The sequence below is a fragment of the Ptychodera flava genome, chromosome 5 (assembly GCF_041260155.1).
Source record: "Ptychodera flava strain L36383 chromosome 5, AS_Pfla_20210202, whole genome shotgun sequence".
Classification (NCBI taxonomy): domain Eukaryota; kingdom Metazoa; phylum Hemichordata; class Enteropneusta; family Ptychoderidae; genus Ptychodera; species Ptychodera flava.
The window spans coordinates 4,924,203-5,050,294 of NC_091932.1; the positions used below are offsets into that span (position 1 = coordinate 4,924,203).

The window sequence follows — 126,092 nt, forward strand, 5'->3', positions numbered from 1 at the left end:
TTTATTCAAAATTATTTATTTCTTCTAGGGCAAATGCACGTAATTCATGCTGTTGGAAATACTGGCCGCTCATAAACAAGACAATAAACTCGATATCTGTGCATCTTTACTTTTATTGTCAAAGTACCATCGACACCCAAAAAAACCAAATGGTTTAGTCCACGCGTGGGTTCAGTCCAGGTATTTGCAACGCCAGACACCTAGGCGACGGTAATCCGCACCACTTATCACCATCGGGAAGGTACTCCTCCCCCTATACCACTGGCGATCCCACCCTCAAGGCACTGCGTCATTGGACCAAGCATTGTTATTGTAATTTCCTGCATAAATTAACAGCGAGGTCAACCGGTCAAATTCTCTCGGGATTTTCTGGCATGAAAAGTGTCAACTAAATGGTATTATGTCAGGATTTTATTCGCCAAGTTTGGTCAAAATGACACCATTCAAAGCGACAGGAAGAAAGTTCGAAAATTATGTAGTGATATAATTTCGATATCGTCATTTTGTAATCGATACTTATGTAAAAATTTCTTTACAAACATCATGAAAACTATACATTCGATAGATATGGATCTTAAGTCTTGGTATTTATTAAAATTAACTCATTTGCTAAGCTTTTTATAATTGCTCTCTTTAGTTTAAGTGAATTATATCATTTTTATTTATTTCTAACGACGCCATTTTAACGTCCGTTTCCATGGAAACGAGCGTGGTAACCCCCATTTTTTATTTTATTTTTGCACTTGCACAACTTCCAAGAATATTTATGCAAAGTTTCAAGAAAATGACACCACAACTTAATTTTGACGTAATTCGTAGTACTTCACCTTAAGGTAGTATGCGTCTTGAAAGTGAAGGACTTAAACTTTTGCTCAAACCTTGTTCAATGAAACTCTCAACCATTCTCTTACCAAATCAACAATAAAAATTGGGGGTCACCGTGCAAAGTTTGGAATTAGCGAAACAAATTACCCAACATTTTGTGATATTTGAAATTCAAAATGGCCGCCATTCCTGTGTAAACTCTATGGGGGAAAAATTAATTTTGGATTTTCGAAAAACTAAGCCAGTGAAAGTTTTTCTTTCTTCAAGAGCTTTCAAATGAGCCCCCACAAGTGGTAGATCAGAAAAGAATTGTAGAAATTTGAGAATGCGACTATCTGTCCCCGAGGCGCGTTCTTCACCTTAAACATTTTTAGTTTTGGACAAATTAAAATAGTTTTAGCTTTGATCACAGTTTATGTCTCGATTGTGATTTGCATTATTTCAAATATGTACGTTCATCAGGGATAAACTCACAATCTCATGCTTGTTATGTTTTCAAAACATATCTCTGACTTCATTGTCTGAGTGCGAAGAAATTATCAAGATGCTTTGCAATTCCTTAAAATAATTCATTTTTAATCTAACATCTGTTTAACAATTAAAATTAACAAATTCAGTAATTGAAGAATTATACCATTAAATGTGTTGATAATTTATTCCTTGTCTGTCTCAATCCTTTCATATAATTGAATATTTCTCTTGATTTGACAAATTAAATCCCCTATGGCTGCGAATTGTAATAAACTGATCCCAAAATGTCCTCAGTTTTCCAAGAGTTTTCTATAAGACCCATTAAAGACTGAAAAAGTGTATAACACTTGTCGAAAGTGGCATGTAAATTCAAACGTTTTAACATCATTTTAGATTTCCCGCCATTTTCAAAGACTAATCATGTGGCAGAGGAAATAAAGATTACAACAACAAAATGTTGGCCATCGTGGGTTGTGCATTCAAGTAAATGGCATCATGCTCTTTTATGATGACGATTGTGTATGTGCAGGAGATACTGCATTTTTATAATTTTCCTTGGGGCGCCATTTTATTAGTGCGACACCCGTTCATTATTTAACCTGTTAAAACGGGTAGCGATGTTCCAAATCAGCGAACAGTGATACTTCTATACATGTCCTTCAGTTAGAACATTTACGCGTACCAACTTTGGTTTAACCCTTTCACCACCATGGTTCCACCCAAACCCATTGTTATCAATGGTGATCTTGGACCTGTATACAGGGAACTGGGGTGAAAGGTTAAAAATAAAATAATGAAAATAATGCATAAAATTCGCAGCTATTGGGGCTTTAATGAATACAATATTACAAAGGTTGTGTTTCGAATTGGTTTGCTGCTTTACTGGTGATCAAGACAATATTCAGCTTGAAAGGACATCAGCTATTGCAACATTGATAAATCAGGTTGAGTGTTCGGTTTTCAAAATCTACACGGATTAGGAAAAGTAGCACTGACTTGTTTGTCTAAACAAAAACACTGTATCTCATATTTTTACATAAATACAAGTCACGCAACAATACTACATTATATAACTTGAACTTGACCAATACAAATTATTATCACTATACCATTCTTTTCTAGGGTCATGACAATACGCATCAAATATTTTCAGACTGGTTCGTCCATTATTTGCAAAACATTCTTCTTATCCACTAGCCTGTGATTCGTCTTGAAAATCTTCATCAATGGGTGATGTACTTTTTAAGTCGACTGTTGCTCTTCAATTCTATGGTGTCATGATCTCTTCAATTTCATTTTCCTCCCAAGTTGACACCGTGATGTCTCTTGTTCCATCCTTAACGTTAGGGATACATCTGATTCTTCTGTATGTGGGTTAATGTTTGTGTTCTTTAACCAAATAGTACGGCAACCGAGGAGGCTCATGAAATCACTTTTCATACTTTTATTTCAACTTTGATTTTGACTTTGGATTTCCTTTGCATTTTCATTTTCATTTCGAGCTTGGTTTTGATTTTGATTTTTGAGAATATCATAGCCCTTCGTATTTCCCCCTTCCCCCTTCCCCCTTCGTTTTAGTTTTTCCCTTTGGTTTGAGGGTCAGTCTGTTTTTGAAATGCTCGATAGAGGTGTCAGTCTGTTTTTGAATTAAGGCACCGGCTCATACACTGCATAAAAACCCTATAATACTTAATGTATTAACATGGATTATTGCCTGTATTTTAGCTGAAGAGTGCATATACAGATGAATACAGTCAAGAATCCATTTTTTGTATTCAGCAAGCCTGTATTCATGTGGATTCATGTGAATTCACGTGTATTATACTATAATACAGGCAACTCATTAACGTGAATTTATCTGAATTATCGGGTTTTCATGCAGTGATATACTTGCATAAAATACATCGTACCAGCCAAGAATGGCATTATTCATATCCAGTTTTCGGTGCTCCCTTGGGCGTGTAACTTTAACATATCGGAGAAATATATATGATATATCTGCATTTTTGCAAATTGAAAGTGTTTTGCAAAACATCATGATACCAGTCATAATTTGCATCATTCAATTATAGTTTTCGGCGTGCCCTTCGGACGCATAACGTTAAAATATCAGAGATATGACTATCAGAGATATCTGGATGTTTGCAAAGCGTATACTAATTATTATTATACACCTACTGCCGTAACCTATGGGAGTTTGACCGTCCAATAACTTTCCGTATTTTGTATAGTACGCGGAGTCCCGAATAAGGGACCGTTCAGTTTTTTTACGGCCGGGGGGCGGGGCGGCAAAATCCAGGGGGGGGGTGTCATCATAATTTTGGAATCCGCGAAGGGGGGGGGTCATCACTTTTTCAATGGTAGGAAAGGGGGGGGTCACCACATACCTACAATAAAGTTCACTTTTATGCCATGGCCATGATCGACCCTCTTTACCGGCGGGCCGCCTTTGGTTGCCCACTAGAATAAAGTTGACTTTACGTAATGGCCCATGACCCTCTTAACCGGAGGGCTGCCTTTCGCGAACCACTCCAATAAAGTTTACTTAATACAATGTCCATGGACATAAGTTGTCTATGGAAATGAAGTTCAAAATTGCCTTTATACAGTCGTCCTAATTAACAGACGTTTGCATGGATGTGGCTGAGAAGTTTGTGCACTGGCATCTCTGCTACACGAATAAAGTGCGCCGCGTACCGGAGTTCAAATCCAAACCGTGCGGGTAAATTTGACATATGGGTTTTGGTTATTTTTCAGCGGGGGGGGGGGGGGGGGTCATCAAATTTTTCGTCTGACAAAGGGGGGGTCATCATTTTTTCGCGAAAAATGCAGGGGGGTCTATAGTTTTTTGAACACTGGTGACAAGATTTTGCCGCCCCCCCCCCCCGGCCGTAAAAACTGAACGGTCCCTAAGGGAGACGCACGACGCGCCTGTTTGACCTTTGACCTAGCGATTATCTGATGTAAACAAACTATTTTACGGTGAGTTATAGACATAATAACAACTAAATGCAATTGATTTTTATTTAAAAAAAACAATTAAACATTAAACATTAAACATTCAGCGAAGATTGCTTGTACTGCACTGAAAATTAATTGGCTTCGTGCCAACGCAAATTCAGTACTAGATCGAGCGCGTTCCACTCATATCGCGCGTGCCGCATCCTTCAAAATTTACCATAGAATTAGTTTATACGGACGATTTATGGGGGGGGGGGTGTATAATAATAGGGTTATACACAAAATACGGCCCTGTATGGACTCGGGCTCAGTGAGTGACGTATTGGACGAGCCGAAGGCGAGTCCAATATGTCACTCACTGAGCCCTCGTCTATACAGGGCCGTATTTTGTGAATAACCCTATATTATGAAATCTGCAGTTCATATACAAAGCATGACAAAAACCTGATCCTGATACTGTTTTCTCAATGAAAACTCTGTATGATGTTGTGTATTTGTATTCTAGTTATTTTCTGTTCAACATGGGTCAATTACTTAGGTCATTTCCAACCAACAGCGTATTTTTTCAAGTTCTTCTTTCAGTCCTACTATGTATTCGAATCTCTTCTGATGAACCCTCACATTTTCAAGGCCCCGTCCGGTGTTTGAGAACACAGCCGAAATTATGCTGACATGAATACTCTACAACATTAAAAACTGTAGTTTCACAGGATTTAAAGCATGAACATACCTCTCTAACCAAGTCATGAAATGAATACTGACTGATTTCATATTTTCGAAGCTGCTGCTATACGTTTGTCACTTTTACCACGTGACCTATAGCTATAATCAACAAGTAAGTGACAATGAATAGGCAAATAAACAGTGTTTACAGAATGCATGTACAACACAAAACAGGCTGGTCAAATCGACAACGCCGATGTACATGCCTCAAATTAGACATATATCATGATTAATCTATCGCGATTAGCTTCTAGATTAATTTATAGTTGATCGCAACTTCAACAACGAGCAATGTGGGTCTAGAATACGACTTGCAAGAAACCAGATGCAATATTTGTACTTTAATAAGACTTGAGCGATTATCAAATAAACATATTCTGGTGGTCAAATCGACGACCCCAGTGTCGTAAGAGTTCAAAGTTCCAACTGTAATCCAAATCTGATAGGACACGCGATTCTCTGCTTTGTAATCAGCCATATCGTAACTGCTATCACTTACTTTAACTGAATCACATTAAGCTTTGTCAGGAGGTGTACCTACCAATTCGTCTATTTGTTACATTGCACTACTTAAAGACGGTATATTCCAAGGCACAACGTCGTAAACTCCGAAATCGGAATTTACCGTCACAAACGTTGAAGATACGGAGGTGAGTTGACTGTCTCATCTTGGAGTTGGAGGGAAGTTGTTTATGCTGCGTAGATAGCATGCATACTTCAGGAATATTTCCCGAATTTGTAATGTTTACTCAGATCTGCAAAGTCAAGAATGCAATTACTTTTAGGGCTTTCTATAACAAAAATGAAGCATTTCTTCATCTTTGAAAATGTAATAATGGTGTTACCCCTTTCTCTGTTATTTTGACTGTCCCTCTCTATGTCTCTGGACTCTACATAATCTGACAGTCGTTTCAACCAACCACTAAACCGTGTGTTATCTATGATAACTGATGTGTCAGGGCACTTGGGTAGGAAGGTTAAGAGCATTTTTATGTCAATTTATTTTCAAGTTGGGGTATTTGACGAGAGGTAGATTTCAAACTTTGGCAAATATATTTGGTTTGCTGGTCAAAATATCTGAAATATGGAGTACACTACAAGAGTTTAAATCTCTTATTGATTGTTTCAGTGTTGATGCATCGGATATGACATGTCTTCTACCAAAGCGTTGATGTTGTGGTGCCCGGTACTAGTTGTATCAGGTAAGGGACAACGCACTCTATGATTTATGGAAATAGTCTATGACCGTGACGTCAGCGATCGCTACTCTCTTGCAATAAGGCCAAACATATTGTTTCTGGTCCTTGACATTCATTCTTTTTTCCTGCTTTTTTATTCCTATCAATGCTGGTTTGGCACTATTGATGCAGCAGTTATGGTATTTAATTACTGGCTGCATAATGCTTCGGTTTTCTTTTTTAGCATTTTTGACGTGCAAACAGGGATATCAAGGATAACTGTACTGATGTGTATGTAACCCCCAAAAATGCCATGACGCGCAGGTTCTGAAATGACGCGCGCGGGGACCAGAGACGATCTTTTTCGGTCCAACACAATAATACCTTTCCATTTCTACGATGTACTGTCTCGAAAAGAGATCAATTTTGGCATGACATCATAAGACATTTAGAATTTTTAACCTTGCATGAATGTGACACGTCAACATTTTGCTTGACCATTGTATGACAAGAGTCGACATGCGGCATTATAGGAAGCTAATGTGATGTTACGGAGAATGTTTCTATCTAGAAATCGAAGGCTGGCTCTCACTTGTTCCGAAATTCGAAGTAGAATCATCGTTGTAATTCCTATTAAAATTTCTTATTCATAATCTCCGACTACAGAGAAAACACTCGCTAATACAGTGACGTATTGGACTTTGGTTGAGACCACTCTCCCGTTTATAACACTGACAGTAAGCTGAAACGTAACCCCAAAACACAACTCTATGACGTCATCAATGAGAATCTGTCGGACCAGCTCGTTTTGCCCTGAAGGCTAGTCTTACTATGTATTGCGGATCAGAAAATAACAAAGACAGAAATTTAGTTTACAAAGGCAAATCTTGACATTACTGTCCATAAGACAGACTGTGTCTCGAAATAAAATACGCGACGTTATGGGCTCGTCTTATTTATTTGTAATTATTGGCTGTCATAAGCATTCTTACATTTTCCTCTGACGAAGTACATACACAACAAAGTTACCAACAAGATTGTAATGACGTAATAGCGATGACAAATAGAGCTCAATTGATATCTTCCCTTCCAAGGATTAAATCACAGTTCCTGTCCTGTGTCGTTCAGTGTAATCAATTTCTTCATCGGTATTAATCTACACCCGTGGACATAAATGAGTTTAAATTACTTGTTATACAAGTTAAACCGAGGTCACAATTATTTACTTTGGCAACGTTAACCTTTGAAAAGATCACAGGTACGTACCGCCATTGATAGTAAAAGAAGCCACCGTGTCGATTACGCTAGCGCTCTAAAATTACGTTTTGTTACATTGCAGACCACGGTAACAGCGATCTTGTTCATACACCTAACGAAAATCGCTGCACATGAAAATGCATAAAAAATCGCCATGACAGATTTGTATTGAACGTCAGAATATAGATTGACCCGTAATTCGACTATTAACAAAAGGTACTCTTAATCTATGTATATGATAAAAAATTGACTGCAAATTCGCCGACAATTAATCTGCTAAACCATTAAGTTTAGCTGACAGGTGTATGATTCATAACAGATGCGTTACTTGCCAAGTATAGTCTTCATGTTCAAAGGCAGACGTAAAATCATGCAACCAGTTCCCTAGGAAAGTTCAGCGTGGCCCTGGGCTCATTTTCAACGCGTTCGTACAGGCTAATGAGCTGCCATCTCTAATGACAAATACAATTTCAGATACCTGGCGCTACTTTCTGGTTTCCTTCAGGAATTGAATCTCATTCATTTGAAACTCGGACAAAGACACGTATTCTTTAAAGTTTATTGAAAGAGTGCACATGGTGACCAGACATCGAATCACACGCATTACAATTGATATCATAAATAAAAATAAAGATCCTCAAACTAGTACAAAATATTTCTTAAATCGCAACGTAGGAGGTCACCGTTGAAAGCCAATTCACATGCTATCTAGTCACATTCAAATTTTGCTTTCAAATATTCTCTTTAAGCCTGTCAGCATTTTCAACTTCCAACAACCTATTTCAGTAAGTTGTTGCTGTTTTTGGAAGTTCAAATTATTTCGAGTAGCTTGGTGACTGAGTTTTGTTTGTCCTGTGCCCGCTTTATATCTGCGGTTCTGCATGCCAGCTGTCCATATGTTGGTGAGCGTTCTTCAAGCATCAGAAAATGTTAGAATATTCTCCATAAATAATGTGGAGCTCTCTTTATCCTTCAATAGGACTCGTGCACATGGTATCGGCTTTACCGCTGACGAGTCGAAGAAGAAATACAGCTTTGGTAATGGCACAGTCGACTTGCCCGGATGTTTTTGATGACAATGGACAAATTGTGACACCGATTAAAATGGGCTATAAGTGTTATGTATTTCAACTGAACAATATCAACAATATTACCTTTAGTGAGAGTGCTGATTGGTGTTATAACCGAAATGGTAGTTTAGTCAGATTTGAGACTGCGCAAGAAGAAAGCTATGTGATTAATTATATCAATACCAATTGGATGGGGTATGCAGACCCGGTTTGGACGGGCGGCAAATGTTTTACCGCCATAGGATCTGGTTTATGCGACACTGGCACAAACTGGAAATGGATAGAAGGTAAAGGAGATCTGCAACTACTCTAAAGTTGCGTTTGAAAACTTTGCAAATGAAAGTTACCATGACAGAAAGCATAAGGTCTCTCCTGCTGGCAAGCCTACTGAACACTATTAGGAAGAATAATTGAGGCTGTGACAAATGACGACATGGTGATGGCAATGGCGATAAAGAAAATACGTTGTTATCGTTGTGATCGAAGTACTCCTTTCTTCCAAGCTGGGAAATAATCTTGTTAAACGTCATTATCATAGTGTTGGTTTGGATATTCTTCTTGCTTAACAACGATGCTATATGTTTAAACCAATAACTCTGCACTACGGTTGTTATTTTATTGGACCTAATCACAGTAATATTCGCGACATGTAAATCATCACAATGTTCCTTTCTGATCAAAGTTTATCATATTTTAAGTTATCGAAAAAAGCATCTCCCATATATTAACTGTAGAAAGAGTCTATTCTTTTGAAGAAAACGCCCGTCTCATGTTTTCAGAGTTTCAGGTAACCAACTTTAAATATCGTTTGTATCACAGATGACGGTACACAAGGTACTTCGATGTCATATTTGAATTGGGACATTGGGGAGCCGAACCCTAGGAGTGCAAATCGTGACAACAATTACTGTATGGTCCTGAATAAAAACAGTACGACGGGTCAGTGGGTTTGGTATGACTGGAACTGCGACGAAAGCTTAGATTTTATCTGCGAATTTGGTAAATATACTGTGAATTATATTACCATGCTTTGTCCATCGCATTTTGATCGGTCGAGCTGAACCACGTGACTGCCAACAAATACACAGTAATGGTTTGATTACATGCCCGAGAATATGAATAATATCGTAGACATAGTAACTTTACAGCTAAAACGGAAATTGTGATTTGTACAAAGATCATAATCAATCACAAAATAAAATGGAGCTTTTGTGGGCCAAGTTTAGACACTTTTTCAAAAAATCTCCGGATTTGCAAAATATTTGCAGCGTGCGCACTACTCACTAACAAGTTCTGGGGCCCCGTTGTCGTTCACACAGAACATTTTCGTAAATTTTGACGGTTTTTGAAGGTTCGTTGATAATATAATGTTAACAACAGACTCGCGCTGACCATTACCGTTTATTTATGTGCTCGGGCTCGAGGAAAGCCAAAATTAACGGGCGAGGCTTGGCTTTCCCCTCGCCCTTGCCCATAAATAAACGTTAATGGTCAGCGCGTCGCCCGTTCAACATATTCTATTTTCCCAACTACAACTGTTTCGCAGTCTTTGAGTTTCTTACATGTAATGTCTAGATAAAATCGTAACTGTTTACGGTTTTCTTAGGTTTGTAATGATATCACCTCTTCAAGTCCATTCAGAATTTTCCTATTATGTTACAATTCTGGGTAAGCCTCACAATGCTGCAACTATTTTTTGCAAATAATGTCGGTCATCACGTTGATGGTGTAACAATTTGTTTGTTGCACATTAATTGCTCTGTCAATGTGATACATCGATCAGAGAAAATCAAGATGTAGAAGGACTTACATGTAGGTAGTCTACTCTCTCTCTCTCTCTCGCTCTCTCTCTCTCTCTCTCTCTCTCTCGCTCTCTCTCTCTCTTCAGAACTAACTGCAGTATCAACAACAGCTATCCCGTACGTGACTTCGACACCAGGGACAACTCGTCAACCAACAACTCAAGTTGCGATAACAGTGCCAGGCACAACAACAGTAAATGCGAGAACATCAATTTCACCAATCTCATCGACTCAAACATCAACAGAAACAGCGCCGCCAGCGACGAGTCTGACAACAAACACTGCTTTGACGAAAACGACACATTATCAATCAACAGCAGTGCAGTCCACTACGCCACGTTTCACGGAGATGTCAACTGTAGTAACCGACGCAATGTCCAGCGAAGAATTAACTATGACTTCAACAATGGAAACCAGAACAAAGGACGTGACAGAGCAAAGCGTTGCGACGGCACAGAGACAAACTAGTCGAGAAATTAACACTATATCTACTGAGAGAGGATCGACACGTAACGGAAAACACACACCAATTACAGCAACGACAGCATTACAGCCACTAACCACTGAGACTAAGACAACGAAGGAAAAGAAACAGGACAATGAGAATACTGGTATGGAGAGCTTTGGAATTTCAAACTGAAACGGGAAGTTGATAAAATATTATTATTTGCTCATAATTAACTCAGCGAAAACCCATGATAGCCAGTGGTTCAACGCAAACCACTCTATAAAACAGCTGTGAACGTTTGGAACTAAGACGAGTAGCAGTACCGAGTTTATCTGACCATAATAAATGTAACGAGAAGTCCATCGTGTTACAGGACATGTCAAACTGAATTGATGATCCAAGAATACTTATGATATTCTGTCTTTCACTAATTTTACAGATCTACCATACCCTTTAATAGGGTACGTCGTCGGTATAATTATCAGCTCTATTGCAGCGGTGTTTCTCTTTTCGGTCTCCCTCAAGAAAAGGTATGTTAAACATCTGAAAAACATCACTATAGTCAGATAAAAGCGTTAGCGTACTAACAACCAATGGAAGCAAAGGTGTGACAACATGGATTCCTCATTACTCATGAATATTGGTCAGAAAAGTTCGGAAAAACAAAAATAACATTAACATTCGAAACAAAAAGTATGACTTAACTTCTCATCTTGTCATATCATACCATGATAAGCAGACGGAAAGTTATATTTTTATTCTGCCGAAACTTAGGGGGTGGCTAGTGGTTGTCAGGAAGGACGATAGGGGTGTGGGTTTTTGTCAGTGTTTACTGGGGCGAATTGCAGTGGAGAGCTTTTGTAAAAAGGCCAGCTGAGAGCTTTCCCGAGGTCGGTGGTTGAGAGAGGGAATAGACAGAGTGGGTGGCCGTAGGATAAAATTTTAAAATCGTAGAGGAAGGGGGCCTATGTGGCTTTATCTTTTCTAAATAGACTCGTTGGTTACCAAGTTCTCACTTAAGATTTGGGTATTACATGCAAATTGACATTTTCTCAACGGATTCACAATCATAGTTTGCAACGTTTGTACATTTCAGATGCGCGAAACGGGTGTCACCAGCCGACATAGACGATGAGTGCGCCGCCAGCGGTTATACCAGCGAATCAACGACGATTCGGGAAAATGACGAAAAGGCGGACGTCTGAGATATTGCTTGACAGATCAAATAAACCACAGCCTATTTTGCTACTTTCGAGTGTATTGAAAGTATTCACGTTCAGTCAATTTAGTCTCTATGGGTACCTGACCTTTTATTTCCCATATATCATGGTCATGACATATTTCTAACTGTTCTGAATGTTCACTGAAAGACAAAACTCAGAAAAGGGGAAACGGAAAATATGTGTCAAGCAACTAGTCAAATCCGTCCCAGGTTCACAATTATTTATCTTCACTAAAAAAACTGGGCAAAGTGATATGAATACACGAGAACCGAAAAAGAATATCCATATTAAACGCAATGTGCTATGAAATATAAAACTGAATAAGAATTTAAATGTAAATAATATATAAACTATGATCTTTATTCAAGTGCTGAAAGGTGTTGTTTATACTTTACAGTGATTTCTACTCTCAATGTCTTGTATACTACTTATACTATTCCATGTCTTTGCATACGTGTACTTGATACTGAATTCACCTGCCTCTGGTGAAATGTTTGGATAGTCAAGTAATTCCCGATATTTTATGGGGTCATGTTGAATTGAAAACAAATGGACGAAGGTTCCAAATTGCAGCTTATTTGTTTTTAAACATCTAATATCCTTATCGGGTTATCGCCAAATGTAACTATTCCCATTATTTCTGTTTGAATTGCACGTGAGGGGATTTTATGCCTGTAAAGTAATGTAGATGGGTATGCATTGCCCCACACTTCTAATCTATGCATGATATGCGGTAAAACAAGTGTATATACAATAAGACTAAAATAATCCTAGGTACCGTATAGCGTATTTCATAAAATATGCCGCGTATCTGTTCTTAACATCTTTGGTGTGCTGCAAATAGGAGGTACACGATCAACCCAACACAAGATGCGTTGTCGTCTTCCTATAAAGAACTTTATTCTTCATTTGAGTTAACCCTGACATTCAACTCCTGTACAGTTGGCTTTTTGTAGTTAAATAACTTAAATAAGCTTAAATAAATAGGGGTACTTGTTCAATCTGTCCGTGCCTGTGTTTCCGAGTGTCCGTCCGGGGCCATATCTCAGACATACCAGGACCGATTTCTTTCAAACTTGGCACAAGTAGAGTATCTTATGGCATACAAATGAATTTTAATTTCTCTCACGATCCGATCAAAAACACCCGATTGAAGGCCGTTTTATTGTATGATTAGAGCTATTTATGACTCAGACGCACCTAGACCAATATGACTCAAACTGTGAAAACGTGCAATAAACTACAACGCTCATGTATATGTGTGTCTGTGTTTTTCTTCTGACTCAACAAAAAACGGTTGTAACGTGACTTTTTTTTTTCAAGTTTAAAGTAATTACGACATCGCAACTTTATTGCTACTATGCAGTTGCATCGTAAAGTAGTTATGGTACTTTCAACGCCATTTAATGGCTTGAAAACAAGGAGAAAAAATCGAAAAACTTCTTCGTCCCTCAAAATGTCTCCATTCCATCCCTGAAATTTGGTTGTTTTACCCACTACCGTGCAAACAGCGAAAGACCCATCAAAACAACCCACCTTATAATAAAATTGTACGCTTCTGACATTCCTTGTACAGAATATCAACTGCTTGATATTTGAAAAATGCTTGGTTGCGCATTATTTTGTTTTGTAGCATTTTTACGCTAGATCTTTCGTGAGAAGACCTAAATTCAATCATAATGTATGCCATACTACCCAACAACTCGTAGTTGTGGAATGCTTCCTGCCAAAAATTTAAAAAACCTGAGGATGTGTAAATTTGAAAGAAAATAGACGTTCCGGAAATACTTTTTACCGCAAATTGATTCTCAAATATCGTTGGTGACAGAGTCAGAAGACACGCTGCCAAGTCAGTAGGAAAGCTTTGCTTTCGTCATAGCTTTGGTGACCTTCAAGTTCACCTTGTTATCCCAAAACCGTGTCAGTATTCACACAGCTGCTATATTAAGCAGTGTACCACTATGCTTCGTTACGAAAAAGGGTGTAACCACTTGAATACGCTTATGAGAAGACTGTAGATGTGACAAAACCAGGCTTACATGACCGTGACAAAACACTAATTACAAGTAGCCTAGGGAGTCCTTCGACGAAATCGTTGTAACTCAAGGAAATGAATTACCGCACTCCGTTTTCTGTTGACTCTAGGGTTCTAAGCTCAACTTTACTTAAGCAGTCAATTTGGTGAACTATTCCCTTTTAGTATGTATGGGCCGCAATCAGTGCGGGGGTCAAGGTTATGAATTGTTTTCCACAATCACTTCTATTTACTGATTTTAGCGACCATTTTGCAATTTTGTGAAATGTTGAGGATTTAGGAATTTTGAGTCTGGATGTCGCATGATCACATTCTCATTTGAAATATTAAGCTGCCTTTACAAAAAACGATAGGGGCTGGAGTGATAAGGGAGGATTCGAACATTTTTGGGGAAGTAGAGGGCGACTTGAAAGTTTTGCTCAATCCATTGGGAGGACTGAAAATTTCTTGTTTGCTTTTACTTTTTACATTTTCCGATTCCAAGATTTGGTAGATAATTCACTGAAAACTGAATGACATTTTAATGTCATCTCATATAAATCTTCATTGCTGTTAAAGGCCATCAGTCCAAATTGCAGCTTTACAGTCACGTGCAATTACATAGATATTAATAACAAGAGACAGAGTACATAACACAGTTAGAAAAACTCTTTTCTCAGTTTATCTGCTTTGTATACAAACAATGCTAGCTTGAAAATGTTTGAACTGTTAGAGGAAGACATCAGAGAATAAAACTTGTCTAGAGTTGGCTGTGAATAAGACCAACGTGGTAAATATTGGAGTCTTAGATTCTGATATAATTGCCATATACAGATAAAGTGATATTCGTCCTCTATTTCATACAAGTCACAAATTTTACAAGTTCTATATTCTAAAGCAGTACCCAGTGCTCTATCTTTCTCGACGTCTAGGTCTAGCCCAGAGCTCTCTTAAATCTGGAAAACATTATTTGATGTTAAGTAATCTTCAGTGTAAAATATAGATTTGAAATTACAATACATACGAAGTTAGTCCTTACTACACACTTCTGAATGCCAATTTTGTTTGAAAATATCCAGTGGTCTCAATGTAAAATGTTTGATGAAAATATTAAAGTCTCCTTGGCCTTGCCATAACCAGACTTCGCCAAAACCGTGCTCAAATAGTAAATCTTTAACATGAGTAACCAAGACTTCTTTGTTGTTAGCATCAAGTGTTAGGCACTCTGTTTGTGGGCATATTTAGAAGTTTATACCAATATGACAAAACCTTTCTAAAACTGTGAATGAGTACTGGAAATCTACCACAGTCCCCCAAAACAAATGCATCCAGTGTAGAGGATTTGACTCCCATAAAAGCTTTACAATATTTGATTGTACTCGTTCAGCAACACTATACATGCGGTATCCCAAGATTTGGTAAAACCATTGTATCAAATAATCTAAAATACTCACGAAAAGGTAAAGGACGAGTATTTCTAATACGGAAAATACAACCCGTAGCTTTCCTAGCTTGATCTGATAAGATAAGTACAGCTTTACTACATACATTTCAACTGGATATCATCAGACCAAGATATTTGTAATAACTTACAGCTTTCATCATTTGTTGTCATTTGAAAACCATTTTCAGTCTTTTTCTAAACGCCACCTCGCCGAAAAACAATGATTTGTGATTAGTTTAAGTTTACATTCATTTTCCATTTGGAGCAAAAGGACTCTAGAACTCGTAGTAGTCTTTGTAATCCGACAGGAGTGTCACTAAAAAATTGTTACATCATCAGCATACAATAATGAAAACAAGTCATAAAAATCTTGTGTCAGTTGTATACCCCCTGACCCGCATTTTCTAACTGGGTATTCAATTCATTAATAAAAAGTCAAAACAAAAAGGGACTTAACATGCATCCCTGTCGCACGCCAACAGAACAGTGAAAGTAGTCGGTTCTCCCTTCTTTAGATTTTAGACAAGATTTGAGCCTATGTATTGATTTTAAAATATTAAACATTTTACCCTGTATACCATCGGAGCACAGTCTGTACAGCAACATATTATGATTTACAGAGTCGAAAGCCTTGCTGAAATCCACAAATACACATTATATTACCATGCCCCTTCCATTGCGTTTTAATTGGTCGAGCTGAACCACGTGACTGCCCACAAATACACGGTAATGGTTTGTTTTCATGCCCGTGAATATGAATAATATCGTAAACATAGTAACTTTACGGCTAAAACGTAAATTGTGATTTGTACAAAGATCATAATCAACCACAAAATAAAATGGAGCATTTGCGGGCCAAGTTTAGACACTTTCTTACAAAAAATCTCCGTATTTGCAAAATTTTCGCAGCGACGCGCACAACTCACTGACAGTTTTTGTGGCCGTGGTCGTTCGCACGGGAAATTTTCGTAATTTTGACGGTTTTTCGGGGTTCGTTGATAATATAATAGAAATAACACACTCCGCGCTGACTATTAGGTAGCGGTAAAGGCTATTTTTGCACCTATTCTTTTCTCAGAGTTAATGTCAAGTTTCAAGTGTTAGAATCAAGATATTTAGTTCAAATTTTCAGGATAACTCCCTTAGTTAATACTTTCTCCAAAGAATATAAAAATTGTATATTTGTAGCCATGATTTTGAAATATGACACCAATCAATATTGAAATTTAATTTTTCATATTTTTTTTACATATTTGAATTTAATAATAATTGGATAGTATCAATATTACAAAGTTAGTTATAAATAGGTTGACACTATTAATTGTAAGATTTGTACGGCAGGATTTGTAAATATAATTTGATTTTATGATTTTAAATTGGTTTACGTATCAAAAAATTATTAAAAATTATTTCATATTTCAAAATGTGATTTTTCAAAAAGTACTTCAAATACAGGAAAATTGTGCCATACAAATCTTATCTGTTACCTTGTTAATAGGCTGTAAAAATTCCATGTCCATATCTCATTTCAAAGGTTGGATTAAATTGGCATAAAATTATGTAGGAAAACTGTTATTCTGTCAAAAATGTTGAAAACAAGCCGTATTTGCACCCCTCTTTTGAAGTCACAGAGCAGTCTTTTTGGTTAATCTCACTTTTGACACCTCTTTGACACTCAAAGAATCTAAAAATGCATTTACAATAGCAGTCACGCATTCTGAATGCAAGCACTGCCTTGTCAAACTTTCCTGAAAAACAGTAAAAAATGACTTTCCCTTTTCAAACGTTTTTTTAAAAAGCTAGAGGACCTCTACCATAGTTAATACACTAAGGACTCCCGAACTTCCTCTTATTTGGTCAGTTTTTTAGAGTTTTCAACGGGCTATAACTCTGCAATGCCTATGACCCCAAATGTCTAGTTTTTTTATTCCACAGAGAATGTGACTACTTTTATTTTTTAATAGTTTTATTGAAGTTTATAACTGACGCTCTAGCCTTTACCGCCACCTTAAAGTTTATTTATGGGCGCGGACGAGAGGAAAGCCAATTAACTGGCTCGGCAAGCCTCGCCCGTTAATTTTTGGCTTTCCTCTTGCCCTTGCCCACAAATAAACGTTAATGGTCAGCGCGTCGTTCGTTATTTCTATAATAAAAGCGCCCCTTGAATTGATATACAAAGATTTTTTTGAATCATGACATGTAACGTGGAGATATTATCGATAGTGCTGTAACCACGTCTGAAACCAGTCTGACAATCTCTAATGCAGCAACTCATCTCAACCCATTTGGTCAATCTCTGATTCAAGACAAAAGTGAAAATTTTAACAATTGAGTCTAGTAAGGTTATGCCTTGAAAGTTATTTGGGTCATGAAAACTACCCTTGTTATGTAACGGGACGATAATACCCCTACTCCATTCATTAGAAATACACCAGCATTGAAAATGGCATTAAATAAAAAGTGTAAGACAGAAAGGAGACTATTTTTTGCGTCTCTGAAAAATTCATCTGGTATACCATCGGGGCCAGGCGATTTACCTGTTTTAAGCATATTCAAAGCGTGCATTATCTCATCATTACTAATGGGACTATTGAGTGTTTCATCTCTACGTCGCCGGATAATTGTATTAATCTGTAGACGAATGGGTTCTTGGTGTCCATTACGTTTTAACTTCGCAACGTTTCACCAGTCATTGTCCAAAGCATTGTGGTAGAGTCCGTCAGCGAACTAGATGCTTGTACTCATCCACTGTATGAATTCATTTGAAACGTCAACGGACATACCTGTTTGAAAGTCTTGTGACAAAAGTATTGCCCCAGGTGTCACCATCCAATCATGAAATGTCCGGTAAAGTCCCATCCGCACTGTATACAACAACAGAGGTAAACACCATAATATATACAGATTCAAAAAATGCAGCATGCCAGCCGGTATGCGAGTTCGTTGGTAGGAGTCTAGTCTGGTTCCCTGACCCATTTCCCCGGTAGAGGGCGTGGGGAAATATCCCGGGGGAAATATAGGGTCAGGTACCGGGTAGCCATCTTGAACAGAATTTTGTTCAAGATGGCGGAGGTTAGTCACCTGACACAACATGCTACAACAAATATGGCTGCTACCATGAAAACGCCGATCAAACTTCGGCTGGATCAGAATTATGTTCAAACACCGTATCCGAACCAAAAACATTGGCACACGAGATGGGAAACATAAACTGAAAGGATTAATCCAGAAGTACGGGGAAATAGAGGTGATTGAAGGCTGGCTGTGATATCGCAGCAGTACTTGTTGCGTGTATCGAACGCGCTAGGGTCATTGAGGTCATCGCCGACTGTGGCGTGACCCCAATGACCCGAGCACATTCGATACACGCCACAAGTAATGCTGCGATATCACAGCTAATTGAAAGCAAACTTTGTTGGAACTGTGAACGACGATTGATTTCGATGGATAGAATGGTGTCCGAATTTCGTGAAAAATGCCAGGCATCATGTCGACGTTCTAAAAGTATTAAGAGGTGTGCTAAATCACAGTGGCTAAATCATGGAGGTAGAAAGTCTTTCTTTCTACCTCCACGGCTTTTTGGTACAAACAAGAAGTTGCTGTCAAGTGAGCCTGAAAGTGCGAAACCCAAGAAAGATGAGAAAAAGTTACAAGTGTTACTTTCATCCAATCACAGCTTGTTTTATTTTAACCCAATAGCGTCCATGTTTACATTACCGGTACCTGACCCTATATTTCCCCACGCCCTCTACCGGGGAAATGGGTCAGGGAACCAGACTAGGTAGGAGTCCACCTTGAAAATGGCGTATACTCTGGGATTACAACTCCTTGCCAACTTGTTTGATGAGTAAACGTTCCAATTACTATCTTCCGTTCCACTATTCCATCACCATGACTTCAATGGGTTTCCAACGTTGTATCAAAGTTTTGGCAAAATATTCACATCTGACTGAAAAAAATAGTTTCGTTTCTGGAGCTTCCGATTTCCGTGTGTTCACTGTACTCTGACCTTGCGCAAACCCAATTGTTCTCATGTTAGTCTAGAACAATTTTGTCACATTTCATGAAATTTATTTCGAAAAATCTAAACATGTATGATTTTTCGTGAAAAATTCCAAGCCAACATCTGGGCCTAGTAAAGGGGCAGAAGCTGCCTCTGTTGATAATTTTTTTCAATATCTCTATGCAATATATTAAATACAGTTTCTTGCTGTCTCCCTAAAGCATGCTGAAACACCAAATATTCAGTTTGTCCTCAAAGCCTGAATATATAAATATGTATTTGGTGATAATTGAATTAGAGTTTAGAATGAAAGTCATTTAGTGTCAATTATATTAATGCACGGTACACCTACACAGGTTGTTTTGGCAAGCTGAATACTGGACAGTTAGACATGCTGTAGGGAGTAGAACAAGAAGGCAGTCGTATAAATTGAACAAAAACATTGTCAACATGATCAAAGTTAACACAGCTGCCCTGCTACTGCAGTGTAACTGCATAGCGGCAGTGACAGAAATAGCTCTGACTCTGATGTAGTTAAAGAAACGTTCTGGTCAAAACTGTGACGCTCATGACAGTTAAATATACGTGTACACAAAATGAGGCCAGAGAGGAACACATGATATGGAAGACCAGGAGACTTGAAAGTATCAGGAATTTTTAAATTCTTGCATATAAGAATAATCAAATTTTCTAAATATTCACATTCTCATCGTACAATAACACAAAAGTAAAACTTTGAACTGTAAAGACTCTAATTTAAATGAAAATATGTGCAACTAATTGGAATTATTGATTTTTTACCAAATTTGCCACTATTACAGCCAACATTTAAGAGATTAAAACATTTATTTGATGGAATATTTTAACCTTCCTGTATAGTCAATTTTGAGCAGCATCTAAGTCATATATGTCTTGTACTTAAAAAAAATCTTTGGTAGGCCACTGTTATCATTTATCACAATTTGGCAAAGTCTAGTCAGGAATTCACAATTTGCATACTCTGTCATCATCGTCATTTTGTGTGCTCGTCAATAGGTGGCACTGTCCTGGCCAGAGTTGGATTAACTCAAATCAAACAAAATCCACTGATGAGTTTAAAAATGAATCAATTTAAGAACTTGACTTAGGAATATGGTTTTATACACTGCTATTAACAGGCGTCGAACATCTGCGAGCGGAACTGCCCGATACATGTATATTTTTACTTTGCGTGCATCCCTGGTAAATATGCAGCTATATGATAATTTGGGTGGGGACTTTAAAAGTTTGGATCATATAGACAGGGGAATCAAAATTTTTCAAGGGTATTGACGGGGGTCTGAAAAAAAATTAAGATTTAAATCGCGATTCCTGCAGCCTACCTCACCGTTATTTGTGAAAGCAGCCTTATGCTCAGGGATTATTTTCTACCAACGAGTAGGGTTACAGCGAAAGTAGGCTGATTTTGTCAGATAAGCGAGTTTTGTAGATAGTCGTCGTACATACGTTCTGACGATAACACTTGGCTTAATTTTTGTTTACAAAATCCATTGATTCAGCGAGCATTATACGATTGAAAAGCCGGTTCACAACTGGTAGTGTCTATCTATTCGCCAAAACACTGAAACTATCGAAATGCGTGGCTCTTACCGCTGGGTAGTCGTGTTAGGGTCACATCTCTGTTGTCTGTTTGTCTTCGGATGGTATCAAGCTGTAGGTCCTCTATTCGTCGCAGTTCAGCATTATTTTAAAGAAACCTCAACACGGACGTCATGGATACTTGCCATTTTTGTATCTTTGCAGATGAGTATCGGTAAGAAATCCTTCGTAAATCACAAAACTAGGTCATGTGATGAATCATGACTTGTAAAGACTGCTGGCTGTTATGTTTGTTAAATTGTAATTTATGTCAGCTACTGTCATCAAAGTTGTCTTCACGATGGTTATAGTGACGCATATTTATGTCATGCCTTTATTGACTGCTAAAATTATACGTAGTTGTTTACCAATGATGTCGATAGCCTGCCAGCTATTATTCACAGCATATGACCTTATCGTCTGTTGTGTCACCGTATTCTATTTTATCTCTGACCTGACATTCTGTATGTGTAAAAGACCAGCTGGCACACTAATGTGCGTGTAAAACCAGATGATTTTTTGGATAGTGTTAATACACAACTCTCAACATAACCTATCATTATCGTCGAAGTGAAAGAGGTTGAAGCATTCATTCGTATAAGTAGCTGTCTGTTTTGATTGATGAGTTCGTAGACACATGAAGAGGATTTTCAAAAGTAACTTTTGCAGAGACTTGATTACCTAAATAGTATCAGACGTCGTTAAAAACTGCAAAGAATGAGATATAATAGAGGCAATGTACGAATAAGGTAAGTTGTAAAGAATGAAAATCCTCGGGAAATTAATAGTAAGCAATTCTTGACGATACTAATCAAACTTTTCTTTGAAAAGTGGATCATATTGAGACAGTTCAAGTTTTCTGATTTATCACACAGGTCCAGTATCCAATGTCTGCGTTAAGAAATTCGGATTTCGAGTGACTGTGATGATCGGCACTGTTATGTCATCCATTGGTTTCTTCATCAGTGCATTTGCCACAAGAATTGAATTCTTGTACTTTAGTATTGGAATTCTTGTGGGTGAGTAGCAGAATTTGTAACAAAAATCGGTAAATAAAAAGAGTTTCCGAAGATTCAAATTCTGTACTTAGCTATCAGAGTTCTTGTATTATGTACGTTACATGAGCATAGAAATCAATCCTTGCAATGTAACTAGGGAAATCTTTATGCACATAATTTCCCACGAGAGTCGAATAGGGGAAGGACATAAAATTTCTCATCGTTTGCCCTTTTCTACATTTTGTGCTAAGCTTCATGAAACAACGTGTGGCAGAAGACATACCAGTGAATAAGTCAGAAATACGAAAGGTTAGCAGGAGGGTAATGAATTTAACGACTGGCAAAAGATATTTCGGCCTCTCCTGCATACGCGCCGACCCAAACGACAATTTTCATGTTAAGTTTGTCAATGTTCCTCGCTAACTCTATATTTGAGTTGTTTTAAAGTTTTCTGTTGACATGTTTATCAGTGTGCGGCTAGCATCTCGTAAAAACAGTGCAAGTCCAGAGCATGCTATACCAAAGACAGCTGAGTTATCATCATCAGATACAGTAGACTCATATTTAGAATATTTTCTGGAACAATGTCGTGTTTACTGCGATCTTGACAATCTTCTTTCCAATTTTCCGACAGGAATAGGATACGGATTGATAGTCCCTCCACATTTGGGGATAATAGCTCTTTATTTCAAGAAAAGGTTCCCACTAGCTAATTCACTTGTATTGACTGGTTCAGGAATTGGTACTTTTGTTTTTCCGCCATTAATGCAATATCTGATCGACAGCTATGGATGGAGAGGCGCTGTTATTATATTTTCTGGTATAAATGCACACATGGGGATCTCGGCTGCTTTGTATCGAACTCCAGCAAGACTAGAAACAAGCCATGACGTCAAGAAAGAAAATGAGTCAGAAGTTCAAAATTCGAACATTTGTAGAGATCACTGCGAAATATGGGACTTTTCTCTCCTCAGGAGAAACCCTCTCTTTGTTGCATTTTTGTTTGCGAATTTACTTGGCATCGGCGTCGGATATCCAGCCTTACCGGCCCATTTATTTGCACGTGCTGAAACAAAGAACCTCGGAAGCCAAGACGAACTTGCATTGATCATTTCATTTTTTGGTGTATCTGCTTTAATCGGTAGATGGACACCACCTTTGCTTATGAACATTTCAACAAAACACTGCACTAGTATCACGTGGTTTGGCCTTGCTGTGCTTTTGGCGGGAATTGTCAGCTTGCTCAGTTCCTTAGCAACCACATATGCAAGTTACACAACTTGTGCATGCTCAATAGGTTTTCTAAGTGGCATATTCTTCACAGTGTCGAGCCTTGTAATGACAGACATCGTAGGACATCAGAATTTTACAGCTGCAGTCGGATTTACGGCATTGGCTATATCTATTGGTGGAATTATAGGTCCGCCGATAGCAGGTAAGAGAAACACCAGTATTTCTTTTAGTACCAGAAAACCCTAACATTGTAACAACATCACAATAAATGCTGTATGATATGGCAAGCCAAGTGTTGCAAAATTCGTGAAAACTATTTTTATGTTCATAAAAAACATTTTTGCGTTCATGAATTTCATGTTTATGTTCATGGAAACCAATTTTGTGTTCCTGAATTTTATGTTTATGTTCATCAAAACCATTTTTATGTTCATGAAAACTATTTTTGTGTTCATAAAAAAAAACATTTTTGTTTTCAGGAATTCCATGTTTATGTTCATGAAAACCATTTTTGTGTTCATGAAAGCTATTTTTTGTGTTCATGAATTCTATGTTTATGTTCATGAAAACCGATTTCGTGTTCATGAATTTTATGTTTATGTTCATCAAAACCATTTTTGTGTTCATAAAGCAATTTTTGTGTTCATGAAATCCACGTTTATGTTAAAAACCATTTTTATGTTCATAAAAACTATTTTTGTGTTCATAAAAACAATTTTTATGTTTATGAAAACAATTTTGTGTTCATGAAAGCTATTTTTGTGTTCACGAATTTATGTTTATGTTCATAAAAACCAAAAACCATTTTCATGTTCATAAAAACTTTTTTGATTATGAAAATCATTTTTGTGTTCATAAAAAAAACATTTTTATGTTCATTAAAACCATTTTCGTGTTCATGGAAACCTTGTAGTAGTATGTCTGGAATAGTGGCATGTTTTCTGCTAATGTGCCGAAGGATTACGGGGAAAGACGTCGACTAAACTTTGCCACAAGGAAAGCAAGTGTACTTTACCCTGGCTAGAAATAAATGATCGTCCATTACTGTTATTTTGCCTCGCGTAAACATAACCTCAGGCTATAATCTCCGCGGTCTCTTGGTGATACGAGACTACCACAGCAAAACGGGACGAACAAACCTGGCAGCCGGGCAATCAGCGACCTGTGCTTGCAGATATATAAAACTATACACCGGGCAAATCGTTTGAAATCACGTAACGGAGTAATTACCAGTCCGTAACTAACACGCGGTTTCTCCTCGGAATAAACACCAGAAATAGCACAGTACGACAAAGGGAGGTTTTGTTTAATATAGAAATAACGGGCGACGCGCTGACCATTAACGTTTATTTGTGGGCAAGGGCGAGAGGAAAGCCAAAAATTAACGGGCGAGGCTTGCCGAGCCAGTTAATTGGCTTTCCTCGAGCCCTCGCCCACAAATAAACGTTAACGGTCAGAGCGGAGTCTGTTATTTCCATTATATTATCAGCGAACCCAAGAAACTTTTCCGTGATTAAAAGAGAAATTTGCATTATGAAAAGGGAAATTTGGGGCAGAATGTTTATTTCACCAAACAAGACACTTCAGTATTAAGCAGAGCATTACAGGCCTGGCATCTGCTGAAGTTAAATGTACACAGAACCACGTACACTGATTCTGAAAATATAAATTGGCTAGACCTTGTTAAAATCACATGCAGAAAATTGACATTAGATTCCGGCCGGGGGAGGGGTTTTACTCCAAATATATTGTCATGGGGAGCCAACCGAGTTTGAAATATTCCGAAAAGTCCGTCAACAAAACCCTCACAATGGGTTACGTATACATGAATAGATCATGCATTGGGTAGATGTTTCAGGCCACTTACCCTGATGATATTGCACGGTAAAGCATTTTGTATGTCATCCGCTCATGTGTTGAGGATTTTCGTATGAAAAGTCTAGCTAGGTCTGAGGCATGAAAAATTGATCCATTTCGGCAGCACATACTCATACACCTTTCTATATTAGTAGTCGGGAGTAGGATGAGAATGCAGGGCTTTTCTAAAATGTACATTTGAACAAAATCAGGTTGTCCGAAACAAACTGCCTCTTCTTCCAGGGAAGGTAATCGTTATGTTTGCGTACACATATTGTTCACAATCAAGTGCTCATCTATACACAAATATATGCAGCAGGTCAAAGGAGGTATCTATTTCAAGACAAAAATGTTCATTAACGACTTCATAGTGAGTATTCGAATCACAAGTACTTTATGTTTGATTAATTGTTTATAATAATGATTCCAGTTCTTAGGTATCGACGTCATTAACCAGGTTTTCTCAATGACAGTATTCTTTATAATTTTAAAGGTTACATATATGATGTTACCGGGGACTACAACAATTCGTTTTATTTCTATGGTGCTTTCCTGATTTTGGGTGGACTTACCGCGTTGGTACCGGAGCCATACCTTGCAAGGAGGGAAGAATTCGTCTTCCGATGAACATGTCGATGCGATACAAGCAGTATTGACGTCGATGCTGAAGGATACCCGACATGTTATATTAACACTGCCACACAGACTGGCTCAGTCATAACAGATGAAATATGACATTCTATATTGTTGGGTTTTTTTTCAAGTGCGACAAAGATGACGTTTGGCGCCTGGACCAATCACGCGGTGAAGAGTGCCTCAGTCACTTCGAATTATTTCAACTCAAATATTTCAATATGGGTTAAGAAGAAGAAGAAGATGGATACTGTTTTATTCTTTGAAAAAAGTAATATTTCCTGTCTAATCGAATTTATTAAATGCCAAACACTGGGAACAGGTACGTAATGCATAAGTACATTTTAGCAAAGTCTCCTACAAGGCAGTAATAAACTATAATTATGGAACTTTCTTGACATATTTCATACAGCAAATTCATACGTTTTCAATAGTTTCTGAATCTTCTTTTAATTGATCGTTATCGGTTCATACACTGAGAAAGTCATTATAAGCTTAACTAATAAAGGTAAAACCTTGTTTATACCTCTTTAGTTCAAATGATATCTTTACTTGGTGCTCCTCGAGCCCTATCACAGCCCAGAGTGCAAGAAAGGAGGTAACATAACTTCACTCTGTAGACCAAAATGGGCTAGAATGCGGTTAGTCGGACAATGCGAAATGCATCAGTTTTACCGGTCTGGTAAAATATTTATCTTTCTATGATTTTTAGAGAGTTTTGTACTATTCACCAAGATTTACTGGCATTCCGAGACATCGACACACCTTTCCTGTCGGTATTTTCCAAGATATGATTTAATCAGATATGGTCATTGCCAATTTAGTACGATCCGATTATGCTTGAAGGACTTGGAAGAGATTTATATTTGCTGGCTGCACTTAGACTTGCTCAAAGTCTGTAAAAACAGTGTAATCGAAGGAATAAACTTCCCCCAGATTGTCGTGTTACAAGCAAGCTGTTTCGTAGATTATTTGTTGACTGTTTATTTATTTATTTACACTTTTAATGAGCGTCCGAGTTACTCAAATGAGTAATTTTCACCGGGGCTCGATAATTTACAAGTCACAAAACTGGCAAAAATAAATGAATAAGATTACAGCGGAATGTTCTTTGTTATATATTCTTTCAGAAGCACCTTGAAATTTCCAATAGTCGAAGCTAATCTAATATCATTTGTCAGTGAATTCCATAATTTAGTTGCACGATAATGAAAACTCCGTTGTCCAATATTCAAAGCAGATTTCGGAATATAACAATCCTGTCGAGAAACCGAGACTGTGATGGCTCACTGTTAGACAAGCCAGCAACTGCTGCCGAGAAAAGCCAAGCGACTGGGGCCAGTCTAGCCTACGTCATAAGGATAGATAGAAAAAACATCATTGATTCAAGCAGCGTTTTCTTGGCTAAGAAGCAAATTTCAAAAAAAGACCTATACTTATGATATTGCAGTTTTCAGAATTTGCAGTTTTACAAGATATATTTTAGGATAGAAACAAGAACCCAAGAAGTCCTTTTCACTTTCCATTATATTGCTATAAAGACGCAGAATTTGATGAAGTTGTTTAGATCATTTATTGCGATAGAAGTTGTATGAATATACCTATGGTATATATATTTCATTCACTTGTCTCCGACGATGCAATAGAGACAGGTTACAGCACGGGGGCACATGACAGGCGATTAAAATATGAGAAAGAATAAAAATACTGCTACTTAACCTTGTTTTGTGTACGAGCCTTTTTGTCCTTGTTCTCTTCTTTCTTGCCCAATGTGTCCTCGCTTAGTGTATTGAGTCCTTCAGGTTCAGTGTTAGCATAATGTATGCTCGTTGGTCCGATTATGCGAGTACGAGCTCTTGGTTTGGGCGTCATGTGCTGTGACATGTTGGTCGAAGTTGAAAGGTGTGTTGCCATATATTTATGGCGAGAACACTAAACCATTGGCTATCTGGCTGTTCTGGTAATGAAAACGATGACCGACATCCTTTCCCGCATATCACTGTGATTACCACCAGTTTGTCGCAAGGATTTTAAAGTTTTTTAAACCAAGTATGACATTTTACCATTCTGTTAATGTGTTGAAAGTTTGAAATTAAACCACGAAGGTCATGCCCGATATTTTTATTCTCGTTATGTGTATAATTGACTATGATAATGATATATTTAGTTGTGAGTGATAGAATTTGCTTCTAAAAAGGTATACTCTTGAAAGGTCACTGAAAGGTGCACAAGACTGAGGATGTCTTATGTCGCTTCTCGGTATAGATACTGAACGCAGGGCAAACCAGGAATGGTTTACTTTAACCACCAAGAACCGATCGTCATAAATTCGATTTAACAAACTTTATTTATGTTCATAATTTAAAGTTATTTCACATTAAACCTACCCCACACATTTTTCTGTCAAGTTGGCAAGTAAATCGGTTGTCATTCTGTGTAACATTGAAAAAATCGCGATCGATTGCCAATCCTATCATTTATGATACCACCCGAAATTATTGCGTACTTCATTATGATAAATACTCTAGATGATGCGCATTGACCACGACTAGGCCTATACAGTCATCGTTTGAGCCCATTGCTTCAGTTTATTCGCCCTGAATAAACAGATATTGCGTGATTGCGCCACAGATTGCGTGGAATACCATAGGTCGTCTCTTCGTGTTGAACGCAAGGTCTTAGCGTGTGCCAAACAGAAATCAGTGCATGTCCAACAATAAAATTCAAAAGTCAAATGACAAGCGCTGCTATACTGTTCATTGGACTTCATGGTTCGTTGAAAGGAGTTGTAACCTCTTGAATACGCTTATGATACGACTTTAAGGTCATGAATGATTATCCAAAATCACTTATATTTGCTGATTTTGACGATTATTCCGCAATTTTGTGAAATGCTGAAGATTTTGGTATGTTTAAGTCTTGATGTAACGTGATCATATTCTCGTTTGAAACATTATGCATAGGGATTATTTTCTACCAGCGAGTAGGGTTACAGCGATAGGAGGCTGATTTTGTCAAACGCGTTTTGTCGATAGATATCTTACATACGTTCTGACCGAAACACCGAGCTGAAGTTTTGTTTACAACAAGTATTGATTCAGCTATAGCATTATAGGATTGGAAAGCTGGCACACCAGTGGTGGGGTCTATCTATTGGTGAAAACACTGAAATTAACGACATGAGTGGCTGTGGCCTGTTTGTCTTCGGATAGTATCAAGCTGTAGGCCCACTATTCGTCGCAGTTCAGCATTATTTAAAAAACCTCAACATGGACGTCATGGATACTTGCCGTTTTTATATTTCTGCAGATGAGCATCGGTAAGAAATCAGTCGTAAATCACACAACTAGGTCATGTGAAGAATGATAACTTGTATAGACTGCTGGCTGTTTTGTTTTGTTTGTTAAATTGCAATTTATGTCAGCTAGTCCCCTGTCACCAAAGTTGTCTTCCCGATAATTATGGTCACGCATATTAATTTCATGCAACTTAAGACTATACGTAGTCATTTACCATTATGTCGATAACCTGCGAGCTATCACAGTGCTGTTTTCACAGCGTATGACCTTATTATATTGTGTCACTCCGTCCTATTCATCTCTGGTGACCAGGCATTCTTTGTGTGGAACAGACCAGCTGGCATACTAATCCGTTTGTAAAACCAGGTGATTGATTAGATAGCGCTCAAATACAATTCATTATATAGACCATCATAGTACGAGAGGTTAAAGCCTTCATTTTACTAAGAAGTTGTCTGTTTCGATATATATCGTTCATTATAGCGGAAACTTTCTTTAGAAAAAGGATCGTGATCGTGACAGTTCATGATCAAGTTTCCTTTTTATCACACAGGTCCAGTATCAAACGTATGCGTCAAGAAATTCGGATTTAGAGTGATTGTGATGATTGGCTCTGTTTTATCATCCATATCATCCATAGGATTTTTCATCAGCGCATTAGCCACAAGAATCGAATTCTTGTACTTTAGTATTGGAATACTTGTAGGTAAGAGGCAGAATTTGTACCAAGATTCGTGAAACACTTATATACAGTTTACGAAGATCAGAGTTCACGTACACAACTGTTCTAAGCTTGTATGTAAATCACTTGAGCGTATGTAGAAGTCAATTAGTGCACTGTAACTGAAGAATAATTTGCGCATATCCTTTCGTGTGAGAGTCGAGTATTTGCAATCTCATATACATGTGACTACGTTGTATAGAGACACTCTACAGCAACTGCACTTCAATCGAAATCACCTCCCGGCTTAGGCGAGGTTATGACATGAAATTTCTCATAATTTTCCTTTCCCATATACTAATGCCCCAAGCTTAATGTGATAACGTATGTCAGATGACATACCAGTGAATAAGTCAGAAATACAACGACTGGCGAAGACATGTTGGCATACCTACACACACCGACCTAAAATGATAATTCAGACATGTTCAATATATCAAGGTTACTCGCTGACTCTATACTTGTGTAGTTTTTTAAGTTTTCTGTTACAGTTTTTATAAGTAAACAGCTAACGTTTCATAAAGACAGAACAAGTACATAACATGCAATATCAAAGATAACTGTCAGATGCAATGGAGTACTGTTCATGGGAATATTTTGTAAAATAACGTCGTGTTTTCTGCACGTCTGTGCTGCGATCTGTACAATTTCCTTTCCAATTTTTCAACAGGAAAAGGACACGGATTGATAGTCCCACCACATTTGGGGATAATAGCTCTTTATTTCAAGGAAAGGTTCGCACTAGCTAATTCACTTGTATTGAATGGTTCAGGAGTTGGTACTATCGTTTTCTCACCATTGATGCAATATCTGATCGACAGCTATGGTTGGAGAGGCGCTGTTATTATATTTTCTGGATTGAATGCACATATGGGATCTCGGCTGCTTTGTATCGAAATCCGGAAAGCGCACAAAGTCGTCATAACGTCGAGCGAAATCACATTTCAGAAATGCATGGGTCAAACAAAAATTTATGTAGCATATGTGACTTCTCACTGTTCTATCGGTATCCTCTCTGTGTTGCATTTGCATTGGCAAATTTATTTGGTATCGGTGTATGATTTCAAGCCTTACCGGCCAATTTATTTGCATGTGCAGAGACAAAGAACCTTGGAACCTTTAATCGGTAGATGGGCACCATGCCTCTGCTTCTGTCCATTCCAAGAGAACATTTCACCGGTATCACGTGGTTTGGCGTTGCTTTTCTTTTGGCAGGAATCGCCAGCTTGCTCAGTTCCTTAGCAACCACATATGCAAGTTACACAACTTGTGCATGCTTAATAGGTTTTCTAAGTGGCATATTCTTCACAGTATCGAACCATGCAATAACAGACATCGCAGGACGTGAGAATTTTACCACTGCTGTCGGATTTACGGCATTGGCTATATCTATTGGAGGAATACTAGGTCCAACGATAGGAGGTAAAACTAACAATCGTATTTCTTTTAATCCCAGAAAAAAAAAACACGCGAATTATACCACACGAAATGTGTGTAACATTAATTCATAAGCATAGAAGAGGATAAGGAAGATATTCATGAGGACATTGACTCATTCATACGTTGCATTAAAGTATTAGTCTGTATGTAAAGAGTAACAGCAGCAGAAATTACTCGTAAAATACTGTTTGACCTGGCCGCATCAAATGCCTCTTGTGACTATATTTCTAGTTACTCCACAAGTAATTTGGGCCTCATGACATTCGTGCAGTGGTAAAACAATCCAAATTGAAACAATTTCTAAAGGTACATCCAAACATAATACATAACAGGTAAAACAGTAAGAAAGATTTGTAGATAGGGACGAGCGTTAATGACGGCCGGGGGGGGGGAGAAAATATTTCAGCAGTTCCCTATGACCTTAGCCAAAATTTTAGTACCTCTCTCCTGACAAGAAAAATTATAAGTGCCCCTCCACTATATATATATATATATATATATATATATTATATATTTATATATATATATATATATATATATATATATTATATATATATATATATATATATATATTATATATATATATATATATATAATATATATATTATATATATATCATGACCAACTCATCGAAATGTGACCATTGTTACGGATTTGTAGACAAATTTTGGGGAACATATTCTGGCCATTGACCGAAGGTTTCACTAAGCACGGGAACATTTTCTATGCTATCACCCAGGTATAGAGAAAATTCGTATGACATGTCGACCCGTATCTGAGAACTGTGTGAAAAAGTTATCCAGAAAAAAAGTTTTTTTTTTCAAATTTATATTTTGAACAAAAGCAGTTTTTCAAAAACAATTGAATCTTCTTCCAAGCAAGGGAGTATTGTTTTTCCTGTAATACCACGGTTCCTTCACCAAGGACCGCAATAATAAATATGTATCGTTAACAATCAAGTGTTCATTTATATGCAATACATGCAACAGCTCGAAGGAGGTGTCCATTTCAAGACAAAAGTGTTCTGTTCATCGCCGACGACATTGAATATTCGAATCACAAGTACTCTGTTTAAACATTTGCATATAAGCCTAGTAATGATTCTATTTGCTTGGTATTGGCACTTTAACAAGATTTATCAACAGCATTCTTTTATAATTTCAAGGTTACATATACGATGTCACCGGGGACTACAACAATTCCTTTTATTTCTATGGCACTTTCCTGATTTTGGGTGGACTAACTATCTTGTTGACGGAGGCGTATCTTGCCAGGAGGAAGAATTCGTCTTCTGATTAAGATGTTGATACGATACAAGCAGTTTTTGACGTCGATGCTGAAGGATACCCGACATGGTATATTAACGCTGCCACACAGACTGGCGAAGTCATAACAAAGAAAGATGACATTCTGTGTGATTGAGTTTTATTTCAAGTGCGACAAATGACGTTCGCGCTGTTCATTAACTGACCTTGACCAATAAGGAGATGAAGAGTACCTAAATCACTTCCGATTATTTCCACTCAAATATCTTAATATGGGTAAAGAAAAAGTTAAATACTGTTTTACAGTTTGAAAAAAGTATTATTTCTTTTCTAATCGATTTAATGAATTTCAAACTCAGGAAACAGGTAATAAGGTATAAGCACATTTTAGTCAAATCTCCCACTAGCCTGTAATAAACTATAATTATGGTACTTTCTTGACATATTTCAGACTAACACGATCGGAACTAATTTGGGATAATTGGATGGTGAAGTAATGCCGATTTAATCTACAAATGTAATCTCATCTGCTTTTCTTTGTACATTACACACTTGTTTCCATGAGTAATATGTATTATTGCAACATTCAGCTATCTTGCACGGAACACTTTTGAGAAATTTAAACAATATGAAAATTCAATCATCCCAAATTAGTTTCAATCGTGTTTACAGCAAATCTATATCTTAATCAATAGTTTCTGAATCTTCTTTTGATTTGTCATTATCGGTTTATACATTGAGAAAGTCATTAATAACTAAGAAACATAAAACCTTGTTTACACCTTTTTAATTTTAATGATATCTTTACTGGATGCTTCTACAAACAGTATAATTTAAGTCAAGTGGCAGAATTTTAGTCTTCCTGGAGCCCTATCAGTGCCTAGGGTGCGAGAAAGTAGGTTTGATAACTTCACTCTGTGGAACAAGATGGGCCAGAATGCGATTAGTCGGTCAATGCGGAACGCACCAGTTTTACCGGTCTAGTAGGAACTTCGTTTTTCTATGATATTTTAGGGGGATTTGTATTCAACACGAGTAACCGGTATTCCGAGATAGTAGGTAGTATCAAGCAGTAGTTTAAGTCTTCTTGGAGCCCTATCACTCAATAGAGTTTGAGAAAGTAGGCTTGATAAAATTCGCTCTGTGGATCAAGATGGGCTATAAGTGTTGTTCAATACGGAACCGGTCTAGTAATGACTTTGTCTTTCTACGATTTTTAGTTTTGTACTATTGAACCCGAATTGCTGGCATTGCTAACAGACTTTTCTGCAAGTATTTTCCACGACATGATGTCATCAGCTATGCTCATTGCAAGTTTATTACGATCCGATTATGCTTGAAGGACTTGGAAGAGGTTTACACTGCCTGCGCCTAGACTTGCTCCAAGTCTGTTGGCATTTAACAGTAAAAAACACAGTAAATTGAAGGAGTAAACTTCAGCAGAGTCGCGTTAGTACGATGGCCGAGAGATAGAATGCTGCGTATATCGTTGGGTGAACGTGATAGTCCACCAGCCATTAACTGCTGCCGGGAAAAGTCAAGCGACTGGGGGCCAGTCTAGCATACGTCATAAGGATAGATAGAAAAACAATATTGATCATCCAAGTAAAGTTTTCTTGGCAAGAAGCAAAGTTCAAAAAATCCCCAAATGAACAAAAAAAACCAAAACAAAACAAATGATATTGCAGTTTTTAGAATTTGCAGTTTTACAACCTATATTTTGAGATAGGAACAAGCTGAGAACACATGACGTCCTTCTTCAATATCCATCATATCACGAAAAAACATTTGTCGTATTATGAAGTTGTTTAGTTGATTTATCGCGATAGAAGTATCGTGTATATACCTGTGATATATATATATATATATATATTATATATATATATATATATATATATATATATATATATATATATATATATATATATATATATATATATATATATATATATATATATATTGCATTTACTTATCTCGGACGATGCGTAGAGACAGGTTATAGTATGTTGATAGAATGAGCAGTTCATGTATTCTAGAGCCGTATGAACGTCTTCTTGCGGTAGGCCGTGGTCAAATTTTTTACGTACGGGAGCTTTATTTCTGAAAGGTTAGGGACCAACTTATGTTATAAAGAGAATCACTTGCAATAAAGGATATTTACAATTACTTAGATCACCTTTTATGTAACGTTCTGCCCTTTACAGGTAGAAAAGATAAAAACGAGGTGTTGGTAATCAAATCAGAAATGAGTTCGATGCTACCTTTTTTACTACATCAGAGAAATCTCATTTCCGATAATGGAACGGAAGTAAATCTTCACATTGCAGCATATTATCATGATGACATTTGATAAAATTCGGAGCAATTCATGCTAAAGAAACGTCTCTTTTAGAAGATAATTTATTTAGTTTTTGCATGCCTTGACTATTCAAAACAAAATATGTCATGCCAGTATATTGATGGTGTAAATACAGCGATCTGATTGGTCGAGACGTGAAAAGAACCGTGGTATATTGGCGATATACCACGCACGGCACACGCGGGAGCTCTCGGCTTCAGCAAACTCCTTTTTTGACGTTCCATATCTGAATTTCAATATACTGTTATGATATAATAGCCATAAATCACACCCAGCGACGGTGTACCACTCAATATATGCACTCGCTATCGTTCGCGCATATGTCGTGGACTGATCAAAATGTCGTGGTATACCATCGCTGGGTGTGCTTTATTGCTTAAATAAACACTTCGGTGTTGTGTACACTGATTCATGACCGGCGAATGGTATACACATGCAAAACACTCCATTGTTGTGGCATTCCCATAGAGCGTTATTTTCTTTACGCAAAGGTCAGGTCGGTCACGGTGACCTCAAAACAAAGCAGACTACGCACAGTACTGTTCAAAAGGTGAAAGTGAGTAGATAGGAGGTAGTCAAGGAAGTTGTACTTTGTGTCGTCGAGAAGAATGCGTCGATCCATTGTTGTTTACTCTATATTATTGGTATTTTCCACATCAATCCTGTATGCATCCAGTCAGCAAGGTAAGTGGTAACATTTTTAGCTGAAAAGCAACTGATTCTGTTGAAATATTGATCTGAAAAAGGAGAGACACCTACCAGGAAGTGAAATCGTTTTATTGTTTTGTTTCTATCTACAGTTCAATCTACGCAAAGATAGCATTCTTAAAATTCTAACCTACGTCATGATTGTGGATGCATATTGACATGAATCGTTTCAGTGTTGTAAGTGTACCTGGCGTAGTTTATGTCGAAAAGCCGAATGCGTCGAATGCTTATCCGTTCACTATGGTGACATGCACCGTTTCAAGTCAGTCTGCGACAAAAGTAACATACAAATATACAGAGGGAATCCACGGCTACATGTCATATCTAGTAGAGCTTTGATTAAGCATTGTAACAAGCTCGGTATTCGTATTTATCTTAAATACAAATTTTCTTCTAAACTAGTTATAATGTGAACGGTATCTAAATGTCATTGGCTACTAAGCTCAACCAAGTATTGTCTAAGGTTACAATCAAAGCAATGCCTATATTTTGCATTATCTTTCGTTATTCAAACTGCAATTGATCAAAGTCCCATATATTAGAACAGGCTACGTATACATGGCCAAGTTACACGAGCCTGATACCATTCCCTCACCTTGGGTATTGTGCAACTCAATTGATGCGTGGAGGACAAACAGCGCCCTCCGAAACAGAAAATTCTCGAAGACAGGGTATTATATGAACCTGTTATACTTCGATCAATTCGTGCCAAGAGTACTTTCGGCCTTGCAATTTTCAACTAAATAACAATAAACAGCACATCATCAGTTACGATGATACAAATAAAATAGCAAAGAGACAGTCCATAATCTAGGTATCATAGCTAAGATAAGTGTCTTTACAATATATTTATAGGACCATGAGAAGAGTAGCGTGGACAGCACAAATAAAAGCTTTCATCTTTTATAGTATACGTTTCTTGCTCAACAAGATCGGATGTGGCGCAAGTCCACTAGATAATTTCCCATAGGCCACCACAGAAGCGTTTCGTGTGGGCAAGTCCATTTTGAAAATTTTGACTAAGTAATGAAATTGCGCCCTCTGTGTTGTTTTTGCCAAACCCCAGGCTTATTGCTATGATTTCCATACAACACGATTGGAACTATTTCGGGACAATTGGCTTGTGAAGTAATGACGGTTTTATGAGTAATTTGTAATATTGCAACATTCAGCTACAGGACACCTAACACTTTTAGTAATTTGAACAATATGAAGAGCCAATTATCCAGAATTATTTCCGATCGTGTTATAGGCCTTATAACTCCTTATATTACCACAGAATGCTACAGCCATTATTTACATCAATCCAGTGCATTTTGATTAAAACAGGCAATTATCTTTACAAAATACTTCAAGTTAAAGTTCAAACCAAACGACATCCATACAAATATCAAAACTTACGCGTCCACACTATTTTTCACCCTAACTCCACAAGTAAATTTGTGGTCTTGTTCCATGTAATAGGACTTTTTATTTTATTTTTATTTTTTATTTTATTAATCTCGAACCAACAGATTGCCCCAATAACAGGTTCGACTGAAAATAAAAATATAATACAAAAACGAAAAATATATAACAGTTACAACGTAAACAAACAGACAGGAGAATTCACATAAGAAATAACCAAAAAACAGCAACACAGCAAAAGACACACAGAAAAACACCCAGATAAAAGTAATCATTCAGAAAAAAGGATCTTACATAATCCATGACGAAAATTACTTAAGTTATTAAAAATATCTAAATTTTGCTTGTTACAGATAGAATTAAAATATGTCTGAGATCGTGATAAAATGAGTGTTTCAAGATATTCGTACGTGCTGACACTGGTCTAAAAAGAACAGCACGACGCAATGTAAAAGCAGGAACGTTAAAATGAATCTGTGCAAGGACATCTGGTACACTATAAACTGAGTGAAGGATTTTATAAAGAAAAAGAGTGTCTAAAAATTTTCGCCTGTTCTCCAATGTGGGAAGGCGAAATTCATAACATAGGTTACTATACAGAGCCCTTGAGTAAGCCATCGATGAACGGAAACAAAGATACTTGATAAATTTTATTTGGACTCTTTCTAATTCACAAATGATTAATGACAGCATTCCCGGCTTTGACTTATTACAGTGATTCATATCCTGTATCTTTTCATACAATATTTAGACAATTTTGGGACCAATCTGACGGGTGTAGCATGCTAGCAGGGTACGCTTACCCATTCCGGACACCTGGTACCACCACTAATTATCAGTGGTTCAGGATGGTCCTACTTAAATTTGTAAATCACAATTGTCCCATGGACCTGGTAATATATTACCTTGAATGGAAATGATTATTGGACCAGTTTAATGTCATTTTCTTTATTAAATATAATTGATGAGGGGACCAGATGGTGTGAGCAGTATTCAACGTGGCTTCTGACGTAGGAGACATACAATGTTTTTAAAACTTTGATGCTATTAAAATATTTACAAGAACGCTTGATAAATCCAAGCATTTTAAAAGCCTTTGAAACAACATGGCTAATGTGCATACTCCAGTTAAGTTTACTTAATAAAAATACACCAAGGTCTTTTACAAAGTTGGTGCGAGTCAAGATAGTTTGCTTAGCACATCTGTAAGGAAATATTTTGACGTTTTTTTCAAAGTGAATGAAATACATGAACATTTTTTAACATTTAATGACAACTTCCATTTGCTCGTCCACTTCACAACCTGGTTGATATCTTGTTGTAGTTTGATGCAATCGGACATATCAGTAATGGCCATAAATAACTTGGAATCGTCAGCATACAAAGATAAATTTGCATGGTTCATGCATTCAGACATGTCATTGATATAAAGTACAAAGAGGAGGGGACCAAAAATAGACCCTTGGGGTACACCTGATGTGACATGTCCCCATGATGACAGTTCCCCGTCAAAAGCTACCCTTTGTAAACGACATTGAAGATATGTGGAAAGCCAGGTTAACAGATTACCACCTATACCATATGACTGAAGTTTATGAATCAGTAAAGTGTGGTCGACCGAGTCAAAAGCTTTTGAAAAATCCAAGTAAATAGAGTCAACCTGCCCTCCTTTGTCCATCACTGTGCTGATATAATTAATATAAGATACAAGATTTGTCGTGGTCGAACGGCCGCTGACAAACCCATGTTGGCTTTCACATATGACAGATTTAACATGGTTAACAAGATTAACAAGACAATTTCACACATTTAGTAAGAAAAAAATAAAACAATTGAAAAACGAAAATTCAAGTCAAATTCAATAGTTTGACAATGTTGTGAGTTGGGAATTTTAAATGTACATTGTCGTATGTACATATCAGCACGAACTCATTGTCTCGTCAGAATTTAACAACACAGATAGCGATTTGCAAACTCTCAGAGGCTTGAATTTCATCCTCAGTTGCCGTTCGGTTGAATGGTGGTCGGACGCCATTTGAAGGAAGAGTTGACGTCAGACGAGATGGAGAGAACTCATGGAGATATGTGTGTGGAACTGGTGCAGGATGGAATCTAACAGTAGCAAGGGCCGTGTGTAAACATCTGGGTAAAGCTACCTATTTTCTGTTGTAAAAACTAACGATTTAAATGCATTGATTAGATATTAAGAACTCCGCAGAGCATACGACCAAATCCGTATCCCACTAAAATGCCCAACTTCTCATAAAGAAACGAAAAGCTAGCATATTTGAGTTCATTGAAAATTCGAAATCCAAACGAAAACTAACTCAGATAATCTGCACATGTACTTCAACAATTGATTTTAAACTCTATTTATTGTTAAAGGCTATCCTGCGGTAATGTGGGAATGGCACAATGGTGAATTTTGTGGAGAAGACCTGTCGTCTGCTAGCTTTCTCTGTGATATCAGATGTAATCCATTGTCAGAATCTCTTGAAAACTGTAGCATAGATTGGGACAACAACGGCTGTCAATGTGACCAACGAAACACAGCTGGAGTAACTTGTTACCGTACGTATACACCCACAGTCACTATAAAGGCATAAATACTGTATTCAAATTTCTGAGATGTATGGTGGAACGATTACAGTACTTATCAGTCACTTATCTCATGACAAGGTGTGACAGAACATGTGTACATCTACTTAAAATAATCTATTTTTGTAGCGTTGTCAGAAGAGAATAATTGCAAGCTAATTATGCGTTTCCGCATTGTTTCACTCATAGTAGGTAACATTTTGCCCGTTTCAAAGTTTTGTACAAAAACCTTAACTTCAATTTTGACAGCCTTGCCTCTTTTGTGCTTATTATTTATTACGTTAGTAATGTTGTGTTTATTTATCACCAGAACTTAATTTTCTTGGTCGATATAAAGAGAGTCGGGATGACAGAATATTTCCATCAAACACGTTATGGCAGATACCCCCGAATGACGTCACAATTGAAGGGTGTATTAAAGTGTGCCGGGATCGACAAAAGACTATAGCGGTTCTCGCGAGTGGTGACGAGTGTTACTGTGGCGATGACTCGGTTGATTACTGGCGTCATGAAGAGGCTATTCCAGGATTTCCAATACTGCCTGACTCGGACGTTGTGATGTACGACACAGTGCAGTGTTTTGGCAATCATGGAGAAGCACCTTATATACAAGGCTGTGGAGGCAATTGGCAGTTAGATGTTTATAATGGTAAGTAGATGTTAAAATTCTTCATCAACCAAAAATCGATGCAAATGTCTTCGAAGAATATTTTGGCATGTGTACCATACCACAAAATATAATCCCAGTGACTTCACTATCGACGTTCTCATGATAGTACTGATTATTTGTTATCATACGGTGTACACGATGCCAAACGCAAGATGGCACACCTGTATTCTTAATTAAAATTAAGATTTTCTTTATTGTCTTTCGGTATCAATTAATTGGTCTACCAGATTTAATGTAGATTGACTAAGACGCCGTCTTGTCTATTACACATCAATTACAGCCTCCTTTCAAATCAAAGACGCAGGATCAAATGGGTTGGGATCAAAATGCTTTAACTCAGAAATGGTCACGTTGGGGTTCAACGAAACCTCTCAAATGGTAAATATGTTATTCATTCATCTATGTAGTTTACGATGGTTGTAACAGTTTAAACACACAACAAACAAACTTTTGAGTTACGAAAATGTTGCTCAATCTATTGTATTACTTTAGAAAGCACAGCTTTATTCTTGCTAGTCCGGTATTAATAGTAGTTTTGAAGGTAGTATATGTGTACCTCGAAAGTGAAAGACTTAAATTTTCCGATGTGAAACTTTCAACTATCCCCTCAGCAAATCAAGAATAGAAATCGGTGATGATGGTGCAACGTTTAATACTATAGAAATAAAGTACCTACCATATGTCGATATATTAACTCTATGGAGAAAATAAAAGTTCATATTTAGAATAACTAATACGGTGATTCTTTTTGTGCCAGGAACTTTAAATGGGCCCAAAAGTGGTAGATAGGAAAAGAATGGCAAAAATTTGAGAGTCTGACTATCTGTTAGGGGCGCATTCTACCTAATAAAACGCTTGACATTTATATTAATTGATTACATCGTTATGCAAAAATCACACAATTTGTATGAACGTTGATATACAGTTTTTTTTCTCCATTTCAGATTCGCCTGCACTATTAGGTGTTAGCTTATTAATCATTGTTGTTCTAATCCTCGCAATGGTATACGTTATCTACAGACGATGGTGTCTGAAGTAAGTTTCATTATACCCACATAGGACTGTACTTCAACGTTTACTAAAATAATACAGATAGATTTATCTTAGCTTATACTCGTGTTTATTCTTTAATGCTACATATCGATGTCCTTGTTTGTGAAGTTTTTATACATTTCGATCAATATCTATATGTGTTGGGAAGTTAAAGCATTGCCAGAGTGACCCTTCATCACTTTTAACTTTTGCTGCGCTTTGCAGTATTTTTGTACTTTGTGTAAAATGCAGATTCTTGTTCTCCAACAAAAGTCCCGTCTGTAAATAGGCCTACATGTAGGGTTCAGCACGGAACTAAAGTCTGTAGATGGAAATGTCCAATAAAACTGTTGGCGACTGAGCATCTGCCCCAGGCTGATCAACAATGACATTGCTGGCACAGCAAATATTTTGTATTGTAACATGCTTCAGGAGGAGGGATAAGAAAATGTCTTTTGTTTTTTCGAGCAAGAGGTTAAAGCTACTATTCTTTCAACTCATTGATTGCAGAAGTACAAATCAGATGCGAGAAGAACACACAAGAATGCGGGAGGATGATCTTAGAAGAAGACTTTCAGCTGGTAACACACCTGCTGTGACAAGGAGAGAAGCAAGAGATGCAGCAAGATATTTCGCATTTGTAAATCCAATAGGTGGATTGAATCGAAATACACCAGATACTTCCCACGATGCTGCAGCTTTACAGGGCCAACAGCAAAACATCACAGACACCAGACTTACTGCGGAGTATGAGTCACTTGGTCCGGCAAATACTCCATCAACTCTAGGCGAATCAACCAGCTTGCATATGGAGGAACAGGACACCAGACCTTCGTCATTTAATCCGTACGCCCAAGTTGATAATACGGCAGTTGTGGGGGCATTCAGTGCAGTGGCAAACACTCGGAACGAAAGTGACCAAGGTGCATATGGACCGAGTGAACCGAAAACGTACGCACAAGTTGACAAGAAGAAAGATAGTGCTACAGATAAACCTGACGATGGATCACCCCTGGTGCAAACGACGCGGAAGAAATCAAAGATGACCTATATGCAAAGGTCGAAAAGCCCAAACCTCTGGTTCAAAACAAACACAATATAGAGGATGAAGTTAGTCCTAGTGATGACGTCATTATTCCTAAGCCAACTAGCATCGTCGATGGTGATGAAGAATACAGCGACGATGAGGTACCAAGAATACCTGTCAGGAGTCAGGAACGCTTAGAGGAAGTTAACCCCTAAAGAGATCGTAACAGGCACTCTCTTTCTGGGTTTCATTTATGGGCAATGTGTTAATTGTATTAAAAAGGCAGCCATTATGTCACTCTTTTCTTTCTCTATCAATGAACGAAGTGTAAAGCTTGCCTTTGTTTATTAAAATGGATAACGGAAAAAATATGGTCCGAAAACAGCGAAATATTTTCTAAAACTTGAACGCATGAGAAGAAGAATCAAAGGTGAATACGAGGAAAACATGTTCGATCACAAAACTTTACAAGTTTCATAGATTAAAAGAGTGATTGTCATTCACTTCAAATGTACACAGAAATATATGGCTCTATACTCTGCTCAAAAGTGGTAACATTGATCTAATGTTATGACCTAGAATTACATTTTATGTTTAGTGAGAACACTTCTATTTTGAACATACTAATAGCATCATAATTCTACTCCAGAGGGAATAGTTTTCGCCTCCCTGTTGACGTAATGGGTGTACATATTCGCTGCATTGATTGGAATTTCGATTTGTACTGCAAATCAAAGTAAACGGCGTTGTTGTCAGGGACTAGACTAAACCTCAAAGAGTTAAACATTTTTCATCTTTCAAGCAACCAGTCTACTGACATATCAACTTGTATAACTAACAACTACAACTTGTATAACTAAAAACTAGAAAATTATTTTAAGAATTGCAAAGAGATTGATAAATACACATGAGAAATTCAGAGAGAGAGAGAGAGAGAGAGAGAGGAGAGAGAGAGAGAGAGAGGAGAGAGAGAGAGAGAGAGAGAGAGAGAGAGAGAGAGAGAGAGAGAGAGAGGAGAGAGAGAGAGAGAGAGAGAGAGAGAGAGAGAGAGAGAGAGAGAGAGAGATTCCAGGTCATGCAAAGGGTCACACATATCCGTCAAACTAACCAAAGTAATAATGTGAATAATGTGATTTATTCTTTTACTACTAAACCAGTGAAGAGGAACATTAAGAACACTAGATAACGTATATTTCCAAGGGACAGCAGTCATTGTTCTGTAATGAAGTGGCTGAAGTATAACTAGGTCAGATCACATACTTGTTCATAAAAGTCAAACGATTAGTCTCTAGTAGACTTTCCTAAAGAATAGTTGATGCATGAAAGCTTAGAGTCTTGACATTTTTTGGCTGTGCTAACAAATACGCGAAAATGAAGCATTATGTCATATTAAGTCATATAGAGCTAAGTATTTGAGTTCCCTTCACAGTTATGTAATCTTTTTGTCATTATTTTTGTTGTAGAAAGGCTCGCAACATCATGCTAATACGAAATGTCCGATATTGTTGTTAAATCACAAATGTTACATTTAACCAGCACTCATTCGTAAAATGGTCGTGTTGCCTATTGTACACGATGTGTTTTACTTGCCAAACAATATTCTACATTTTAAGATTCTCGAGTAAAGGAAAAAGACACTATACAAGTCAAAAATGTTGAATAAATTGCCCTTAGTTACAGCTATTGATTCTTAATTCCTAATCAATGATGGTAACTTGTTCCAATACAATTGAAAAAGTTCAAGTTATTTCGGTCATGAAAGCAAAGGCAAATCACGAAACTATGTGGTCGGTCTGAATAGTAGATGAACGTCATGATAAGAAGTTTTTGTTCTGGAACCAAATTTCCGGTTACAATAATCGAAAATTTCCTTACATAAAAGTCAGAACCCCAAAGAAATATTAGTGATAATCCGCACCAGCATATTATGCTACTACTTGTTATCAAGGAGAATGTTCAGGAATATATGCTTTGATTGGTGCAATGTGAATTTTCGTTCGCCACCTTATAAAGGAAGTGAAAATCGAGCGGAGTGTAGACTCGTATCATATTGGCATGACCACAGTCCCTGTGTGTGGAGGGACTGTGGCATAACACATCAGGACGTTTATCTTGTTTCCCCAAACAAACATGACGCTCATGAATTTCTTTAGTCTGTATAAAGGTAGAAGTGAATCAGTTCAAAATCTAATATCCTGGCTTGTATAGAGTGTAAGGATGAGTGTACAATTTTTTAGGTAGGAAAAACAGATCATATTCTAAAATAACACAAGATACTCTGTCGTACTTAATCGAATAGAATGTTATCTTTCTTCTGTTGTACCAGAACCAGTCTGTGTTGCAGCGTCATTGAAACATGATTGGGGTCCATAAGTATTGGGCAGTTCCTGTAAATTTTCATCAGTATTAACATCATTTGATGTATTCCTTTTCTTTGCAAGATATAGTTCTGGTAGTAGCACGGTAAGTCCACCGAAAGTTATGAAAGCACCGTAGAAATAAAAGGAATTGTTGTAGTCCCCGGTGACATCGTATGTGTAACCTTTGAAAAGATAAAGAAATGACAGCATTACTACATGTAAACTTGTGTCGTAATTCTTTATATTTGTACTAGGTTGAGTTCTAATCTTGAAATCATTGCCATCCGGTAGAAACATCCTAAGATGAACTGTATAATACTGTTTAATTAAAAGTTACAAACCTTGCTAAGTGAGTTTACTCAATACATTTTGTATACTCATTCTTTGTCATATGTCTATGTTTTAATTGTATTTTGGCGTGAAGAAGGGAGTAACTGACGCATAAAAGGTTTCCGCAGATCGACGTGTAACTTTGAATTTAACATCCGCTCACATATTTCGGGTTTCGCTCATTTAGTGTTTGCTTAGTTATTTAACGTTAAAGTGTGATTCAAAAAATAATGTAAAGTAACGTTTTAACGTTATATTTGCTAGACTTACTTGAAAGTGTACTCGTATTGCATTACATTATATCTTCTTTTCTCTGATAGTCAAATTTTGACTGTCATGACCCAGCAAAAAACTAAAAGCGAAACCCAAAACACATCAGCGGGTGTTATGTAATTCATGTACTAATAAAGTACTGTGACTTAGTATTTGTCTCTCTAGCCTCAATGTCCCTTAAGTATTGCCATCACATTGCTTATAATCTCATCAAAAGTATTCCTGAGCAAAGAGGATATGGCTTTAAACTTGCCTGCTACCGGCGGACCAATGATTCCACCAATAGATATAGCCAATGCCGTGAATCCAACTGCAGCGGTAAAATTCTGTGGCCCTGCGATTGTTGTCATCGCGTGGTTCGCAACAGTGAAGAATAAACCACTCAGAAACCCAACAAAAGATGCATAAATAGAATATGTTACATATGTTGTTGCTAAGGAACTGAGCAAGGTGATAACTCCTGTAAGAACCAAGGCAATACCAAACCACGTGACAGCGGTGCAGTGCTTTGAGGAAATATGCACAAGTAGTGGTGGTGCCCATCTACCGATTAAAGAACTCGCACCAAAAAATGAAATGATCAATGCAAGTTGGTCTTGGGTTCCGAGGTTCTTTGTTTCAGCACGTGCAAACAAATGGGCCGGTAAGGCTTGATATCCGATACCGATGCCAAGTAAATTCGCAAATAAAAATGCAACAAACAGAGGGTTTCTCCCGACAAGAGAAAAATCCCATATTTCGCATTGATCTCTACAAATGTTCGAATGTTGAACTTCTGACTCATTATGTCGGTTGATGTCATGGCTTGTTTCTACTTTTGTTGGAGTTCGATACAAAGCAGCCGAGATCCCCATGTGTGCATTTATACCAGAAAATATAATAACAGCGCCTCTCCATCCATAGCTGTCAATCAGATATTGCATCAGTGGTGGAAAAACAAAAATGCCAATTCCTGATCCAGTCAAGACCAGGGAATTTGCCACAGCGAACCTTTTCTTCACATAGAAAGGTAATATTCCAAAATGTGGTGGAATAATCAATCCATATCCCATTCCTGTTTGTAAAATGAAAAGAAGCTGTTTATGAAGTTGAAGTCGAGGTACAAGTATGTAGAGCTCATATGGCAATATCAATGGTAATTAATGTAGACCTAGGGTGACGTTTACTTTAGACTCAGGCTGAAAACTTGCCTTTAGATTCGGACTCATTGCATATTAAGAATTAATATTATAATTCTGTTACCATTTCTGTTCAATTGGCGGGTTATTATTTATAACGCTCTACTTTTGGCATCAGGCACTGTAAATTTCCCACGAAGACTATATCGAACTGAATTGACTTGTATCGAACTCCCCCTGTAGACAGCTGTATGCGTTCGAGTGGGTGTGGATATAGATGCATTCATCGTCCCGTCTGCCCATTTAGGGACTGTGATGCATTCATGCATATATATTACATCGTCTGTAACTTTTTGTTTGCTATTTTTTTAGTTCAGAGTGACGGGTTAACTTCCTATTGTCATGTCGAATCTGCTGGAAGTTTATATCCTGGGTAAACTTGTAGGGTAATTAAGCTCGTCGGAAGTTGAGGTAACAAAGACAACAACATTCGAATTTCCGGCATTCCCATCGATTTTTGATCTTTGTTTGACCGCCTTGGATTTCAAAGTCGGTCTACGATCATATCGGATATGAAGATTGCTTTATTACTTACATAAAGGGAGTATACGAGTATGTATTTTGTAGAGAATGACCGTATATATATATATATATATATATATATATATATATATATATATATATATATATATATATATATATATATATATATATATATATATATATATATATATATATATATATATATATAAGAAACTTGGGTTGACACACACTACCACACCTGGTTGTTAGGTTCCAAACGTATTTATTATACCTCAAACACAACGTTTCGCTCTAAATTTAGAGCTTCTTCAGGTGTTTTCTACAATAAAAAGTACGAACATGAAAATTACAATGGTTGAATTGTGTAGGAAAACGAGCAATGTAGAGTTATAAGTCTGTGAAAATCTGGAAATGTACATGAATGACAGGAGAGAGACTAAAAAAATTACAATGGTTGAATTGTATATGAAAACGAGCAATGTGGAGTTTCAAGTATCTGAAAATCTGTAAATGTACATAAATGACAGGAGAGAGACTAACCTCGAGGTTTAGAGTACGGTCAAAACTACCTAGACCTACGCCGAGAGCTGGAAATTGGCGCGCTGAAGTCCAGGGGGGTCCCTTTAAATACTCAAAAGCTGGTATGTGGGGGCGCTGTTAAAGGCTATGTAAATTTTGGGCGAATATTTAGGCCAGCTGGAGACAGTGTGTCAAGTTTTTTGATCCATTGTGATTCTAAATGTTTAACAGTGCCCCCACAGACTTATAACTCTACATTGCTCGTTTTCCTACACAATTCAACCATTGTAATTTTCATGTTCGTACTTTTTATTGTAGAAAACACCTGAAGAAGCTCTAAATGTAGAGCGAAACGTTGTGTTTGAGGTATAATAAATACGTTTGGAACCTAACAACCAGGTATGGTAGTGTGTGTCAACCAAAGTTTCTTCTATCTTCCCCAACTAGGGATTGCCTGAATTCCTACAGTTTCTTATATATATATATATATATATATATATATATATATATATATATATATATATATATATATATATATATATATATATATAATAATACAGATGTTGTCTTGTAAATTACAGTTCTCGATGCTAAAGCAGAGCGTTATAAATAATAATACATATTACTTCAAGTAGAAAGCAATAATATTTGTCACTAAGTTTCATACATCTTGCAATCATCAGACAGAATAAGTGATAGGATTCTTACTTCAACACTCTTGTAGATGTATGATCGGGACGTACTATTCTTTTTGTAGGTGGTAACAACGTAGATTTGACAGCGTTGATAAAAAAACAATGTGTGGGATTATTTGTGAAGCGGGATTTTGACTTCAAGTGATGGAGACAGAGGCGGCGGCTCTATTTCTTCAAATTTTATTACAACAGCTACGTTGAACTACTAATACAATAACATAATGTGTCAATGGGTAGATAGGTGACGACCAGATCCAGTGGTGAGCGATCATCGCTCTGAGTATACGCATACAAGTACACTATACTGTACATAAACATATACTAAAGTAAGGTTGACAAATCCATGCTGTTAAACAAACGCTCGGAGTTTGTTTCAAACTACCGCCACCAAAACAATATTAACACCACCTACAAATAGAATGGTACGTCCCGATCATACATATATAAGAGTGTTGAACTAAGAATACTATCACCACCTACAAATAGGGTTTGAAGCAGTGGCCGACTGGTTTTGTGTGAGGCCTATCAGCTAGGCGATGTTGCCGTGAGTGTGTTGGGTTCGAATCCCGTTTGGGTTATAGTAAAATTTATATTTTCTCTGTCTGATGATTGCAGGATGCATGAAACTTATATCATTACTTTGTATTCATCATAATGAATTTCTTACCTACAAGAATTCCAATACTGAAGTACAAGAATTCCAATCTTGTTGCAAATGCGCTGATGAAGAAACCAGTAGAAGACATAATTGTGCCAATCATTACAATCACTCGAAATCCGAATTTCTTGACGCATACATTGGATACTGGACCTGTGTGACGTAAAATGCGATGGTAAAAGATCATATGTGTCAGAGTTATCACGTGGCAGCAACAAAAGATAATTTGTGCAATATAACGACAGAGAACAAGATGATTGGCTTATTCGTCACTAGGTTTCTGACGCTTTGTTATACACTTTACATTGTCTCAATATATGCCTCTAAAATGTTTTCTACTATCTTCTCTAAATTTGTTTCCTTTCGTAAATGCCATCAATTAATTTGGTTTTAAATGAATACCATTGTTTACAAAATATACTGACAGAATGGTCAACAATGTGTTTTTGACATACAAAGGAAGCCGCTGCGATGACATGGTTCTTTGTACAGTAGACTGTCAAAGTTTGATACGCAGCTGTCAACGTAGACTTCTTGTGTACGCGCCTCCAACGTTTGAGTCGAGTTGCGTGATCACCTGACTAAGAAGGCCAGGTGATTATTAGATTCGCAAATATTTTAAAAGGCAATATGAAAAAGGTAAACGGACAAGATTCAAGATCACGAACATACGAATAATTACAGTATAATAGCGAAGTGTACAAATCGATTGAATGTGACAAGCTGAGACGTCTACACCAGGACGAAAATATCAACATTCTTTGTCAATCATGGGGTAAATCGTCTGTTAAAGGGAGAGTATTTTTTTCGAGTGAGGTTGAGTCCAGAATTGCAATAGCGGTACTTGGGGAAAATCTAAGAGAAATTAAAACCAACAACCAACCGCAGTGCAGTGATGCATTTCTTAGAGCGACAACAACTTAGACAAAAGATTCTTTTGACTGCTGGCAACGATGGTTTTCTCATGTAATCAAGGCCAATATTCGAACTCCACATTTTCAACTTTCGAACTCCCAATTTTCAACTATCGAACTCCACATTTTCAACTTTCGAAATCCCAATTTCCAACTATCGAAGTCAACATTTTCAACTTTCGAACTCCCAATTTTCAACTATCGAACTCCACATTTTCAACTTTCAAACTCCCAGTTTTCAACTTTCGAACTCCACACATTCAACTATCAAACTCAACTTCAACTATCGAACTCAACATTTGGGATTCCTATTCCCCATTTATATTGAAGTCAACATTTTCAACTATCCAGGTCAACATTTTCAACTTTCGAACTCAACTTTTCAACTATGGAACTCAACATTTTCAACTATGGAACTCCACATTTTGGATTCGTATTCCCCATTTCAACTATCGAAGTCATAGGTCCCCCTAGACCACTAGCCAGCGAACACAATCCAAATTCGGCTGACTCGCAGCGTGTTTGCAAGGTTATATCTGATTGGTCGATTGTCACTATTCACAGCAACTTAGGGAGTTTATTTGTATTATTTCATTCTAACGGTACGATTCTGCCAACCAATTGGATAACAGCTTCGAAATCGCTGCGAGTCGGCACCCAAAATTAGCATACATATTGTCAAATACGACTTTAAAAAATCGTCAGTGTCATTTTACATGACACTACTTATCACTTTGTTAGGGAGTCCCAAACACATGGTGACCTCGCAGTTAATTTTGAACATTGACGACACCGAGTTCGTTCGTGACCTCGTCAGTGGTAGTTTGTCTAGGCTGCTACTTGACCTTGACCAGCCCGACAGACGGGGAGATGTGTCACGTAGGTGTTGAGACTCTTGTTAGACTTTTGTCACAGTTAAGTTGCATTAGAATGTGTAGTGAGCGTATTGTCCAGCTGGTGCAAGCCGCTCAACATGAAATACATGATGTTGAACATAGAGGTCACGGCGTAATAAAGGGAAAGTGGCTTCACACATCAGCCATCTCGTCGTGTATGTGCTTTGGTGTGTGAGTCTGAGTTGTGTTTGGCTGTTAGTGTGGAAATGAACAAGCGAGTCGTTAATTTTAAAATAAGCCATGGCGAGCCACGCACGCATGCTTTGTCATTAGACGACATGATAGCGACCAACTTAAGTGATGGCGGAGGTCGGCGGTAAAACTTAAAGTTATAGCATCACGAGTGTTTCCGGTACATATTTTTGGACCCTGTAGAACATCACACAGGAATAACTCTAAAACTCCGAAACGTCATGTGACGTATCTATGACGCGTTCTGACGTAGTATAGCTCAGAAGGAAAAACGTGGGTAACTACAATAAAGCAAGTTAGGGATGCCTAGGGAGAATATGAATCCCAAATGTTGAGTTCGAAAGTTGAAAATGTGGAGTTCGAAAGTTGAAAATGTTAAGTTCGATAGTTGAAAATGTGGAGTTTGAATGTTGAATGTTGAGTTCGATAGATAAAAATTTGGAGTTTGAATGTTGAATGTTCAGTTCGATAGTTGAAAATTGGGAGTTCGAATATTGGCCTTGATTACGCGCCATAGGCAACGATGGTTTTCTCATTTAATTATAGCGCGGTTCTGTTAGACACTCGATTTACACACGTCTCGTCACCGCATTGTAGAACAGCACAGCAAGCTAGCTGTGTAGCGAACGAGGAGCTGTGAGGAACTGTCTATTTGTTCATAAACAATGCATTGAATACTGTTAAAAATATCAAAGTTAGGCTATTAATTCGCACCACGTGTGACGCCGACTGGTCGTAGACATTAAAAAGTAGCATCGCCAAAAAACCCCGCGTCTCCGAACTCTAACAAATCGAAGAATACACCAGTGCAAATACCATACCACAGCAAGCTTTCAGGCCATGCAACGTAAATATAGCATCGAGCTACGTTGCTCGGCGTGACCTCTTTGCATGCTCGGCCTTGAACCTGGGTACTTACCAATGCTCATTTGTAGGAATATGAAAACTGCAAGTACCCATGACGTGCGTTCTGAGGTCTCTTCGAAATAATGCTGAATTACGACGAAAAGAGGACCTATAGCTTGATACCATCCGAAGACAAACCAGCAACAAACATGCGACCCTAACACAACGAGCCAGCTGTAACATGCACGCATGTCGTTGATTGTCTTTTGTAAATCTTGCCTCTCAGCAGCCAAATGATAGCTGAAAGTACACAGTGTAAACAATCGTACACTGTGTATGACTTCCCCGACCTCTGTAAAGAAACAATAAGCTTCGAATGTCGGTAGCAACTCACTCCTGGCTACGACTGCAAGTGATTTGTTCTCCGCGGCGAAGGTCGTCGAAATGCAACACGTGATCCATGGGACAGCTGTTTGAACCTCGAGAGAGGTCATGGATGAAAGGTGAAAGTTATTGGAGTCGAAGAGAATGAATAATTAGTCTGGTTTCCTGGCCCATTTCTACCGCTGGCTGCGTAGCCAGCGGTAGAAATGGGCCAGGAAACCAGACTAAATGATTTATGAGTCTCGAAGATTAGCATATATCACTATCTATTCGTTACATAAGAGAGTTCGTTTGATTGATGATTGTGTCACCAGGTGATGAATACGAATATATTGGTGTAAATGTCTTTGGTCTTCGGTCTCGGTCGAAACTTCATGATGTCGACACAGGGATTCGTTATGTATATTATTCTCCAAATCTTGTAATAACGAAGTTTTATAGGTCTTGTAAATCCGCTGCCTTTTGACAATACGTTGTAAGGGGAATTATGTAGTAAACGTGATGAGTTTTTGGGTTTCTAACAAACAACCCTATTTGTAACACTTACCCGATTTGTAACAAAAGTTAACCCAATTTGTAACAAAACCCATTTGTTGAAATCTTAATGAAATATGCATATATGTATGTTTGGGGCAATTTTCTTTTTTTCCCTTGTCGAAACTAATTTTTTCTGAAACTGTTTTTGTTACAAATAGGGTTGATTGTTACAAATAGGGGTGGCGTGTCAACCTTATTTGTAACAATCAACCCTATTTGTAACACTAACCCCAATTTTTAACAAAAGTTAACCCAATTTGTAACAAAACCTAATTTTCAAAAATACTTGATGGAATATGCATATTTGTATGTTTGGGGGCAATTTTCTTTTTTTCTTGTCGAAACTCATTTTTTCCGAAACTGCTCGTTAGATTAAATTTCGTTGTACAGGTTCCTAGGGATAAGAGGCCTACTCGTAAGACTTTCCACAAAAGTCGAAAGAATAACCTGTAATTGACTTTCGTAAAGAATAATTGATGCATTAAGTTTGGAGTCTGGACATTATTTTTGCCTTGCCAACGTTAAAAAATAAGCGAAAATAAAGTGTCACGGCTGTACTTTCACTAGCTCTTGGTTGAGGTACCGGTCTGGGATCGTAATGCTTTCAGTAACTGAAGCTGACACCAAAGTTGTCGGTTGTAAGCACAACTTCGATCTTTATTACTATACACCGTTCTCTGCTCCGTTCTCCAGCCTCTGCTCCGCTCTGTTCTACTTCTGTAAAGTGTACAACTTAAAGAGTTTCCAAATCTACATATTATAATAAATGACTCAAGCTACAACTTTAATTAAATACAGATATGTCGGAAAATATTAAAGGACAGGAAATATTGTCAAAACAGGACGAAGTGTTCTTTCAACACGAAGTTTGAGTCAACGTCAACCTCCGGTCACTTTTAATGAGTTTAACATCTGTTAAAACAATACATCACTCAACACAAGACAGTGACGGTTACTTCAAGGTTGTGAACGTAAACAGTCTTATTGAGTAATAGGAAACTACAATCGTCAAGGGAATAAGCATAGGACTCAGTGTAGTCTTGGAGATCACTTTAAGGTTACTAGATTTCAAGTTAATTACTTCAAATATAAAAGTATGAAATCCTGGGAAAAGGGAAAGGAAGCGAAAAGGAGGGCGTTACAAAAGCATTATGTAGAGCGTATTTATTTGTCATTATTTTTTTTTTCTGTTGTAGTAATACTCCCAAAATCATGCGAATAACTTTTCCGTCGAACCCCTCATAACATCATGCACATTTGAAATGTCCGATATTATTGTTAAATCATCAATTTTACATTTCCAGAATTCAGTTGATAAAAAAGTTGTGTTGTCTAATGTACACCAAGCGTTGTACTTGGCAAACAATGTTTTGCATTTTGTGATTCTAGAGTAACGGGAAAAGACAAAATACAAGTCAGAGACGTTGAATAGATTGTCCTGATTTCTAGCTATTGATTAATGTTGTACCCAATGGTAACGTATTCCAATACAATTGATCAAGTTGAATATATTTCGGTCATGATAAAGCAAAGGCAAATTACGAAACTATGTGGTCAGTCTGAACAGTACATGAACTTCAAGATATGAAGTTTTTGTTTTGGAACCGAATTTACAGTTACAATAATCGAAAATTTCCTTGCATAAAAGTCAAAACCCCAAAGAAATATTAGTGATAATCCGCACCAGTATATAATGCTACTACTTGTTATCAAGGGGAATGATCAGGAATATATGCATTGATTGGTGCACTGTGAATTTTCATTCGCCATCTTATAAAGGAAATGAAAATGGAGCGGAGTATAGCCTTATATCATATTTGCATGTGACTACAGTCCCAGTGAGTAGAGGGACTGTGGCATAACACATCACAACATTTATCATGTTTCCCTAAACAAGCATGGCGTTCATAAATTTCTTTTGTCTGTATGAAAGTAGACGTGAATCACTTCAAAAATCTGATATTCCAGTTTGGTTAGAGTGTGAGGTACGGGTGTACAATTTTTAAGGTAGGAAAATACCCTGTCAAACTCGATCGTACAGAATGTTATCTTTCTTCTGTTGTCCCCGAACCGGTCTGTGTTGCAGCGCCATTGAAATGTGACTAGGGTCTATTAGCATGAGGCAGTTCTTGTAATTTTCATCAGTATTCATATCATCTGTTGTATTCTTTTTCTTTGCAAGATATAGTTCTGGTAGTAACACGGTAAGTCCACCAAACGTTAGGAAAACACCGTAGAAATAAAACGAATTGTTGTAGTCCCCGGTGACATCGTATATGTAACCTTTGAAAAGATAAAGAAATGACAGCATTAGTAATCTTTGTCTTAAATGGACTTTCAATCTTAAAGTCATTGCCATCCGGAAGAAACATCCCGAGATGAACTGCTTAATATTATTTTATTAAAACTTACAAATCTTGCTAAGTGAGTTTACTCAATACATTTTTATATTCCTTCATTGTCATATGTCTATGTTTTAATTGTATTTAGCGTGAAGCAAGGGAGTAACTGACGCACATTAAGAAATGAAGTTTTAGTAAATGGACGTCTAACATTGAATTTAACACCCGCTCATGTATTTCGGGTTTCGAGTTTTGGCTGAGTCGTTGAACGTACAAGTATTATTTATAAAGAAAAATAATGTAAAATGACGTTTTAACGGTATATTTGCTAGACTTATTATCAGATGTATTTGTACTGCAATACATTTTTTTATTCTTTTCCTCTAATAATCAAGTTTTGACTTTGATGACTCAGCAAAAATAAATAAAAGCGAAACCCAAAAATACATGAACGGGTGTTATGTAATTCATGTGCTAATAAAGTTACTGTGACCGGGTATTTATCTCTCTAACTTCAGTGAACCATAAGCATTGTCATCGTATTGCTTATAATCTCATTAAAAGTATTCCTGAGCAAAGAGGAAATTGTTTTAAACTTGCCTGCTACCGGCGGACCAATGATTCCACCAATAGATATAGCCAATGCCATGAATCCAACTGCAGCGGTAAAATTCTGTGGCCCTGCGATTTGTGTCATCGCCTGGTTCGCAACAGTGAAGAATAAACCACTCAGAAACCCAACAAAAGATGCATAAATAGAATATGTTACATATGTTGTTGCTAAGGAACTGAACAAGGTGATGATTCCTGTAAGAACCAAGGCAATACCAAACCACGTGACAGCGGTGCAGTGCTTTGAGGAAATATGCACAAGTGGTGGTGGTGCCAATCTACCGATTAAAGAGCTGGCACCAAAAAATGAAATGATCAATGCAAGTTGGTCTTGGGTTCCGAGGTTCTTTGTTTCAGCACGTGCAAATAAATGGGCCGGTAAGGCTTGATATCCGACGCCGATGCCAAGTAAATTCGCAAATAAAAATGCAACAAACAGAGGGTTTCTTCTGAGAAGAGAAAAATCCCATATTTCGCATTGATCTCTACAAATGTTCGAATGTTGAACTTCTGACTCATTATGTCGGTTGACGTCATGGCTTGTTTCTACTTTTGTTGGAGTTCGATACAAAGCAGCCGAGATCCCCATGTGTGCATTTATACCAGAAAATATGATAACAGCGCCTCTCCATCCATAGCTGTCAATCAGATATTGCATCAGTGGTGGAAAAACAAAAATGCCAATTCCTGATCCAGTCAAGACCAGGGAATTTGCCACAGCGAACCTTTTCTTCACATAGAAAGGTAATATTCCGAAATGTGGTGGAATTATCAATCCATATCCAATTCCTGTTTGTAAAATGGAAAAAAAAATAATATAAAAATAAATAATATTTGTTTTGGTGGCGGTATTATGAAACAGACACCGAGCATTTTGTTTTCAAAATACCGCCATCAAAACAAATATTAGTTATCAAATTTTAACACCACCTACAAATAGAATGGTACGTCCCGATCTTACATATATAAGAGTGTTGGCCGAAGAATACTCTCACTCATTACTCTGTCCGATGATTACAGGATGCATGAAACTTAAGTAACAGATATCATTACTTTGTATTCCCCATAACGAATTTCTTACCTACAAGAATTCCAATACTGAAGTACAAGAATTCCAATCTTGTTGCAAATGCGCTGATGAAGAAACCAGTGGAAGACATAATTGTGCCAATCATTACAATCACTCGAAATCCGAATTTCTTGACGCATACGTTGGATACTGGACCTGTGTGACGTAAAATACGATGGCAAAAGATCATATGTGTCAGAGTTATCACGTGGGAGCCACAAAAGATAATTTGTGCAATATTACAACAGAGAACAAGATGATTGGCTTATTCGTCACTAGGTTTCTGACGCTTTGTTATACACTTTACATTGTCTCAATATATGCATTGATTACTATTAAATTTATCAAAATTATGCTATTTATTCGCACTACGTGTGACGCCGACTGGTCGTAGAAATTAAGAAGTAACATTGCAACCCCCCCCCCCCCCGCGTCTGCGAACTCTAACAAATCGAAGAATACAACAGTGCAAATGCCACACCACAGTAAGCTTTCAGTCCATGCAACGTAAATATAGCATCGAGCTACTTTGCTCGGGATGTACATTGTCTCAATATATGCCTTTAAAATGTTTTCTAGTATCTTCTCTGAATTTGTTTCCTTTCGTAACTGCCATCAATTAACTTGGTTTTAAATGAATACACTTGTTTACAAAATATACTGACAGAATGGTCAACAAGGTGTTTTGACATACAAAGGAAGCCGCTGCGATGACACGGTTCTTTGTACAGTAGAATCCCAAAGTTTGATACGCAGCTGTCAACGTTGACCTCTTGTGTATACGCCTCCAACATTTGAGTCGACTTGCGTGATCGCCTGACTGACTAAGTAGGCCACATTGAGACAAGCTGAAACGTCTTCACCAGGACGAACATAGTTATCTTTGTCCAACATAGGGAAAATCGTATGTGAACGGAGAGTATTTTTTTTCGAGTGAGGTTGAGTTCAGAATTGCAATCGCGGTACTAGGGTCTAATCTAAGAGAAATTAAAACCAACAACCAACCGTAGTGTAGTGATACATTTCTTAGAGCTGCAGTAACTTAGCCAAAAGATTCTTTAGACTACTGGCAATGGTGGTTTTCTCATTTAATTTAAACGCGGTTCTGTAAGACACGCGTTTTACACACGTCGCGTCACCGCATTCTAGAACAGCGGAGCTAGCTAGCTGTGTAGCGAACGAGGAGCTATGCGGAACAGTCTGATTAAATTTTGTTCACAAACAATGCAATGATTACTATTAAATTTATCAAAATTATGCTATTTATTCGCACTACGTGTGACGCCGACTGGTCGTAGAAATTAAGAAGTAACATCGCCACCCCCCCCCCCCGCGTCTGCGAACTCTAACAAATCGAAGAATACACCAGTGCAAATGCCACACCACAGTAAGCTTTCAGTCCATGCAACGTAAATATAGCATCGAGCTACTTTGCTCGGCATGTCCTCTTTGCATGCTGGGCCTTGAATCTGGGAATTAACTTACCAATGCTCATTTGTAGGAAAATGAAAACTGCAAGTACCCATGACGTGCGTTCTGAGGTCTCTTCGAAATAATGCTGAATTACGACGAAAAGAGGACCTATAGCTTGATACCATCCGAAGACAAACCAGCAACAAACATGCGACCCTAACACAACGAGCCAGCCGTAACATGCTCGCATGTTGTTGATTGTCTTTTGTAAATCTTGCCTCTGAGCAGCCAAATGATAGCTGAAAGTACACAGTGTAAACAATCGTACACTGTGTATGACTTCCCCGACCTCTGTAAAGAAACAATAAGCTTCGAATGTCGGTAGCAACTCACTCTCCTGGTTACAACTCTAAGTGATTTGTTCTCAGCAGGGAAGGTCGTCGAGGTTGCTTGACAAAAATACAATACGTGATCCAAGGGACAGCTGTTTGAACCCCGAGAGAGGTCATGGATGAAAGGTGAAAGTTATTGGAGTCGAAGAGAATGAATAATTAGTCTGGTTTCCTGGCCCAGTTCTAGCGCTGGCTGCGTAGCCAGCGGTAGAAATGGGCCAGGGAACCAGACTACATGATATATGACTTGTGAAGATTAGCATATACCACTATCTATTCGCTAGAGAGTTCGTTTGATTGATGATTGTGTCACTAGGTGATGAATACGTATATATCAATTTGGTGTAAATGTCTTTGGTCTTCGGTCTCGGTCGAAACTTCATGATGTCGACACAGGGTTTTGTTATGTATATATTCTCAAAACCTTGTAATAACGCAGTTTTATAGGTCTTGTAAATCCGCCGCCTTTTGACAATAAGTTGTAAGGGGGAATTATGTTGTAAACGTGGAGAGTTTTGGGGTTTTTTTATTGACGACCACCGCATATGGCATATTATCTCAATTGCGTGTCATTTATTTCTCATTTCTCGAAGATTAGATGATTGGTATGGTCTGGTCCCCTGCTCCGTTTCCACCGCTGACCGGACTGCTTACGAAAAAAAGGTGCAATGCCACGTGTTCAATGCGTTCTGAGGTTACTCGGAAGTTGTTATAGATCTCAGGAAATATTCGTAACTTTAAAGGAATAGTCCACCCAAAATATAATCAGCCTTATACAGGTTTATATTTATGTTATAAAAAGCATTTATCATCACTCTTTGCTCAGAAACAGCGATTTGTTGAAGTTATCTATGAAAATAAGTATCAAAGTCAGGCAATATGGAGACCTTTATAGCTGACAGTGGGCGGCCATATTGTCTTTTTCCTCGCAAAGCATGCCGGGAGAAATGCCCGGATGATGACGTTAAGTTTTCGTGTTTTGGTGCATTGGGAAGGGGGTCTGATCTAGGGAGTCTCATTAACAGTTTATACCTGTCTGTAAGTGTTACGGATGTACCAATAATCGTGCGCTAGATTTCGAGAAGGCATTCTGCATGATTCGAAACCCGATTCGAAAACACCGCCTCTAGAAATTGTTGCTGGTAAAGATTGGCACTGACATAATTTTCAAAATTATAAGCACAGTGCATGTTTTTACGTATGCGAATGCCGTTTCCAAGAGAAGGACTTCGTCGGCAGTTTGATGATCCCTAATCAAATTGGGATTAGGAAAAGACTTCAAGATGATACTGTACCACAAAATTACACTGGAAAGCAAATGCAATTGTGAAAAGGAGGGCATCAAGAGCGATTGTGGGAGAGACTTTCCCATAAAAGAAAGAGGTTAATGGTTTAAATATTTATGATTTTTCTGAACCGCCGGAGAGTTTTTTTGGATCTTTCCTACAAAGAGTTTACTAGTCTTATTATTCTTGTTATTTTGATGACATCGCATTGGTATTTAAAACATAATAAAGTTTGCGTGATCAGTTGAAATCAGAAAGTTTTAATTTTGCTCAGGAATGTTTAACCGCATCAACGCAACTAGCACCCACGCGTCACGTCACCGGAAACGATCCGTATGTTGAGCGTTATCTGGAACCAAGAATTGGTGCAAAGAGTTCGAGAAAAAAGAAGATACGTTGATGACAACTTTCATTGATGCCGAAAGAATTTTAGTCTTTTCTTCCTTTTAGAAAAAAATAGGCACGTCAAAGTAAACTTTATTATCGGACATCCGTGCTGTGAGTTGAATTTGTCTACGATACCACGGCAGCAAGGCATATTTTTGATGCGTCGAAAAAAATAATGAGCAATTTTGCAAGCTACTTCGTTGCTAGTGCGGAGTTACAAGGGATTTTTCCGAAATAACTACTAATCACATGGATTTCATAAAATGGTCGAAATGAACGAACGTTTTATATAAGCACGCTACAAGACCGGTCGTACGACCATGTTGGATTGTAGTGAAAACGAGGCTCTCTGTTGTAAGGTTTCTAGAAATTTCCACGTAATTACACCGCGCCAAAGGTCAGAGTGCATCGTATCGTAATTCAAACACGCAACTCAACCTCAGCAGTGTGATGATATTGTTATAGTCACGTGATTTTCACATGGTCTCTTCACGTAATTTCCTGTAACATTTAATTCCCGCATGACTGCCGTCCAATAAAGAACATTTCTGTGGAACTCCGTCGTTGTCGACTGTCAATAACCCCTCCCCGGACATCACAAGCAGCACGTATAATAACATCATTTAGCTAAAGCCTGAAAACTTTAAGTTCCAGAGTGGAAAAAATGGAATGCAGATACTCAATATGTGTGATCGAATATATTTTACGTTTCTCAGTCAGGCTAATCAGACACCGTTGCTCTTGTAGCGTCGAGTAACCGTGATTCAGATTTTTTTCTTAGAGCTGCTTTCTCTCCATACTGCTATATAATAGTACATGACTTTTTAATTTTGCCATCTTCCCGCTCCCGATCTGATGTCGAAGTAGTTTATTTCATTCCTTTTTTCTGTAATTTTTCTCTACGACCGGTCGCGAGGTCACGTTCGTGGCTGGAACTTTTTAGTGCTGAATATTTGGCGACATTTTTCTCCGAGACCGGCCGCGAGGTCGTGGCTTTCACGTTTTAGACTTTTTTCAGTAATTTTTCTCAACGACCGTGAAGAAGTGGCTTTCAAGTTAATGACTGTTTTTTTATTTTCTCTCCACGATCTGTCGCCAGGTTGTGTCATTAAAGTGCCGTTGATTTTTTTTACAATTTTTCTCCACAAGACCGGTTGTGAGGTCGTGATTTTCAGATTAAGTCGTTTGTCAGTAATTTTTCTCCGGGAGGAGTCGCCAGGTCAAGGCTTTCAGTTGTTTTAGTTTTTTTTCTTTTTGTTTTTTCATGACCGGTCGCCAGTTCATGAATGTAAAGTGTTGAATTTTTTCTGACTGTTTTGTCCACGACTGGTGGTAAAGTCGGGGTCGACTTTCACGCTTGTGAGTTTTTCGGTTACTCTCCACGACCAGTCGCCCGGACGTTGCTGTAAAGTGTTGAATTTTTCCGAAAAATCTTCCTAATAACTGGTCGTGAGGTCGTGGCTTTCAGATTTTGACAATTCTTAATTATTTTTTCAAAGACTGCACCAGGTTGACAGCAGAAAACGGCTACTCGGATTCGCGATCTCTTCCTACCTCCGTGGTGGTTTCTAATTACTGGTAACTTAAGGTAGTACGCTACCATTCAATATAAGAGGGCGCCCTCTTTTGTCCAGAAAATGTACATGTTCCTTTTAGACTACCTAACCTGGTGAGCGTGAATAACAGGACAAAATGGCAAAAAATCATGCTAGTGTCTATCTGCTAGTGACCTTATAATATTTCTTTTAGAAGTTTTTATGAATCAAAAGAACCGAAATTATGTTTTTGTACTGAAAAATCGACAGTTATTTTTATTTTGAAAGATCAGTAGAGAATAATTAACGATTGTAGCCCTGACATAATATCAGTAAGCTAGAGAGTCAAATCTCAGGTCTAACAAAATTCACCCTTTTTCGTCACTTTTTGCTGTTTAGTAAGAAAATTTGCATGGTGACCCCATTTTTTTTGCTTCTAAATCCAAGAACACTGTCTGTTTGAGAGATATTGCTGTACTTTTTAACATTTTGAAAATTATTTTGTGCATTTATATGAAGTTTATATTTTTAAAAAAGACTAATTTTACAGTTAAATGATAAATTTAGGGTCTAATATTTAATTTTTAAGACAAGACATCACATATTTTAGTTGATTGTCCTAATTCAGTTGTCCTGGCGATGCAAAAATGTGATATGCACACTGGGATCTGTTAATCGTTTGCGATAAAATAAAGATTCTGCTGGTCAGTGCAAATTTCGCAAAATCGGAGATCTAGTGGTTTTCTGTCAATTTTGGCATATGTTTTTTCAAAAATTTTGCATGGGTACCCCATATTTTTTTCATATCTTTGCAATGTACATATAAAGACTATTTCAGAAAAGTCAACTTCAAGAATGTCCCAACATTTTTTGGAATGGTAGCGTACCTCCTTAAGCTTAAGTTTGAAGTAATCAGACTGTTCAATGTGAGTTGTGAGAATGGGAAAATTTCAGTGTGTTTATGACTGTAATTTGAAAGGATAAATTGAAATTTCATTGCCCCGGAGAACATGAAAGTGTGTATGTATAACTATTGTTTGTTAGATGAGGGACACTCCATTTAGAGTCGGAAAGATGAGTCGTTTCCGGTCGTCTGCTCTGTCTCTCCTCCCTCTCCAATGGGGAACGGTGCTTGGAATTATCTCGTCATTCGTTCATTCTTTTTCTATATGTAACTGAAAAACTAGCACTTTAAATTGGCAATTTTAGATAATCATTCTTTTTCATAAAAAGAGTTAACCGTATATTAAAACCAGCGTTGTAATGGCTAAATAGGCGGAGCAATGTCGTCATACAGTTTTCTTCGGGCGTTTCAAATCCAACATCGTTGTTTTTCAAGTGATAACAGCTAGCTTGCAATGCTGATCAAAATGTTTTGCCCAAATATACAATCATTTTGGCTAAGGTGAGTTCGTTTTGTCACTAGGCGATATTGAAGATCTGTTCAGCCACGGTTGGGGACCGTGGTTCAGCTCCAAACATGGCCTCCCGTAACGTTGTAACTTATATTGAAGTAACCAAAAGAGCTAGTCCGTGGGCTGGAGGGGCCCACCGTGCACCCCCCCCCACATCCCTACTTCTTGGGTATTTTTTTGTTCTTTAGGACCTGCTGAACAAGAAAAAAGATGTTAACATTGGATATTTTGGGATGCACTACCTATCTGGGCTGGTTTTTGATTTGCATGTACCGCAAAAAATGGCGAAAAATGGGTAGGGGTAGGGGGTACTATATCCTCCCCTACATTGAGTAAACTAGCATGAAATAGCACAAACCATACATTTTTGGAAAGCTGAGATTCTGCTCTTTATGAGAAATACCAACTTTAGCAAAATTAATTTGTGTACATAGAATAGGACGACTTTAAAATGAATTTTTTTGACAATTTTGAAATTTTTTACCCAAAATACCATGTAACAATTGTGATTTACTTGTCATTAAGCAAAATTTTGACAGCTTTTTGTGTTTGAATTATTTATTCCCACATATTAAACAAGAAAAAAAGTGTTAACATTAGATATTTAACTATACACTACTTCTCTTGAGTCAATTTTGAATTGCGTGTATCTGTATGGGGTGTGCAAAAGCTAGGGGTAGGGGTACAACATTCTTTCCTTGATGAAGTAAACTGGCTTGAAATGCCATATACCTTATAGATTTAGAAAGCTTAGATACTGGTCTTTCTAAAATGCAGAAAGTTTTAGTGAAAAAATATGACGTCATAGAATTGGATAACTTTAAATCGATTTTTTCTGGTAATTCAGTATTTTTAACCGGAAGAAAATACGATAACTATTGTTTCCTCCTTATGAAGCAAATCAAACGCATTTATGGATGTTATTTACTAATTGCAATGTGCTGAAGAAGAAAATAAATGTCAAAATTGGGTATTTACCATGCATTATTGTCTCTAGTCACTAAAATAGCAAGTTTTGCTACATTGGTATATCGTGAATGGGCATTTTATTGTTATGCAATGACCTAATGCACAGCCTTAAAAAGAAGACTCGAAAACGCGCACACATAGTCATATTGTCATTTTCTCCTTCAAGTAAATAGATTATTGACGACTGTCTATTGTTATATTTTAATTTTTAAAATTTTTCTATAAAATATTTTGTTTAAGGCGTATTTGGAAAATTGTCTATGCCTCCTTGTCTTACTTTATATACAGCAAGCATTACTAACAATCTATTAGGCCGAGGCTAGAGGGGCGTCTACGTGCACCTCCCCCCTCACCCCACAGGATAACAAACCTGTAATTTTCAGAAGCCTTGGGATCCCTAGAATAAGAAATGGGATTTTAACAGACAAAATATAGGGACTCCATAGCTGTTACGGTCATGTTTTGAAGGGTACCACAAAATCACAATTTTGTGACCCACGTGGATTTTTGTCAAACCTGTCTTCTTGTACATGATCTGCTGAGCTTACTGTTTAACATGACCTAGGTTATGGGGTATCTATCATTAGAAAGGTGATTTATTCTTCTTGAAAATGGTATATAGCAATATGCAATATCTTCTATAGTTTTCATGAAATAGGGCCATAATTTACCCCATACCCCAAAGTTTTATGTCACAAATTACTATCAAAACTTATCTAAATTCCACCAATTATTTACCTATACATAATACAAAAGGCAATACTGTGTATTAACTTTGTGTTATTTGCTACAGGTACATGTTAGAAACTTGGAATAAACTTTTAACAGAAAAAATATTGGGATCCTGTAGCTGTAACAGTCATATTTTGAAGGGTACCGAAAAATCACAGTATCACTGACTCGCATTCGTTTTTGTTAAACCTGTCTTCTCGTAAGTCTTCTGCTGAGCTTATTTTGAACATAACGAGGCCAATGGGGTACCATTAGAAAGTTAATTTACTCTTCTTTAAAATGATATGTTGCAATATGCAATATCTTCTATAGTTTTCATGAAATAAGATCAAAACTTACCCCATAATCCAACGTTTCATGTCGCAAATTACCATCAAAACTAATCTCAAATTCTACCAATTATTTCCCTAGACACATTACAAAAGGCAATTCTTAGTATAAAATATATTTTATTTGGTACAGGGACATGTCAAAAATATGAGTTAGACTTTAAAGAGACAAAATATTGGTATTGAATGACTGTTACTGGCATGTTTTGAAGGGTACCGTGAAGTCAGAGTATTACCGACTCGCATATGTTTTTGTTAAATGTGTCGTCTTGTAAGTTTTCTGCTGAGCTTACTTTTTACCATAGCCTAGATTATGGGCTGCCATTGGAAAGACAATTTATTTGGCTTTAAAATGATATATTGTAATATGCTATATCTTCTATAGTTTTCATGAAATAGGAGCAAACCTTATCCCATACCCCAAAGTTTTATGTTGTATATTACTGTCAAAACTAGCATTTAATTTCGATAAATTCTATAAAAAAGACAAACTTTGTATGAAACCTATTTTATTTGTTACAGAGACTTTTCCAACTATGAAAGATACCATTAACAGGATAATTATTGTGATTTAATAGCTGTTAGCATCATAGTTTGAAGGATAGCAGGATATATGTTGCTGAAACCCGTGAAATTTTATTAAACAAGTTTCCATGAAATTTATCTGCCAACCTTTATTTTATCCGTAACGCAGATTATAGGGTATCATTACAAAGCTTTTATCACTCTTTGTTTTAGCATATGATAAATTGCATTATCATCTGAAGTTGTAATGAAATGGCAAAAAACTTACTCAGCCCTTAGTTTTATGTGCAAACTACATCTGTTCGAAAACTTTGCAGTTTGCGAATTTGGGATATGGGGTAAGTCTGGTCCTATTTCATGAAAACTATTAAAGATATTTCATATTACAATATGTCACTTTAAGGCAAAATAAATTTTGTTTCCAATGATAGCCTATAAGATAGGTTAGAGTAAAAAGTAAGCTCAGCAGATGACTTACAAGATGACACATTTAACAAAAACACATACGAGTGGGCAAGACTGAGACTTTACAGTACCCTTCAAAACATGACAGCAACAACCATTCATTCCCAATATTTTGTCTGTTAAAAGTCTATCTAATATTTGTAACATGTCTCTGTAGCAAATAAAACAGATTTCATACAAATCATTGCCTTTTGTAGTATGTCTAGGTAAAAGTTTGGTAGAATTTGAGATTAGTAGTGATAATAATTTGCAATATAAACTTAGGGGTGTTGGGTAAGTTTTGGTCTTATTTCCTGAATACTTAAGAAGATATTATATATTACAATATGTCATATCAAAGAAGAAAAAATTACCGTTCTAACGATACCTCAATAGCCGGGTTATGTTAAAAAATAGACTCAGCAGATGACTTATAATAAGACAGGTTTAACCAAACGTATACTAGTTTGCAATACTGTGAATTTGTGGTACCCTTCAAAATATGACTGTTACAGCTACAGCATCACAATATTTTTTCTGTTAAAAGTTCGTTTCAAGTTTCTAACATGAACCTAAAGCAAATATACTAAATTTAATACAAATCATTGCCCTTTATATTATGTCCCGGTCAATAGTTGTCAGAATTTGAGATTAGTTTTGACGGTAATTTGGAATAGTTGTGGTCCTATTTCATGAAAACTATAAAAAATATTGCATATTGCAATATATTATTTATAAGGAGAGTAAATTACCTTTCTAATGATGCCCAACTTGCTACATTATGTTATAAAGTAAGCTTAGTGGAAGACTTACAAGAAGACAGGTTTAACAAAAATGTATGCGAGTTGGCAGTACTGTGATTTTGCAGTACCATTCAAAATATGACTGTTACAGCTAGAGCATCTGGATATTTTTCTGTTAAAAGTTTATTTCAAGTTACTAACATTTACCTGTATCAAGTAAAACAAATTTGATACAAATCATTGCCCTTTGTATAATGTCTAGGTAAATAATTGGTAGAATTTAAGATTAGTTTTGACAGTAATTTGTGACATAAAACTTTGGGGTATGGGGTAAGGTTTGGTCCTATTTCATAAAAACTATAGAAGATATTGCATATTACAATATGTCATTTTAAAGCCAAATAAATTGTCTTTGTAATGGCGGCCCATAATCTAGACTATGGTAAAAAGTAAGCTCAGCAGAAAACTTACAAGACGACACATTTAACAAAAACATATGTGAGTCGGTAATACTCTGACTTCACGGTACCCTTCAAAACATGCCAGTAACAGTCATTCAATACCAATATTTTGTCTCTTTAAAGTCTAACTCATATTTTTGACATGTCCCTGTACCAAATAAAATATATTTCATACTAAGAATTGCCTTTTGTAATGTGTCTAGGAAAATAATTGTTAGAATTTGAGATTAGTTTTGATGGTAATTTGCGACATGAAACGTTGGAGTATGGGGTAAGTTTTGATCTTATTTCATGAAAACTATAGAAGATATTGCATATTGCAACATATCATTTTAAAGAAGAGTAAATTAACTTTCTAATGGTACCCCATTGGCCTCGTTATGTTCAAAATAAGCTCAGCAGAAGACTTACAAGAAGACAGGTTTAACAAAACCTAATGCGAGTCAGTTATACTGTGATTTTTCGGTACCCTTCAAAATATGACTGTTACAGCTACAGGATCCCAATATTTTTTCTGTTAAAAGTTTATTCCAAGTTTCTAACATGTACCTATAGCAAATAACACAAAGTTAATACACAGTATTGCCTTTTGTATTATGTATAGGTAAATAATTGGTGGAATTTAGATAAGTTTTGATAGTAATTTGTGACATAAAACTTTGGGGTATGGGGTAAATTATGGCCCTATTTCATGAAAACTATAGAAGATATTGCATATTGCTATATACCATTTTCAAGAAGAATAAATCACCTTTCTAATGATAGATACCCCATAACCTAGGTCATGTTAAACAGTAAGCTAAGCAGATCACGTACAAGAAGACAGGTTTGACAAAAATCCACGTGGGTCACAAAATTGTGATTTTGTGGTACCCTTCAAAACATGACCGTAACAGCTATGGAGTCCCTATATTTTGTCTGTTAAAATCCCATTTCTTATTCTAGGGATCCCAAGGCTTCTGAAAATTACAGGTTTGTTATCCTGTGGGGTGAGGGGGAGGTGCACGTAGACGCCCCTCTAGCCTCGGCCTAATAGATTGTTAGTAATGCTTGCTGTATATAAAGTAAGACAAGGAGGCATAGACAATTTTCCAAATACGCCTTAAACAAAATTATTTTATAGAAAAATTTTAAAAATTAAAATATAACAATAGACAGTCGTCAATAATCTATTTACTTGAAGGAGAAAATGACAATATGACTATGTGTGCGCGTTTTCGAGTCTTCTTTTTAAGGCTGTGCATTAGTTCATTGCATAACAATAAAATGCCCATTCACGATATACCAATGTAGCAAAACTTGCTATTTTAGTGACTAGAGACAATAATGCATGATAAATACCCAATTTTGACATTTATTTTCTTCTTCAGCACATTGCAATTAGTAAATAACATCCATAAATGCGTTTGATTTGCTTCATAAGGAGGAAACAATAGTTATCGTATTTTCTTCCGGTTAAAAATACTGAATTACCAGAAAAAATCGATTTAAAGTTATCCAATTCTATGACGTCATATTTTTTCACTAAAACTTTCTGCATTTTAGAAAGACCAGTATCTAAGCTTTCTAAATCTATAAGGTATATGGCATTTCAAGCCAGTTTACTTCATCAAGGAAAGAATGTTGTACCCCTACCCCTAGCTTTTGCACACCCCATACAGATACACGCAATTCAAAATTGACTCAAGAGAAGTAGTGTATAGTTAAATATCTAATGTTAACACTTTTTTTCTTGTTTAATATATGGGAATAAATAATTCAAACACAAAAAGCTGTCAAAATTTTGCTTAATGACAAGTAAATCACAATTGTTACATGGTATTTTGGGTAAAAAATTTCAAAATTGTCAAAAAAATTCATTTTAAAGTCGTCCTATTCTATGTACACAAATTAATTTTGCTAAAGTTGGTATTTCTCATAAAGAGCAGAATCTCAGCTTTCCAAAAATGTATGGTTTGTGCTATTTCATGCTAGTTTACTCAATGTAGGGGAGGATATAGTACCCCCTACCCCTACCCATTTTTCGCCATTTTTTTGCGGTACATGCAAATCAAAAATCAGCCCAGATAGGTAGTGCATCCCAAAATATCCAATGTTAACATCTTTTTTCTTGTTCAGCAGGTCCTAAAGAACAAAAAAATACCCAAGAAGTAGGGATGTGGGGGGGGGGGTGCACGGTGGGCCCCTCCAGCCCACGGACTAAGCCATGCTTGTACAGCTTCCTTCGGTAACTGGTGGAGCCACATGCCCTTCTTTTACTTCTGAATTTATCGATGTGTCCGTGTATTCGTGGGAAACACCAAGTTCAAAATCCTAGAGTTCGGTAACGCTGAATTCCGGTTCAAAGTTAGAAGGTTGAAGGCAAAGTGTATCCATGGGGCAGCAGCTCAATACAAATGTATGGTAGATCAGACGCCCTGGCGATACCCCCTAACTTCCTCAACCAAACACGAAAACTTTACGTCATCAAATGTCAAGCCTCTCTGAGGAATTCCGATAGGTGGCGCTTCCATATCGCTAAAATGGCGTCATACACATCAGTTGATAAAACATTAATTTCTAGGAGAATGAACTGCACATTTTTCATCTTTTCATCATAAGTGCTACAAAAATAATCCTCTTCAACTTTTAAAGGGAGGTTGATATTTGGATGGACTATCCCTTTAAGAGCGTGCAGCAAAAAGTATCCCAACGGAATCACATCATCACTATGAGATTGCGAAGCAATATGCAAGCAGTGGCTCAAGCGTTAAACAACCCAAAGTCATCATCACCATCATGATGTATATGTACATATATGACCATGACCGCTCACACTATTTTAGGGACCGGACAGAAATTACAGGGGTGGGGGGAGGATAGGGCCTATGTTTTTAGAGATGGGTCACCATTTTTTCGAGCGAGCAGTTTGAAGGTTCGTGACATTTCACACATGCCTTTTGGGAGGGTCACCATTTTTGCACAACTATTTAAAGAAGGCAAGATTCGGCCAATATAGTGCTTCATTAAAAATATATCATAATATATTGGAGTCTATTGGGCAAACTATTTAACATTCCCCCTAGAAACAAGCTATATGTATTTATATATTTTGATAGTGTATGTAGGCCTAGATATACTTTGCTTGAAGTGGAAGGCAAAAAGTGCATGTGTTTACGAGAAATTTGATTTTTGGATTATATCAAAAATGATGATTCAGTTTACATGGTAGTCTGTTACATAACTATGAATTTTTTTACCAGTACATATTGGCATTTGTAGACATTTGATAATTGATATAAATGTACTTGATTAGCATAGGGTGGTTATAAGTGCATATATGCTCAAGTAATATGATTTTGGAATTTTACCGACATTTTGATTGTCTATACATTGTTGTGTATGAGAAAAACATGATTATTGTTTTCCAATACAATACAATACAAACTAAAGCTGTGCACTTATAAATGTTTGACAATATGGTGTGTGAAAGAGCAGATGCGAAGAACAAATATGACATTGAAATGCACCCAAAATATTAATTCACTAGTCTAGGTGTAAACTGTCAACCATTGTACGACTAAGAATTGCTATATGTTGGCATTTATATGTATGTTGTTAAATATTAACGTTTAATATTTACGTAGTTTATTGACAAACAACAAGAGTCGAACAAGTCAAACTGTAAACGAAGGTAAACATTACAGCTATATTGTCCGCTTTGGTGTTCAATAGCCATTTGTACTTCAAGTAATAGGCAGAATTATTTATTTTGAAATGTAATCTCCTTTTAATCAAATTACTTGCATAAACTTTTGAAGGGTCACTATTTTTCGTGCAGCGTCGTATTGAAAAACATCGGTCCACTCTAATTTCTGTCCAGTTCTTAGTGAATGTCCTGTTTTTAAAAGCGTTACTGAGCGAGGGAGATACATGTACGCCTTTATATTTGCATCAATATTTCCGTCACGGATGATCATTCGCAAACTACTAGCATCGTCTGAGTTGATGTGTTCGTCTTGTTATTATTCAAAGTTCATACATATAACCACGGATACTTTTTAAATAGCAATTTAAGATTTTGCTGTTCTTCAGCTTTTCTAGAACTCGAACAGAGTGAATGTCATTAACAGATTTTCATAATAAAAATGGATGATGAATAAAAGGCCTAAAACGTGTATTGTTGGTCGGTAGATCGTCTTTTGATGGGTGATTAATTATTTAAGTTTTGATCGACTGCAAATAATCGTAAGATTGCAGTATAAACAATTGCTTTGTCCCTCAAAGTCATCGCACTCTTTCCCTCCTCGTCACAGAAAGTGCAGTTGTGTACTATTTGCCTCGACCATGTTATTAAGTGGTCTGCGTTCTTTATAAAGGTGATCATTGTTTTTTCCTACAAGCCACAAACACTAAAACCAATTCAGTAACAGACGTTCAAAATTCAAAAATGGACTGTGTGCCTAGATCTATTCATTCCGAAATTCTTTGATAACCCAAGAAACGAAGCTTAGTGGTCACACTAGATAATTGCTGATCACTTTACTTTTGGATGAAGTCTACAACAGTCTGGCATGAGAGCAAATATAACTGTAAGAATCACATGCTACTGTTGTTTGGCTATTTTAAATTGAACTATCGCAAAGTATTATCCAATGGCACGATGAGTAACAAACGGACCGGAAGTACGAAGTAAGCAGCTTAATTCATATGTTTACTTAAGGTATTTCAATATGCATTCGTTTGCGTCACTTTTAACAGCATCCACGCAAAGAGTGAAAATTCGTGGTTTCCGTGAAAAAATTGTTCATCTATACCCCAATTGTCTTTCATCATTCAAAATGTTCACGGTCGCCACCTTATTGATCGTTCCCTGCCGCGTAGTAAATCGACACTCTAACAAGTATGCACTAATAAAATATTGTTCTGAAAAGTGACTATAACAGCATATGTATAAAAAGTAAAAATCGGGGTTTGTTTGGATTTTAGAATAAATGAAATGCGATAACATATCTTGATATTAGGCTTTTTAACAGTCTTTCAGCAAGGCCGAGCGTTTTACCCGAAGAAATTCATTTCAGTGTTTCGATAAGGAGTTTAGCTTTCATTATCAAGTTTTAAAACATCTAGACAGTCACGTTTAAAATCACCCCTTCGAGATAATTTGCCACCACCGAATTAGAGCGAAGCGTACGATGTAAGAAGACATAAATCCCGGTATTTTGTAAATAACCTTATTATTCACCTTTTTAGGCCAATGTTACAAGAAAAAAGTCAAAATTAAAGCCTTTTTGGAATGCCCATCGCCCTTAGCACTGAACGATCGCGAGCAGACTGGGAATGCGTTCAGCGCGTCCGCTAAGCGCACAGAAAGAAATTTCAACCCCTGCAGCGCAGTGCAGTCCGTAGAAATTGTAGATCATTAACATAATTTCACTCAAATTCACAGGTTTTAGCTTGACTGCTATTAACTTTGTGAAGAACTGAATGTTACATTTACTTGCAGATAAGAATGGACAGTAAAATTGATCTAAATGTTATCACACTTGTGTAATTGGTTTGTAAAGTTGTTTCAAAATTTACTACAGGATCAGCAACTTTAGTTGAGTTACGGCAAACAACAGACAGATGATAGTGTTGTTTCACAGTAGGCTTCCGCTGTAATTGTTGACATAAAGCAATTAAGTAGCAACTGATTAGTGTCTGTGTGTGTAGGGTAAAGATTTCCTGACTTTCTATCCCCGTATTTTTGGACAACTTTCTCAATTATTACTTCTGGCGTATGTACATATTTCTTGTAGATCATGATTTATTTGCCAGAGAACTTCATACAATGTAAAGGCAACAATAGTCTAATGACAACTAGACTCTGACTTGGCTGTGTATGTAAGCTGGGGTATATAAGGAATGTAATATGACTTTGTGTATGTGAAGTGCACTGCAAAGTGTACTCCCTGGTGTGTATTTGTTTATTATGGGTCACCGCAGTTATAACAAGTCAGTGCAACTTCTGAGGTAAGTTTTGGAACAACTTTACAAGCCATTTACACAAGTGTGGCAACATTTAGATCAATTTCACTGTCCATTCTTATCTGCATATCAGTGTAAGAAGTATATTTTTTGTTAAAAATTGAAAGTCATCGCTCTTTTTTGCCTACATTAACGTAAAGATGTTTTGAGGTCAAAGGTCAAATAGCGTCCAATAATACCAAAAGTTAAAGTTATACAGTCACCTAATATCTTAATATGCCCTTATATAGTCAAAAGGGGCGTCCCTTGGTATTCAAAACGCCCATTCGAGGGCGCTGGTTTTAAAAAGCGGCCACCCGCTTAGAATCTGTGATTGGTTAGATTTTCTCTTTCCATGGTAACTGTGGCAGAATTGGAACAGGTGACAGTATACCTTTAAAGTTGTGCTCCGCGTCAAAGGTATTGGTCTTCGCGTCCTCTGATATACCGAAATTTTAAACTTACTGTACGACTAAACTACATAGCTTACAAACGCAGGTGTATATGACGTGCAAAATTGGCCCGTTCCGTTGACTTTTTCCAGGCACTCCAAGCGCATTGCCGCTTGGGTTGCATTATATTTGCACGTAAACATTTTTGACGGTGACAGGGGTTAATTAACGATTGTCAGAATTTTTCTCGCTGTCTGCATAGGGAGTCGGATAAACTGTCGTTATATTGCATGGATGTTGTCACTACTATTCGTACTGATTTGTCTTCTTTGATACGATCATTGTCAGGATAGACAATTATCACAACCAAAATACGACCGTTCAAGTAACATGGAAGTGGAACGTTTCTATTTTTAACCAATCGCCTGTTTATTGAAGAGATAAAATTGAGATTTTTGTACTAGTGGCGTCGAAATAAAAACTTTGTTTGCCTTCCAAGTGTAGATTGCTATTCGATTGTGTTTTGTACCTTGGATGAAAGTTAACAAAATCAGTGAAGTTTTGCAACCGCACAAATGCGAACGTCGCGATATCGTTTATTACTGTGCATGCCATAAACAAATGTACAAGCCTTTTGGTTTTGCATCTGTGTGACACTGTGTGGTTATCACTTAAACTCCTCATTATTTTCAGCGTTTGTAATGTAACGCAAAAATAATACTAGTTTCCAGTGTTCTCAAACAACTTAAATATAAAGATTTAAATGAAACTTCGCTCTTATCATCCTTAGTGTGGTTAATTTCCAGTTTGCTAAAGGCATATAAATGCATGGGTCACGCAGTTTGGCGGCCATACTGGTTTTCATAAATATCTAAGATAACCACGAGATCTATTCAAAATGCTTCTTTGCGAGAACAAAAAGACCAGTTTACCGTTGGTAATTAGGACTTTAATTTGTGATCAGTTAAAGGTATACAGTCACCTGTAATCTAAATTTGCCCATATATGGTCAAAGGGGCATTCCTTGGTATTCAAAATGCCCATGTTAAGGCGCTGTTTTAAAAAAGCGGCCACCCGCTTAAAATCAGTGATTGGTTAGATTTTCTATTTCCATGGTAACTGTGGCAAAATTGGAACAGGTGACAGTATACCTTTAATTGTTTACTACAACCCTTTATTACCTTACATTCTCTCATTTCGATGGGGTAGGCGAGGCAAATGAGCAGACGAAAACAGTTCCTTGTGAGTAAGAGAGCAAATAGCCGATCATTTTATTTTCAATGAAGTCTGCAACTATCTGCTGTGTAAGCAGATTTTCAGAATTGCATGCATTCAGAATGCATAGTATTTGCAAATTTAATATTTAGTGAATAGATACAGGATATAGGACACTTGTATTCCACCTCCTTTGTTTGCTTTTATGAAGTCCATTACAGATGTTCTGAAATGCAATGAAAAACAGACCCTGTCAGTTCTGTTAAGACACATGTTCTGTTCATTTCCCTGTATCACACTCCAAACGTCAGTTCGAATGAAAATAAATAACAACATTTTCGGATCGCAATGCTCATATCAGCTAAGCAAATTTGATCTCTTGCATCAGAAAGCGTACACAAGGCTAGCATCTTTTTGGCTTTTAAACGTTTTAAAAAATGTTCTCAGTAAATAGTTTCAGATGATGTCTCTGAAAGAAATGGAAGGCAAAAGTAATCAGATTAAGTGAAGAGACAACAGCCGACCTTCTTCTAGAGAGTTTTAGTCTGGTGCCGAAACACAAAACCCAAAAAGTTCGGCCCCACAATGGTGCTCGGTGGTTTCTGTATCTTCAAAGCCTACTGAATCAGGATCTGCATGATGCCACCCTGGCATCCTTGGCCATTTTAATATATTCAAAATGGCTGCCAAGATGGCCGCCAAAACATGTAAATGGTAATATCTCAGCTCTATGAAATGTTATCAAAGTGGTTTTTGTGTCATTTGCCAGGTAAACAGGGTCAAGGAATTCATTTCTTTCATTGCCCAACATGTGGAACTCTTAATATGCATAAAATCAAAGATGGCTGCCAAAATCACCTCCAAAACAGGTAAAATGCCATATCTCAGGTCCATGAGAAGCTGTTGGAGTCATTGTGGTCTCCTTTGCCAAGTAAATGGGGTTAAGAAAATCATATCTTTCAGTGCCTTATATGTACAACCCTTAATTTGCATAAAAAGCCAAGATGGCTGCCAAAACGACATCCAAAAAACAGGTAAAATATCATATCTCAGCTCGATGAGAAGCTGTTGGAGTCATTTTGGACTCCTTTGCCAGGTATATTGGGTCAAACAATTCATATCTTTCATTGGCTGACATGTACAACCCTTAATTTGCATACAAATTTGCAGAAAAATCCAAATACCTGTTTCAGTGTGTAAGGAGTCATATCTCAATACACTATGCCATTGATTTTGATGTCTTTCGGCATTTCTACGAGTCTTTTGTTATATTTGCTATAAAATCAACCATGACAATCTGCAATTGATGCTTACAACCCAAGATAGTTTTTCAGCTTGTGTCCACAACATATATCAAGGTATATCTTAGCTGACATTGCATACTAGAGACTAATACAGTAAGGGTTCACTGCTGAAGAATAAGTTTCTTTCGTTATATTAAATGTAAAGTATTTCATTGAAAGCCAAAATGACCACCCAATATCAACTATGGCCACACAAATGGATGCCATAAAAACATTGAGTCGTATCTTCATCCACCAAGCATTCTTGTGATCTATTTTATTGTGTTTGGTCAGGCTTTATTGGCCACAGTGTTTTCATTGCTTGTATTTCTGAACTGGAAAAATCTTACTTATCACGAAAGGATTTTATCCTACATTGCCGCTATAATGGTTTCGTAAAACATTACACCGTATCTTAATTGATCCAGCATCTTTGACACAAAGTTGTTTGTGTTTTGGTCTGTTTGGGAGGTCATAGAATTGACATTTCCATCCACATAAATTGTCAAACCATCCATTTAAATTAAATGATAATGAACTGTATCTTTCCATACAACATCAATGGTCATTTTAGCATTTGCCAATCAACCGCAATAAATGAGCTTCAATTATTCAAGGCGAATTTGCCGAGAATTCATTCTCACTTGCATAAAAGTGACTTGTTTGGTCATCTTTGAGCCAACCTTAGTCATCTGTCTTGTTTATCTTTGCACCAACTTAGTCACTCAGATGACCGCAAGTCGGTGTAGCAGAGGCCTTCTATGAATACCTTTATTCATTGCAGGCATGGTTTTCTGATTTGACAATGAAGATACTTGTCTTTTGCCACTTTTGACAACCAGTTTTAATGTCATCCGTTAGACAATGTTCCTTAAGCTTTACAACCGTCATGCTGCAAACAAGTCTCTAGTTTCTGCTATAATGTCATTTTTCGGCAGCAGAAATACGAACTTCTTGCGTTTGACACGATTCAGAACACTTTGAGCGGTTTAATTGCATTACAAACACCAATATTAGTAAGGTGTGAGTTTCATCTTTACCAATCAAGCATTCTTAAGACCTATTTTAATGAGTATGGTCATGTTTTATCCAGTTGCAGAATTTGAATCGCCAGTATGTTATCTGACCTGAAAAAACTTCCAAGAACATTACAAAACAGGGAATTTATCTGATACTGCTAATAATGGCGTCAAAATATTACATCATGTCTCTATTTACTGAGTAGCTCATAAGACCAACTTTTGTGTCTTTTGATACATTTGAAAGGTCAATTTCCATATAAACTGTACAATCCAACATATATTAAAAGTGAAGTCAAAACATCATCGATGCCCTAAATAGAGTCGCAAAACAGGCGTGTAGCCTTAACATTATCATTGATCATCTTTGAGATTGATTCTTAATCTTTGGCCGCATTTTAGGTATCGAGGAACACACCTTTCCCATTACATGAACTGTTTAGGTACCATTTATCATATGGTGGCACGTTTTATAATACTTATCTGTAACAATGTACCAAAATACTCATTTACAAGTTTTCGACCCGAACTGTGAGATTCGGTATGATTCTGGCACAACATCATCTTCATCGCTTTTTGTTATTAGCAGGGCCATTTATATTGGTAGTTGCTTGCTATACTACACTGCCAGAAAATACAAATGTCACTGCCAGTTGAGTTAAAGAGCGCCTGTAACTCCTGTGGAATATGGAGGGTCACCTGTACATCCATTAGGAATGAATGTATGCACATCTGAAGGAGCTGGTTAGCCTTGACTAAAAGTTAAAGTGAAAAGCGATTTGACTGATTCATTTTACAGCCAGCCAAAGTCACGAAATCCGTTTGACATCTTGGATCTTTGTTCACTATACCGTTCCTTTTTATATATATAAAGTTAAGTGAAGTAAAGTAAGCCTTTATTGAAGTCGTATCCCAATTGGGATCTTGAATATAAAGTACAATAAGGGTTTTGCAAAATCAACAACAAACGAGTATTAAAAAAGAGATATATATGTATAAATCTGAGTATCTATATGCGTATATTACATGTTCATCAATAGTTTACTTTTTTCATTTTTTCTTGTCTAAGTTATATGTGTGTGTGTGCAAGTTGTTATACTCGTTATTTTTAGAAGCTGCTTTAGTGTGTTGCGGCTCAAATGGCTAGCATGTAGCCCACTGCACCATAACAAGACAAACATGGGCACCTAGCAGTTGTAGCTCTTTGTCTGCATACATTTTTGGTTGTTGGTATGTTTCTTTTCATGGTCCAATAAAAGCTTGTACAAGTCATCAAAACAGTACAGGTTAGTCTGCAATGTACTGTTGGTTTCATCCCGAGACACAAGGAAAAATGCACATACACATCAGTATAGAACTTTTATGTCAGTAAGTGGATTAGAACTAGTGAAAAAGATTGCTTTTGGAAGGTGTATATATGATTAATTATAAAAACAACAACAATCCAATTAAATATTGGGTATACGTAATTGTACTGCAAATAAACTGTTCAATGTGCTTTTGATGGGTGTCAAGCGCAAACATTGGTGTTCTTGATGCCCCTACGGATGACCGTATTGCAGAAACTATAAAATTATTTGCAGCATGACGGTTGCGAAGCTAAGGGTAGAACTTCAGAGGGATAACATGAAAGTCTCTATACTGTCAAAAAAGAATAATATAATTCATGTAAATGGATGGTTTGACAATTTATATGAGTGGAAATGTGTTATCCATGACCTCTCAGACGGACCCAAACACATACAACCTTGTGTCAAAGATGCTGGATATATTAAAATACGGTGTGATGTTTTAGGGAACCATTATAGCTACAATGCGGGATTAAATCCCTCCATTAGAAGTAAGATTTTTCAAGTGCAGAAAACAAGCAATGAAAACCCTGCGACCAATAAAACCTGACCAAACACAACAAAAAAGGTCTCAAGAATGCTTAGTGGGTTAAGATACGACTCAATATTTTTGTTACATCCATTTGTGTGGCCATAGTTGATATTAGGTGGTCATTTTGGCTTTCAATGAAATACTTTACATTTAATATAACGAAAGAAACTTATCCTTCAGCCTTGAACCCTTAATGTATTAATCTCTAGGATGCAATTTCAGCTAAGATATACCTTGATATATGTTGCGGAAACAAGCTTAGCAGCCATCTTGGATTGTAAGCATCAATTGCAGATTTTCATGGTTGATTTTATAGCCAATATAATAAAAGATACCAAGTTTTGACACGTAAAACATACCAAAGACACCAAAATCAGTGGCATAGTGTACTGAGATATGACTCCTTACACACTGAAACAGGTATTTGGATTTTTCTGCAAATTTGTATGCAAATTAAGGGTTGTACATGTCAGCCAATGAAAGATATGAATTGCTTGACCCAATATACCTGGCAAAGGAGTCCAAAATGACTCCAACAGCTTCTCATTGAGCTGAGATATGATATTTTACCTGTTTTTGGATGTCGTTTTGGCAGCCATCTTGGCTTTTATGCAAATTAAGGGTTGTACATATAAGGCAATGAAAGATATGAGTTCCTTAACCCCATTTACTTGGCAAGGGAGACCACAATGACTCCAACAGCTTCTCAAGGAGCTGAGATATGGCATTTTACCTGTTTTGGAGGTGATTTTGGCAGCTATCTTGGATTTTTATGCAAATTAAGAGTTGCACATGTTGAGCAATGAAAAAAAATGAATTCCTTGACTCTGTTTACCTGGCAAATGACACCAAAATCACTTTGATAACATTTCATAGAGCTGAGATATTACCATTTTCATGTTTTGGCGGCCATCGTGGCGGCCATCTTGTATATATAAAAATGGCCAAGGATGCCAGGGTGGCATCATGCAGATCCTGATTCAGTAGGCTTTGAAGATACAGAAACCACCGAGAACCATTGTGGGGCCGAAATTTTTGGGTTCGAACAAATATCAGGGTTTCGGCACCAGACTATTTTGTTTTATGTAATGCAGTTTAAGATAATCGTATAAACGAATGCTTTTAACATTATACCATGAAGGTGCTGTGTGTTGAGGGACACCCCGTAGAAAAATAATGGATTACTGACATAACGTTCACCTCACACATTAGATGTACTACATAGCTGAGCAAAAATGCAATAAAAATTTTGCCACATTATTCGGTATCTTTTATCCTTAGATAACAAGTTCAGTATGATTACTAACAAACATTGAAGGACAAACATATAGATGTTGGATCAGAAATATATGCGTAAACTATCAACCAATGTTATACCTCACAAAGACAACTGGACAGTATGGTTTCTTACCTAAACTGTGCCGGTTTTGTAGCCATCTTCCGCCACTTTGTCACCAACTGTGTGTTTCAACCAGCATTTCTTCTGTGGAGTGAACGTCCAAGCAACACATCCTTCAGTTCGTTTGCAATGTGCACAACACTTCTTAGCATTCTTTTTCTTGTTTTTATTACCGTTGTTCAGATCATTGCCTGGTCTGCGATAGTTTTCTTCGATTTCACAATTTGGACCTTAAAATATTTGAAAAAACACCAAACATTTAGATAACTAAGATGCCTATGCTAATTTACGATCAATAAACTTTTTCATATACCCTATCCTATCCACTCGTTTTACTGTAACGGAATGGTTACATACGATGATGCAGGAATAGATACGCTAGATTTTGCGTAAAACCATAACCAGAGGTAAATCAATTTAAGGCTGATGATTTATGCTTCCAGATCAGTCATAACCCCTTTCACAGCCATGGTTTGTTCCCAACCTATCATTATCAACCTGAATCTGAACTTGCTTACAGGGAATTGGGTGAACGGGTAAAGAATTGGTATGTATTGTACTTGATTTCTTAAGGTAGAACGCACCTCGGAGACACAAATTTGGACCCTGAAACGTTTACAATTCTTTTCTGATTTACCACTTCTGGGGGTTCATTTTAAAGCTCTTGGTTTGAGAAAACTTTTTATCAGCTTAGTTTTCCGAAATTCAAAAATGATTTTCTGGCAATAAACGGGCGATGTTGAAACAATCCGTGACAAAACGCGGCCAATCTGTTTACCACAACGAAATTTTAATATAGAAATTAGAAAATAGATTTTTTGTTGATTTGTCTTGTACGCTAAAATCTATTGAATATTGAAATATACTCATATTTCTATTTCCTATTTCTAATATAAGCGTATGATTTCGAAATAAGCATAATGTTAAGTCCGGATGACAGATTGCGGCCAACGCGAAGCCTTGTTCACCCAGCAGCCCTACGTAAATTGAAAATAGGAAATACAGGCTATTTCCTATTTCCAATTTGGTGCACACATGCGCAGTGGCATGCTGCGTCGCTAAAGCAGACGTCAGAGAGACGGTGCGTCGCACGGTAATTGTTACACTGTAAAACAGCCCCTCGGAAGGACTGTGACTGTATATTACATTCATCGAATCATCAGCCCGGAAGTGGATTCGTATTTGGTGCCAGATTTGTTCTTCACAAAGGGGTTATAAACCTGATTTTGGTACTCTAATGGAAATTTGGATACCCAAGCTTGTTCTCAAAATCATGGAAAAGCGGGAGTTTTTTGTTCATCATCTAGGCCCGTGAAAACACGTACTTTTTGCAAAGGTTTATCCATGAAAGGATTAGAATAACACTTTGAAATCTGGTAAACAATGTTCTTACACGAACAACCATTTCAGCGCTAAGGTGAAAATGTGACTATTGTAATAAGGGCATCATCATGAACACTCTTTTCCCAAAAGTTGTCATATGTTGCCCCAGACTGTAATAGTGGTGGTCAGCTGTCAGAAAATAACAATGATTACACTGATGTGTCAAGACGATGTCATTGGTCATTGACATGGTTGTAACTGTATCTGCAATTATTTCACTGTCTCTTGATTAATTAGGTACTTTTTTGCTGGTTCATATTTCTTCTATATTTCGCACTTTATAAGGGTGTCTTTTTTCTTGAAAACCCAAGATCAAAGTAAGGAGTGTTTTGAAATTTTGCGTAACAAGCATAGGTACCCAGTTTTTCCTGTGAGTGCCAAGACCGCGTTCTGGGTTTATAAAAAAGCATCGAGTATGCCAAAATGGTCTGCCATGTACGAGTCAATAAATCTATCAAACCAAACAAATGCCTGGGAGAGATGTTTCCTTCTGGGTACAATTTGTCAAAGCGCCCACCTGTTGTCAGGGCCTGGTTGGGACAGGGCAAACAAAACTTAGACTATCGACAGTCCCTTGTGCCTTTTCTTTTCTATTATTGATATTGTTTCTCGTACATACGGGGTTGGGATGGGGCCCGGGACTGGGGCCGCAAGCGTAGCGCCGAAGGCGCGAGTCAGGAATGCCCCCGGTGGTGTCACTGTCGGGGGAAATGGGTATCCATGCGTGGTCCTAAAATCACGGGGAGCGGAGTATTTTTATTCCCTATCACGGGTCCGTGAAATCGAGAAAAAAGGCGTACTTTTACAAAAACCTGGCTTAAGAAAAGTTTGAAATATCCCAGGAAATACCTATCAGACACTCAAACTTCACCAAAAGTTTCATTGTGCGTTTTCTATGCTTTGATCTGGTAATTCAAAATCTAATGAATTTTATGGGTTTGACATTCCTGTTCCAAAGTTGACAGTTTCTTTCAGGCTCTGATGTGTTAATATATGTGAAAACAATGATTCAGCATTGACCTTACTCTAACATTACGTCTCCCTCTCCTGGATTTTGTAAGTAAGGGGGTAATTTTGGTCGTATTTTCTCCCGTATTTCTCAAAATAAGGGGGTCGTTTTTGTTGAAAAATCAAAGATTAGGGGTATTTTGAAATTTTGTGGAATGAGCATGGCTGCCCATGCTCTCTGAGAGTGACGCCACCGGGGGAATGCCTGCAAATACCGAAGACTTTGACTCAGCCGAATCCAGCGCAACTGCAGCGACGAAATGGCGCAAACGACTGCCGACAGTCTCAACAAACTTAAGGTGACCCTTTTGATTTTTTTGTTTCTCATCTCCAGAGGAATACTCGGGCAGGGCTGGCGGTCGCAATAAATAAAAACAAGAACCAAATAAAACCCTGTATTTGTTTCAGTTCAATATTCTGTCCATTCAGTCACTGCAATTTCTTGTCTACTCAGTGTTCTGTGCTCTCTGTCCTTTCAGTTTGAGTCGCCGCAATCTCACTAGTGATGATGGTGGTGCTGTTGCAAGCTGAGGATGATCGCCTCAGAGGCGGCGCAAATAAAAAAGTTTTTTTTTTTTATTTTCATGTCGGAGCTGAAATTTACGGTCGGTCGGGAGATGAGAAACACAAAAATAAAAAATGTCGCCCTTAACGAAACGTTGTTTCGTTTCAAGAGTGTCCTATTTTGGGTCAATTTTTATTGTATAGCGATATTATTACTTTTCGCGCATGCAATGCCTGTACTAAATTTAGTTTGGCGGGCAATTGAGGGGTAAACATCACGCGCCCTAGTCATTCAAGTTAGAATAGGGGATGACATTTTTGATCTGCCTTCTCTCGTTTCGAGCTAATTACGCCAGCACATACCACAAGGGTCAGTGTATCTTGACGTCAAAATCTTTTCAATTCGCGGGATAATTTTGATACATTTTTGTCACAATGTAATCATTATTTAATTACGTCGGACTCCCTTTGCTGTCTGGGTTGGCGTCACTACATGTAATTGCGCATGTCTGCACTCAATTGAAAATAGGAAATAGCCTGCATTTTCTATTTTCAATTTACGCCAGCCTGATAATAAACTGGACAGGGCGATTGGCCGCTTTCTGCCACGCAGTAGCACCATAATGCTTATTTCGAAATGGTAAATTGATATTGAAAATAGAAAAAAGAAATAGGGTATGTTTCAATATACGACAGATTTTAGCTTAGCATGAAAATCAACAAAAAATCTATTTTCGAATTCCTTTATTGAAATTTCGTTCCGGTAAACAGATTGGCCGCGTTTTGTCACGGATTTGAAACGACAATAAGATACACTGTTTCTTTGCAACAGCAATACCCTGAGAGTATATATAGAAATATATATATTGAGTGCGGTAGTTAGTTAGAAAATGCTGGTGTCTATGTAAATCGAAAATGACTTTGCGAATCGGGTTAAATCATAAAATTCCAAAATGTCACATATATCTTACGTGAAATTGTGCCAGTTTGGTAGCCATCGTCTGCCTGCGCGTCAATGATAGTGTGTTTCAACCAACATGCATTCTGTGGAGTTAGGGTCCAAGCAACGCATCTGTCAGTATGTTTGCAATCTTCACAGCATTCTTCAGCACTAGCTTTGATGTTTTGATTACCGTTATTCAGGTCGTTACCCGGTCTGCGATGGTCTTCTTCGATTTCACAAGGTGGTCCTTAAAGTTCATGAAATGGTATTTCGATGTTAACGATGACTGTGGTTGTCCCTTCTTTTGAACATGTTGCAACAATTCTTTTATACCATTGGTTATTGGTTGTTCAACATTGCCATATGTTAGTGAAGTAAATTATTGTTGTTACTTTAGTAATTGTTGCATCAGCAAACAAAGACAGTCGGTATCTCACGTTGCTTTTGAGGGCAGATTGTGAAAAAATAATTCATACTTGGACTAATGTCATGGACATAAACACCTTGAAAGACTATTTTATATTCATATCGGAAAGATTCAGTACCAAGTCTATCCAGCTGCCGTTATGTGTGTGTTTTTGATATGCCTTACATTTTCTTTGGAGAAAGCTCCAACAAATGAAATACATCAATTCTTTGAAACATTTCTCATGCACAGTTACAGCAGACATTCGAAGTTAACGTTCTTGAACAGTCTAGCGATTGATGATCAGCAAAAAGTGCGTAAAAAAGAGTAATTGGCTTGACACTCGAAAATTTGAAGGAATTCATGTCTTGTTACAATGTTCACGGCCCTTCTCCGGGATGACATTGACATTGAACATGGTAAAATGTTAATTCCGTTTGGTCTCTACACAAAACAGTATTTATAAAGCATGGCATGTTATTAAAAGTCCAATATATAATGATTTGTATTCGTTGTTTGAAGAAAATAGTTTTGTACGAGGGACTCGGATCGGAACCGAGAAGCAATAACTATATATCTAAATTCCTTCACACATGGTGTAATTTTTACACTGCAAGTTTTTACGCACAACGGAAATTCGAGTAAAACCTTTGAAAAAGTTGAATAATTTTATACCTACGTGTGACTGTGCCAGTTTTATAGCCACATTGAGATCGCTTTTCGCCAATGGTGTGTTTCAACCAGCATTTCTTCTTTGGTGTCAGTGTCCAAGCGACGCATCCCTCAGTATCTTTGCAATCTTCACAGCACTCCTCTGCGCTATCTTTATTGTTTTTGTTCCCATTGTTCAAGTCGTTGCCAGGTCTACGGTAGCCATATTCTATTTCACAATCATCTTTGATGGAAGAATTTAATAAGAGTTACATTTCTATAGATCATATATATATATATATATATATATATATATATATATATATATATATATATATATATATATATATATATATTATGATTTAAGAACGTGACAATATAGTTACTATTAAATGAAGTAGTTGTTAATGTCATCCAAATGCAAGTGAAAAAAATATTTCATTTGAAAATTTCAGAAAACTTAAGAGAATATTAGATTATTACACTTCTGTGGTTATAGTTAATCGTAGAGATTGTAACACTCTTGCCAACAAAAAAGAGATTACGCTGAGGGCAATACGGCTAATTCGGACTCATGCAAGTACGATGTTAATGCGGCTTTCAACACACATCTAATGATGACAAGTAAGTTCCAGAAGAAGTTTAGGAACTAACCACTCGTGGAGGGCCACTTAGCAGGATACTTATAAAATGTCATTTCAGAGTAGAAATACAATAACGAAATTTGTACCCATATATTAAATCTCCTCGTGCTTTTCAAAATGCTCAACAAAATAAAATTACTTCGAATATAATCAGCAAAAAGCACTACGTCAAATATAGTTGATTAAATCGTTAATATGCATAGTAATGACTGTTGAAATCTCCCAAAATCTCACGATCATATAAAACTTTCTAAGTAAGAAGAAATTCCACTTTGTGAATTGAGCACATTAACCTCGCTATGCTCCTATATCAAACTTATTATGCTTCTTGAACTTGAGCGATAAGCGATGAGCTTCTATGAGGTATTGAGGTATTTCCATAAATTGTTAGAGTTTTGGTTGCGCTACACATACAAACATGGTGTCTGATGTAAAAAGCAAAGGATGCTAAAACATACTCGTGATGTGACCGATGGGTAACTGATCTTCTTAAAACTGCGAGGTCAATGTATTATTTCAAACGAATTGTGTGTTACAGTATGACAAAATTCAATACAATATTAGCGTTGTTTTCCCATATATGATTGACAGTTGAGACATAACAGAAATTAACCTGATTGAATTTTGGTGAAATAGTGCACAAAGAATCGAGTTGAATTGACTCGGCATTTATCATCCAATTGACAAATCTTTGCTATATTGGTTTTCAAAAACAAGAGTACTGGCACTGCGGGGGCGATAATTTGTAGATTTTATGACTCATCGTGTTCTGACAATTCTTTTATTACGGCTTCACGATTGAATGGCCATCCTTGTAGAGTATTGTTTCATATTGAGTGAGAATGCTTGTCTGTTGTTTACAGAAATATTGAAACAGATGTTTAATAAAATGCATATTCTATGTTTCTCCTATTTTAGGTCCAGCCTTTGAAATCGCCGTACCAGCAAACAATATAGATGTTCAAAGCTTTGAACATCCTTTTTTGTTTGCTGGTACGGCGATGAGTAAAAAATATGTAAGGAAGTGGTAGCGGGGATTTGTAAACACCGAATTGACACAAAATTCGTTGTCAGTTTTACTGCATATAGGCCCAATTTGCATTTCTTTCCCATCAAAGCCTATCTACCAAAATAGAACCGAGATACCCGTATTCAACGACAAACACTATACAAGCTGTGTCTATGAATGTGCGCTCGGATGGAATTTGACCTTTTTAGAAGAAATATACATGAGTTTGGTCTTGGTCAAATTTGATTTGAGAACTTTCATTATAACACTTGACAAAATCATTAACAACTGGCTATGGTCTCTGTTAAAATCATTCAACGAATTAAATATTGCTGGAAAAGAAATCGAGCCCAATACATTCAATTTAAATTAAATACCATCTGGTTGAGGGCTGGTAGATCGTCGTGCACTCACCTGATCTTACCAAGACAGGCAAAATCTGTAAAAGAGATAAAGACGGCGTTGGCAATTGACAAATAAAATGGCAAAGGTGTGATTAGAATCCAAAGTTTAACGTGATTTAATTTTTATGTACTCATGATAATTCTATGGTATTTACCAATATTGAGTTCAAAATCAAATCGACAGTATACTATTTTTCAAATCGAATAAAAATTTTACCTGAATTAGCTGTTCGCTGATCTTCCGGTCGTCTGTGTCTTAGGGAATTACATTCATGTGTGCTTAGGTGAAAAAGATTCTTTATATTTAAGCTGTTGGTGCCTTTTTTCATAACGAGTCTCTCTCTTATTATCGCATATTTAATTCGATTCACGGCTGAAAATGTAGACAAGAGTCCTACCACAACTATAAGACTACGAGAAATGCTCACTAACTATCTCTATAAATATACAGAAATTGAAAATGTTACCAAGATTCACCTTTTGGTTAATAATCTTTAAGTACTCAATCGCGAAAAAGTTGAGAACTGAAGAAAATGGAAAAAAACCCTGCCACCTGCCTGCACTTTCAGAACTGTGAGTATGCGTACGTGTGTAAGACAGCAGCTTGTATAGAAGAATACCTATACTTACGAGTGGAAATATATGATGATGCTAATTTGTGCAAAATGGTAAGGTAACACTCCTTAAGAAATACCCATATAGTCATGTAATCATGATGTAAACTAAGCATTTTATCATTCACTTTTGCTTGTTTCAAAATTTCGTTTCGTGAAAATAAGCCAACCACTTAATAATCATGGGAGAAAAGTGATGAAAATTCAAAATGTATAAAAATGCTTATCTCATGATACTTTGACACAAGTATTTCAAAGGAAATGAATCTGGCCAGTAAAAGCAATCCTAACGAATCATCAGTATTACGACTAAATTTTAATGTACATTTCCTGAAAAGCCACGAAATATGACTGTTCTTCATATTTAAAATACACAGAAAAACGGAATATTTACATGTGCTCACCGGGTTCTTCGGTTTCGGCTAAATATTTATCGAATAAGTGAAATATCGTGTCCTGTATGATTATTATGTAAAATACAGGTAATACTTCGGTAATTGCGCAACTGTAAACATTCTTAATATTATACAGTGAAAACACACATGAATTGCCTGCTATTGGCTTTACTTATTACTTGTCTCTGCCTTGTTGTATATGGACATATGAAAGACGAGAAATAAATCAATCAATCTAGGAAAGAGGGGGTTGTCGCCTCAAAATTAATACCATATACCGGATGTCGCAACTACTTTTCAAAGTAAGCATAGCATAGGTATAGCTTAAAATTTGTCGATTCCGAGAATCACAACAGCTGTTTTTCTGTTTTTATTTTCACATTTGCAGTGACCTACAAAAAAGGTTATTTACTTACGAGATTTCCACCATCTACGAGATCACATCCGGGTAAATTGTAATAAATCTGTATCATTCCATTGTATTTATTTTTGAACAAGTACATTGACATTATATAATGTGTTAATATTTGAAAAAATATTTTAATTCTACTTTTTTAAGATAACCATTAAAATTCAAATTCTTATATCATTTGGCGCATACTAACGCAATCATAAAATGTCCGAATGTGTCATCAAGTTTTTGAACCAAGACAAAAGTTATACAAAATTTGTAAGACTGTTGAATCAAATGATTGAAGATAATTTTTTGATCAAAGAAAATAAACCGCGTTAATAATATATCAGTCCATCAGTGTATTACCTAGGCGTGCGTTAGCCCTATTACAGGATGAGGTACCCAGAGGAGTTAAGTGCCTTGCTCAGGGGCACAGCACAGAGTTAAAGTTTGGAACTCATCGTCTGCCGACAGTGAGTTCACACTCTGGACCTACCAGGACTTGAACCAGGTCTCGAATTCACCATCCTTTGATAGTGAGTCCGTTACCCTAATCACTGGTCAACGGTGCCTAATTAATACAAAACCTAGTAAAATAAATGTAAAAGCATTGTAAAATAAAGTTTGATCTTTATGAATAACCTTAAAACCACGTAAGAAATTGCCTGAATAATAGCATTTTAATAAAGCTAGAAATGAATGGCGCGTTCCGGCCTACCAATGAATCATTTGCTCTCCACAAACGTAATCGCAAAAGTGTCTTTTCAAACGATTATTCATTTTGCTAATTAATTACTATGCCTATCTGCAAATCTTTCATCAGAACGTTGAATGCCAAAGTAAAGGTTACGTCTTTTTAAATACTTACCTGAATTGATGCCAATATCATGAAAATAACTTGGCTACGCATGGTGATCGAATTGTAAGATTCACTTTTTGACTTTTCTCAAACTGCAGTGGTTAAAATGTTTTGCTGAAGTCTGATATTTATATGCTATCGTAAAACATGTACTCATAAAACCATCCTACACATTTATTGTTTGAAGTTCTCCTATTGTTGTGCAAATGTGAATATTGCAGGTATGGTTGTATTCACACAGCGCTGACTATTTGCAGTTTCCTATCGGACTACTGTAGACGCTGGTCGGAACTGAAGGTGATTATTGTCACCGTCTGTACAAAGCCTAAAATGGAAAACGCTACATTTCACGGGTTAAAGTAATTGTTCGAGCTGACCATTGAATAACAGTAGATCTGTCAAAGCAAATTTCACCGTAAAAAACCATTGTGCGTATTGTAGTTGGTTAGTTCTTTAAAAACCAAAGAATAATTTATGTACATATTTTGCTTGAATGTAATTTTCAGTGACATTCGTAGAGATGGTTTTTTAAATTGTCTAATGTGGATGCTTTCCTACAGCTCTGCTTTTAGGATTTTTTCACAATAACACACTTAACGTAGAATGCGCATCGGGGACTTTCAAACTCCTACAATTCTCCTCTGATCTACAAGTCGTGGGGCTCATTTTAAAGCTCTCAGACAGGAAAAATCTTTTTGCCGTCATAGTTGTTTCGCAAATGGAAAATTCTATTTTTCGCCATATAGTTAAAACAGAGATGGTGGCAATTTTAAAGTTTAAATATAGGTAAATTTAAGGTTACTTATTTCTGTAGTACAAAAATTGCGCTGTGACTATTGAGCTTGTTCTTTATTCCGTGACAGAAGGGTTGAAAGTGTCACTGAGGAAAGTTTGAGCAAAAGTTTCAGTCTTTCACTTTCGAGGCGCGTTTTATCTTAAAGCCGTAATACTTTTACTCTCACTTGATACGTAAACAGTACCAGTGTTTTCTGTTCAGGGACTTCCCAGCAAGTAGAAAGACACCTCCTAACGCTGATTCAAACTTATCACTTTAACTCATGATACATAAGTAAAAGCCAGATTAGTTCAATCAAAACTGTAAATGACTGCAATTTTGATTCAATGGACTAGCCGATTTTAGCCTGGCCGGTGGCATTATTCGTAGATAGATGTATTCAGTCCGGTGACTGTATTTGATTTGTAATGAGAACCACCAGTACTTCCTAAACCTTCCGTATTTGTAGGAATATTGCAGGTACGCTCTGACTGCTCATTTACATACGTCTTCCTGACTGAAACATGAATATATATATATATATATATATATATATATATATATATATATATATATATATATATATATACTTTTGTTATAACATTTGACGTCATCCAGAGTTTCAGTTGGACCAAATCTGGTGATTAAAAGTTCAATGAAGCGTTTGAACGAACAAGCTTTATGCATCATTCTTCAGCCGCCGTTTAGATCGACTTGTCACCAAAATACATTTTCATATTCCTTGGTACACGTACTCGACACTGTATGATACCGCATTACATATACATTCCCAGGAGCTGCCTACGATTTCACAACATCAGCACAGGAATCGTTATTATCCGCAAACATCGATCGAGGAACAACGAGAAAATGGCAATTTCACTGTCGATGTATCAGCCGAAAGCACCTGTAATATCTGATCACGTTTCCCTGGCAATAGATTATCAAAAACATCTTTTGCATCTCGAACGTTTTTTTTTTCATTTTTGTGACCTTTGAACCCACAACAGCCACAAGTACCTGAAGTACTGATCGCCATCATCCTGGGTCTAAAGCCGACCTTTCGCCCAAAAATTATCATTCTTGAATTCAACAAGTATCTCTTTCTCTATCACTACCCAAACACACTCGGAATCGACTCACTCTATGCCTGCACAGGAAAAGTTGCTGAAAAAGGGGTGATGACGACAGCTTATATAATATCGGACTTGTGGCAGCCATCGATTATGTATCACAGTACGGAAAGCAAGCGTTTTAAGCGTGAGGTGAATAAAATACCATTCATTCTGAGGGCATTTTTGACTTCAACAATGTCATATTTGAGGTGAAAGTAGGCTTTTGACCGAGGCTGACAGCGATCAGTTCTGGTACGTTCAAAGGTCACAAAGCTCAAAAATACAGGAATGACAAAAATTACAGGCATGAAATAAAATCTACAGAGTGACATGAAATAATACAGACAGGTATGGAATACAATATTATAGGTATGAAATACATATTGTAGGCAGAAATTAAAATAAAAGGCATGAAATAAAAATTACAGGTAAAAAAAATTACAGGTATAAAATAAAAATTACAGGTATAAAATAAAATAATTACAGGTATGAACTAAACAAAAATACTCTTGCGGCCTCATTAAGCCGCTGTACTAAGAGGATCATTTCTTTTAACGTTGAAACCTTATCAGATTAATATCCGAAGTTGGCCATTGTAGGCATTGAAATCCCGCCATAATTTACTGTAAAAACCGGGTAATAATGGACACTGAAATTGATCTTAATATTATCACACTTGTGTAATCGGTTTGTAAAGTTGTTCCAAAACTTGCCTCAAAAGTTTCATTGACTTGTAACTGCGGTGAAAACTAAAGAGTTTTTATGGACCCATAATAAAAACACACCAAGGAGTACTCTTTGCAGTGCACTTCACATACACAGAATCATATTTCATTCCATTACCGCCTCCCTGGGTTACGTCTTATCATAGCTTAGTCAGGGTCGAGTTGTCATTAGACTCGTGTTGCTATTGCATGATGTTCTTTGGCCAAAAATCATAATCCGTTGGAAAAGAGGTGTACATACGCCAGGAGCTGTACAATATTGCAATATAACGCTTTCAAGATCAACAATATTTGTAATAATATCATGATATTTGAACATTCGCACTTTAGACAATTCGTTTTGCAAATCCGCCAAGCAAACGTGGAAAATTTTGATATAATTTGTTGTCCTTTTGATATTTTAGTGTCACGTTACCGGCTGCTTCCGGCGTATGCCACTTAAGCAAGGATTCACTTTGTACAGGCTTTCCTTGCCCATGTTATCCAAAGTTCATATTCGAAGCAGTGTTGCCATTGCAATAACAACTTTCTCCAGATCGGCATAATTTTTAACGGGACGGTGTCTTGATGGCTGCTATTTGAACTCTCTCGGTAAACGTCAGAACGATGAATAATAGAATGTCAACATCGTGATTGTATTTTTGCAATGTTCACATAGGCCTAATCGTAGGAGTCTACTGAGGATGTCTTTGATGGTGAACCTTTATATTAGATAAGTGTTTGTTCGTCGTTTTGACTGCAATTGGGAAAATTTTCGCCATAAAAACGTGTTTGTAACCACGATGATTAACTCTTGTCATGCTCAGATACCCCTGTCTGCAAATGTTGAGTGTAACGTACTCTGGTAACTGTGATAATCTAACAACCTCTGGCGAACGATCCATCTTCTACGTGCATACGACTTAGCGATGCAGCTGTATCAAGCGTTTTACCGGACACTGACCTGTACTATGGCCCAAATTAGGTCACCTTTAGTCATTTCCTTTGTGAATGTTAATATTAAGCAACATAAGATTTGGAGATGTTACTTTGATGAACAACAAGACGTGAACTGATTGAATCAGAAAGACGGATAAAGTTCCACACATACACAAGTCGTGTTGCACTGCAGGTAGTCAAATTCTGTGCCTTTCATTATGAACATTTTTTTTTCGTTCACAATAAGACTTTTGAAGGCAAAGATTAGTAAATTATATGCGCGTGACAAAGCCCGAATACAGATGAACAAGAAAATCACAATTTCAATTAAATATGGAAATAGTGGTTAATGGTTATTATGGAACAGAAAAGGAAAATCTGAAGCCGTGCGGTGGAAATTTGTTTCTATTCTAATTTCAGCTCACACTGTTAGGTTTTTACCAGATGTATGTAGTTTTTCATGAATAGCTTTGTTTTCCACTTACATATTATACAAAGTCACGTCCTTGATGACTAATTATAGTTCGGCAACCCTGTATACTTAGGACTTCATGGTTTACTCGATTTCTATGTTAAAATAGGATATGCGGGTAAGGCGTGGACCAGAAAGTAAACTGAGCTGGTACATAATAATATGCTCTCTTATTAAAAGTCACAAACAGAGGGAACAATATGAACAACAATTTTCAAGCATTATCTACAAATCGCAGGTATTTTATAAATGACGATGCTAAGAGAGTTTATAAATATGCTATGGCCCCTGACTCATAGTAAATATAGGGCCAACCGCAAAAGCTAAAGCCATGGCTGACAACAGTAAAGATGGCACAGCGATGAATGTGAAATGACAGATATTTCTCATACTGACGATCGGATGAAATTACACCAGGCATCCAGGACATGAAAACGCAACTGTCGTAAGTACCTACAGTATGAAATAAACGTTCTTGTCGATACAGGACAGAATATCGTCAGTGCAATAAATACTACGTTTTCAAATTCGGCAACCAAGTGGCAATGTAAGTCTTATAGCACACTGAACATAACCGAGCACATTATACTTTTGGGAGAAGCTCGAAATTTATGCATCCTTTTTGATGATATCTGTGATACTTCAATAAATAACTGCATCAAAGTATTATATTATATAAACGGTCTTCTCTTCTCTATCACATAACACTTTAATTGCTACATCCGATCACTTGACCATACACTGCTGTTAGTCCATAAACCACTGCGTTATGCATTAATGTGTTGACCTTATCAGTGTTGACCATCATTACAATTAATGATTGGAAGGGGGATCAAATTTTACAAAGGTTTTTATGGAGTTATGGAAAAAAATGACTTTGGAATTTCACTGAAATGTTGCTTGGTCCTCCATACATAATCTATGAGTAGTATATAAGAAGCTATGATTAATTTCTTTTAAATACAAAACTAGCTAAATCTGTGTATTTATAGACTCTTTATTATTGATATTAACGTACTTGATCAGACTTTGGTAGTTACCGGCGCATTTGTGAGCAAGAAATTTGATTTTGGAATTTCACCGAAATGTTGATTCACTATCCTCTATGAGGTAGCCATGAATATTTTTTTTCCAATACAAAACTAGCTAAATCTGTGTATTGATGTAGCTTGATTATTGATATTAATGTACTTGATCAGACTAGAATAGTTACCGGTGCATGTGTGAGCAAGAAGTTTGAGTTCGGAATTTCATCGAGATGTTGATTCACTATACATGTTGGTCTATGAAGAAACTACAAATAATTTTTTTCAATACAAAACTAGGTAAATCTGTGTATTTATGCACTCTTGATTATGGATATTAGTGTACTTTATTAGACTAGAGCAATTACAAGTTCATGTGAGTGCAAGAAATTTGATTTTGGAATTTCACCAAAGATGTTGATTCTCTATACATTGTGGTATGTGAGAAAAATTTGAATATATTTTTACAATGCAAACCTCGCTATTAAAATCTGTGCCTTAAAAAGTTTGACAATTGCTACAAATGTACGTGAAAAAGTCTGTACCGCCCAATAGTGTGCGTCAATATCTTCCATATTTCCTTTTTTTACGACACAGGGAACATAGGTAGACAGACCCTTAGCGAAAAATCTCCGTGGTATCAAATGCAGAATGTTGCGATATAAATTTGATTTTCTTCGTTCCATACCCCCACATAGAGAAGTTCAATATGGTGCGTTCCGACTATGTACGTCGCCACTGTACTATGTTGAGAGCACACTAAATTATCTCGTGCGCATAAGAAAATATCTTGTGATCATGGGATAGTTTCTCGTGATCACAAGATCTTTTCTTGTGCTCTCTAGATCTTTTCTTGTGCTCATGAGATCTTTTCTTGAGATCATGAGAAACTATCTTGTGATCACAAGATCTTTTATGTGTGCTCACGAGAAACCATCTCGTGAGCACAAGATCTTTTTTGTGCTCTTAAGATCTTTTCTTGTGCTCACGAGAAACTCTCGTGAACACAAGATCTTTTATTGTGCTCTCAAGATCTTACCTCGTGATCGCAAGATCTTTTCTCTTTCTCATGCGCATAAGAAAAGATCTTGTGATCAAGAGATCTTTTCTTGTGCGCACGAGATAATTTCAAGTGATCTCAAGGAAGTATATCGTTCGCTTATTATCTTTTCTTGTGCACACAAGTGGAAATATTTTTCTATAATTTTACTGCACTTGATCCTTTTGTCAAGGGATTATAGGCCTTGACAAAATTATGACAGAATAATTGACATTTTTCTTCATGTAATTGAAAATCGAGAAATAACCATAATTAAGGTTAAATTATTTGAAGAGACAATTTCGACGAAAATGTATCATCCTCACAGCAGTATCAATCTATTCTAAAATTTTACAGAATTTTGAAAATTTGATTTTTAACAACTAGCTAATCACTAAGTCGAAGGATCAGGGATAAAGTTAAAACTTAGGCCCCCATGAAAATGTTGACATTTATAAACTTGAATGCTGAATTATTCATTTCCTGAAAGTTATGGATTACAAATATATGGTAAATTTTTGATCACACTTTCAATGTTCACTTTACGGTAAGATCAGGTAACATTGTGTAAAATGAACAATTTAAAGTTGACACTGACATTGATCAAAGTAAAAGTAATATATAAATACTGTTAGGACATTATATTACTGAATAGAGTACTGTCAACTAATAACAGTAAATGACTGTGTAATTGATAAACCATTATAGTTGATCTCGGCAGTCGAATTTAGAAGCCATTCAAAACTAATTTTTGACAAGTGAGAGTATAAAAGAGATCATTAAAATATCCCTGATTCCATTTATTATATACTTGGCATGAGATTTGAAATTGTAGTGTCATATACTGCCTCCGAGCTTTAGATACATAAATTTTAAACTGTATAGCCTCAAAATGAAAGGTCTGGAATTTCACTCCCTAGGCCAACCAAAAAAGAGGGATAAACTATTGGGCGGAACAGAATTTTAAGGCAAAATGTTGAAAAACAAAATTTGTCCCTAATCTCAAAATTACTCACACTGCCGTAAATTTTAGCGCTTGACTCCAGCACCTTGTCGTCCCCAAGTTAAATTTGGCCGGTAATCGATAGCCTAGATACCAAACTTTAAGGCTCCGTACTTGTTTTTTGTATTAAAGCTGTGAGACGGAAATGTTAACTTAAAATGTGCCCAAAATACGTCTAGCCTGTACAATTCATGACCCAGCGAGTGTCTAAGGCCGCCCTCTACCAATGTTTTTACCATCTCTATCGTTTTTAACGACTTTCATTTTTCATTGCCTTCTTGTTTAGAAAACATGCTTCCATTTTGAAACTTGTTTCAATGATCGTTTTTGATAAAGTAAGTCTTTGTCATTATAAGTTACCTGCATGGTATGTTTTAGGAAAAGCGTTTTTTACCCTTTACTGTATATTTTGGGAATTATTTCCTCTTATGTCGAAGCACACATCCAGACATATATTGCCTTCACAAAAATTGCAGGACTGCTGAAACTTTGGTTTAATCGTCATGGTAGTCACTTCAGATAGAATAAAGTATTTCTCCGTCATGCATTTTGTAATTTATCTGAGCGTAACACACCAGAAAAAAAGTTTGAAACACACACAACAATTATTCCAAGCTTCCATATTGCCAAAACTCAATAAAATTGAAAGACAGTCAGGAATATCGTTAATGTTAACATTTTATTGCAAAATTAATTGAAAACCCAACATTCTTCTTGAGCTTGCTGTGTCAAATTTTTCAATATATATATAATATATATATATATGTTCTGTTATCTACAAGTAGAAAACAAATGGAATGAGACGACATTAAATGAGCAGTATAAATGACATTTTAGGTATGTATCAAAAAAAAAAAAAAAAAAAATTAGGTCTTCATACATATCTGAAAATAAATCGCTCTCAGACCGCCATTTGATCTTCCCCAAGTCCGATTTTGCTACAGTACATTAAATGATAAGTAAGGATAATACATTTACTATAACTTTACAAATTAAACCCATGAGACGGAAATGCTAACTTTTGAAACGATGGTATTAATTTTTCAAATTTCTGCTGAATACGTCCAAACCCCACAACAATATATATTTAAATTTCTTGCCGTATGTCCCATAAATGTCAAATATTTGGAACATAAGACATCATATCGACTGTCGGACCATCAAGCTACTAAAACTAAAGCACTTAACACATATTTTCTAATTTAAAAGTCAAAATTTAATGAAATTTCTTGAGCTCAGCTTACCTGATGTGTCGCTCTGTCAGTTAGCGTCTGCTTGGCGGCACCCATCATCTCGCCTTAGCGACGGCAGAATCTGGAAAAGACACGCCTAGCAACAACGGAAAAATAGCCTATCTGTGTCCGCACTGGACATCGTTCGCTAATTATCTTTTCTTGTGCGCACAAGCGGAAATATTTTTCTATAATTTTACTTTTTTTGTCGGAGAGACAATTTCGAAGAAAATGTATCGTCCTCACGGCTTTATCAATCTATTCTTATATTTTACTGAAATTTGAAAATTTGATTTTTACAAATAGCCAATCATCCAGTTGATGGATCAGTGATAAAGTAAAATTTCGGCTATGAAAATTAATCCGCTGAAAGTTAAAGATTGCAAATAAATGATAAATTTGATCACACTTTTAATGTTCACTATATGATAAGATCAGGTAACATGTGTAAAAATGAATATATACAATTTAAATTTGACATTGATCAAAGTGAAAGGAATAATATACAAAGACTGGTAGCACATTATACTACTAATAGAGTACTGTCAACTAATAACAGTAAATGTACTTGACTGTGTAATTGATAAACAATTATTGTTGATCTCGGCAGTCGAATTTAGAAGCCATTAAAACCTAATTTTTGACAAGTGAGAATATAAATCAGATCATTTAAATATCCCTTATTCCGTATATTACATAATTGGCATTTAAAATTGTAGCGTCATATACTGCCTCTGAGCTTTAGATACATAAATTTTAAACTGTATGGCCGCAAAATGCAAGGCCTGGAAGTTTACTCCCTAGGCAAACCACTAAAGCAAGATTAATTATACTTGTGCTCACGAGAAACTATCTCGTGCGCACAAGGAAAGATCTTGTGATAACAAGCAAATATCTTGTGCTCACGAGAAATTATCTCGTGATCACAAGAAAAGATCTTGAGATCACAAAAAAGATCTCGTGCGCACAAGAAAAGATCTTGTGATCACGAGATAGTTTCTCGTGAGCACAAGATATTTTTTTTTGCTTTCAAACATGTTTCTTATGGGGTTTCATAAAAAACTTATTCTCTAAATCTTGTAATGCAGTTTTATAGGTCTTGTAAATCCGCTGTCTTTGTAAGGGTCATTATTTAATAAAGCTGGTGAGTTTTTCGAGGTACAGAGTACGCTCGTTGGGTGTGACGACCTGCTCATTACCGCATATTATCTCTGTTGTGCCCCGATGTTGTGTATCATTTATTTTAAGTCTGGTTCCCTGACCCATTTCTGCCGCTGGCTGCGGTGTTGACGAAACTAGGTCAGGTATGAGCTATTGTAAGCATGGCTGTCATTATAGAAATAACGGGCGACGCGCCGACCATAAACGTTTATTTGTGGGAAAGGGCGAGAGGAAAGCCAAAAAATACGTGCGAGGCTTGCCGAGCCCGTTAATTTAGCTTTCCTCGAGCCCGCGCCCACAAATAAACGTTAATGGTCAGAGCAAAGTCTGTTATTTCCATTATATTATCAGCGAACCCAAGAAAACCGTCAAAATTTCCGAAAATTTCAGAAGCGAACGACAACTGGGCCCCAGAAAATGAGCAATACGCGACGCACTGTCACGCGCGCTGTAAAAAATTGGCAAATCCGGAGATGTTTTCAGAAAAAAGTATCTCAACTTGACCTACAAGTGCTCCATTTTATTTTGTGACTGATTATGATTTACGTTTGAGGTGTAAAGTTTCGATACTTTGAGTTGTTAATCTTATTATTCATATTCACGGGCATGTAAACAAACCTTTACTGTGTATTTGTGGTCAGTCACGTGGTTCAGCTCGACCAATCAAAATGCGACGGGCAGGGCATGGTAATATAATGGTCACTAGTACCAGTGCAGTGATTGTGTTGAATTTCTTTCCAACTTTGAGCTACCCTATAATTTTGATTTCGTATGCCCATGGAGTAATTTTACCTTAATAGTTTCCCGAACCAAGCATCCTATGTCGACAATGAATGAAAAACGAAAAATCTTTATTTTTGAGTCATTGCAGCACATGCCAAAGGCAATCAGAGACGATAATCGTCATTTCACCATTAAATGCCATCATAGAAGAACAGAGTCGGAGACTTAAAAGTGAAGCCTAGCAAATATCTTCAACTTTCGATGTTTCGTCATCTAAATTTCCAGCTTGCTACTGCACTGTACTGATTTGCTGATCACTGGATCTTGCCAGGTGACTGTGCTTATTGATATGCAATCAAAATTCTGACTGAAACATTAGCCCACACCCGACCCTGTTTTCGTTAGCCGCGCATCCAGCGGCAGAAAAAACAGGGTATTGCGAGCAAAATTTATCTAGACGTTATGACAAGCCTCACCTGTCTCTAGTGTGCGCCTATTATTTTACCCTAGCTATCTGTCTGTATAGTATTTCAAAGAAAGCAGTCCATATCAGTCAATTGCCCTCCCTAATTCCCTTCATTAATTTGTTCTGCCGATCAACGATGCAGGGGGCTTATCGCTCTGATAAAAAATGTGCTGTTCCGATAAAACAGCCTGCCCTTTTTTTTACCTGCCGACCCTAAACTTTTTAGAGCTGCGTAAACACGGAAGTAAAAAAGGAAAGAAAAAACACGTCACATAACGCGTTCATTACTTGGCATTTGATTTTTGCCTGAGCGAGGATGTTTTTTTCCTTTTTGTACACATATGATACATTTTTCTTGAAATGTTGTGGTCACTGTTTGACCGCCCTGAACCCCTGAAAAATGCATATTTAAAAATAAAAATATTTTGAATAAAAGTTTCTGCCGACCTACCTACCCCATTTTTGGAAACCATGTTACCGGAACAGCACAATTTATTATTATTTTTTGGCCATAGGGAGGGCAATTAACAGATATTGACTGTTTTCTCTGAAATACTATACAGAGATAGCGACGGTAAGGTAATAGACGCGCACTCGACACTGGTAAGGTCGTATATTGAAAACAAGTTGTACTTATAAAAAGTTGGTTGCTAAGGAGTGATGACAACCGTTTTACTTCTTGATATTATTCCGCTATTGGGCCATTCCAATTCAAAGGAGGGTTTATGGAGCACTTTTAAAGCAAACAATTTAAATATTACGATGTCGACACAGGTTTTCACAATTTGAAGAACATTATTTTAGTTTAAAATGACGGTGGATGTAAAACATAGGCGCTGGTTTGTAAAATGGGTGTTTTTTCGTGTTTTGATACGTAACCTCATCCCTGCGTGAAAGTTATGAGGCCGCCAAAATCGGGTCAAAATACTCGCGCCACGCTCAAACTCTATCGAGTATGAACAGCTGAGAGCACAGAGCAAGCAGCTCTGCGACATCTATGAATGCACATACAGTGGATATAATACCCGTACCAGTCACTTTATCTCGAAGAATTATACATGTTCCCAGACGTCAAATATGCCGAATTTACAACCTCAGTAAGCAGATTAGTGAAAACATGAAGTGAGTACACTGTAAGCTGTAGTGCCTCGCCTGAGCGAGGATGTCATTTATGTTTTTTCCTTTTTGTACACATATGATACATTTTTCTTGAAATGTTGTGGTCACTGTTTGACCGCCCTGAACCCCTGAAAAATGCATATTTAAAAATAAAAATATTTTGAATAAAAGTTTCTGCCGACCTACCTACCCCATTTTTGGAAACCATGTTACCGGAACAGCACAATTTATTATTATTATTTGGCCATAGGGAGGGCAATTAACAGATATTGACTGTTTTCTCTGAAATACTATACAGAGATAGCGACGGTAAGGTAATAGACGCGCACTCGACACTGGTAAGGTCGTATATTGAAAACAAGTTTAATGTCTGACTTATATGTATCATATTTGTGGTAGAAATAGGGCAGGGGACCAGACCAGACCAGGCTTTTCTGATAAGCAATAGTCACTTTTCTCACTGCTGTCATATTTGGACACTGTCACTCACAAGAGAAGTAAAGCTGACTATTTTATTTCCAAATTTGAATCACGGACAACCAGCTGCGCATGCCCGATTTCAAGAAAGTGCAACTTGAGGTGTCATATAAATTTTTCATCTTTTACCCATTGACGTTGAGAATAGCCAGTCTATTGGTGGAACACACTTGTTTTTCGTAATTGGAGCCAGGAAACGATTTTCATTAATTTTTGCTTTGCCACAATATCGAAATGGACAAGGAAGTAGGATACGTAGTTATCTAGTCATCATCTTGAAGCAAGTCTGTCCATACATAGACCGGAGAAGTCTCGCTTTGACTGCATATGGTTCAAAGTGTCGTTAATTGTGAAAAGCACAAACTAGAAACTATCTCTTATATCATGTGTTTTCCACAGAAAAAGGGGGCTTGGAGGTTTACTTAACTTTGAGAAATGTCGTTTATGATCCAGAAAGCCTTGTTTCGCAGAAACAAATATTCAGGTGACAAATGATAATTAATCGAAGACATTTCGTGAAAAGAACTTTACACGTTTTCGAATGCACTACAATCTGTCGTACAGAAATCTCACTCTTGCGGCAAGTCCAGACTGGCCCAAGTCGCAAGGCCTTTCTTGACAGCTGAGTTACTGGGCCAAGGCGTTCACCCAACCATCTACGCAACAGCCAATAACTCAGCGTGACGGGGTGCTAATGCTTGGTCATTCAATTTATTAATGTTTTGATACTTACATGCCTACAGTCTTGGAGCAAGTCTATAGCAAGTCCTGAAAGGACTTATCGTATCATAAATTAAATAGGTAAGCAAAGATTGATCAGGTGGAAGGCTGACTTTTTTTTAAAGTTCACTATGTACTGTTGGATACGTTATTGCTGATATCTACACATGCACAAAACATTCCTTTGAAATGAAACCGTGGGAATAAAACCAAAGGAATGAACAGTATCACTGACTTGGTTTTATTGTTTTGGTTTTATTGTTTTGTTTTGAATTGCATCTTGTCATGGTAATTTTGATACGGAGATTGCAGCAGCATTGCATCCTTGAGCAAGGCACTCTGAGTTCCCTTCTTTCCTCCTTTGTCCTGTAGAATTGGTAATTAGAAGATTGTGATCAGTTACTTTGTTTACACCTCTTTCATTTCGAAGGGATAGGGGAGACAAATGAGCAGACGAAAAAAGTGCCTTGTGGTCATTAGAGAAAATTGCCGACCATTTTATTTTCAATAAAGCCTGAAAGTGTATGCTGTGTTAGCAGAGATTAAGAATGTCACGCATACAGTATGCATAGTATTTGCAAATTCGATATATTCAGTGATCAGATACAGGATATAGTATACTTTATTCCACTTCCTTTGTTTACTTTTATCACGCCCATCACACATGTTCTGAAATGCAATGAAAAATACAGACCCTGTCAGTTCTTTTAAGGCATGTGTTCTGTTTATTTCTCTATATATTCACACTCCACAGGTCAGTTCGAATGAAAACAAGTCATTGACAATGACACATTCCCCACTTGTTAATAGGTACTTTCATTAATTAGGTCTTTGATTAAAAATACTGCGATGCAGAAGGGGCTTAGTGGCCAAAAATATGTTCCATGGTAGTGAAAACATAAAACCAATGTAAGCGGTCATACCAATTACAAAAGGTCATTAAAATGAATCAATTAGTACTTAATCGACAGGATGCTGCCAAACATTTTTGCATCCTATTCTAACACTGACAGATTATCACCGGTACCATATTTCATAAAGTTTGATGCAGTACTTTTGACATTCACCCTAAAAACAAAAAGCAATTATGTAAATGCAAACTAGCAGTTAATTTAGATATATAATTGACACCACTAGGTATCATTGATTTGTATTTACAACACTATGAGATCAAAATCTGTACCAAGTTTCACCAAATTTAACGTAGTATTTGTGGATATGTCACTCTAATTACGAAAGTCCTTTACGTATGCAATTTCAAATTAATTAACTTGACACTTATCAGTGTCTTTTTCCCTGTTTAAGCAATGTGAGCTTAACATCGATACCAAGTTTCATGAAATTTGATGCAGTATTTCTTGACATATCATACTAATTACGAAAATTCAATAATTGACATGATACTGCTACATGCCGTTAAACAAAATGATGTGCATTTGTATGACATAGGTCAATGTCCTTGTGTCAACTTTGAATGATAAAGGTAAAAATATTTCTGAGTTATAGCTCTGTACATAAAAATCTTAACAAATGGCCACCAGGCAGCCATTATTGTGCATTGGACTGCGAAACCAATACACATGCATATTTATGACATGATAGGTCAATGTCCTTGTACAATCTTTGAAAATAAATCAGTTGATACATATCCAAATTATGGCCCAGGACATGAAAAAATCGTTACAAATTTGCCACAAGGCAGCCATATTGCATCGTATTGTGAAACCACTTGACATGCATATTTATGACATAAGTCTATGTCCTTGTACCAACTATGAATAAAATCCTATGATACATGTCTGAGTTACGGCTAAGGACATGGTAAAATGAACCAAAATGGCTGCAAAGCGGCCATATTGGATCATATAGTGAATCAAATTGACGTACATATGTATGGTATAGGTCAATGTCCTTGTACCAACTTTGAATAGAATCGGTTGAGATGTGCCTAAGTTATGGCTCCGTACATGAAAAAATCATAACAAAATGGCCGCACGGCGGTCATATTGGATCGTATCACAAAACAAGTCAATACGGATATGCATGACATAGGTAAATGTTTTTGTATCAACTTTGAATAAAATCGGTTGAGAGGTACTTGAGTTTTGGCTCCGTACATAAAAAATTGTAACAAAATGGCCGCATGGCGGCCATATTGGATTGTATCACAAAACACATCGACATGCATATGTATGACATATGAAGTAATCCTTGTACTAAGTTTGAATGAAATCGCTCCAGGAATCTCTGAGATATCTGCGTGAACGGACGGACGCACGGACGGACGGACATGACCAAACCTATGAGTTCCCCGGACAGTGTCCGTGGGGACTAATAAGTACAGCAATTTTCATATCAGCTGAGCAAATTCGATCCCTCGGATGAAAAGCCGTACACAAGATTAGAACCTTTTTACACATTTCTAAAAAGTTCAGTAAATAGCTTCAGAAGGTATCTCTGAAAGATGGAAGGCAAAAGTTATTGGAATAACTGAAGAGAAAAGATTACATATGACAACAGTCGACCTTCTTCAAGAGTTTTGTTCGATGTTATACAGAGATAACAGTATAAACGAATGATTGAAATTACACCATATCGGGCGCTATGTGGAGATGATAATGGTTACTGACATATCGTACCCTGCAGATTACATTTACTACACAGTTGAGCAAAAATTGCAATATATTTTTGACACACTATATTCGGTATCTTTTACCCTCCAATAACAAGTTCAGTATGATTGCTAACAAACATCGAAGGACAAACATATAGACATTGGATCAAAACTCTACGCGTAAACTAACAAACAATATTATACCTCACAAAGACAATCGGACTGCAGTATGGCTACTTACCTAAACGGTGCCAGTTTGGTAGCCATCATCTGCCTGCGCGTCAATGATAGTGTGTTTCAACCAACATGCATTCTGTGGAGTTAGGGTCCAAGCAACGCATTCGTCAGTATGTTTGCAATCTTCACAGCATTCTTCAGCACTAGCTTTGATGTTTTGATCACCGTCATTCAGGTCGTTTCCCGGTCTGCGATGGTTTTCTTCGATTTCACAACTTGGACCTTAAAGTATTTGAAATAACATTTAAATGACTTTGCTAATGTGCTTTACGAACAATACACCTTTTTCATATACCCTATCCTACCCACAATGTTTGCTGTAGCACAATGATATTAGAAACACATATATTGAGTGCGGTAGTTAGGGGCTATTACAAGAAGTTTGGGCGATACCGCGTCGTATTCGAGTGATGTGTCCGTATTTTGACGAGTTGCGCATACGGACACATCACTCGAATACGACGCGGTATCGCCCTAACTTCGTGTAATAACCCCTTTATCATACATGTATGCTTTTGTTATGACTGTTTTCCGACAGACGCTCCGAAATTAGCGACGAAATCAACTTGAAATCGACCTTGCTTCCTCCAGGCTGTACTTATAAAAAGTTGGTTGCTAAGGAGTGATGACAACCGTTTTACTTCTTGATATTATTCCGCTATTGGGCCATTCCAATTCAAAGGAGGGTTTATGGAGCACTTTTAAAGCAAACAATTTAAATATTACGATGTCGACACAGGTTTTCACAATTTGAAGAACATTTATTTTTAGTTTAAAATGACGGTGGATGTAAAACATAGGCGCTGGTTTGTAAAATGGGTGTTTTTTCGTGTTTTGATACGTAACCTCATCCCTGCGTGAAAGTTATGAGGCCGCCAAAATCGGGTCAAAATACTCGCGCCACGCTCAAACTCTATCGAGTATGAACAGCTGAGAGCACAGAGCAAGCAGCTCTGCGACATCTATGAATGCACATACAGTGGATATAATACCCGTACCAGTCACTTTATCTCGAAGAATTATACATGTTCCCAGACGTCAAATATGCCGAATTTACAACCTCAGTAAGCAGATTAGTGAAAACATGAAGTGAGTACACTGTAAGCTGTAGTGTCGTAACTCGTTCGTGATTTTGTTGCAGTACGAATAAAACATTTCAAAGTATTTCCGTCGTCTGCTCGTATATTTTCGTTCCTGGCTTGCCTAAATAGAACTAAACTTCCTTTAACAACCTAAGCGAAAGTTTGACTTTCCCTAGATGGTACATTGTTATCTGAAACCCGCACCGCATCGGTGCCACCAGACACGATCATGACCTGTGCAATGACAGGTACAAATCGGAAATATCATGTGCACCTTCAACCTTGTCTGTCGCGATTATTAGTCCCCACGGACACCGTCCGAGGGGACTTATAGGTTTGGTCATGTCCTTGCGTGTGTGCGTGCGTCCGTGCGTGCGTGCTTGCGTGCCTGCGTGCGTCCGTCCGTTCACGCAGATATCTCAGAGATGCCTGAAGCAATTTCATTCAAACTTGGTACAAGGATTACTTCATATGTCATACAGATGCACATCGATTTGTTTTGTGATACGATCCAATATGGCTGCCAGGCGGCCATTTTATTACGATTTTTTCATGTACAGAGCCATTACTCAGGCTTGTTTCTACAGATTTTATTCAAAGTTGGTACAAGGACATTGACCAATGTCATAGCTATGCACATCAATTTGTTTTGTGATATGATCCAATATGGCCGCCGTGCAGCCATTTTGTTACGATTTTTTCATGTACAGAGCCATAACTCAGGCATATCTCAACCAATTTTATTCAAACTTGGTACAAGGACATCGACCAATGTCATACATATGCACATTGACTTGTTTTGTGATACGATCCAATATGACCGCCGTGTGGCCAGTTTATTACGTTTTTTCATGTCCAGAACCATAACTCAGACATGTATCAAGCAAATTTATTCAAAGTTGGTACAAGGAGATTGACCAATGTCATACATATGCATGTTAATTTGTTTTTTGATACCATCCAATATGGCTGCTGTGCGGCCATTTTGTTATGATTTTTTCATGTACAAAGCCATAACTCAGGCATATTTCAACCGATTTTAATCAAAGTTGGTACAAGGACATTGACCTGTGTCATACATATGCACATTGATTTGTTTTGTGATTCGATCCAATATGGCCACCATGTGGCCATTTTATTACGATTTTTTCATGTCCTGAACTACAACTCAGACATGTATCAAGCGAATTTATTCAAAAGTATTTTTATCACAGACCTAATGAAGAGGACTCTATCCTCTCTGAGGACCTGTAATCAAAGCACTCATTAACAAGTGGGGACTGTGTCATCAACGATGACTTGTTTTCAGTGCGGTTGGATTTTCTTGGCTCATTTACGACTGTAAACGATGTAATTCACCACCCAGATACTTTAAGCTCATCAACAGGAAACTTGTCGTAAAGCGATTCTATCATGATGCTCTGTCAACCGATATCTTCACGTGTAACGATACATCCATATGGTGTAATCTTCAGCAGCGTAGACAACACGAAAACACTGCACCGTGCACTGCCACGGGACCGGCCGTGAATTGACAGGTGTCGGCAAATTATACAAATCACTACGTTTGTTTGTATGTTTTTGGTACAACTGTACTTGTGCCTTAGTGCAATGCCCATGAAGTGACTGCAAACAACAGAATTTTGACCATAATCATAATGACGTTTCGGATTGTCATTTGTCTCATTCGTACATAAACCAACGAAGGTCATGCATACAGCGAAGGTCACGCGTACGCGTCGCTGTAAGTAGTTCGGTTACAGTGAAAATATAATTCGTATTTTCACTTGTTAAAATATGGGCTTATATCAGTACTACTACCGTCTGAACAATAGAAGAATGGCAATACAGGCATAGCATATGTGATAATGAGATAGGAGATGCTGATATGTAAATTGAAAATGATTTACAAATGCGAATCGGGTTTAAATCATAAAAAAATTAAAACGTCCCGTATCTTACGTGTAATTGTGCCAGTTTGGTAGCCATCGTCTGCCTGCGCGTCAATGATAGTGTGTTTCAACCAACATGCGTTCTGTGGAGTTAGGGTCCAAGCAACGCATCTGTCAGTATGTTTGCAATCTTCACAGCATTCTTCAGCACTAGCTTTGATGTTTTGATCACCGTCATTCAGGTCGTTGCCCGGTCTGCGATGGTTTTCTTCGATTTCACAAGGTGGTCCTTCAAGTTCATTAAATGGTATTTCGATGTTAACGATGACTGTGCTCTTACTTCTTTTGATCAAATTGCAACAATTCTTTTATACCATTGGATTTGGTTATTGGTTGTTCAACATTGCCATATGTTAGTGATGTAAATTATTGTTGTTACTTTAGTAATTGTTGCATCAGCGAACAAAGACAGTCGGTATCTCACGTTGCTTTTGAGGGCAGATTGTGAAAAAATAATTCATACTTGGACTAATGTCACGGACATAAACACCTTGAAAAACTACTTTATATTGACATTGGAAAGATTCAGTACCAAGTCTATCCAACTGCCGTTATGTGTGTTTTTGATATACCAATTCTTTGAAATATTTCTCATACACAGTTAAAGCAGATATTCAGAGTAAACGTTTATGAACAGTCTCACGATTTTATGATCAGTATAAAGAGCGTAAAAAGATAGATTGGCTTTATACTCGAAAATGTAAAGGAATTCACGTCTTGTTACAATGTTTACGGCCCTTCTCCGGGATGACATTGACATTGTACATTGGAAAATGTTAATTCCGTTTGGTCTTTACACAAAAGAGTATAAATAAAGCATGGCATGTTGTAAAAAGTGCAGCATATTATGATTTGTATTCGTTGTTTAAAGAAAACAGTTTTGTGTACAAGGCACTCGGTACCGAGAAGCAATAACTAAATACCTAAATGTTTAGTGTAAAAACACAACGCAAATTCGAGTAAAACCTTAAAAAGTTGAATAATTTTATACATACGAGTGACTGTGCCAGTTTTATAGCCACATTGAGATCGCTTTTCGCCAATGGTGTGTTTCAACCAGCATTTCTTCTTTGGTGTCAGAGTCCAAGCGACGCATCCCTCAGTAGTTTTGCAATCTTCACAACACTCCTCGGCGCTATCTTTATTGTTTTTGTCCCCATTGTTCAAGTCGTTGCCAGGTCTACGGTAGCCATATTCTATTTCACAATCGTCTTTGATGGAAGAATTTAATAAGAGTTACATTTCCATAAGATCATCTATATATGTGTCATGGCAAAAATAATCAGCGCTCGCCTTTTCTTAACATTTAGTTTTTGTAGTTCTCTACAACAAGGGTTTGCTACTCTAGACGGTAGTGTGCAGGTTGTAAGGTAATAACTTTTAAATCATTGTCGGGGTAATAATTATATATATATATTATATATATATATATATATATATATATATATATATATATATATATATATATATATATATATATATTTATATATATATGTATATATATAAACATCATTATATATATTATGATTTGAGAACCTGACAATATTTTGCTACTATTAAATGAATTAGTTGTTAATGTCATCCAAATGCAATGAAAAAATTATTTCATTTGAAAAGTTCTCTGAGCTAAAGACGATATCAGAATATTATAAACTTCTGTGGTTATGGTTTATCGTAGAGGTTGTAACATTCTTGCCAACAAAAGAGCGATTATAAAGAGGGCAATCCGGCTAATTCGGACTCATGCAAGTGCGATGTTAATGCGGCTTTGAACACATAGCTAATGGTAACAACTAAGATCTAGAAGAAGTCTAGGGACTAACCAGTCGTACATGGCCACTCAGTAGGATACTTATAAATGTTATTTCAGAGTCTAAACTAGAGGCCTTACAGAAATACAATAACGAAATTTGTACCCATATAATAAATATCCTCTTGCTTTTAAAAGCAAGGTAAGAAACAGACTCCTGTGGACAAATGATCAACAAAATAACATTACTTCGAATATCAGCATCAAGTAGCACAACGTCAAATACAGTTCAGTATATGAGAGAAGAAATATCCCAAAATGTCAAGATAATATTAAACGTTCTGAGTACGAAATAAATTCCACTTTGTAAATTGAGCACATTAACCTTGCCTCCTATATCAAACTTATTATGCTTCTTTGACCTGAGCGATGAGCGATGAACGTCTGTGAGGGATTGAGCTCGGACTTTCGGTAAGGGACTGGACACAAATTACAGGGGGGGTGGGCCGGTGTTTTTTGGGGGTGGGTCGCCATTTTTCGCGCAAGCATTTTTGAAGGGTCATAAAATTTTGTGCAAGCCTATGGGGGAGGGTCACCTTTTTTCATGCATCAAAGCTGAAATTGCATGTGCACGTTATGGAATACTGAAAAAAGAAAAAATACCTCCTGGCACTTTCATTTTCTGCCATTACCATTTTCGGCGCACCCTTCGGGCGCAAATTTGAGGTATAATAAACAATGTATTGATGATCCAAGCAGCCACATTGATTTAAGTTGTCATGATTTCTACTTATTCAACACTATTGTGCATAACTGTCCCCTATAATGACTCTTTCAATAACAATTTGGGAGATTACTTATTTGACATCATTCTCCCATTGACAATACATTGGGTATAGGTCGGTGTCAAATGTTCATGTCGCTGTATGTACATTTTTTAATTTTTTGAGGACATTGACAGAAGACAAACTGTTCAGAATAGTGCATAGTGTCATCAATAACAACTGGAAGCTTCAGGTCGAACAACTTTTGAATAACAATTTAGGATCAGATAACCTATGAGTTATTTGTAGTTTCCTCATAGCCTACAATGTATAGTGAATCAACATTTTGGTGAAATTCCAAAATCAAATTTCTTGCACAACCATGGACTTGAAACCACTCTAGTCTAATCATGAATATTAATACTAATAATTAGGTGTACATAAATGCACAGGTTTACCAAGTTTTGTATTGGAAAAAAAAAATATTCATAGTTTCATCATAGACTGCCATGTATAGTGAATGGACATTTCAGTGAAATCCCAAAATCAAAGTTCTTGCACACCCATTGACTTGAAACTACTCTAGTCTAATCATGAACATTAGTACCAATAATTGAGTGTACATAAATGCACAGTTTTACCTATTTTTGTATTGGAAAAAAATTATTCATAGGATTTCACCATAGACTGCCATGTATAGTGAATCAACATTTCGGTGAAATTCCAAAATCAAATTTCTTGCACACACATGGACTTGTAACCACTCTAGTCTAATCAAGAACATAAATATCAATAATCAAGCATACATAAATACACAGATTTGCCAAGTTTTGTATTTAAAAAAAATTATTCATAGTTTCTTCATAGACTACAATGTATAATCGATCCACATTTCATGCGAAATTCCAAAAACAAAGTTATTGTACACAGATGCACGTGTAACCACCCTCTTCTAATCAAGCACAATTATGTCAATTATTCAGGGTCATATATACACAAATAGTGCATATTTTTAATTCTGAAAATTTTTTTTACAGTTTTGTCATAGACTCCCATGTATAGTGGATCAACATTTTATGCCAAATTCCAAAAACAAAGTTATTGTACACAGATGCACATTTTACCACCCTCTTCTAATCAAGCACAATTATGTCAATTATTCAGGGTCATATATACACAAATAGTGCATATTTTTAATTCTGAAAATTTTTTTTTACAGTTTTGTCATAGACTCCCATGTATAGTGGATCAACATTTTATGCGAAATTCCAAAAACAAAGTTATTGTACACAGATGCACATTTTACCACCCTCTTCTAACACCCCTCTTCTAATCAAGCACAATTATGTCAATTATTCAGGGTCCATATATGCACAAATAGTGCAAATTTTTAATTCTGAAAATTTTTTGACAGTTTTGTCATAGACTCCCATGTATAGTTTTGTCATAGACTCCCATGTATAGTGGATCAACATTTTGACAGAAATTCAAAAATCAAATATCTAGTTCACATGTGCACTTGTAAACAACCCATGCTAATCAAGTTTATCTATATCAGTTATTAAACATCTGTATATGAACAGATATAGCTAGTTTTATACTGGAAAATACACGTTCGTAGTTTTCTTATAGTCGACTACATGTATAGTGAATCAACATTATCGATAAAATCTAAAAATTACATTTTTTGTACAGGCATGCACTTTTTACCTGCCACTTCAAGTAAAGTACATTTACATGAATAACACACATATGATTTGATATTTTTTGGACAACGCGTTATATCGGCCACATTTTGCCTTCCTTTCGGGAGGGCGACTTAAAAAGTATAGCAAGTCAGAAGGGGGTCTTTAACACATTGCGGGTTTTTTTTGGGGGGTATTGAGTAACAGGGGAGTTGAGTAACAGGGGAGGGTCACTTATTTTCATGCACGGATAAGGGGGAGGGTCACTAATTTTTGTGCATGAATTTTTGAAGGGTCACTATTTTTTACACAGCGGTTTTTCGAAAAACACCGGCCCACCCCCCACCCTGTAATTTATGTCCAGTCCCTAAACTGTTAGGGTTTTGGTTGTGCTACATATACAAACATGGTGCCTTATGTGAAAAGCAAAGGATGCAAAAACATACACGTGATGTGGCCGATAGTTAACTGATCTTCTTATAAATGCGAGATCAGTCTATTATTTCAAACGAATTGTGTGGTACAATATGACAAATACAATATATATCACTGTCATTTACCCATTTATGATTGACGGTTGTGGCATTAACAGAAATTAAGGTAGCGACTCGGGTTCATTGTCACTTATTTTCAATCCTCATTTTCACAAAGAAGACGTGGTCACACACCCGACATGTGGTACTTTTTTTATCTGCTCGGTCACCGAAGAGTTCAGAAAATTTGTTAGTTTTTTAAAAACAGTGCGCATACGGCTGTTTTACTCAAAAACACGTGTTTTTTAGTTTTTTTACTCAAAAAAGTGTAAGTACAAATCTCCAATCGGCCTTGGTGATCTGTTTACGGCAATCGACGGCTGGGTATACTGGGCAAAAAACCGTGTCCCGGATTTTTGAAATTCGCTTTTGTTTTCGCACAATGCACCTTCAAAGTGTCAACTTGACGTTTTTTTGCATAAATTATCGGCCTTTGTTCACGTTTGTCAGGATATCTTCACTTCCAGGCCCTTTATCGGAAATCTGAGACACGGTCTTTCAGATATATTCATTCACTGTCCACAGGTGAAAAATCAGGCTAGTCTGTCCAGGCGCCGCCGACTTATACTTATTTGAATAATGTACGCACTGCCAAAAACGGAACTGAGAAAATCGACGATTTGTGTAAACGACCTATGCGTCACACATTGTGACCAAGAAGTCCGACTCGCGCACCATTTTCTGCGAATTTTCTTACACCAGGACTAAGTTGAAATATTTAGAGTCAGTTTTGGGAATTTTGAATATGTTTAGGATTGCAGATCGTGTGAAAATAGAAAGAAATTTTACACTGAACTGGCAAATGCTTAGTGCCAGCAGTGGGTGGTGTTTACACAACAAACACAGAGGGGTACTTAGCGATTTAATCCATTTTTGGAACGTTTAACTAGCATATTAACTGTATACTGTTGTCTCAACGGTTACAATCTGGTTACCAGAGTTCACAGTAAAGACGAAGACGTCGAAACTTGCGTAAAAAGTCTATCCGATCGAGACTTATGTGCTGTCGTCGCGCGATCGCGTCGGGCATTCACTTGTTCTTGACTCAAGTTGTCTACTTCCTGTCTCGCGATCGGCAATTTATGCATGTTCTTTGTGAAAAGTGATTGTCAAGTTCATGTTAGCGCCGACACTGTGCGAACGGGACGTCACTTGCTAGTTTTCCTACCTCAAGATGAGACGAACACACGTAACTCTTGACAACATAAAATGTCTGTCGTATTTTCTTAGCTTTTGCACCGCACTGCAAACTTGTCGCCCTTCGTTACGACGGGAGAGATTGACTCGTGTTATTTTTTCAAACTTTATTTATATGTGTTCTTGTACCGATTTTATCAAAGTTTGATTCAAACTAATAATAATCACGCCGTAGCGTAGAACAGTGCAGGCTGTCATCGACAGCGTGTTCCGAGAGACAGAGTATCGACTAGTCTACAGTGGGCAGTGGAGTCACTCGACTTGCGCAATACCAGCGCACACATAATTATTTCGGAGATTTTTACTTTTAGTCAAACTTTCGATGACTGCCCTCATATATCAAAAATTGCTAGTTTCAGCACTTCTAGAAGTTGAGCCGGGTTTGTTTTACGTTCAGTGTTGAGGTCCAGCTAGCAGCTGTGGAGTCTGCGGGTAGTTGATAAGTTTAGACAACACGCACACAAGAATCATTTGTGAACCCTCGCAATTCACGTTTGACGTAATTTAATTTTTGGGTTATATTTAAAGAAAGAAAAGGCATGAAATAAAAAAAAATTTGCATTTCGTTTCGAAAAATTAGCAGATCGGTGAACTTGCTCTTGTGAATCTACATTATGTGTGTATGAACTCCTGCACTGGCTTGGGAAACTCCTTGACATAAATGTCGCGTGATGTCGGGTACGGTGTTGTTCAAGGTTTCTCAGCAGACACGAAAAGACTGCACGATAGAAAACTCGAGTTTAAAATATAAAAGAACACGATACTAACACCAAGCATGTACAGCAAGAGTGATAAAATAATTGCAACTAACAGAAGTTTCATCTCGCTCAGTCTAATTTTTGGACTCGGGTATGTAATCAGCATAGCCTAATATGTTCGAAAAGCAGCGTGTCAAATACTTTCATAGTTGTTGAACTGAGCACGTCTCCGTTATCGTCTGCGTCCTCGGCCAAATCTGACTCTTCACTGCATTCTTGATCGTTATTGCAGGGAGTATGAGCCAAAGTCGGACTGTTTTACATTTAAATCCACCTTTGCGCACGTTGCCGTCTTTTTCAGGTCCGCTTTTGTGGACCTCGCTTGCTTTTTCGACGGTACGGAGCGCGAGCGCCAGCTTTGGTCTGCTCGACGTGTTTGCCGTACCGATACATGCGGAGTTCAAAACGCTGAGCCTAACGTTGAAGGTAGCGCATGCGCACTATACCGCAAAGCCTATACATAATCTCTGCGTGTTTATCAAAGATATCGTGGTCCGGTAATCCGCGACCGTTAAGACAAAAGGGAAATAATGGCACGTGGTGTAGCTGATAGTTTGCCATTTTAGTAATATTTCAGGAATTTCCCGGTACGATGTGACCCAACACCTTTCCCCAAAAGAAAGACCACGTGTCAGTGGTTCGAAATTTGAAATAAAAAAAAAATTGCTAAAATTGACCTTTGAACCTGAGTCGCATCGTTAACCCGATTGTATTTTAATGAAATACTGCACAGAGAATCGAGTTGAATTGACTCGGCATTTATCATCCAATTGATAAATCTTTACCATATTTGTTTTCAAAAACAAGAGTCTCAACACTGCGGGGGCGATTTTTGTATAATTTGACTCATCATGTTCTTATATTTTTTATTATGGCTTCACTATGGAATGATCCGTGTAGAGTATTGTTTTATATTGAGTGAGAATGCTGGTCTGTTGTTTACAGAAAATCTTGAAACAGATGTTTAATAAAATGCATATTCTATATTTCTCCTATTTTAGGTCCAGCCTTTCAAATTGCCGTACCAGCAAACAATATAGGATGTCTAAAGCATTGAACATTCTATTTTGTTTGCTGGTACGGCGATGAGTAAAAAATATGTAAGGACGTGATAGCGGGGATTTGTAAACACCGAATTGATACAAAATGCGTTGTCAGTTTTACTGCATATAGACCCAATTTGCATTTCTTTCCCATCAAAGCCTATCTACCGAAATAGAACCGAGATACCCGTATTCAACGACAAACATTATACAAGCTTTGTCTATGAATGTGCAGTTGGATGGAATTTGATCTTTTTAGAAGAAATATACATGAGTTTGGTCTGGGTCAAATTTGATTTGAGAACTTTCATTATAACACTTGACAAAATCATTAACAACTTGCTATGGTCTCTGTTAAAATCGTTGAACGAATTAAATATTGCTGGAAGAAGAAGAAGTCGAGCCCAATACATTAAATTTAAATGAAAGACCATCTGGTTGAAGGCTTGTATTTTGTTGTGCACTCACCTGATCTTACCAAGACAGGCAAAATCTGTAAAAGAGATAAAGACGACGTTGGCAATTGACAAATAAAATGACAGAGGTGTGATTAGAATCCAAAGTTTAACGTGGTTAAATTTGTATGTACTCATGATAATTTTATGGTATTTACCAATATTGAGTTCAAAATCAAATCGACAGTATACTATTTTTCAAATCGAACAAAAATTTTACCCGAATTAGCTGTTCGCTGCAGATCTTCCAGTCTTCTGTGTCTTAGGGAATTACATTCACGTGTGCTTAGGTGAAAAAGGTTCTTTATATTTAAGCTGTTGGTGCGTTTTTTCATGACGAGTCTCTCTCTTATTATCGCATGTTTAATTCGATTCACGGCTGAAAATGTAGACAAGAGTCCTACCACAACTATACGACTATGAGAAATGCTCCCTAACTATCTCTATAAATATACAGAAATTGAAAATGTTTTCAAGATTCACCTTTTGTTAATAATCTGAAAGTACTGAATCGCGAAAAAGTTGAGAACTGCAGAAAATGGAAAAAACCTGCCACCTGCCTGCAATTTCAGAACTGTGAGTATGCGTACGCGTGTAAGACAGCAGCTTGTATAGAAGAATACCTATACTTACGAGTAGAAATATATGATGATGCTATTTTGTGCTAAATGGTAAGGTACATTTAAGTAATACCCATATAGTCATGTAATCATGATGTCAACTAAGCATTTTATCATTCACTTTTGCTTGTTTCAAAATTTCGTTTCGTGAAAATAAGCCAACCACTTAAGGTGGCGGTATAGGCTAGAGCGTCAGTTATAAACTTCAATAAAACTATTAAAATATAAAAGTAGTCAACACTCTCTGTGGAATAAAAAAAAACTAGACATTTTGGGTCAAAGGCATTGCAGAGTTATAGCCCGTTGAAACTTCTGAAAAACTGACCAAATAAGAGGAAGTTGGGGAGTCCTTAGTGTATTAAGTATGGCAGAGGTCCCCTTGCTTTTAAAAAATGTTTGAAAAAGGAAAGTAATTTTTTTGCTGTTTTTCAGGAAAGTTTGACAACGCAGTGCTTACATTCAGAATGCGTGACTGCTATTGTAAATACGTTTTTAGATTCTTTGAGTGTCGAAGAGGTGTGAAATGTGAGATTAACCAAAAAGACTGCTCTGTGACTTTAAAAGAGGGGTGCAAATATGGCTTGTTTTCAACATTTTTGACAGAATAACAGTTTTCCTACATAATTTTATGCCACTTTAATCCAACCTTTGAAATGAGATATGGACATGGATTTTTTACAGCCTATTAACTAGGTTACAGACAAGATGACTACGGCACAATTTTCCTTTATTTGAAGTACTTTTTGAAAAATCACATTTTGAAATTTGAAAGAATTTTTTAATAATTGTTTATATGTAAACCCATGCTAAATCATAAAAACAAATTTTATTTACAAATCCTGCCGTACACATCTTACAATTAATAGTGTCAATATATTTATAACTAATTTGGTAGTACTAAGTATTATCCAATTATTATTAAATTCAAATATGTAAAACAATATGAAAAATTAAATTTTAATATTTACTGGTGTCATATTTCAAAACCATGGCTGCAAATATAAAATTTTTTATATTCTTTAGAGAAAGAATTAAGTAAGGGAGTTAATTTGGACTTAATATATTGATACTATATTGAAACTTGACATTAACTCTGAGGAAAGAATTGGTGCAAAAATAGCCTTTACCGCTACCTTAATAACCATGGGAGAAAAGTGATGAAAACTCAAAATGTATAGAAATGCTTATCTCATGGTATTATGACACAAGTATTTCAAAGGAAATGAATCTGGCCAGTAAAAGCAATCCTAACGAATCATCAGTATTACGACTAAATTGTAATGTACATTTCCTGAAAAGCCACCAAATATGATTGTTTTTCATATTTAAAATACACAGAAAAACAGAATATTTACATTTGCTCACCGGGTTCTTCGGTTTCGGCTAAATATTTCTCGAATAAGTGAAATATCATGTCCGGTATGATTATTATGTAAAATACAGGTAATACTTCGGTGACTGCGCAACTGTAAACATTGTTTTAGGTATATATTTCTTAATATTTTACAGTGAAAACACACATGAATTGCCTGCTATTGGCTTTACTTATTACTTTTCTCAGCCTTGTTGTATATGGACGTATGAAAGACGAGAAAGAAATCAATCAATCTAGGAAAGAGGGGTTGTCGCCTTAAAATTAATACCATATACCGGATGTCGCCACTACTTTTCAAAGTAAGCATAGCATAGGCACAGCTTACAATTTGTCGATTCCGAGAATCACAACAGCTGTTTTTCTGTTTCTATTTTCACATTTGCAGTGACCTTCAAAAAACGATTATTTACTTGCGAGACTTCCACCACCTAAGAGATCACATCTGGGTAACTTGTAATAAATCTGTATCATTCCATTGTATTTATTTTTGAACAAGTAAATTGGCATTATATAATGTGTTAATATTTGAAAAATATATTTGAATTCTACTTTTTTATGATAAACATTAAAATTCAAATTCTTATATCATTTGTTGCCTACTAACGCAATCATAAAATGTCCGAATGTGTCATTAAGTTCTGAACCAAGACAAAAGTTATAAAAATTTGTAAAACTGTTGAATCAAATGATCAAAGATAAATTTTTGATCAAAGAAAAACCGCGTTAATAATATATCAGTCCATCAGTCTATGACCCAGGCGTTAACAGGCGTTAGCCCAATTACAGGATGAGGTACCCAGAGGAGTTAAGTGCCTTGCTCAGGGGCACAGCACAGAGTTAATGTTTGGAACTCATCGTCTTCCGACAGTGAGTTCACACTCTGGACCTACCAGGACTTGAACCGGGTCTCGAACTCTATCCTTTGATAGTGAGTCCGTCACCCTAATCACTGGTCAACGGTGCCTAATTAATGCAAAACCTAGTAAAATAAATGTAAAAGCATTGTAAAATAAAGTTTGATCTTTATGAATAACCTTAAAACCACGTAAGAAATTGCCTGAATAATAGCATTTTAATAAAGCTATAAATGAATGGCGCGTTCCGGCCTACCAATGAATCGATTTGCTCTCCACAAACGGAATCGCAAAAGTGTCTTTTCAAACGATTAGTCATTTTGCTAATTAATTACTATACCTATCTGCAAATCTTTCATCAGAACGTTGAATGCCAAAGTAAAGGTTACGTCTTTTTAATTACTTACCTGAATTGATGCCAATATCATGAAAATAACTTGGCTACGCATGGTGATCGAATTGTAAGATTCACTTTTTGACTTTTCTCAAACTGCAGTGGTTAAAATGTTTTGCTGAAGTCTGATATTTATATGCTATTGTAAAACATGTACTCATAAAACCATCCTACACATTTATTGTTTGAAGTTCTCCTATTGTTGTGCAAATGTGAATATTGCAGGTATGGTTGTATTCACACAGCGCTGACTATTTGCAGTTTCCTATCGGACTACTGTAGACGCTGGTCGGAACTGAAGGTGATTATTGTCACCGTCTGTTCAAAGCCTAAAATGGAAAACGCTACATTTCACGGGTTAAAGTAATTGTTCGAGCTGACCATTGAATAACAGTAGATCTGTCAAAGCAAATTTCACCGTAAAACCATTGTGCGTATTGTAGTTGGTTAATCCTTTAAAAACCAAAGAATAATTTATGTACATATTTTGCTTGAACGTAATTTTCAGTGACATTCGTAGAGATGAATTTTTAAATTGTCTATTGTGGATGCTTTCCTACAGCTCTGCTTTTGGGATTTTTTCACAATAACACACTTAACGTAGAATGCGCATCGGGGACTTTCAAACTCCTACAGTTCTACTCTGATCTACAACTTGTGGGGCTCATTTTAAAGCTCTCAGACAGGAAAAATCTTTTTGCCGTCATAGTTTATTTTTCGCCATATAGTTAAAACAGAGATGGTGGCAATTTTAAAATTTAAATATAGGTAAATTTAAGGTTACTTATTTCTGTAGTACAAAAATTGCGCTGTGACTATTGAGTTTGTTCTTTATTCCGTGACAGAAGGGTTGAAACTGTCACTGAGGAAAGTTTGAGCAAAAGTTTCAGTCTTTCACTTTCGAGGCGCGTATTATCTTAAAGCCGTAATACTTTACTCTCACTTGATACGTAAACAGTACCAGTGTTTTCTGTTCAGGGACTTCCCAGCAAGTAGAAAGACACCTCCTAACGCTGATTCAAACTTATCACTTTAACTCATGATACATAAGTAAAAGCCAGATTAGTTCAATCAAAACTGTAAATGACTGCAATTTTGATTCAATGGACTAGCCGATTTTAGCCTGGCCGGTGGCATTATTTGTAGATAGATGTATTCAGTCCGGTGACTGTATTTGATTTGTGATGAGAACCACAGTACTTCCTAAACCTTCCGTATTTGTAGGAATATTGCAGGTACGCTCTGGCTGCTCATTTACATACGTCTTCCTGACTGAAACATGAATATATATATATATATATATATATATATATATATATATATATATATATATATATATATATATATATATATATATATATATACTTTTGCTATATATATATATATATATATATATATATATATATATATATATATATATATATATATAAACTTTTGATATAACATTTGACGTCATCCAGAGTTTCAATTGGACAAAATCTGGTGATTAAAAGTTCAATGAAGCGTTTGAACGAACAAGCTTTATACAGCATTCTTCAGCCGCCGTTTAGATCGACTTGTCACCAAAATAAAGTCTGCTTCTTTGCAGTTTGTTAATACATTTTCATATTCCTTGGTACACGTACTCGACACTGTATGATACCGCATTACATATACATTCCCAGGAGCTGCCTACGATTTCACAACATCAGCACAGGAATCGTTATTATCCTCAAACATCGATCGAGGAACAACGAGAAAATGGCAATTTCACTGTCGATGTATCAGCCGAAAGCACCTGTAATATCTGATCACGTTTCCCTGGCAATAGATTATCAAAAACATCTTTTTCATCTCGAACGTTTTTTTTTCATTTTTGTGACCTTTGAACCCACAACAGCCACAAGTACCTGAAGTACTGATCGCCATCATCCTGGGTCTAAAGCCGACCTTTCGCCCAAAATTTATCATTTTTGAATTCAACAAGTATCTCTTTCTCTATCACTACCCAAACACACTCGGAATCGACTCACTTCATGTCTGCAATGGAAAAGTTGCTGAAAAAGAAGTGATGACGACAGCTCATATAATATCGGTGTTGTGGCAGCCATCGATTATGTATCACAGTACGGAAAGCAAGCGTTTTAAGTGTGAGGTGAATAAAATGCCACTCATTCTGAAGACATTTTTTGATTTTAACAATGTAATATTTGAATCTGACATTTGAGGTGAAAGTAGGCTTTTGACCCAAGCTGACAACGATCAGTTCTGTTACGTTCAAGGTCACAAAGCTAAAAAATACAGGAATGACGAAAATTACATGCATGAAATAAAATTTACAGAGTGACATGGGATAATAAAGACAGGTATGAAATACAATATTATAGGCAGAAATTAAAATAAAAGGCATGAAAAAAAAATTACAGGTATAAAATAAAAATTACAGGTATGAAATAAACAAAAATACTCCTGTGGCCTCATTAAGCCGCTGTACTAAGAGGATCATTTCTTTTAACGTTGAAGCCTTATCAGATTAATATCCGAAGTCGGCCATTGTAGGCGTTCAAATCCCGCCATAATTACTGTAAAAATCGTGTAAGAATGAACACTGAAATTGATCTAAATATTATCACACTTGTGTAATTGGTTTGTAAAGTTGTTCCAAAACTTGCCTCAAAAGTTTCACTGACTTGTAACTATGGTGTCCAATCCATGCCAAAATTACTACTTTGATTTTACAACTTGACATGCAACTCCGTTTTCTATTTCACTACTCAACATGCTATTCCACTGCTCCGTATCCTATTCCACAACTGTGTATGCTATTCCATTTTCTATTTCACAATTCAACATGCTGTTCTGAATTTCATTTGACAACACAACACAACATGCCATTCCAAATTCTATTTCACAATTCAACATGCTGTTCTGAATTTCATTTGACAACACAACATGCCATTCCGAATTCTATTTCACAATTCAACATGCTGTTCTGAATTTCAGGTAGTGAAATAGAAAACGGAGTTGCATGTCAAGTTGTAAAATCCAAGTAGTAATTTTGGCATGGATTGGACACCATATTATAACTGCGGTGAAAACTAAAGAGTTTTTATGACCCATAATAAACACACACCAAGGAGTACTCTCTGCAGTGCACTTCACATACACAGACTCATATTTCATTCCATTACCGCCTCCCTGGGTTACGTCGTATCACAGCTTAGTCAGGGTCGAGTTGTCATTATACTCGTGTTGCTTTTGCATGAAGTTCTTAGGCCAAAAAATCATAATCCATGGGAAAAGAGGTGTAGATACGCCAGGAGCTGTACAATATTGCAATCATGATGCTTTCCAGATCAACAATATTTGTAATAATATCATGATGCTGATATTCGAACATTCGCACATTCGACTATTCGTTTTGCAAATCCGCCAAGCAAGCGTGGAACATTTTGATATAATTTGTTGTCCTTTTGATATTTTGGTGTCACGTTACCGGCTGCTTCCGGCGTATGCCACTTACGCAAGTATTCACTTTGTACCGGCTTTCCATGCCCATGTTATCCAAAGTTCAAATTCGAAGCAGTGTTACCATTGCAATGACAACTTTCTCCAGATCGGCATAATTTTTAACTGGAAAGTGTCTTGATGGCTGCTATTTGAACTTTCTCGGTAAACGTCAGAACGATATCCATTGTGATTAATGATTGTACATTTTGCAATGTTCACATAAGCCTAATCGTAGAGTCTACCGAGGATGTCTTTGATGGTGAACCTTTATAATTTCGTTCGTCGTTTTGACTGCAGTTTGGAAAATTTTCTCCATAAAAACGTGTTTGTAACCACGATGATTAACTCTGTCTGGAAATGTTAAGTGTAACGTACTCTGGTAACTGTGATAATCTGACAACCTTTGGCAAACGTACTATCTTCTACGTGCATACGACCTGGCGATGCATCATTTAACATCAATTGGTCAACAATTAGCTATATCAAGCGTTTACCGAACACTGACCTGTATTATGGCCCAAATTAGGTCACCTTCAGTTATTTCCTTTGTGAATGTTAATATTAAGCAACATAAGATTTGGAGATGTTACTTTGAGAATCAACAAGACGTGAACTGATTGGATCACAAACACGGATAAAGTTCCACACATACACAAGTCGTGTTGCACTGCAGATAGTCAAATTCTGTGCCTTTCATTATGAACATTGTTTTCGTTCACAATAAGACTTTGAAGGCAAGGATTAGTAAGTTATATGAGCCTGACAAAGTCCGAATAGAGATGAACAAGAACATCACAATTTCAATTAAATAGGGAAATAGCGTCTCCAATGGTTATAATGGAACAGATAAGGAAAATCTGAAGCCGTGCAGTCGAAATATGTTTCTATTCTAATTTTAGCTCACACTGTTAGGTTTTTACCAAATGTATTTAGTTTTTCATGAATAGCTCTGTTTTCCATTTACATATTAAACAAAGTCACGTCCTTGATGACTAATTATAGTTCGGCAACCCTGTATACTTAGGACTTCATGGCTTACTCGATTTCTATGTTAAAAATAGGATACACGAGTAAGGCGTGGACTAGAGAGTCGAATGAGCTGGTACATAATAATATGCAGTCTTATTAAAAGTCACAAACAGAGGGAACAATATGAACAACAATTTTCAAGCATTACCTACAAAGCGCAGGTATTTTGTAAATGACGATGCTAAGAGAGTTTATAAATATGCTATGGCCCCTGACTCATAGTAAATATAGGGCCAACCGCAAAAGCTAAAGCCATGGCTGACAACAGTAAAGATGGCACAGCGATGAAGGGGAAATGACAGATAGTTCTCATACTGACGATGAAATTACACCAGGAAATGAAAACGCAACTTCGCAAGTACCGACATTATGAAGTAAAAGTTCTTGTCGATACAGGACAGAATAATTATACTGTCAATGCAATAAATACTACGTTTACTATATCGGCAACCAAGTGGCAATGTAAGTCTTATGGTACACTGAACATAACCGAGCACATTATACTTTTGGGAAAAGCTCGAAATTTATGCATCCTTTTTGATGATATTTTTGATATTTCCAATAAAGAACTGCATCAAAGTATTATTAAACAGTCTCCTTTTCTCTACCATATAACACTTTAATTGCGACATCCGACCACTTGACCATACACTGCTGTTAGTCCATAAACTGCCTTATGCGTTAATGTGTTGACCTTATCAGTGTTGACGATCATTACAATCAATGATTGGAAGGGGGATCAAATTTTACAAAGGTTAGTATGGCCCAGGCGATGGTTACATTTTCGTGTTTAGTATACTCCTAATAATAAATAAAATCCCGAGAATGGACTGCTTATTCCTTTGATAACATGTGCTGTTCACATGTGTAAAATATAAATAATGTCCCTGTGACAACTTTTGTACCATGTGTTATTTATATTCTTTCTGATTGACCCTTCGGTAGTGGTATCCATGGATGACATGGCGTTATCCCACTTGTCTTCACCTGGTGACTGACTTGCTGTATTTGAATTTTGTCGACGATTGGTGCAAGTAGACGCTGAGAACAAAGAAGAGCAACCAGTACTGGTAAAAAATTTGAAGAAAAAAGTGAGACGACTTAATCGAGTAGAACCTCAAGAGTCAGAAATGCGCGGACTGTGTTTCATTATCTGAAAAAACAAGCAAAGTCTGATCAATAAAAACACGCACAAAAGGGTTGAGTTTAGATGGCTCAACTATGAATATGACACCAATGCATTCAAGCAAATCAACGCCAGGACGGGTAGTAGTGCTGGCATTATGTTTGTAAATAAGTCAATTCAGAAATGAGACCAGTTACACATAGCAACAGAGTACTTTTTTCCGAACGATACATCAGTTAAGGGAAAGATTGACGATTTGGATTTTGATATTAGAGACAAGTATGAAAATAATATCGATGAAAATGCTACGGTGGGCGAGATGGGTGATAAAAGCCGTTTCAGGCTGCTGCGATTTCGTATGCGAACTACAAAGAAAAAAACGTTCGTCTAGTGAGCTGCCTTTAAACAATGAATGTGGCATAGTGACTGTACAGTCCAACAACACTGACGAAGCAAACGGAGGATTGTCTGATAATCTTCAAGAAGATCTGATGGAGACACGCATGGAACAGTCACCTATGGAGCAGTCTTGGGAAGGACAAGACATATCTATGGAACCGTTTATCTGTTCT

General features: G+C 36.9%; 8 protein-coding genes across 8 annotated transcripts; 4 read left to right on the forward strand and 4 right to left on the reverse strand.

The window, feature by feature from the left end:
- The first annotated feature begins 5,492 nt into the window (after nt 1–5,492).
- Nucleotides 5,493–13,185, forward strand: LOC139132441 (uncharacterized). The gene is made up of 7 exons (XM_070698787.1): nt 5,493–5,630; nt 6,110–6,182; nt 8,395–8,772; nt 9,305–9,484; nt 10,374–10,898; nt 11,175–11,265; nt 11,832–13,185. Exons 2-7 carry the CDS (start codon nt 6,131–6,133, stop codon nt 11,938–11,940), a joined length of 1,335 nt encoding a protein of 444 aa, XP_070554888.1. The 5' UTR covers nt 5,493–5,630; nt 6,110–6,130; the 3' UTR covers nt 11,941–13,185.
- Nucleotides 13,186–20,910: 7,725 nt separating this feature from the next.
- LOC139132443 (monocarboxylate transporter 13-like) lies at nt 20,911–26,279 on the forward strand. The gene is made up of 4 exons (XM_070698788.1): nt 20,911–21,211; nt 21,912–22,055; nt 22,669–23,469; nt 25,618–26,279. The coding sequence occupies exons 1-4, from the start codon at nt 21,034–21,036 to the stop codon at nt 25,749–25,751; spliced, it is 1,257 nt and encodes a 418-aa protein (XP_070554889.1). The 5' UTR covers nt 20,911–21,033; the 3' UTR covers nt 25,752–26,279.
- A 9,122-nt stretch (nt 26,280–35,401) lies between these two features.
- LOC139132664 (uncharacterized) lies at nt 35,402–40,211 on the forward strand. The gene is made up of 4 exons (XM_070698932.1): nt 35,402–35,525; nt 38,959–39,102; nt 39,342–39,527; nt 39,865–40,211. Exons 1-4 carry the CDS (start codon nt 35,450–35,452, stop codon nt 40,209–40,211), a joined length of 753 nt encoding a protein of 250 aa, XP_070555033.1. The 5' UTR covers nt 35,402–35,449.
- Nucleotides 40,212–40,503: 292 nt separating this feature from the next.
- On the forward strand, nt 40,504–43,221 carry LOC139132867 (uncharacterized). The gene is made up of 3 exons (XM_070699223.1): nt 40,504–40,602; nt 41,169–41,259; nt 41,767–43,221. Exons 2-3 carry the CDS (start codon nt 41,225–41,227, stop codon nt 42,356–42,358), a joined length of 627 nt encoding a protein of 208 aa, XP_070555324.1. The 5' UTR covers nt 40,504–40,602; nt 41,169–41,224; the 3' UTR covers nt 42,359–43,221.
- A 178-nt stretch (nt 43,222–43,399) lies between these two features.
- LOC139132812 (monocarboxylate transporter 13-like) lies at nt 43,400–52,064 on the reverse strand. The gene is made up of 4 exons (XM_070699071.1): nt 51,701–52,064; nt 48,789–48,932; nt 45,500–46,300; nt 43,400–44,825 (listed from the first exon to the last, which is right to left on the reverse strand). Exons 1-4 carry the CDS (start codon nt 51,876–51,878, stop codon nt 44,587–44,589), a joined length of 1,362 nt encoding a protein of 453 aa, XP_070555172.1. The 5' UTR covers nt 51,879–52,064; the 3' UTR covers nt 43,400–44,586.
- Nucleotides 52,065–53,394: 1,330 nt separating this feature from the next.
- LOC139132813 (monocarboxylate transporter 13-like) lies at nt 53,395–58,497 on the reverse strand. Its single transcript, XM_070699072.1, has 4 exons — nt 58,057–58,497; nt 56,584–56,727; nt 55,491–56,291; nt 53,395–54,831 (listed from the first exon to the last, which is right to left on the reverse strand). The coding sequence occupies exons 1-4, from the start codon at nt 58,232–58,234 to the stop codon at nt 54,572–54,574; spliced, it is 1,383 nt and encodes a 460-aa protein (XP_070555173.1). The 5' UTR covers nt 58,235–58,497; the 3' UTR covers nt 53,395–54,571.
- Nucleotides 58,498–74,822: 16,325 nt separating this feature from the next.
- Nucleotides 74,823–89,742, reverse strand: LOC139132814 (uncharacterized). Its single transcript, XM_070699074.1, has 6 exons — nt 89,603–89,742; nt 87,342–87,366; nt 85,303–85,518; nt 84,246–84,464; nt 80,392–80,609; nt 74,823–75,023 (listed from the first exon to the last, which is right to left on the reverse strand). Exons 1-5 carry the CDS (start codon nt 89,642–89,644, stop codon nt 80,392–80,394), a joined length of 720 nt encoding a protein of 239 aa, XP_070555175.1. The 5' UTR covers nt 89,645–89,742; the 3' UTR covers nt 74,823–75,023.
- A 13,284-nt stretch (nt 89,743–103,026) lies between these two features.
- On the reverse strand, nt 103,027–120,048 carry LOC139132815 (uncharacterized). Its single transcript, XM_070699075.1, has 6 exons — nt 119,890–120,048; nt 116,647–116,671; nt 109,444–109,659; nt 108,459–108,677; nt 105,419–105,636; nt 103,027–103,232 (listed from the first exon to the last, which is right to left on the reverse strand). The coding sequence occupies exons 1-5, from the start codon at nt 119,929–119,931 to the stop codon at nt 105,419–105,421; spliced, it is 720 nt and encodes a 239-aa protein (XP_070555176.1). The 5' UTR covers nt 119,932–120,048; the 3' UTR covers nt 103,027–103,232.
- Nucleotides 120,049–126,092: the final 6,044 nt, after the last annotated feature.

Excerpts from the sequence above, each read along its gene's own strand:
- LOC139132441 (XM_070698787.1), top strand. The coding sequence starts at position 6,131 with ATGTCTTCTACCAAAGCGTTGATGTTGTGGTGCCCGGTACTAGTTGTA. Across the intron at positions 9,485-10,373 it reads AGATTTTATCTGCGAATTTG|AACTAACTGCAGTATCAACA; the intron begins GTAAATATACTG and ends CTCTCTCTTCAG. Across the intron at positions 11,266-11,831 it reads TCGGTCTCCCTCAAGAAAAG|ATGCGCGAAACGGGTGTCAC; the intron begins GTATGTTAAACA and ends TGTACATTTCAG.
- LOC139132443 (XM_070698788.1), top strand. The coding sequence starts at position 21,034 with ATGCGTGGCTCTTACCGCTGGGTAGTCGTGTTAGGGTCACATCTCTGT. Across the intron at positions 21,212-21,911 it reads ATCTTTGCAGATGAGTATCG|GTCCAGTATCCAATGTCTGC; the intron begins GTAAGAAATCCT and ends TTTATCACACAG. Across the intron at positions 23,470-25,617 it reads TATAGGTCCGCCGATAGCAG|GTTACATATATGATGTTACC; the intron begins GTAAGAGAAACA and ends ATAATTTTAAAG.
- LOC139132664 (XM_070698932.1), top strand. The coding sequence starts at position 35,450 with ATGCGTCGATCCATTGTTGTTTACTCTATATTATTGGTATTTTCCACA. Across the intron at positions 39,103-39,341 it reads GGCCGTGTGTAAACATCTGG|GCTATCCTGCGGTAATGTGG; the intron begins GTAAAGCTACCT and ends TTATTGTTAAAG. Across the intron at positions 39,528-39,864 it reads AGCTGGAGTAACTTGTTACC|AACTTAATTTTCTTGGTCGA; the intron begins GTACGTATACAC and ends ATTTATCACCAG.
- LOC139132867 (XM_070699223.1), top strand. The coding sequence starts at position 41,225 with ATGGTATACGTTATCTACAGACGATGGTGTCTGAA. Across the intron at positions 41,260-41,766 it reads TACAGACGATGGTGTCTGAA|AAGTACAAATCAGATGCGAG; the intron begins GTAAGTTTCATT and ends CATTGATTGCAG.
- LOC139132812 (XM_070699071.1), bottom strand. The coding sequence starts at position 51,878 with ATGCGTGCATGTTACAGCTGGCTCGTTGTGTTAGGGTCGCATGTTTGT. Across the intron at positions 48,933-51,700 it reads ATTCCTACAAATGAGCATTG|GTCCAGTATCCAATGTATGC; the intron begins GTAAGTACCCAG and ends TACGTCACACAG. Across the intron at positions 44,826-45,499 it reads CATTGGTCCGCCGGTAGCAG|GTTACACATACGATGTCACC; the intron begins GCAAGTTTAAAG and ends ATCTTTTCAAAG.
- LOC139132813 (XM_070699072.1), bottom strand. The coding sequence starts at position 58,234 with ATGCGAGCATGTTACGGCTGGCTCGTTGTGTTAGGGTCGCATGTTTGT. Across the intron at positions 56,728-58,056 it reads TTTCCTACAAATGAGCATTG|GTCCAGTATCCAACGTATGC; the intron begins GTAAGTTAATTC and ends TACGTCACACAG. Across the intron at positions 56,292-56,583 it reads CAGTATTGGAATTCTTGTAG|GAATTGGATATGGATTGATA; the intron begins GTAAGAAATTCG and ends TTTTACAAACAG.
- LOC139132814 (XM_070699074.1), bottom strand. The coding sequence starts at position 89,644 with ATGCGTAGCCAAGTTATTTTCATGATATTGGCATCAATTCAG. Across the intron at positions 85,519-87,341 it reads GCCTGTCTTGGTAAGATCAG|ATGATTGTGAAATAGAATAT; the intron begins GTGAGTGCACGA and ends CTTCCATCAAAG. Across the intron at positions 84,465-85,302 it reads TAAAACTGGCACAGTCACAC|GACCACCTTGTGAAATCGAA; the intron begins GTAGGTATAAAA and ends ATGAACTTTAAG.
- LOC139132815 (XM_070699075.1), bottom strand. The coding sequence starts at position 119,931 with ATGCGTAGCCAAGTTATTTTCATGATATTGGCATCAATTCAG. Across the intron at positions 116,672-119,889 it reads TGATATTGGCATCAATTCAG|ATTTTGCCTGTCTTGGTAAG; the intron begins GTAAGTAATTAA and ends TCTCTTTTACAG. Across the intron at positions 108,678-109,443 it reads TAAAACTGGCACAGTCACTC|GACCACCTTGTGAAATCGAA; the intron begins GTATGTATAAAA and ends ATGAACTTGAAG.